We start from the raw sequence: 144,179 nt of genomic DNA, 5'->3' as shown, positions 1-144,179 counted from the left end.
AGACATAGCAAATTCCACAGACATGATATTAGCAGATGAGCCAGAATCCACGAAAGCACTGCCCGTGGCAGACCGGCCAGCAAACGAGACCTGAAAGGGAAGCAAAATTTTATTGCGTTTCACATTAACGGGAAATACCTGTGCGCCCAAGTGACCTCCCCGATGATCACTTAGGCGCGGAAGTTTTCCGGCTTTTTATTCTTGCGCCTGGGACAGGTGTTCAGTAGATGCTTGTCGTCCCCACAGTAGAAGCAGAGACCATTCATTCTGCGAAACTCCCTACGTTGTCGAGGGGACATGGAGGCCCCGAGTTGCATAGGTACCTCCGAGTCCTCCGTGGAAGAGCGAGGAGACGGGACCTCGGGGGGAATCGCAGGGAAGTCAGAGGGGAGCACATTGAAACGTTCAAGCTGACGTTCCCTGAGACGTCGGTCAAGTCGTACTGCTAGGGCCATAACCTGGTCAAGGGAGTCAGAAGAGGGGTAGCTAACCAGCAGATCCTTCAGGGCGTCAGATAATCCTAACCTAAACTGGCACCTTAGGGCCGGATCGTTCCACCGAGAAGCTACGCACCACTTTCTAAAATCAGAACAGTATTCCTCAACCGGTCTCCTACCCTGACGTAAGGTCACCAGCTGACTCTCGGCTAAAGCAGTCCTGTCAGTCTCGTCGTAAATGAGTCCGAGGGCAGAGAAAAAACGATCAACAGAGGAAAGTTCAGGGGCGTCAGGAGCCAAGGAGAAGGCCCACTCTTGGGGCCCTTCCTGGAGTCGGGATATGATGATACCCACCCGCTGGTTCTCGGAACCTGAGGAGTGGGGTTTTAGGCGGAAATACAGTCTGCAACTCTCCCGGAAGGAGAGAAACGTCTTACGGTCCCCTGAGAACCGGTCAGGTAACTTGAGGTCGGGTTCTAGAGGTGAGGTGAGGGGTACTACTAAGGCAGCGTCACCCTGGTTGACCCTCTGGGCCAGGGCCTGGACCTGTAGGGAGAGGCCCTGCATCTACTGGGTCAGGGTCTCAAGGGGGTCCATGATAGCGTCAGCGTAGGAGAAATGGTAGACTAGGTATGGGCTTGTAATTATGTAGTGGCAGGAAGGAGGTGAAGGGAAAGTGAGCCCTAATCTACCCACCGCCCTGTCCCTGCCTACTTGCAACGACCCGCCCTAGGCGACGGGGTACAACTGGGCGGCGGTCCCTACGCTGTCTAAGTGCATGGGAGAACAAACAGGGAACACGCAAGGGAAGGGGCAGTAGCCCACGGAACGCCGCGAGGAAACGGAGCGGTGAATGAGTAGTCAGGACCAGGATGAAGTGGAGTATACCCACGTGAGCACGGAGAAGGAAGCAAGCCAGGGGCAAAGCGAAGCAGGTTAAGCGGAACTGCAGCAAGGCAGAAGCACGGCAGAAGCAGGCTGGAGCAAGCAGCAGTGGGGCCAGGAATCCAGAAGAATTACAAGCACTGAGGAAGAGAACACGGCAGGTAATAATGGACAGGGGGCGGAGCTAACTCCGACTGACCAGGCCGCGATAGGCTCTCCCACTCCTGAGCCTGCCACCCTGGTTGGTGGGAGCCGGTGTCAGTCTAAGAGGTCTGGCCTCAGGTGTGGATTGATTAATCCCAGGAGTATACCTAGACGTAGTACCTGGCAGATCCCTAACAATCCTCCTGACAAAGCTGCTGTTGTTGGAGTGAAATGTGCATCTAGATGTTCTCTTATTTTTTGCCACACATTACGGCTACATATGTCCAAGGGTATGTTTATTTAAATGTGACTTTTTTTTGCCTCTCTATATTAGGTAATATTACCTTCTTATATTTAGTCAGGTTTTGTTGTAGTTATGCTGTAGATATTGTCTATAGCTCCAGTATAGCTGAAATTTGCTTACCGAAATTTTCATTTCCTGGAGTCCGGAGGCAGCACACATATGAGAGGTTATCTCCCTAGATATAATTAGAAGAGAACAGGTTAACAAGCAATAACCAATTAACTAGTAATGCAAGGACCTCCTATATAAGGCCCAGGGAAACCCCACCTCCTTGTATGGTATGTAGCAGTTAAAATAATTAATTAGGGTGGGAAGCTGTGCTGCCTCCGGACTCCAGGAAATGAAAATTTCGGTAAGCAAATTTCAGCTTTCCTGATCGGCAGCACACATATGAGATTTGTAAAGCAATATTTATGGGGTGGGAGATCCAGTCGCTTTATTTAACACCATTTTGTCAAAGGCTGAACACACGGGAGCAGAAACGTCCAACCAATAGTGACGGATGAAGGTGATGCCCAAGTTGCCGCTTTGCAGATCTGTTCTAAGGGCATACGTCCAAATTCTGCTCATGAGGTTGCAATAGAACGAGTGGAGTGAGCTTTTACATGGATCGGAGCCATCTGCCCGGACAGAGAATAACAGACTGATGGTGTCTTTTATCCATCTAGCCAGGGTAGCTTCACTGGTCTTTGGCTTTGCCATGAAATTGTAAGAATAAGGATTGTAAATGGTTGAGTTGTCAGAAGGTATGAGAGCCCTGCTCTTTTTACATCCAGAGTATGTAGAGAGGTTTGATGATCCAATTCTGGTTCAGGAAAAAAAGACAGCTAGGATGATTTCCTATTCAACGTGTGACGCAGAAGGAATTTTAGGTCTGAAATTTGGAAGAGTTTGAAGGATGATGCAGTCATGTAATATACGAAGATAAGGCTCTTTGCATGACAGGGCCTGCAGTTCTCCTACTCTCTTTACCGAAGTGATTGCCACTAAGAATAGAGTTTTGAAGGATATGTGTTTCAGGCTCTCTTGGAGAATAGGTTCTAACGGAGGACCTGTTAACGCTTGGAGGCCCAAGGACACATCCCATGAAGGAACAGGATTATGAACCTTTGGTTTTAGATTTCTTATAGCTTTGAATAATCTACGGATCAGAGCTGGATTAGAAAATTTTGATTCTGATTGAGCATTTATGACTGTGCAGTACACCTTCAGCGTGTTGTATTTAAGGCCTTTGTTGAAACCTTCTTGGAGAAATTGAAGAAGGGATGCGAGAACGTCCATAGAGACGGAGTTTGAGACACACCCCAGCATTTATAGATATTCCAGACTCTATTGTACACAGAAATGGTGGCTGGTTTTCTAGCCGCAAGTAGTGTTTTAATGACCACTTCTGACAGGCCTGATTATTTTAGGGACTCCCGCTCAGTCTCCAAACTGTCCGATGTAAGTTGCAGACCTGTTGGTGAAAGTAACCTTCCTGGATGAGGAGGTCTTGATGGGCTGGCAGTTTCCACAATCTGCCTCTCGAAATATATAATGCAAGAGAAAACCAAGCCCGGCGTGGCCAGAAGGGTATCACTGCGATGGCTTCTGATTTCTCATCTAAGATTTTCTTGAGGAATTTCTGAATTAGAAGAAGAGGCAGGAAGACATAGATCAATTTGTTGGACCAACTGATCGACTGTCTAGGGCTACTGTGTGACCTATTGGGGACAGAGAACAAAAATAAATTTTTGTTTTCGTGTTGTCCCATGATGCCATCACGTCTAGATCTGGTAATCCCATCCTCATGGTGATCGGTCTGAATATCTCTGGATTCAGGCTCCATTCTCCTGAATGTAGAGTGTTCCGATTTAGCCAGACTGCTTTGAGAGAACCCCGGATATGAGCTGCCGAATATTCAGAAGATTGGATTCGGACCATGTCATTATAGCTCTGCACTCTTTGGAAAGTTGATGACTCCTTGTGCCGCCATGTTTGTTTATATAGTAGACTGATGCCAGGTTGTCTGTCTGGACCAGGACATTGAGATTATGAAGGACAGAGTGAAAATGATGAAGTGCTAGCTTGACCGCTTTCAATTCTCTTAGGTTGGATGAAAGAGACTTCTCCTGAGGCGACCATAACTGTTGGATCCAATGATTTTCTACATGAGCACCAAAGCCCAAAGAGGATGCATCCGTTGTGAGAGTCACCTGAGGATGAGGAGTCAGAGTTCTGCCTGAGAGAAAGTCTGAGGGGATTTAGCCACCATAGTAGATCTCTCATAGTGTGAGTGGAGAGAGAGATGACTTTGTCTAGACCTGTCAGGTTCTTGTTCCATAGGGCCAGTATGTTTGATTGTAAATATCTTATGTGGGCTCTGGCCCAGGGAACTGCGTCTATGGATGATGTTAACAGCCCCAGTACCCTCATGGATGACCGGATAGAGACTCTGCGGTCTGAGAGTAAGTCAGTCACTTCTGTCACAATTCTCCTTCTCCTTTCTAAAGATAATCTTAGGGACATACATTTTGAGTTGATCAGGAACCCTAAGAACTTTATCTCCTGGACCGGAGTGAGTTGAGATTTCTCCTGATTTATCAGGAACCCATGATCTTTCAGAGTGCTCAGTCACTTGAAGATGGAGAATTAGATCTTCTTTGGAGGGGGAGACAATCAGCCAGTCGTCTAGATATGGAAACACTGTTACCCCTTGGAGACGAAGAGCTGCAGTGAGAACTACCACAATTTTGGTGAACACCCGAGGTGTTGAGGTGAAGCCGAACAGGCGACACTTGAATTGGTAGTGAAGAGTTTGTGACTTGTTCTGGATGGCTATCCTGAGATATTTCCAGTGGCTTTGTAAGATGGGAACATGTAGATATGCATCTGTTAGATCTATGGATGCCATAAACTGTCTTTTTGAAGAATGGCAAGGACAGATCGAACAGTTTCCATCTAGAAAAAATGTTTTTTTTTTTTTTTTTTCTCTTTCAAGAACTTGTTTAGATATGTAATGTGTATCTATAATTAGGCGCCATTTTTTTTTATTTTTTTTGGTTTTGTGACAAGAAAAAAAATTCTGGAATATAGTAATTTCCCTTTTTGTTTGGATGGGATCAATTCCAAGGCTCCTTCTTTATAAATTCTTGAACCAGATCAATCAATACTAGAGTTGCTTGATTGATGAAAAATTTGTACAGGGGGGGGGGGGGGGGGGCGTTTGAATTCTAGGGAGTACCCCCTTTGAATTGTGGAGGACACCCACTCGTCCGAGGAGGTCTTGGACCAAATGGACAAAAAAAGATGTAGTCTTCCTCCGCCCTGCGCTTTTACAGCTCTGGCGTCATAAATCATTGGGTTCTGCTTCTTTTTGAAGTTACCCGGGTTGTCTTGGCGAGGTCTGGACCAACACTGCTTATTCTTTCAGAATTTTGGGAACCTCTTTCTTTTGAAAACAAAAAGGACCTAAAACTGGGATTAGGTATTTTCGTTTGAGGAAAGGAGTGACCCTTCCCATTCAACTGTGGACCAAACAGATTACCTGACTGAAAAGGCAAATTACAACAATTTGTCTTGGCAGGAATAACCCCATTCCAGAATTTTAGCCATAGGGCTCTTCTGGCTGAATTAGCGGCAGTCAATGCTTTAAATGAATTTTTAATCATATCAAGTGGAGCATCACAAAGAAATTCAGACTCATTTTTAATGAGAGGTAGTGACTCCAAAGTGTCATCTCTAGGCACCCCATCCTCTAAATCTTGGAGTTAACTGGCTTAACCACACACGTACGGCTCTAGCCACGGAACCGCAGAGAAAAACCATTTTACATGCAGCAGCTGCAGATAAATAGGAATTTTTTTTTCTTTTTTTTTTTCTTTTAAATAACACATTAGCCTTCCTGTCCATAGGGTCTGGAGCAGGGTAATATCTGCTGATGGGAATATGGATTCTTTAGAGCGCTTGGCATCCATTTTTGGTACAGAGTCCCACTGATCCACATAATGAGAATACATTTTATAGGTGGATTTAAACCTTGCTCAAACCTCTTTCCAGGCTTAGCCCAAGACTAAGAGCTTTGGTAACAAAAGAGCAACAGCCGCTGTTTATAATGTATAGTACACACAGTAAATACATCAAACATTTTCCACAGATGACCATCAGACTCCCATAGGGACACTACTCACGTGGCAGGAACCGAGGATTCTGCTGTTTAGGCAATGGTGTAATCAAACACATAGCGCCAAAGTTTAAATATCCTCCGAAATCCCATGTATGCGCGCGTCCAAGCCCAGACTGTGACTACATCCCGCACACGGAACAAGCAAGGGATTTACTTTAGATGTCGTCATCTTACGGCAAGCGAGATCGTGCCCGCGCCATCTTTGCCCGGAGTCAGATGGTCAAACACCGGCACCTTTTTTGCACGATTCCCAGGAAGTGCATTGAGAAGGGAAAACCAGGTACGGCTGCCTAAGCAGGACACTGGTAGATTTGTGTGTCCAATATGCCAGTTGGACACACACATTCGTGCAGCAAATGCATGCACAGCCATAGAGTTTTAAATTAAAATAAAGAAATAAAAAAAAACAAAGGGGCATAATGGCTCTTCGGGCCGAGGGACCTGAAACTCTTCTGGTATACAGCCCGGAATGATAGATAAAGAAGGAAGGAAGAAAATAACTAAATATGAACTCCAAAGAGTCCCACCTGTAGTCTTCTAAACATGAAGAGAAATAAAAATACAAGGAGGTGGGGTTTCCCTGGGCCTTATATAGGAGGTCCTTGCATTACTAGTTAATTGGTTATTGCTTGTTAACCTGTTCTCTTCTAATTATATCTAGGGAGATAACATCTCATATGTGTGCTGCCGACGGACGATCAGGAAATGATGTTATAACAATACTAAATATACCTATTCACTCACAGCATTTCTGAATATATCCTTCTGTATTTGATAGAAAATCCAAAGATATTTTTTATATTTCTCGTTGTCCTGGATTACTTTGTTTATGGGCGATATTGGTCTGGAGTAGATACAACACTGTGACCCACTTTTACTACCTATTGTTTAAAGAGGCTCTGTCACCACATTATAAGTGCCCAATCTCCTACATAATGAGATCGGCGCTGTAATGTAGGTAACAGCAGTGTTTTTTTATTTAGAAAAACGATCTATGAACGATTTTAGCTTTATGCTAATGACTTTCTTAATCAGCATCATACACTTCTCTCCATTCATGTATTCAGCACATAGTGATCCTGCATTGTTCACTATGTGCAGTCACATACACCCTCATTAATGTTACTGAAGTGTCTTGACAGTGAATAGACATCACCTCCAGCCAGGACGGAATGTCTATTCACAATCCCGACACTTCGGTAACGTTTGTGTGGTATTTACAGCACAGCAAGCGTAATCTCGCGAGATCACGCTGTAAATGACAGCTTACCCATCGGGGGTGAGTAATCCCGATGGTCCACGGCCGTGGATGCTACAGTCAAGGTCATATAGCACAAAATACTTGTTAGTTGCAATAATGGTAGTAGCCACGAGGACAAACAGAAGACACATTAACTGGTTGCCGACACAGGACGAGTATGCTCGTCCTGAGCAGCGAGCACTTCGCGCATTAGGACGAGCATACTCGTCCTGTGTGACAGCCGTTCCTGCGCGTCTGTGCGCGCGATCGAGAGCGGGGCAACGGCTGTAATACACAGCCACGGCCCCGCTCTCACAGCGGAGAGAAGAGAAACATCTTCTCTCCGCTGTTAACCCTTTGAACGCCGCGATGACAGCTGATCGCGGCGTTCAAAGAGGGGGGACTGCACATTGATCGCGTCACAGAAAATAACTGTGACGCGATCAAAGTCCATAACTCGTATGGCCAGACAGCCCAGGGTCCATTGAAGGACCCCAGGGCTGTCTGAACATATTTCCTGTTAGGGCATACTGAGGTATGCCCTAACAACTGCCTGTGTACAATCAGTAACAGGCTAATGTACTGGCATATAGATCTATGCCAGTACATTACAGTTACAAAATCATAAAACACTTTATGGGATTAAAAAAAAAGGTTAAATGAATGTAAAAAAAATGTAATGATAATAGTAAAAAAAAAATACACAGAAACACACATTTTTTATAATAAATAAACTTTTTAAAATATAAGTCCCAAAACATGAAATACAGACATATTTGGTATCGCCACGACCGTAACAACCTGTACAACAAATGTATAACATTATTTATGATGATCGGTGTATGGTGTAAAAAAAAAAATATTAAAACTGCAGCGGAACTGCTTTTATTCTGCATTTTCGCCAAAATAAAAATTTATAGAAATTAAACGATAATGTATTTGTACCAAAAAATAAAAGCGTTATGAGCGTCGGGGTGCAAAGAGGGGAAATGTAAAAAAATTGCTGTGTCCTCAAGGCCAAAATTGGCCGTGTCCTTAAGGGGTTAAAATAAACAAAATAAGGCTAGGTTCACACAGAGTTTTTTGCAGGAGGAAACGGAATTTTGAGGCAGATTTTCCTCCTGCACACCGATCTTTGCAGCGTTTTACGTGGCGTTTTTTGCCCACGGCCATTGAGCGCCGCGGGTATAAAACGCAGCGAAATACGCTTTTTCTGCCTCCCATTGATGTCAATGGGAGGTCAGAGGCGTAAACGCCCAAAGATAGGGCATGTCCCTTTTTCCCGCGAGCCGTTTTTCACAGCTCGCGGGCAAAAAACGCCTCCGCCTCCCATTGAAATGAACGAGAGGCATTTTCGGCCGTTTTTTGGTGCGTTTTGCGGCGCGGTTTCCGTGTCAAAAAACACTGTGTGAACTCCCCCCTAAACCAGTATTAGATAAACAATGAAAGATCATAGTGCATATTGTGCAGTGAATTCTCAAGGAGGGGAGAGAGGTACTAAACAATTGAATGCTCAATGACAGCTTAGAGACAGGTAAGTCCAATTAGATAAGCGGTACCTGTCTCAGTCAAATAGATATTTCATGAGGCCCCACGATAGGCCATTCCTTGATGAGATGAGGTGGAGACTTCTGCTCAGGTGATTTGGAGGTATGATCTGTTAAGGTTATATTCTATCTTTTCAGTAATGATATGCAAGCTTCACTGCTTTGGATGTTCATGTAGGATCCGTTCCTTGGAATCACAAATTTGATGGAGTTATTAATGTTCCATTGAAGTTGATTGACCATGGAGTGTATGCTGTTGCTTATATTATTCTGGAGAAGAACTAGCATATCTTTTAATGTATTAAATGAAAGTGGGACATGGGAGGAGTGGAATTGGTCCCACTCAATGGAAGTATAGAGGATAGATCAGTTTCTTCCTCCTGTTGTAATTATTTGTGTGCTGGTCCTTTCCTGGAAGGAGAGACCGGCATGGCAAGGTTAGTTCTCTTTTTGTTCTCCTCCTAGGGTCAGGCATACATGTTTTGCCCACAGTTAACTCTTGTGGGTGGGGGAGGGATCATGTAGAGGAGCTGTGTGGTTCTGCACGGTCTTGCGGCATGCCCATTAGCTGGAATAATTCTGAAAGCTTCCTTGGGGCAGAAGGTTTATTAGTTAAAAGTAGGCCTAGGCCTCAGGAAAGGTGCCCTCTTGTACTAAATAGGGAACTTTGCAGGGTAATATAGCAGTGCAGAGGCGCAGTGAGAGGCTAACTACATTATGTACCAAGTTCAGAGGCTGCCAGCTGAAGTCTAACCTTAGTGCTTTTGAAGCTTCGGAGCAGCGATAATCTTCAACAGCTGGGCAGCAGGTCCGGGGGCGGTAAGATCAGAAAGCCAGTACTCTGCTAGCCTTAAAACTGGATGCTTTCCAAACACCTGAGAGTCTACACTGCCTGGATGGAAAGTCTGTGTAATGTCCGTGGCTGCGGGCTGTCAGCTCCAATCCCCTCCTGACAGCCGCAGCCACGAGTCGGCAAGCGCTGGCCCCAGCCTCCTCCTCAGGAGACGCCAGCGCTCGCGTCCACTCACTTCAGCCGGATCCCGTAGGTCAAAGTTCATCAAAAGCACCGGACCTTTTGATGAACTTTGACCTGTGGGTACCGTGGACTATAAGAGGGGTCCAGCCCCCTGCTTCTATGCCTGAGCGTTGTTGATGTTTCCTAGTTTGTCTATGTGATGGCCTCCTAGTGTGTTTCCTGTTCCTTGCATTCCATACCATCCTGGTCTAGCACTGTGCTGTGCTAAAGTCGTGTCGTGCTGTATCCACGTCTGACCTGCTCTACCTCGCCTGACGTCTACCTGCTGCCTAGTCCCAGCCGAGCCTGCCCTGCTGCTGTCTGAGCTGCCACAGTTACCTATACGAACTATAGACTTTCACCTGCTCCCTGTTGGCCAGCTACCTTACCGCCAAGGCGGTACGGCCCAGTGGGTCCCTTCGTGACAGTCTGGACATGCCACTGAACGGAAGTTCCCTGCAGGAGTTGGCTGGGCAGCAAGGGGGAAGCCACTGGGCCTATTCATGGGAGAGTAGAGTGGGTAGAGCTCTTTAGCATCTCCAGATAAAAAAGTTAGAGAGGTCCGGGGCTGTAGAGGAGCTGAGGAGTCAAGCATCCATCTTATTTTACGGCTAGGCTCCATCCCTGTAAGGATTATATTTAATACTTTGGTGCAAATCCTTGCAGTCATTGACTGCCTGAAGCCTGGAACACATAGACTTCACCATATGCTGAGTTTCCTCTGCTTTTCAGCCCTGAAAGTCTACACTAATCACATTTTGATTGCTTGGTTTCAAATCCATTGTGGTGTACAGAGGATAAACTATGGAACTTGTGTCCTCGTCCAAATACTTCTAGACCTGACTGTAAATCAGCCTTTTTAATCGTCCAAAGTCTAGTGGATGGCCAGCTTTAGGTATCACTTGGAAAAATTGCCCAAAACATCTGTATATATACGGTAAGTCCTTAAATTGTTCTATTCAAGTTAAAAGTTCTGTTAATTTTGTGTTTCTGGGAAAGCTGGGAGATTACTAATATAGCTGCCAAATATACTATTAAGAGGCCATATGGGATATTTCCAGGGATAATTCCCCCAATGCCTACATTAAGCATTTAGACACACACAGTGATCTTTAATACAGAAAGTGATTTTTGTATACTGAAATGTCCCATAAAAAAAATATCTAACCAGGGTTTCTTGATATGTCAGATTCAGCGAATGGTTTTTGGTGCCATCTGCTGGGAAAGCGTTGCTCTGTCATAATTAAAACAATTATTTGAGCATGTATCATTGATAGTATCTTTAGGCCTCAAGCACACGATAATGCTGTTTATACAGACTTGTACGGGAACACAAATATGGATAAAATCGAAAAACAGTCTCAAAAAATTAATACAAATATTTAACTACTATTTACATACAAGTATGTCTAAGGGCCTGTTCACATCAGCGTTGCCCTTCTGTTGAGGGGTTCCGTCAATGGTGACTGAAACGTTGCTAATGATTTCCGTTTGTCACGGTTGTGATAGGGTTCCGTTCTTCTTGACGGAACCAATAGCGCAGTCGACCGCACTATTGATTCCGTTAAAACAACGGAACCCTTTCACAACTGAGACAAACGGAAACCTTTAGCAACGTTTCCGTCACCATTGAGATCAATGGTGAGAGACACGGAAGATGAGGTTTCAGTTTGCCTGAAGGGCAACGCTGATGTGAACACAGCCTAAGGCCTAATGCACACGACCGTAAAAACTCCCGTTATTACGGGTCGTAATTACGACCCGTAATAACGGGCTCATAGACTTCTATTGGCCACAGGTACCTTCCCGTTTTCTTACGGGAAGGTGCCCGTGCCGTTAAAAAAGATAGAACATGTCCTATTTCAGGCCGTAATAACGGCACGGACAGTCCATAGAAGTCTATGGAGCTCCCGTAATGACGGGTGGCTACATGTGTGCGCCCGTCATTACGGCAGCGTTGCTAAGCGACGTCAGTAAATAGTCACTGTCCAGGGAGCTGAAAGAGTTAACTGATCGGCAGTAACTCTTTCAGCACCCTGGACAGTGACTACCGATCAGAATAAAGAGCAACCTGTAAAAAATAAAAATAAAAGACGTTCATACTTACCGAGAACTTCCTGCTTCCTCCAGTCCGGTCTCCCGGCCGTTGCCTTGGTGACGCGTCCCTCTCGACATCCGGCCCGACGTCCTGGCCATCCCTGGATGACGTTTCAGCCCATGTGACTGCTGCAGCCAATCACAGGTCAATCACAGGCTGCAGCGGTCACATGGACTGCCGCGTCATCCAGGGATGTCGGGCTGGATGTGAAGAGAGGGACGCGTCACCAAGACAACGGCCGGGTAAGTATGAATTTCTTTAACTTTTATTACAGAAAGGGCTGTCCCTTCTCTCTATCCTGCACTGATAGAGAGAAGGGGCTGCCGATTAGTGCAGTGCTATTTTGCCGCCAAAAACGTGCCCGTAAATACGGGTGGAATACGGGTGACACCGGACCCATATTTACGGGCACGGGTCCGTAAATACTGGTGCAAAACGGGTCGAATACGTGTGACACCGGACCCGTATTTACGCCAGTATTTACGGGTGGGAAAAAATATGGTCGTGTGCATGAGGCAATATACATCAGCATCATACCATAAATGTATAAAACCTAAAACAATAGAAATTACACATTCTGATCCTTTCCATTTTGTTAGGATATACTTCATTTTTCTTTCATCACCTGGTATAAAGAAAAATTCAGAGCTAGCTGGCAGCTAAGGACTTGGTGCAACATATACTCGCATGAACTGCTAATCCAACACTGAAATACATGCAAATTGCAGTGTGAAAGTATCTTGGCATCCCACATAAAGAAGCATGGAGGCTCCATCTAGCACATAAGTCTGACATATATTGTTGCACTATTAATTAATTTGAGACAACTGCCAATTGACAGACAAGGATTGTCTAATATTATATTAACAGAGACAGAGAATTTATGAATGTATAACTGCCACAGTGAATATTTTTATCCTGTGAAGAAACTGTTCAGATGAACTCCCACTACACTTATTATCATACCTCCCAACTTTCAAGTATCGCAAAAAGGGTCAACTGAAGTGGCGCGTGTAGCACGTTGCAGCAATTTTTTCCTTTTAGGCCACGCCTCTAACCCCACCCAATCTCCACCTATACACACCTGGTTCAGCCCACACAGTATCATGCTCCCATAGAACCCCCAATGTATAATGCCACTATAGGTGCCCCCACAAAGTATAATGCCAAATCGCTTCCTCCAACACAGTATAATCCCAAATAGCTGCCCCCACACAGTATAATGTCCCCATACAGTATAATGCCCCCAAAGATGCACCCATACAGTATAAAGAGATGCCCCCATACAGTATAATGCCCACAAAGATGCTCCCATACAGCATAATGTCCCCATAGTTTCCCCATGCAGTATAATGCCCCCATAGCTGCCCCATACAGTAGAATGCCCCATAGTGCCACAATACCCACTGTAGATAGTGCCCACATAGATGGTGCCAGTACCCACATACCACCACAGTGCCCACATATAAAGTACCCACAGTACCCATGTAGATTGTGCCTATATAGTACTACAGTGCCAATGTAGATAGTGCCACACACCTCTTGAAGATAGCGCCACCCTGCATGTAGACAAAGCCACCTGCACCCCCTGTAGATAGCTCCACCCTGCCTGTAGAAAGCGCTTACCCCCATCCCTGTAGATAGCTCCATTGGGGCTCCCTCTAGGAGCGGAATCCCCAGCCAGAGCATCGGCAATGTTCTGGCCAGAGATTTCGCTCTTGGAGGAGCCACTGACATCACTGTCCATATATGGACAGTGAAGTCAAGGGCTTTCCAAAGACAGGAGTCCCCGGCCAGAGAACTTGCGCTGCTCTTGCCTGGGACTTCATAGATGAATGCTAGAGCAGGGATCTGACGGTTCGTTGCTTCAGCATTGAGGACGCAGATACAGTTGAAACCGGGACATACCACCGGGGCACCTGGGACAGCGGGACACCACCCGGAATGCGGGACTGTACCGCTGAATCAGGGACGGTTGGGAGGTATGCTTGTTATCAATTTTGGCAGAATCGTGAAGGAATTGTTCTGCCTGTCAAAAAACGCCCACTTAGAGAGATATGAGCCAATTTTATCACTAGCTTTCTGCACCTATTTGGTGCATTGTTGTATGTGATATGCAATATTTATGAAAAGGGTGAGTCATGTATGTAGATAGAGTATGTATCTATATATATATATATATATATATATACACACACATATATATTTATTGTGACAACCTGGGGACCACTTAGCTCACAGGATCGCCATCTCCCGGGTGAGATGGTTGGCACACATAGAAAGTTCACTCCAACTCCTTGAATAAAAGGTTTAAACCAGCCGCAGCTAGCTTTATTGTCTTCACCACAGCAATCAGTGTTACAACAATAAACATACAAAATAAACCCTAGGCCGTCCAGCCTCTAACTAACACATTCAGTGTCCCTCACTATGAGACACTAAGCCTTGTGCCCAGCACCTCAAAACCTTCACAGCTTTACCTCACACGGTGGTGACTCTCACAGGCCAGCATGCCTGTCTTCCCCAGACTGAGAGCCCTGTGTGGACAGCACACACCTGAATTAAAGAGCCGTCTCAGGTGAAGCCCAACTAAGCTCATCAGACAGCCCAAGACACGAACTGTCTGTTTGGAGTGGAAGCCCAAGACACGGACTGTCTGTATGGAGTGGAAGCCGCCCTTCTTCACACTCCAGCAAACCAGGCCCTATTCCGAGTTTTACACCCAAGCAACAGCAGAGAAAACCCTCCCTGCTGTACATGCTCCCTGGTTGCTTAAAACCTGAGTTTCTGCACTGTCCAGTAGCTACACTGCTACATATCCCCCCCTTTGATAAAGGCCGTAGGACTGATCACATTTTAACCTCCCTCCAGGGTCAAAGCTCCTACGTTGGGACATAATCACACTTAGGGTCACCCCTACAGTAACAGACATTTGATAATCACCCCTGGGTGTATTAGACAGGTGCTCCTGCAACTCTTCTATGTTGGCATGCCTAGCATCCTCATCCCTTGTAGGCACTACTTGCTTTTGCTGATCACAGCCGTATTTACATGTGTTGTGCCCTACATTCATGGACCTTTCCGCATCCATGAAGTGGCTTTGTGTGTCACCCCTTGGTTTAGACACTGGCTCATAGTGTTCAGTAACTCTCATCTCGTGAGTTTTGGTATACACCGTACCATCTACCAAACCACTTTCAGACGCTATACTCCCCTCCATCTTGGAGTTTTTCATCTCAGCATTTAAATGCTCAGACTGTCCGTCCAGAGACAATTTTTCACCGCACTGACCCGACCCCTCTGGGTTACTTCTATCAGACCCGGTAGTGGTCGTCTCTGCAGCAGCGTTAGGGCCCGCATCCTGCTTAGTGGTATAGTCCCGCTTGTTGCCCTTAGCAACCTGTCTTGTGTCACATGCAATTTCAATGGCTAAAGTACACACTGTAACAGTATCCATTGAACAAGCCTGGCAGACCACCGTTATTGCTCCCGTAACGTCCTGGGAAAGTGTGGGCACTACATGGGTCTCAACGTCTACATATGAAAGACCTGCAGGGGGCAGAACTTCTAAGGGTGAAGCAGTAACCCTTCTCACACTATACATGGCAGTAGTGTCCTCATTGGTACCATTGACAGCTCCAACCTCTAGGGTAATGTTTTCATGTACATCTGGTTCACTACTGGGCGGTTCATTAGTGACCGAGGCCACAGCCACCAGCGCACACACCTCACTGACTCCACTGTCCAGGAACTCATGTGCGTCACTTAGGGCTATATTCACACTGGTGTGGGCACTCAAATAAAAAGGTAGATCACTGCTACTGGATTCAGCTGACTCTGATGTGACCCTAACCACATCCTCAGACCTGTGGAGTTTATCATCACTCCACTCACACATCGCAGCAGTATACAGCTGGTTGCCATTAGGAACAGTGCACACATCACATGCAACAGTCTTGTTATTATGAACCATGACCTCTCGGGGCACACTTGAGCCATTAGTAACCTGTTTTACATCACATGTATTATCAGTGACAGAAGCATACACTATAGTAGCATCCACTGAACACGACTTATAGTCTAACTCCTGTGCTTCCCCCAACCCATGGAATGAGTGAGCGTTACATCAATCTCAGTTTCTACAGCATAGGAATGACCTGTAGGGGGCAACATTTCTAAAGGTGCTGCAGTCACATCTATTGCACCACGCACATTTTCATCACCCTCACTAGGTATGGCAGGGCTGTACTCCAGGTTGCCACCATCCACAATCCCAACCTCTAGGGAAATCTCAGATACACCTGGCACATCTGTTTCCCAGGACACGTTCTCTGGGTTACCATTAGTACCAGTACACACATCACATGTGACACTCTCGACTTTCTCAACTACGGCCTCAAGGGGCACACTTGAACTAATCCCCTCTTCTGTCTCGGCTGCTGTTTCTTTAACAGCCTGTTCACACAATGCATTAACTTGCTCAGGCTGTGTGACATACTCATGGCTTAAAGACATGTTAGGCACAATTTTGGACATTTCACTAGTGTCATCACATAAACGCTGTGCATCAAATACATGTGCGTAATTTTTAGCAGGCATTTCCTGAATCACATTATCACTTGACATCATTACCACTGGTGCATTTTCCCTTTTTGGCAGTGGAGCAGCACACCCTGCAGAGGACTTTTCCCTGTAATGCTTATAGGAGATATTGCCTTTCTCCCACAACTGCCAAAAATGAGGGAAGTTCCTTCCCAGCACAAACTCCTCATCAAGTTCCTGACATTTTATAAGTCTGTGCTGCACAGTCCCAAAATCAGTTTTAAAGTCAATCAGAACGGTCTCACCCATCTCAGGATCCTTCTTCACGAACAGCAAAATGTCCGGATGCACCCTCGAGACCTCTTGGCGAAGATCCAGACTGACCAGTAGCGGAATCCCACCAACCAACACTTCACGTGTCTTCTCTTGCACTCTCTCTGGCCTCCTGACCAGAGAACAATCAGGTGCACATCCATCCGCTCAATGGCATCTCCAACAGCGCTCCTTCTGCTGAACAACAGCCGCCACATGCTGTCAGGGTTGGTTGCTCCTAGCAACCACATCTGGCGAATTCAGCACACTTGGCTTTTTAACCGCTGCCCTACGTTGCTTGGGAACACCTTTTAAATTCACATTATCCGCTCGCAAACATTCCCACCATGAGTCCGGGTGGTTGCCCTTAGCAACGGTACTCACAGTTTGTATCACAGGTATGCATGCTCTTTGCTTCCAACTGTGTCAGGAATCTTTGGTTATCCTCCCTCTGTTTGGTATTTGTTTCCTGCAGCTCTGCATTCATCTGCACCTTTTGTTTGAGGAGTTCCTCCATAAGACCCATTGCAACAGAAAACAGTCTCTTTCAAACCTCAGAGAGAAGTCTCTTTAATTGGGCTTCTGGCCCTTTAAATTTCACTGCACACTTCTTGTGCCATTTTATTGCCCAAAGCAATTCTCCGCCATATGTGACAACCTGGGGACCATTTAGCTCACAGGATCGCCATCTCCCGGGTGAGATGGTTGGCACACATAGAAAGGTCACTCCAACTCTTTGAATAAAAGGTTTAAACCAGCCGCAGCTAGCTTTATTGTCTTCACCACAGCAGTCAGTGTTACAACAATAAACATACAAAATAAACCCTAGGCCGTCTAGCCTCTAACTAACACATTCAGTGTCCCTCACTACGAGACACTGAGCCTTGTGCCCAGCACCTCAAAACCTTCACAGCTTTACCTCACACGGTGGTGACTCTCACAGGCTAGCATGCCTGTCTTCCCCAGACTGAGAGTCCTGTGTGAACTGTACACACCTGAATTAAAGAGCCGTCTCAGGTGAAGCCTAACTAAGCTCATCAGACAGCCCAAGACATGGACTGTCTGTATGGAGTGGAAGCCCTCCCTTCTCCTTCACACTCCAGCAAACCAGGCCCTATTCCGGGTTTTACACCCAAGCAACAGCAGAGAAAACCCTCCCTGCTGTACATGCTCCCTGGTTGCTTAACTCCTTCCCGCACCTTGACGTTAATGCACGTCAATGTGAGCAGTCACTTCGCGCACCTTGACGTGCAATAACGTCAGTGCTTTGACAGTTAACCGCCGCTCGGCGCTACACCGCAGCGGCGGTTAACTGTGCAGGGTGTCTGCCCTGCATTCCCCGTTGCCGATCAGCGGCCCATCGCCGCTGATTTCGGCAGTTAGCCACTTAATTGCGGCGTTCGATTTTGAACGCCACAATTAAGGTGTTTAGCGCCGATCGGCAGCCCCCCTGTGAAATCACGGGGGCTGGCGATGGTACCCATGGCAACCGGACGCCAGACAATGGCTTCCGGGCTGCCATGTACAGAAGCCTATGAGGACCACCCGGAGGGTGGTCGTCGTAGGCTTCCTGTCAGTGTGAGGGTATGTTCACACACACTAATTACGGACGTAAATCGGGCGTATTAACCCCCGAATTACGTCCGAAATTACGGCTTGAATGCGTTGACAAACATCTGCCCATTGAAAGCAATGGGCTGACGTTTGACTGTTCACACGAGGCGTATATTTACGCGCCGCTGTCAAAAGACGGCGCGTAAATAGACGCCCGCGTCAAAGAAATGGCCTGTCACTTCTTGGGGCATAATTGGAGCCATTATTCATTGACTCCAATGAAAAGCAGCGCCAATTACGTCCGTAATGGACGCAGCGTTCAAGCGCCTGCACATGCAGTTATGGCTGAATTGACGGGGCTGTTTTCCTGAAAACAGCCCCGTAATTTCGGCCGTTACGGACGCTGCCGTGTGAACATACCCTGACTGTCACATCACAATGACAGTTGGAGTGCATTACACTACACTACTATTCCAGCAGCGATCAGAGCTGCAAGTCTAAGTGTCCCCTAGTGGGACAAGTGAAAAAAGTAAAAAAAATAATACATTTTTTTTTTTTTTAAAAAGTGTAAAAATAAAAGTTATAAGTGATATAAACAAGAACTACTTTTTTTCCTATAATAAGTCATATATTATAGGAAAAAAAATGAACACGTAAAAAAAAAAGTGCACATATTTGGTATCACCGCGTTCGTAACGACCCCAACTATAAAACTATAATATTATTTTTCCCGCACGGTGAACACCGCAAAAAAAATAAATGAAAAACAATGCCAGAATCACTATTTTTTGGTCACCACCCCTCCTAAAATATACAATAAAAAGTGATCAAAAAGTCGCATGTACGCCAAAATAGTACCGATACAAACTACAACCCGTCCCGCAAAAAACAAGCCCTTACACAACTTTTTTGACTGAAAAATAAAAAACTTATGGCTCTCAGAATATGGTGACACAAAAAATAAATTATTTTCTAAATAAGTTATTTTATTGCGCAAACGCTGCAAAACATGAAAAAACCTATATACATATGGTATTGCCGTAATCGTACCGACCCGCAGAATAAAATATAATGGTCATTTATAGCCCAGGGTGAACGCTGTAAAAAATTAATAAAAATCATTGTCAGAATTGATGGTTTTTGGTCACCTGGCTTGCCGAAAAATGGAATAAAAAGTGATCAAAAAAATGGCATGTACCCCAAAATGGTACCAATGAAATCTACAGATTGTCCCGCAAAGAATAAGCCCTCACACGGCGGTGAAAAAATAAAAAAAAGTTCTGGCTCCCAGTATATGGCGATGCAAAAAGTGCAGTGTTCCAAAAGCGGATAAGATCAGGCGCCATTTATAAGTGCCACAAAGCCCACATATCTGCGGATTATTATTTATTTACCCCATTATTATACCCTCTTATTATGCCCCTGATGTACTCTGCCCAGTCTACATTTGCCCCCACATTATAAACTGAAATACCGGCAAAATGCCTGAGCTACTACCAAGCAAAATCTGCGCTCCAAAAGCAAAATGGCTTCCCTCCCTTCTGAGCCCTACAGCGTGCCCAAACAGCCGTTTACGTCCACCGATATGGCATCGCCATACCCAGGAGAACCCGATTCAAATTTTATGAGGTATTTGTGGCACAAACTGGGCACAACATATAGTGCACTAAAATGGCACATCAGTGGAAAATTTAAATTTTCACTCTGCACCATCCGCTGCGCATTAAACCCTTCGCGCACCATGACTTAATCGTGGTGTGGGGGGTGATATATGGAGCGTCTCACGCGCTGAGCCCGCGCCATACGCTGCGGGTGTCAGCTGTGTATTACAGCTGATACCCGGGACTAACGGACAGAAACAGCGAACACGCTGTTACAGGTGCATGTAAAAATGACAATATACTGCAATACATTAGTATTGCAGTGTATTCTACCAGTGATCTAACGATTGCTGGTTCAAGTCTCCCAGGGGGACTAATAAAATGTGTAAAAACAAAAGTAAATAGTTATTATTAGTGGAAAAAATTTAATAAATATTTAAAGTCCAAAAAGAAACCCTTTTCACATTTTTTCTCTAAAGTAATGTAAAAAAATAAAAAAAAATACACAAAATTGGTATCGCTGCGTCCGTAAAAGTCCAAGCTATTACAATATACCATTATTGAACTCGCATGATGAACGCCGTGAAAATAAATAATTTTAAACGGCAAAATCACAGTTTTTTGGTCACCTTCGCTCTAACAAAAAATTAAATAAAAAGTGCTCAAAAAGTCTTATGTACCAAAAAATGGTACCAATAAAAACTAAAGCTCGTCCCGCAAAAAATAAGCCCTCACACCTCTCTATTGACGGAAAAATAAAAAAGTTGTGGCTCTCGGAAAGCGGGGAGGAAAAACTAAAAAGAAAAAACAAACATGGTTCAGTTCGGAAAGGGTTAATTACTTTCTAATGAAAAAAACATTTATGACCACATGTGGGGTATAGCCGTACTCGGGAGAAATTGCTTTACAAATGTTGGGGTGCATTTTCTCCTTTATCCTTTGTGAAATTGAAAAAATGCAACATTTTTGTGGAAACAATGTTGATATTAATTTTCACGGCCTAATTCTAATAAATTCTGCAAAAGACATGTGGGGCCTAAATGCTCACTATACCCCTAGATAGATTCCTTAAGTGGTGTAGTTTCTCAAATGGGGTTACTTTTGGGGGGCTTCCACTGTTTCGGTCTCAGTGGCTTTGCAAATTCGACATGACACCCAAAACTATTCCTGCTAAATTTGAGCTCCAAAAGCCAAATAGCGCTCCTTCCCTTCTAAGCCCCGGTGTGGGTCCAAACAGCAGTTTATTACCACATATAGGGTATTTACGTAATCAGGAGAAATTGTTTTACAAATGTTGGGGTGCTTTTTCTCCTTTATTCCTTGTAAAAATAAAAAATGTCTAAGTAGATTTTTACCTTTACAGACTAATTCCAATGAATTCAGCAAAACAACTGTGGGGTCAAAATGCTAACTTTACCCCTAGAAAAATTCCTTGAGGGGTGTAGTTTCCAAAATGGGGTCACTATTGGGGGGTTTCCACGGTTTTCATTCCTCCAGTGCATTGCAAACGCGACACGGCACTGAAAACTATTCCAGCAAAATCAGAAATCCAAAATCCAAATGGTGCTCCTTCTCTTCTGAGGCCTGCTGTGGGTCCAAACAGCAGTTTATTACCACATATGGGGTATTGCTATAATCGGAAGAAATTGCTTTACATATCTTGGTGTTTTTTTTCTACTTTATTCCTTGCAAAAATTAAAAATTTCTACGTTTTTTCACAAAAAGCTGATTTTCATCTTCACATACTAATTCAAATAAATTTAGCAAAAAAACTGTGGGTTCAAAATCCTAACTATACCCATAGATAAATTCCTTGAGGGATATAGTTTCCAAAATGGGGTCACTTTTGTGGGGTTTCTACTGTTTTGGCACCACAAGACCTCTTCAAACTTGACATGGTGCCTAAAATATATTCTAAAAAAAGGAGGCCCCAAAATCCACTAGGTGCTCCTTTGCTTCTGAGGCCTGTGTTTCAGTCCATTACCACACTAGGGCCACATGTGGGATATTTATAAAAACTGCAGAATCTGGGCAATAAATATTCAGTTGCATTTCTTGGGTAAAACCTTCTTTGGTACAGAAAAAATGTATTACAAATGAATTTTCAACAAAAAAAAAATGAAATTTGTCAATTTCACCTCTACTTTGCTTTAATTCCTGTGAAACACCTAAAGGGTTAAAACACTTTCTGAATGCTGTTTTGAATACTTTGAGGGGTGCAATTTTCAAAATGGGGTGATTTATGGGGACTTTCTAATATATAGGGTCCTCAAAGCCACTTCAGAACTGAACTGGTCGCTGAAAAAATAGGCTTTTGAAATTTTCTTGAAAATATGAGAAATTGCTGCTAAAGTTCTAAGCCTTGTAACGTCCTAGAAAAATAAAAGAATGTTCAAAAAACGATGCAAACGTAAAGTAGACATATGGGAAACATAAACTAGTAAGTATTTTGTATGGTATTACTATCTGTTTTACAAGTAGATATATTTAAATTTAGAAAAATGCTAATTTTTGCTAATTTTTCTAAATCTTGGTGTTTTTTACAAATAAATATTGAATTTATCGACCAAATTTTTTCCCTAACATAAAGTACAATATGTCACGAGAAAACAATCTCAGAATCACTTGGATGGGCAAAAGCATTCCGGAGTTATTACCACATAAAATGACACATGTCAGATTTGAAAAATCGGCTTCGTCCTGAAGGCCAAAACAGGCTCAGTCCTGAAGGGGTTAAAACCTGAGTTTCTGCACTGTCCAGTAGCTGCACTGCTACAATATATATATATATATATATATATATATATACTACGTAAAAAAATCTGAGCTAAAATTACTTTTTGTGTGAAAAAAAATTTAGATTTTCATTTTTACGGCCTAATTCCAAGAAATTCAGCAAAAAAAAACCTGTTGGGTTAAAATGCTCCCTATACCCTTAGATGTATATGTAGTTTTTAAATTGTGTCTTTTGGGGGTGTTCCCTACGTTTTGGCACTGCAAGACTTCTTCAAACCTGTCATGGTGCCTAAAATATATCCGAATAAAAAGGAGGCCCCAAAATCCACTAGCTGCTCCTTTGCTTCTGACGCCTGTTCAGTAGCACACTAGGGCCACATGTGCGATATTTCTAAACACTGCAGAATCTGGGCCATAAATATTGAGTTGCGTTTCTCTTGTAAAACCTTCTGTGTTACGCTCCACTCTGCTTTAATTCCTGTGAAATGCCTAAAGGGTTAAGAAACGAACTAAATGCTGTTTTGAATAATTTGAGGGGTACAGTTTTTAAAATTAGGTGTTTCATGGGGGTTTCTAAAATATAGGCTCCTCAAAGACACTTCAGAATTGAACTGGTCCCTAAAAAAGCAGCTTTCGAAATTTTCTTAAAAATGTGAGAAATTGCTGCTAAAGTTATGTCTTGTAACGTCCTAGAAAAAGAAAAGTATGTTCAAAAAACGATTCTAACATTAATTAGGCATATGGAATGTTAACTAGTAACTACACCGTGTTCCAAATTATTATGCACATTGGATTTAAGTGTCAAACATTTAATTATTAGTTTTTCAATGAAACTCATGGATGGTATTGTGTCTTAGGGCTCTTTGGATCATTGTAATCAATCTCAGACACCTGTGATAATTAGTTTTCCAGGTGTGCCCAATCAAAGGAAAACGACTTAAGAAGGACGTTCCACATTATTAAGCAGGCCACAGGTTTCAAGCAATATGGGAAAGAAAAAGGATCTCTCAGCAAACAGGTATTTGAAGCCGCTGGTGCCTCTGGAGTCCCGCGAACCTCAAGGTGTAGGATCCTCCAGAGGTTTGCAAGTGTGCATAAAGCTATTATTCGGCCACCCCTAAACAATGCTCACAAACAGAAACGGTTGTAGTGGGCTCAGAAATACATGAAGACTAATTTTCAAATCGTGTTGTTTACTGATGAGTGCCGTGCAACCCTGGATGGTCCAGATAGATGGAGTAGTGGATGGTTGGTGAATGGCCACCATGTCCCAACAAGGCTGCGACGTCAGCAAGGAGGTGGCAGAGTCATGTTTTGGGCTGGAATCATGGGGAGAGAGCTGGTAGGCCCCTTTAGGGTCCCTGACGGTGTGAAAATGACCTCTGCAAAGTACGTAGAGTTTAGGACTGACCACTTCCTTCAAAAAGAAGAACCGTGCCTTCCGTAGCAAAATTATCTTCATGCATGACAATGCACCTTCTCATGCTGCAAAGAATACCTCTGTGTCATTGGCTGCTACGGGCATAAAAGGAGAGAAACTCATGGTGTGGCCCCCATGTTCCTCTGACCTCAACCCTATTGAGAACCTTTGGAGCATCCTCAAGCAAAATATCTATGAGGGAGGGAGGCAGTTCACATCAAAACAGAAGCTCTGGGAGGCTATTCTGACATCCTGCAAAGATATTCAAGCAGAAACTGTCCAAACACTCACAAGTTCAATGGATGCAAGAATTGTGAATGTGATATCAAAGAAGGGGTCCTATGTTAACATGTAACTTGGCCTGTTAAGTTTTTTTTGATTGAAAGAGCTTTTGATTTCTGTAAATATGACCTCCTGATGCTGCAAATTCAACAAATGACCATTTTAGTTCTCTTTACAGCCTTTAAAATGTTTTGATCTCTGTTGTGCATAATAATGTGCATTTTGAGTTTTTTACTTCTAAAAAAAAACCTGTTATCATTAGGAGATTTGTTCAATAAAATTTGCATTATACTCCAACGGTTGATGGCTTGAAGATTATACTGACTGTCATTTGCATCGACTATTTAGGAAAATCAGTGAAAAATAACATTTGCATAATAATTTGGAACGCGGTGTATTTTGTGTGGTATTACTATCCAATCTTGCAAGCAGATGCATTCAAATTTTTAAAAAAAATTAAAATTTTTCCAAATTTTCTTAAAGTGTAGATGTTTTTCACAAATAAACACTGAATGTATTGACCAAATTTTATCACTAACATAAAGAACAATGTGTCACGAGAAAACAAATCTCAGAATCGCTTGGATAAATAAAAGCAAAGTTATTACCAGATAAAGTACACGTCAGATTTGAAAAATAGGGTCTGAGACTTAAGGCCCAAACTAGGCTGCATCATTAAGGGGTTAAAATGACTCATCATCACTGGTTTGAAAGATACTCTAAAACAATGTATGTATATACCCATCAAAATAGATTAAAACATACCACATTTAAATAAGAGAATCTTGCATGTATTTTATTTCATTTTCCCTTTTCCCTTAACCCTTTCCTTGCCATGGACGTATCTAATACATCCTGCCAAAGAAACCCTTTAATAGCCAAGGATGTATCTGGAAACCATTTTTATTTCAGTTTGCAATAGCAAACATAATTTGCCTCCAAGGAATCTGTGTTCTTACTAAAAAGAATAACAACTAAGAAGAAACGTTGTAGAATGAGATTTAACTACTGTTTTTTAACCCCTTCCCGCTCCTTGACGTACTATTACGTCATGGCAGCTGTATCGTTCGCGCTCCATGCCGTAATAGTACGTCACGGGAGTAACGGCCGTTTCGGCCGTCCTCCCGACACATACAGGAGCTGTGACGCTGCTGTCTTGTTCAGCAGCTGTCACAGCTCCTACAGCGGGGACCGATCGCTGTGTCCCCGCTGATTAACCCCTTAAAAGCCGCGTTCTATAGAGATCGCGGCTTTTTAGGGGTTAAGCTGCCATCGCCGGCCTGCTACGCGATAGCGGCCGGCGATGGTGACTATGGCAACCGGACACCAAACAATGGCGTCCGGCTATGCCATAGACGGAAGCCTAGTGGGTCCTGACAACGTCAGGACCCACTATGCTTGCTGTCAGTGAGTAGCTGACAGTTCTAATACACTGCACTACGCATGTAGTGCAGTGTATTAGAATAGCGATCAGGGCCTCCTGCCCTCAAGTCCCCTAGTGGGACAAAGTAATAAAGTAAAAAAAAAGTTAAAAAAAGATGTGTAAAAATAAGAAAATAAAAGTTTTAAAAGTAATAAAAGTAAAAGTCCCACTTTTTCCCTTATCAGTCCTTTATTATTAATAAAAATATATAAACAAACAAATAAACTATACATAATTGGTATCGCCGCGTCCGTAACGGCCTGAACTACAAAATTATTTTGTTATTTATCCCGCACGGTGAACGCCGTAAAAAAAAATATTAATAAACCGTACCACAATCACAATTGTTTGGTCACTTCACCTCCCAAAAAATGGAATAAAAAGAGATCAAAAAGTCGCATGTACCTAAAAATGGTACTGATGGAAAATACAGTTCGTTACGCAAAAAATAAGTCCTCGCACGGCTTTATTGATTGAAAAATAAAAACGTTCTGTCTCTTAGAATAAGGTAACACAAAAAGTGAATGATTGTTTACAAAACGTATTTTATTGTGCAAACGCCATAAGACATAAAAAAAAACTATAAACATCTGGTATCGCCGTGATCGCATCGCCCCGCAGAATAAAGTTAATATATCATTTATAGCGCACGGTGAACGCTGTAAAAAAAAAAGTATACAAAAACAATAGTAGAATTGCTGTTTATTAGTCACCACGCCACCTAAAAATGGAATAAAAACTGATCAAAAAGCCGCATGCACCCCATGAAAACTACAATGGATTCCTCAAGGGGTCTAGTTTCCAAATTGGGGTCACTTTTGGGGGGTTTCCAATGTTTTGGCACCACAAGACCTCTTCAAACCGGACATGGTGCCTAATAAAAAAGAGGGCTCAAAATCCGCTAGGTGCTCCTTTGCTTCGGAGGCCGGTGCTTCAGTCCATTACCGCCCGAGGGCCACATGTGGGATATTTCTCTAAACTGCAGAATCTGGGCAATAAGTATTAATTTGTGTTTCTCTGATAAATCCTTTTGTGTTATAAAAAAAATGGTATAAAAAGAGTAAATTTCACCTCTACTTTGCTCTAAATTTCTGTGAAACACCTAAAGGGTTCATAAACTTTCTAAATGCTGTTGTGAATACTTTGAGGGGTCTAGTTTCTAAAATGGGGTGTTTGATAGGGGTTTCTAATATATGGGCCCCTCAAAGCAACTTCAGAAATGAACTGGAACCTAAAAAAATAAATAAATGAGGCAATACTTCGCTTCTTACATTATACTGATAATGAGCCGTGCCCACCCCGAGATGACCCCAGTTTTGACCGTTTGTATAAACGGAGACCCCTATTAGACCGTTCCAGTGCCCGGTTTTCCCAAGCATACACCCCCGAGAAGTGTTTTTCTATTGATGAGTCCCTGGTACATTTTAAAGGGAGGGTTCAATTCCGCCAGTACCTGCCAGGTAAGAGGGCAAGGTATGGCGTGAAGATGTATAAGCTGTGCGAGAGTGCATCAGGGTATACCTACAGGTTTAGGATATATGAAGGAAAGGCCACCCCCAAACCAGACTGCATCCTGGACTACAATAGGTACATGGGAGGGATGGACTTGTCAAATCAAGTCCTGAAGCCCTACAGCGCCATGCGGTGTGGTATAAGAAGCTGGCCGGGCACATCATACAGATGGCTTTGTACAATGCGTATGTGCTACGTCGATGTGCAGGCCAGAGGGGAATTTTCCTGGAATTTCAAGATCTAATCTTTAGGGACCAGGAAGGGGGGGCACCCAGTACTTCTGGAAGCGAGGCCACACGCATCGTACCAGGGCAACACTTTCCAGGAGAAGGTCCCCAAACCGGTGGAAAGGGAAAGAGTCAAAAGAGGTGCAGAGTCTGCTATAAGAGGGGGATAAGGAAAGTCACAATATACCAATGTGACACGTGTCCCGAAAAACCAGGGCTCTGTATAAAAGATTGTTTTAAAATGTATCATACATCCCTTGATTTTTAATTTACCCTGATGCACTCCGCACAGCTTACCCCCCTCATCTTTCCCTTCTGAGCCCTGCCGTATGCCCAGGCAGCTGATAACAGCCACATGTAGGGTATTGTCGTACCCAGGAGAACCCACATTACAATTTAAGGGGTGTATATCTCCGGTGGCGCATGCTGGGCACACTATATTGGACACTGAAATGGCATATACATATATAAAATTGCAAATCTCACACTGCACCATCTGCTGCGCATTATCTTTTACACAGTACCTGTGGGGTCAAAATGCTCACTACACCTCTAGATGAATGTCTTAAGGGGTGTAGTTTTTAAAATGGGGTCACTTCTCGGGGGTTTCAACTGTACTGGTACCTCAGGGGCTTCTGCACACATGACTTAGCACCAGAAAAGCTCCAGTAGGCCAAATGGTGGTCCTTTCCTTCTGAGCCCTCCCATGGGCCCAAAGGGCAGTTTATCACCACAAATGGGGTATTGCCGCACTAAGGACAAATTGGGCAACAAAATGGGGTATGTTGTTCCTTGTGAAAATAAGAAATTTTGATCAAAAATGACATCTTATTGGAAAAAATATCATTTTTTTCATTTCACAGCCCAATTCAAATAGGTGCTGTGAAAAACCTGTGCGGTCAAAATGATAACAAAAACCATAAATGAATTCCTTGAGGGGTGTAGTTTCCAAAATGGGGTCACTTCTGGTGGGTTTTCCATTGCTTTGATACCTCTGGGGCTCTGCAAATGCAACATGGCACCCGAAAACCAATCCAGCAAAATCTGGACTCCAACAAACACATAGCGCTCCTTTCCTTCTGAGCCCTCCCATGGGCCCAAACGGCAGTTTATCACCACAAATGGGGTATTGCCGCACTAAGGACAAATTGGGCAACAAAATGGGGTATGTTGTTCCCTGTGAAAATAAGAAAATTTGATCAAAAATGACATTTTATTGGAAAAAATATAATTTTTTTCATTTCACAGCCCAATTCAAATAGGTGCTGTGAAAAAACTGTGCGGTCAAAATGATAACAAAAACCATAAATGAATTCCTTGAGGGGTGTAATTTCCAAAATGGGGTCACTTCTGGTGGGTTTCCATTGTTTTGATACCTCAACGCCTCTTCAAACCTGGCATGCTGCCTAAAATATATTCTAATAAAAAAGAGGCCTCAAAATGCACTAGGTGCTTCTTTGCTTCTAGGGCTTGTGTTTTAGTCCACGAGCGCAGTAGGGCCACATGTGGGACATTTCTAAAAACTGCAGAATCTGGACAATACATATTTAGTAGTGTTTCTCTGGTAAAACCTTCTCTGTTACTAAAAAAAAATTGAATAAAATTGAAATTCCGCAGAAAAAATGAAATTTGCAAATTTCATTTCCACTTTGCTTTAATTCCTGTGAAATGCCTGAAGGGTTAAAAAACTTTCTATATGCTGTTTTGAATACTTTGAGGGGTCTAGTTTTTAAAATGGGGTGTTTTATGGGGGTTTCTAATACATAGGCCCCTCAAATCCACTTCAGAACTGAACTGGCACCTTCAAAAAAAGGCTTTTGAAATTTTCTTAAGAATATGAGAAATTGCTGTTTATGTTCTAAACCTTGTAACGTCCAAGAAAAATAAAATAATGTTCAAAAAACGATGCCAATCTAAAGTAGACATATGGGAAATGTGAACTAGTAACTATTTTGGGTGGTATAACCGTCTATTTTTCAAGCAGATGCATTTAAATTCTGAAAAATTCTATTTTTTGTAAATTTTCTCTAAATTTTGCAATTTTTCACAAATAAAGACTGAATATATCGACCAAATTTTACCACGAACATGAAGCCCAAAGTGTCACGAGAAAACAATCTCAGAATCGCTTGGATAGGTTTAAGCATTCCGACGTTATTACCACATAAAGTGAAATATGTCAGATTTGAAAAATGGGCTCTGAGCCTTAAGGCCCAAACTAGGCTGCGTCCTTAAGGGGTTAAAGTTTATTTACACTTGATGCATTTTCATTTTCTATACGGTCTGATATAATAACTATTTTATGACTTATACTATATTCCACGTGACTGTAACTACATCAATAGTGATAGACAACCAAACTGTACTTTTTCTTTATTCTGGAAAAAAATAATACAGACCCACAGTACTAAAAGCACATTCAAAGTTCCTTAATTATTAGCATCACCTACCACATCAATAGGCTGGTACTGCATTATACCATAACTACATTGGAGCGTCATGATAATGCCATTGTGATACAGGAATATAAAGTGTGTAACCATAAATCTGTGGAAAAAATATGTTCTCCTAACCTCCAAAATGCTACCCCAAGTTAAAACAAAAAATATATTTAAAAAAACAATACATTTATAATAATATTAAAACAAACTATAAGCAAGAATGCTATACAATACTGTACACTAGCTAAAACACAGGTGGTCATATGACAAGTTATGCACTATATACCAGACAGGATTATAGCAGGGCATCAACCTTTGCTGTTTATCACTACTGAAAAACAGCAATACAAACAAGGACATCACGACATCACTGATTGGCTGTTCATCCCAGCCAAACACATTTGTCATATTAATCTAGCGAAATTCACAATGAAATTATAAATGTAAAACAAAGTAATTGAAAAGAAAGTGATAACTGTATATTTATAAATATCACACATAAATACATCATGAACAAGTGTGTTTTACGATCATATCAGTTCAAGGTCTTATAGAGTATAAGCAATTTCTTTACTATTAATTGAAGAGTCACCTTGAAGTATTAAAATACATTTTAAGATCTCCACATTTGCAAATGATGCAATATATTTTCTTGGGATCTCTTTGGTTTACACTCCCATAATTATATTCCATTTACATATAAGGTTCAAGCTCAAAAAAAAAGTTGAGTATTAAAGCTATATAATATGATATGCTGCGAAACGCGTTCCTTTAAATAAAGTGTCTTCAGCGTTATTATAAAAATGTGGCGCTGACACTGAAACATAGTAGCTGCATCAATGTTTGAGGAGTAGAACATTTCAAATATAGATTTGGACTTAATCATAATTATATATCAGACATTCATGACAGAGATGGTGTCGACTTCTCTCAGTACACCATGAAAAAAAACAAAGACCGAATATAGTAACTCTTTGGTATAGATAATAATTGTAACTCCTTGTCAGAAACGTTCCATATCAGTCAGAGAGTCTGTAGGTTCTTGTGACAAACTGCAAGACAAGTTTGCAGGTAGTTATCAGTACAATGGCTATAACAGTAACCAACACAATGGCTCTTATGAGGCCAAAATGTATCCTGTCGTCAGCAGGAGCAGCAGTAGGTCTACTCTCCGGTGGGTTCTGCTTTAGAGTAGAAACAAGAGGCCAGTCGTGCTTGGTTGTCACCTCTGGAACTAGCAAGCCAGATAAAAGTTCATTGACTTCATTTCTGAACACATCTTCAGCTTTGCGAGTAGCTGCTTGGAGAGAAGCCCTCAACACTGAATCCAGTTTCCTTAGAAGATCCTTGCAGTTACAGTCTTCAGCTACCGCGTGGTCACCAGAAGATTCCATAGCTGGTGCCATAATGTTATTTCAAAGTGATGGAAAAGTCTATATTCATAAATCAATGCATAAATTGGAACATTCCATGCATCAACAAGAAGGACAATATCATAGGTGGAGACATACCGAAGGAATAAGAAGAGAAGACAGCTGGCATCTGGTCTCTAGGATATATAGAGGAACACCTTCTTTTATGCAGAAACTAACATTGCAAGATGATCTCTTGAAGTTACAGATGCAGAACGTTCACTCATCACTGAGGTCTGACCAAGACTTCACCGAAATCGAAAAACTATGTTTTGCATTGACCACAGATCAATTTACTAATGCAATGCAATTAAATTCTCATGAAAGAAGACCTAATCCTTTGGCGCTCTGTAATTAAAATTGAAATGGTTAAGTGGGAATAGAATTTCAATAAAATATATATTAACAATTTCCGTCTCTGATAAATGAAATGGGAAAATTGAGAATCCTCAATTCATTAATCATTTAAAGTAACTTTTTGTCTTGTATAGGATGATCAGCTACAAAGGCAATTAATCTAGGATGGAAAGTAGCAGCATCTTCCATTCAAGAATAGTTTATTGCAGATCAGTTCTTTGTATTATCAGTCAGTTCTTGGAAATGTAACTTGCACCAGGAATTAACATATACTTTATTTTCTAATTTCCTTTATGTTTACTTAAAACACATTATCTCAATTGAACACTGTGTTACCCTTTATGTTTAGAACTCATCTACGGAAAATGGAAATTTTCAAATACTTATTTTTTTACAGCTCAGAGATACATATATATTTCTGCTGTCTTTATAGTTGAAATCTCTTAACACTCCTTGTTGGCTAAATGTCTGAGCAGAACTTGGATTATAAGGCTGGATTCACATATAACATTTAGGTAAAGTTTTTGTGCTTTTTTTCCAATTTTTTTTGTATTAGAGGGGAGGCAAAAATGGTGCAACCAGAGTTTTTGGTGAGTGAATAGGAAAAAAATAAATGTAAATGAAGGAATATGGTTCCAATATTTAAAGGGCTGGACTTACTATGCTCCCAAGTAATATGATAAGTGGTGCTCAGAGACCGTAACAGTTTGGGCTGTGCTAGGTATAGTTAGATCATGCACCTCCCTCCAGCAACCTGTATAACAGCGATCAGTTGATCAGTCATGTGACTACCAGAACAAATAGAGAAAGCAGCATTGCCACTACCTCTATTTTATACGCAGAGCTCAGAGCTTCTGTCTTCTCTACTGCGTCTGTAAAGTATCTGCCAGACACAGCTTCTGTGTCGACGCCCGTGGTTAATCAGTCTGCACCTGCTCCTAGGTCTGATAGAGTGACTCGATCTGCTACCACTCAGGCTGGTAGGCTGAGGAGTGGGAGAACCTATCACAGCCTGGCCAGACGGATCTAGCTCCCACCCTCGGTCTATTTATACCTTCATTTCCTGCTCTTCCTTTGCCTGTGATTCTGTCTTGTTTCCTGGCTCTGCTGTTCCTGCTAGTACTATTGACCTCTGCTTAAAATTAACCCTGGCTTTACGGACTACGCTCCTGCTCTGCGTTTGGTACCTCGTACACTCATGGTTTGACTCGGCTCGTTCACTACTCTTGTTGCTCACGGTGTTGCCGTGGGCAACTGCCCCATTTCCCTTAGCTTCTGTGTACCCTTGTCTGTTTGTCTGTCGTGCACTTATTGAGCGTAGGGACCGTCGCCCAGTTGTACGCCGTCGCCTTGGACGGGCCGTGCAAGTAGGCAGGGACTGAGTGGCGGGTAGATTAGGGCTCACCTGTCTGTCTCGCTACCCCGACATTACAGCGCCTCTGTTAGTCAGCTGCCTGCTCTGCTTTCTGCACCTACAATGAGAAGGGGCCACATGCATTACAAGTTTTAAGTTTGTGTGGCCCCTCATCATAGCATGTGGGTGAATATACACAAGTTGCTTAACCCTTTCGATACTGCAACAATTTTCACACTTTTGACATGCACAAATAAAACCTGAATTGTGAAATAAAAAAAATATACTCCCATAACCTTATCATTTATAAATATAGATACCTTACACATTGTAAAAATGACACCCAGCACTTTACATTAATGGAAGCGTTCAGGAAATTTTGCATAAATTTTCTAAACAACTAGAGACTACATCTAGTAGTCCAAAAATATGGAATCCTCACTAACTGCTGGTGTATTGAAACGTAACTTTTATTTATCTCCTTAAAATATATACACCTATCACATATGACAATTTTAATGAAAAGAGCCGTGGTATAATTGCATTGGCCATTTTGCGTATATCTTTATATTGCTATTTATTTTGGAATGTAATCCCTATGGAGCGGTAAATCTCATGCCCTCCACATAAATGGTATTATTATATATATTGTTATTTATTAACTTGAGTCACTGCAAATATTTGCTAAAGCTCCATAGATCCAGCCAATGTAACATTCCCGCAGTTTTTAAAAATTGCAAAAGACACTGTCAGCTAATACGACATGTTTCACCGATGATACGACATCTCCAGGGGTCTCTGCACACAACAGAGTCATTGCTAGGTTCAGGAGAGGGGCACATGCTGCACTGGCATTAAGACCACACTGGGAGTTATAGTCCTACATGATCTATTTACGCCCTGAAATGTTCCTCACTTGCAAGTAGGCCCAAGTCTCTTCGTCCTTAAAGGGGTCATGTGGGGACGGAAAAGTATTAGCACTATATTCTAATATAAAGAAAGGTTGTGCCACTAAACTTCCAGTCCCTCACCAGCAATAGAAAAATCTATTAAAACCTCATAATCAGCGCGACAGGGGACCGGAATGTATATTAGCGAGTGTACAATGCTAATACTTTTCGGTCCCACCATAACACCTTTAAATGGGTTCTTTGCTGTCGACAATCCTTACTTTTCAGAGGGGTCCCATGACAATAAGCAGATCACAAAGTGTCCCCCTGCTGGAACCCCCAGTGATCATCTGTAATCTGTGGGGAAACCTGGCAGTAAGCTTTCTATTTTCCTGCAGCGCCATTGCAGGAGATGTTAAGTATTACACAGTTCCCTTTAAAATCAATGTGTTGTCTGTGTAATGCAGGACAGGACACGTCCTCCAGAGATGAGGGTCCTCATAAGAGGACCCACCTCTGGTAAGTCTGAATTCCCTAACAGGATATATGGAAATGGGATTTCTAAACTGGACAAGCCCTTTAAGGAGTCAGGGATAAAGCAGTGTAAAAGGGGCCTTAGTACAGGCAGAGCATTATTTTATTTTTTCAAATACATAAATTGCACCTTAATCAATGGTGCCCTAGATGACTGCCTATTCCTCCCAACCCTTATCCAAGACCCCCTTGCTTTTTGAATGTGGAAGCAATCAGATTGATGATACAAAATCTTTGATGGAATGGCTGGCTCTAGTGTAGTGGTCAGCAAACTTTTGCACTTCAGCTGTTGTGAAATGACAACTCCCAGCATGCATTGAAGAGGCAGACACAGACGGAGGTTAAAAGTTAAACACCTAGCTATTCCTTAGACTCCGCTCCCGATTTTAGCCCTATGCTAATACTGTTGGCAACACAGTCGGTCCCCACCATCCTCTTTTGGTCCCATGGCAGTACTGTGACACCATCAATATGTGGGTGGTAGGGATTTTTCATTCATGTTAAGGGGACGCAGTGCTTGCCGGAGCACCACTGTCCCCTCAAGCAGATGATCGTGAGGTGCTGGGAGTTGGATCTCCACCAATATGATATTTCTGGCCTATACAAATGAAAGGCCATTAACCCCTTAAGGACGCAGCCTTGTTTTGGCCTTAAGGCTCAGAGCCCATTTTTCAAATCTGACATATTTCACTTTATGTGGTAATAACGTCGGAATGCTTAAACCTATCCAAGCGATTCTGAGATTGTTTTCTCGTGACACATTGGGCTTCATGTTAGTGGTAAAATTTGGACGATATATTCAGTGTTTATTGGTGAGAATTTGCAAAATTTAGGGAAAATTTATAAAAAATAGCATTTTTCAGAATTTAAATGAATCTGCTTGTAAAACAGACGGTTATACCACCCAAAATAGTTGCTAGTTCACATTTCCCATATGTCTACTTTAGATTGGCATCATTTTTTGAACATTATTTTATTTTTCTTGGACGTTACAAGGCTTAGAACATAAACAGTAATTTCTCTTTTTTTTTAAGAAAATTTCAAAAGCCTTTTTTTTAAGGTACCTCTTCAGTTCTGAAGTGGCTTTGAGGGGCCTATGTATTAGAAACCCCCATAAAACACCTCATTTTAAAAACTAGACCCCTCAAAGTATTCAAAACAGCATTTAGAAAGTTTTTTTTAACCCTTCAGGCACTTCACAGGAATTAAAGCAAGCTGGAGGTGAAATTTGCAAATTTCATTTTTCTTGCTGAATTTCAATTTTATTCAATTTTTTTTGTGTAACACGGAAGGTTTTACCAGAGAAACACTACTAAATATGTATTGTCCAGATTCTGCAGTTTTTAGAAATGTCCCACATGTGGCTCTAGTGCGCTCATGGACTAAAACACAAGCCCTAGAAGCAAAGAAGCACCTAGTGCATTTTGAGTCCCCTTTTTTATTAGAATATATTTTAGGCAGCATCTCAGGTTTGAAGAGGTATTGAGGTGCCAAAACAGTAGGAATCCCCCAATAGTGACCCCATTTTGGAAACTACACCCCTCAAGGAATTAATTTATGGCTGTTGTTATCATTTTGACCACACAGTTTTTTCACAGCACCTATTTTAATTGGGCTGTGAAATTAAAAAAATGACATTTTTTCCAATAAGATGTAATTTATGATCAAAATTTCCTATTTTCACAGTGAACAAAATACCCTACTTTGTTGCCCAATTTGTCCTGAGTGCGGCAATACCCCATTTGTGGTGATAAACTGCCGTTTGGGCCCATGGGAGGGCTCAGAAGCAAAGGAGTGCTATGTGTTTGTTGGAGTCCAGATTTTGCTGGATTGGTTTTTCGGGTGCCATGTCGCATTTGCAGAGCCCCAGAGGTATCAAAGCAATGGAAACCCACCAGAAGTGACCCCATTTTGGAAACTACACCCCTCAAGGAATTCATTTATGGGTGTTGTGACAATTTTGACCCCACAGTTTTTTCACAGAACTTATTTGAATTGGGCTGGGAATTAAAACAAAATTATTTTTTCCAATAATATGTAGTTTTGGCTGAAAATTTCTAATTTTCACAAGAAATAAAATACCCCATTCTGTTGCCCAATTTGTCCTGAGTGCGGCAGTACCCCATTTGTGGTGATAAACTGCCGTTTGGGCCCATGGGAGGGCTCAGAAGGTAAGGACCACCATTTGGCCTACTGGGGATTTTTTGGTGCAAAGTCATGTATGCAGAAGCCCCTGAGGTACCAGTACAGTTGAAACCCCCAAGAAGTGACCCCATTTTAAAAACTACACCCTTGAGGCATTCATCTAGAGGTGTAGTGAGCATTTTTACCGGAGACATACACCCCATAAACTGTAATGTGGGTACTCACGGGTACGTCAATACCCTACATGTGGCTGTTATCAGCTGCCTGGGCACGCAGCAGGGCTCAGAGGGGAAAGACGAGGGGGGATAAGCTGTGCGGAGTGCATCAGGGTAAGTAAAACTGGGGTAGATTAAAAATCATGGGATGTATGATACATTTTGAATCTCTCTTTCATACGGAGCCTTAGTTTTTCGGGACATGTGTCACATTGATATATTGTGTCCTTCCTTATCCCCCTCTTATAGAAGACTTTGTACCTGTAACGGCAGGGGGTAAGGAGACGGACAAGTGAGCCCTAATCTACCCGCCACTCTGTCCCTGCCTACTTGCAACGACCCGCCCTAGGCGACGGGGTACAACTGGGCGGCGGTCCCTGCGCTCAGTAAGTGCACGACAAACACGACAAACATACAAGGAACACAAGCAAGGAAAAGGGGCCGTTGCCCACGGCAACACCGTGAGCAACCAGAGTGGTGAACGAGCCGAGTCAAGCCAGGAGTGTGCGAGGTACAAAACGAAAAGCAGAAGAGTAGTCGGTAAGCCAGGGTCGGTATGGAGCAGGATCAAAAATAGCAGGAGCTGTAGCTGGGCCAGGAACCACAAGGAAGGAAACCAAAGCAATAACAAGCACCGAGGGACAGGAAGTGCAGGCTTAAATAGACCGAGGGCGGGAGCTAGCTGAGTCTGGCCAGGTTACGATAGGCTCTCCCACTCCTAAGCCTGCCAGCCTGAATGGTGGAAGCAGGAGTCAGTCTCAGGGATGTATTCTCAGGTGCTGACTGATAAGTTCTGGGAGTTAACCCCGCAGTGCCTGGCAGATCCTTTACAGTACCCCCCCTTTTATGAGGGGCCACCGGACCCTTTCTAAGTGGACCTGGCTTACTGGGGAAACGCAGGTGGAACCTCCTGACCAATACCCCAGCGTGAACATCCCGGGCGGGTACCCAAGTCCTCTCCTCGGGCCCGTATCCTCTCCAATGGACCAGGTACTGGAGGGAGCCTTGGACCATCTTGCTGTCCACAATCCTGGCCACCTCGAATTCCACCCCCTCCGGGGTGAGGATGGGAACAGGAGGTCTCCTCGAGGGAGCCAAGGACGGGGAGCAGCGTTTGAGGAGGGAGGCATGAAACACGTCGTGTATCCGAAAAGACGGGGGTAACTCCAGCCGGAAGGAGACAGGATTGAGGACCTCAATGACCTTATACGGCCCAATAAACCGGGGAGCAAACTTCTTGGACGGAACCTTGAGACGCAAGTTCCTAGACGACAACCACACCAGATCCCCGACCATAAACAGGGGGTTAGCAGAACGTTTTTTATCAGCCTGAGTTTTTTGTACGCTCTGGGACACCTCTAGGTTTTTCTGAACCTGGGCCCAGACTGTGCACAGTTCCCGATGAACGACCTCTACCTCGGGATTGTTGGAACTACCAGGTGAAACGGAGGAGAACCGTGGATTAAACCCAAAATTACAAAAAAAAGGAGAGACCCCAGACGAGTTACTGACCCGGTTATTAAGGGAAAATTCGGCGAGGGGAATGAAAGAGACCCAATCAAATTGACAGTCAGAGACAAAACACCTTAAGTATTGTTCTAGGGACTGATTAGTCCTCTCCGTTTGGCCATTGGTTTCAGGATGGAAGGCAGAGGAGAAGGACAGATCAATCCCCAACTTCATACAGAAGGCTCTCCAAAACAATGAAACAAATTGTACCCCTCTGTCCGAAACAATATTGACAGGGACCCCATGGAGACGCAGGATGTGTTTGACAAACAAGGTAGCCAACGTTTTGGCGTTGGGTAGTTTCTTGAGGGGCACAAAGTGGCACATCTTACTGAAGCGGTCCACCACCACCCACACCACCGACTTGCCTTGGGATGGAGGCAAATCGGTGATAAAATCCATGGAGATATGTGTCCAAGGTCTCTGGGGAATGGGCAACGAACGCAGTAAGCCCGCTGGTCGGGACCTGGGAGTCTTGGACCTAGCACAAACCTCACAAGCGGCGACGTAGGCCTTAACGTCTTTAGGCAACCCAGGCCACCAATAATTTCTGGTAATGAGGTGTTTGGTACCCAGGATGCCTGGATGGCCAGATAGTGCGGAGTCATGATTTTCCCTAAGTACCCTTAGCCGGAATTGCAGGGGAACAAACAGCTTGTTCTCAGGAAGGTTCCCGGGAGCTGCACCTTGATCAGCAGCAATTTCAGAGACTAAATCAGAATCGATCGAGGAAATGATTATACCTGGAGGCAAAATACAAGCAGGATCTTCCTCCGAAGGAGGGCTGGCCATGAAGCTACGCGACAGTGCATCAGCCTTAATATTTTTAGACCCAGCCCTATAGGTAACCAAAAAATTGAATCTGGTAAAAAATAACGCCCATCGAGCTTGTCTCGGGTTTAGCCTCCGGGCAGATTCTAGGAACACCAGATTCTTGTGGTCGGTAAGGACCGTTACCTGGTGCCTAGCCCCCTCCAGGAAGTGGCGCCACTCTTCAAATGCCCATTTAATGGCTAAGAGTTCGCGGTTGCCAATATCATAGTTACTTTCAGTTGGCGAAAACTTCCTGGAGAAGTAGGCACAGGGGCGGAGATGGGTGAGGGACCTGGTACCCTGGGACAAGACAGCCCCCACTCCCACCTCAGATGCGTCAACTTCCACGATAAATGGCTCCATTTGGTTGGGCTGAACCAGCATCGGGGCCGAGACAAAGCACTTCTTAAGGACCTCAAAAGCCTGGACAGCCTCAGGAGGCCAGTGGAGGAGGTCAGCACCTTTGCGAGTGAGGTCCGTAAGGGGCTTAGCGATGACCGAGAAGTTAGCAATAAATCTCCTGTAATAATTAGCAAATCCCAAAAAACACTGTAACGTCTTCAGGGAGGCAGGTTGGACCCATTCCGCCACAGCCTGAACCTTGGCGGGGTCCATGCGGAATTCATGAGGAGTGAGGATTTGACCCAAAAATGGAATCTCCTGTACCCCAAACACACATTTTTCGGTTTTGGCAAACAGTTTATTTTCCCGAAGGACCTGGAGCACCTTCCTGACATGCTCCACGTGGGAGGACCAGTCCTTGGAAAACACCAGTATGTCATCAAGGTACACTACCAGAAAAATCCCCAGGTAATTTCTCAAAATCTCATTTATGAAATTCTGGAAGACCGCAGGGGCATTACACAACCCAAAGGGCATGACGAGGTATTCGAAATGGCCTTCGGGCGTGTTAAACGCAGTCTTCCACTCATCCCCCTCTTTGATGCGAATAAGGTTATACGCCCCCCGTAGATCCAATTTAGAAAACCATTGGGCCCCCTGAACCTGATTAAAGAGATCAGGAATCAAAGGAAGGGGATACTGGTTCCTTACCGTGACCTTATTCAGGCTACGGTAGTCAATGCATGGCCTAAGACCACCATCCTTCTTCCCCACGAAGAAGAAGCCAGCACCTACCGGAGAAGAAGAGGGACGAATGTAACCCTTGGCCAGGGATTCCTGGATATACACTCTCATAGCTTCACGTTCGGGACAAGAAAGATTAAATATCCTACCCTTAGGAAGCTTAGCTCCTGGTACCAATTCGATAGCGCAATCGTATTCTCTATGAGGAGGTAACACTTCGGAGGCCTCCCTAGAGAAAACATCAGCGAAGTCCTGAACAAACTCGGGTAGCGTATTCGCCTCCTTAGGGGGAGAAATAGAATTAACAGAAAAACATGACGTACAACATTCATTACCCCATTTGGTTAGCTCCCCAGTATTCCAGTCAAACGTAGGATTATGCAACTGCAACCAGGGAAGACCTAGCACCAAATCGTACGATAATCCCTGCATCAACAGTACAGAGCATTGCTCCAAATGCATGGAGCCAACAAGGAGTTCAAAAACAGGGGTATGCTGTGTAAAATAACCATTAGCAAGAGGAGTGGCGTCGATACCCACTACCGGGACAGGTTTAGGCAAATCAATAAGAGGCATAGCAAGGGACATAGCAAATTCCACAGACATGATATTAGTAGAGGACCCTGAATCCACAAAAGCACTGCCGGTAGCAGACCTACCACCAAAAGAGACCTGAAAGGGAAGCAAGATCTTAGTACGTTTCATATTTACGGGAAATACCTGTGCGCCCAAGTGACCTCCCCGATGATCACTTAGACACGGAAGTTCTCTGGCTGCAACCTTACGCTTAGGACAGTTGTTCACTTGATGCTTGTCGTCCCCACAGTAGAAGCAGAGACCATTCTTCCTGCGGAATTCTCTACGTTGTTGGGGGGACACGGAGGCCCCGAGTTGCATAGGTATCTCTGAATCTTTCGGGGAGGAACGAAGCAACGGAGCTTCGGGAGGCATCATGGGGGAGTCGGAGGAGAAAACACATAAACGTTCACGTTGTCGTTCCCTGAGACGTCGGTCAAGTCGTATCGCTAAAGCCATAACCTGGTCTAGGGAGTCACAAGAGGGATAGCTAACTAGCAGGTCTTTCAGGGCATTCGACAGACCCAACCTAAACTGGCACCTTAAGGCAGGGTCATTCCACCGAGAAGCTACGCACCACTTCCGAAAGTCAGAGCAATACTCCTCAACAGGTCTCTTACCCTGACTTAAGGTCACCAGCTGACTCTCGGCAAAGGCAGTCCTGTCAGTCTCGTCATAAATAAGTCCGAGAGCAGAAAAGAAACAATCAACGGAGGAAAGTTCAGGGGCGTCAGGAGCCAAGGAGAAGGCCCACTCTTGGGGCCCTTCCTGGAGCCGGGACATAATTATACCCACCCGCTGGCTCTCAGAACCTGAGGAATGAGGCTTTAAACGAAAGTAAAGCCTACAACTCTCCCGAAAGGAGAGAAAAGTCCTCCGGTCCCCTGAGAACCGGTCGGGCAACTTGAGGTGGGGTTCAAGAGGTGCGGTGCGGGGAACTACCAGGGTAGCATCAGGCTGGTTGACCCTCTGAGCCAGGGCCTGGACCTGTAGGGAGAGACCCTGCATTTGCTGAGCCAGGGTCTCACGGGGATCCATAGTGGTGTCAGGGACCAGGGGTAGACTAGGTATGGGCTTGTTATTATGTAACGGCAGGGGGTAAGGAGACGGACAAGTGAGCCCTAATCTACCCGCCACTCTGTCCCTGCCTACTTGCAACGACCCGCCCTAGGCGACGGGGTACAACTGGGCGGCGGTCCCTGCGCTCAGTAAGTGCACGACAAACACGACAAACATACAAGGAACACAAGCAAGGAAAAGGGGCCGTTGCCCACGGCAACACCGTGAGCAACCAGAGTGGTGAACGAGCCGAGTCAAGCCAGGAGTGTGCGAGGTACAAAACGAAAAGCAGAAGAGTAGTCGGTAAGCCAGGGTCGGTATGGAGCAGGATCAAAAATAGCAGGAGCTGTAGCTGGGCCAGGAACCACAAGGAAGGAAACCAAAGCAATAACAAGCACCGAGGGACAGGAAGTGCAGGCTTAAATAGACCGAGGGCGGGAGCTAGCTGAGTCTGGCCAGGTTACGATAGGCTCTCCCACTCCTAAGCCTGCCAGCCTGAATGGTGGAAGCAGGAGTCAGTCTCAGGGATGTATTCTCAGGTGCTGACTGATAAGTTCTGGGAGTTAACCCCGCAGTGCCTGGCAGATCCTTTACAGTACCTCTTTTGACTTTTTCCTTTCTTGCCAGTTTGGGGAACTTCTCCAGTGTTGCCCTGGTACGATGCGTGTGGCCTCGCCTCCAGAAGTACTGGGTGCTCCCCCCCCCTTCTTGGTCCATAAAAATTAGTTTCTTGATAACCACCTCTTGAAATTCCAGGAAAGTTCCCGTCTGGCCTGTACATTGATGTAGCACGTACGCGTTGTACACTGCCATCTGTATGATGTGCCCGGCCAGCTTCTTATACCACACCGCATGGCGCTGTAGGGCTTCAGGGCTTGATCTGACAAGTCCACCCCTCTCATGTACCTATAGTAGTCCAGGATGCAGTCTGGTTTGGGGGTCTCTGTACTGGTACCTCGTACAGGTACATGGGTACTGGTGTGACATCTCTCTTGTTTTTGTACTTGACACACAATATGTTGCTGCTAGATTGTGCCCTGCTCTCACCCCTTCTGAGCGTTTGCCCTGCAGAGTCTTAGGGAGGCCTCTCAGATTTCTTCTAGCAGTGCCGCATGCCGCAGGACTTCTGGAAGCGAGGCAGTTGAAGAGCGGGACGCTGGTATAAAAATTATCCAGGTAGAGGTGGTAACCCTGGTCCAGCAGTGGGTGCACCAAATCCCATACCATTTTTGCATTAACTCCCAGTAAGGGGGGGGGCATTCTGGGGGCTGAATACTGGTGTCCTTCCCTTCATATATCCTAAATTTGTAGGTATACTCTGATGCACTCTCGCACAGCTTATACATCTTCACGCCATACCCTGCCCTCTTACCCGGCAGATACTGGCGGAATTGAACCCTCCCTTTAAAATGTACCAAGGACTCATCAATAGAAATACACTTCTCGGGGGTGTATGCTTGTCAAAACCGGGCACTGAAACGGTCTAATAGGGGTCTCCATTTATACAAACGGTCAAAACTGGGGTCATCTCGGGGTGGGCACGGCTCATTATCAGTATAATGTAAGAAGCGAAGTATTGCCTAATTTATTAATTTTTTTAGGTTCCAGTTCAGTTCTGAAGTTGCTTTGAGGGGCCCATATATTAGAAACCCCTATCAAACACCCCATTTTAGAAACTAGACCCCTCAAAGTATTCACAACAGCATATAGAAAGTTTATGAACCCTTTAGGTGTTTCACAGGAATTTTGAGCAAAGTAGAGGTGAAATCTACTTTTTTTTTGGTCAGAAAATACTTTTTATACCACTTTTTTTTATAACACAAAAGGTTTAACCAGAGAAACGCAACTTAATACTTATTGCCCAGATTCTGCAGTTTTGAGAAATATCCCACATGTGGCCCTAGTGCGGTAATGGACTGAAGCACCGGCCTCCGAAGCAAAGGAGCACCTAGTGGATTTTGAGCCCTCCTTTTTATTAGGCACCATGTCCGGTTTGAAGAGGTCTTGTGCTGCCAAAACAGTGGAAAACCCCCAAAAGTTACTGCATTTTGGAAACTAGACCCCTTGAGCAATCCATTGTAGTTTTCTTGGGGTGCATGCGACTTTTTGATCAGTTTTTATTCTATTTTTAAGAGGCGCGGTGACTAAAAAACAGCAATTCTACTATTGTTTTTTTATTCTATTTTTTTTACAGCGTTCACCGTGCGCTATAAATGACATATTCACTTTATTCTGCGGGGCGATACGATTACGGCGATACCAGATGTTTATAGTTTTTTTTTATGTCTTATGGCGTTTGCACAATAAAATACGTTTTGTAAAAAATCATTCACTTTTTGTGTTACCTTATTCTAAGTGCCATAACGTTTTTATTTTTCCATCAATAAAGCCGTGCAAGGACTTATTTTTTGCGTAACGAACTGTAGTTTCCATCAATACCATTTTTCGGTACATGCGACTTTTTGATCTCTTTTTATTCCATTTTTTGGGAGGTGAAGTGACCAAAGAATTGTGATTCTGGGACGGTTTATTATTATTTTATTTTACGGCGTTCACCGCGCGGGATAAATAATAAAATAATTTTGTAGTTCAGGCCGTTACGGACGCGGCGATACCAATTATGTATAGTTTATTTGTTTGTTTATATATTTTTATTAATAATAAAGGACTGAAAAGGGAAAAGGGGGGATTTTTACTTTTATTACTTTTAAATCTTTTATTTTCTTATTTTTACACATCTTTTTTTAACTTTTTTTTTACTTTTTTACTTTGTCCCACTAGGGGACTTGAGGGCAGGAGGCCCTGATCGCTATTCTAATACACTGCACTACATGCGTAGTGCAGTGTATTAGAGCTGTCAGCTACTCACTGACAGCAAGCATAGTGGGTCCTGACTTCGTCAGGACCCACTAGGCTTCCGTCGATGGCATAGCCGGACGCCATTGTTTGGTGTCCGGTTGCCATAGTCACCATCGCCGGCCGCTATCGTGTAGCAGGCCGGCGATGGCAGCTTAACCCCTAAAAAGCCGTGATCGCTATTGAAAACGGCTTTTCAGGGGTTAATCAGCGGGGACACAGCGATCGGTCCCCGCTGTAGGAGCTGTGACAGTTGCTGTACGAGACAGCAGCTGTCACAGCTCCTGTATGTGTCGGGAGGACGGCCGAAACGGCCGTTACTCCCGAGACGTACTATTCCGTCATGGAGCGCGAACAGGGCGCTTTCCGTGACGTAATAGTACGTCACTGAGCGTTAAGGGGTTAAAAATCTTTAAAACCTTAAAAGGCGTAGTCTCATGAAGACAACCTCTGTCCATATGTTCTATTATGGAAATAGAGTGTAACCCCCCTGCTCTGGACCCCCTCTATGAGCCCGAATGGAGACTCAAGCCAACCTGGTATGACAAAGATGGTCATTCATCTCAATGGCCGCCATGTAATACTACATTTCCTGACTGGCCGTGGCTTCCCCAGCAAAAGTCTGCTGTTTGCCGGGCATGCCAAGAGAAGGACCTGGGGCAAAAAGCAGATAGCCCTAGGGGCCGCATTCTGAAATGGGTTGTCTCTGATGAGACAACTCCTTTTAGATGAGTTTTCCAGGAATTTAATATTGTTTACCCAAGTGAGCTGCAGAACCAGGCACAACCGTATGTACAGAGTGCTGTAGCCCCTTTATTCAGCTGATCGTCAGGGTCCTTGGAGAAATCCATAGCTACTAAGAACAAGGAACGATTACTTATTACGTTCCTTCAAGATAATTATGTAGTTTACCAATAGGCACTTCTAATTATTTCTTGTACTTTAAGTTCCTGATAACTTCTGTACTAACTCTACAAATATAGATTCTTAAAGGGGTTTTCCCACCATGGCTTACTGATCAAAGGTTGCCTGCCAACCAAGACCCAACGAATGGAGGGGTTCTCTACTTTGGATGATCTTTCTTTTGTTTGAAGGATACCCAATGATAAGCTGATCAGAAGGTGTTTGGCTGCTGGGCCACCCAACAATCAGCTGTAACATTTGGGGAAATCTGGAAGCAATGTTTAATTCCCCTGCAGCACCCCCACAGAGGAAATTAAGCATTACACAGTTCTCATTGAAATCAATAGACCGTCCTAGTAATTCACAAACGTGTTTGGTACTCCAGAGCAAGAGACGCTTTACTGAAGGGGTTCCATACTAATGTAAGTATAGGTTACACAGTTTAAGAACATCAAGTGCCAAATTTTAACACAATATATATTACAAAGTGTTTGTTGCTATGGCTCCTTCTGTGTCCTGCCGGAAGTGATGGCCCGCTGTGGTGGGCGCAATGTCATTCATTAAAAGGATATCTGCAAACGAGGGGTATTAGCTGCAGATTTTCCGCAAAGAATTTCATTGCGGAAAATCTGTAGGGTATTATGGTAGCAGCAAAGTGGATGAGATTTGAACAAATCTCATCTATGTGCTGTGGAAAAAATCTACTGATAAAACGTGCATAACTTGACCTGCGTTGCAGGTTTTAATCCGCAACATGTCAATATATGTTGCGAAATTGATGCAGTTTTGTAGTAGTTTTTCCCTATAGAGTTCAATAAGGAGGTAAAAACCATAACAAATAGCAAATGGTGCTGGATTTTGTGGTAGAAAAGCTGCGATTCCTCATAAATATCGTGAATCTGAAAAAAAAACACCAATTTTTTGTTGAAACTTATTTAAAAAGTCAATACTTACATGCCTGGCGTTGCCATAGCAACCGCTCCTTGTTCTCCCGGCTATTCTCCGTGCTGCTGGCCTCCTGGGATGACGTTTTATCCCATGTGATTGGTGCAGTCAATTACAGGTGGTAGCGGTCACATCGGCTGCAGTATTATCATAGCTGGCCGGGCTGCATGGAGACCAGAGGTGGGGAGAAGGGACGCGACCATATGGCAACACCAGTAAATGTAAGTATTGGCTTGGGTTTTTTCTGCTCTATTTTCTGCAGCGTTGATTCCAAACAAAAATCTTTACCACAATTTGATGCGTTCCTTCAGACAGAATTCCTTGCGGGTTCTAAGTTGGATACGCTGGGGACCTGTGTGAACACACCCTAACAGTCAAGTGACTAACCATACGTCGATGTGAGAACTGGCCAGCGGCAGGACATGGAAATGGCTACAGAAGTGAACAGGGAAAGAATTACTACAAGAGGTACATTTGAAAGTTTTAAATTGTTGGCACAATGCAGGGGTTCTAGGAAAACCATTTAGGCCGGGATCACACACGCAGTTTTGGTGCAGTTGTTGGTGTAATATTTGGCTGTTTGTTTTTTTTTAACCAAAGCCAGAAGTGGATTCAAAAGAAAGCCAACGTATAAAGTAAAGATTAATTCATCTCCTTTCTTTTTTGTCCATTCTTGTATTGTGCTAAAATACACACACCAAAAACTGTGTGTTATCCTCGTCTTAAGGCCGAATTCAGACGACCGTGGTATACGTCCGTGTGACGGCCATTAAAACAATAACCGTCACATGGACGACCGTGTGAAGGGTCCGTTGAAAATAAAACATGTCATATTTTGTTCCGTTTTCACGGATCCTTCGATAGACTCAAGTCTATGGGGATTCGTGAAAATGGGACCCGCTCGGGGGAAACTCGGACGTGAAAAACGGACGTTTTTAACATCCGACTATCCCCATGTTTGTCTGAATTCGGCATAAGAAGTGAAATGGTGACATTGAGGGAGATTTATTAAGACAGAAATGAATCTTGATGGCGTAAGATGCGCTTAACAAATGAAGAGCATTTCTGGGCATTCATGGGCCAGAGAGCCAAATCTATTCCAGCTAATAGCGCTACACTTTCTGGGGTAAATTACAGTAAATTTGCTAGAAAGCTGGTGCAGAAAGGTTTATAAATTCCCTCTAATGGGTCACACTTAAAAAAAGTTTTACAGCTTTCTGGCATAGCTATGGATTTTCAAAAGTATGGGCACCATATTTATAAAGCATCTGGCCACTATGGTTGGTAAATTTTCCTTCTGTTTGACAGTTTTCACTTTGGGTGTTCGGTTTAATTTGTCAAAAACGTGTGCAAGTTGATAAACTGCAGAGGGCTTTTCCGATGCCAAGAAATAGCCAAACTGCCTGTGCCAGGGTTTTTTTGTATGGCAGTACAATGTTGTCGCAACACGTTATTTATCTTGTAGGACTCTGCAAATATCAGCGAGCTTGCTCAAACATATAGAACTTCTCAAAACTCACACGGCTTCTAGAGAATGCACCGTATACTGGTACAAGTAGTTATTTCTCTGCAGCAAAGCATGATGGGACCAGCAGATTTTTATGGGCAGTGTGAATGGCACTATTAACCCCTTCAGCCTGTTTTGGCATTTAGGACGAAGACGATTTTTTCAAAACTGACATGTGTCACTTTATGTGGTAATAACTTTGGAATGCTTTTACCTATCCAAGCGATTCATACTGTTTTCTCCTGACATATTGTACTTTATGTTAGTGGAAAAATTTGGTCGATAAATTCAGTTTTTATTTGTTAAAAACACCAAAATTTGGCGAAAATTTGCAAAAATTTGCATTTTCTAAATTTGAATGTATCTGATTGTAAAACAGATAGGAATACCACACAAAATAGTGACTAGTTAACATTTCCCACGTCTATTTTATGTTTGCATCGTTTTTTGAACATTCTTCTATTTTTCTAGGATGTTACAAGGCTTAGAACTTTAGCAGCAATTTCTGAGCTTTTAAAGAAAATTTCAAAAGGCAATTTTGTAGGGACCAGTACAGTTCTGAAGTGGCCTTGAGGTCCTTATCTCTTAGACCGGCTAAATGACCCCATTTTAAAAACTGCACCCCTCAAAGTATTCAAAACAGCATTCAGAAAGTTTCTTAGCCCGTTTTGGCGGTCCACAGAAATTAAAGCAATGTAGAGGGGAAATTTACAAATGTAAATTTTTATTTTGACGAAATTCATTTATAATAAAAAAAAATTCTGTAATACAGAAAGTTTTACCAAAGAAACGCAACTCTACAACGCAACAACTTTATTGCCCAGATTCTGCAGTTTTTAGAAATACCCCACATGTGGCCCTAGTGTGCTAATGGACTGAAACACAGGCCTCAGAAGCAAAGGGGCAGCTAGTGGAATTTGGGGCCTCCGTTTTTAAAAATATATTTTAGGCACCATGTCAGGTTTGAAGAGGTCTTTTGGTGCCAAAACAGTGGAAACCCCACAAAAGTGACCCCGTTTTGGAAACGACCCGCTCTAGGAGTACGATTAGCATCTAGACCCCACAAATCTTTTGCTATATTTTTTGGAGTTAGTCTGTGAAAATGAAAATCTACTTTTTTTTCTGAAAAAATGTTGACATTTTTAATTTTGTCAGAGAATAAACAATAAAAAGCACCCCAAAATTTGTATAGCAATTTCTCCCGATTACAGCAATATCCCATATGTGGTAATAAACTGCTGTTTGGACCCACGGCAGTGCTCAGAAGAGAAGGTGTGCCGAAACGTCCCATCAAGTCACTCACTACTATATTATTGCCATTTATGTCGCAATAAAACTCGAATATTTTGCATCTATCCTTTTGTACTCTTTGTGTGTGCTGGGGTTTCATCCTCTTCATATGTGGTAATAAAACTGCTGTTTGGTCCCACAGCGGGGCTTAGAAGTGAAGGAGCGCTATTTGGAGCTCAAATTTAGCTGGAATAATTTTTGCGTGTCATGTCGCATTTGCAAAGCCACTGAGAGATCAAAACAGTGGAAACACCCCAAAAGTTGGGGCATAGTGAGCATATAGACCCCACAGGTCTTTTGCAGAATTTATTAGAATTAAGCCGTGAAAATGAATATCAAAATTTTTTCCACTGAAATGTTGAATCTTTTACTTTTCGCAAAGGATAAAGGAGTACAAAGCACCCCAACATTTGTAAAGCAATTTAACCAGAGTACGGCAATACCCCACATGTGGTCATAAATGTTTTTTTCATTAGAAATTAATTAACCCTTTCTGGATTGATCCATTTTTTGCTTTTTCATTTTCGTTTTTCCCTCCCCGCTTTCCAAGTTCCATAACGTTTTTTCTTTTTCTGTCAATAGAGTGGTGTGGGGGCTTATTTTTTGAGGGAGGAGTTATGGTTTCGATTGACACCATACTGAAAGTAAAATTCTTTGCAGGCTGAAATTAGAAAAAACTGTGATTCTTCCATTTTTGTTTTGTTTAGTTTTTACAGTTTTCATTGTGCGGTAAAAAGAATAACTTACATTTTTATAGTTTTTCTATATTTTACTACTTTTACAATGTAAAAACTATTTGTTAAAAAATGTGAGGGCTTATTTTTTGCCAGACGAGCTATAGTTTTTATTGCTACCATTTTCTGGTATATAGCACTCGTCGACCACTTTTTATGAAAAAAAATTTTTGAGAGCTAAGGTGACCAAAAAACAGCGATTTTAGCGGTTTATTCTAATAGTTATGATGCAGCAATACCAATTTTGTTTATTTTTTACATTGCTTTAGAGGAAAAATGGAAGAGGGTTTTTTGAACTTTAACCCCTTAATGCATTATCACGTAACTGGACGTGATAAGGGTTAAGGGGAAGTATGGATTGAGCTCAAGGCCAGAGCTGACACCTCACAGCAACGGCCTTTAAACGCCCGTTTAACACCTTAAATGTCGCGGTCAATCGCGACCGCGGCATTTAAAGTGTTAGAATCAGGGAGGAGAATCAGAAACAAGCCATCGTGCCCACCCCCCAGCGCACGATCAGCCGGTAACAATGGTTGTTACGGCAGCCTGGGTGCCTAACAAAGGCCCCCAGGTTCGCCATCTTTGTACTCCTTTGAAGCTCTGACTCTGGCAGTGCTTCAATGGAGACTGTCAGGTTATGTGCACACGACCTCTTTTCATACGTAATGGAGGCGTTTTACGCCTCGAATTACGCCTGAAAAGACGGCTCCAATACGTTGGCAAACATCTGCCCATTGCCTGCATAAAATTACGCCCGCGGCAAGGAAGTGCAGGACACTTCTTGGGACGTAATTGGAGGCGTTTTTCATTGACTCCAATGAAAACCAGCTCCAATTAGGTCCGTAAAAGATGCCACGAAAAACGCGGGCACTTGTAAAAACGTCTGAAATTCAGGAGCTGTTTTCTCGTGAAAACTGCTCCGTAATTTCAGACATATTTGGCGTTGTCGTGTGCACATACCCTCAGGATCACGATATACAGCAATAGATTAGTATTACAGTATATCATGCTTCAGGTCTCCTAGGGGGACTAATAAAAAAAAGTTAAAAACAGTTAAATAAAGGTTTTTTTTATGTTCCCAAAAAAAAAAAGTATTAAAAGTTCAAAAAAAAAACTCTTTTCACAATTTTTCCCCGAATCAATGTTAAAAAAAAATCAAAGTTAACATAACTGGTATCGCCGCATCCGTAAAGGTTCTAACTGTCACAATATAGTGTTGTTTAACCCGCTTGATGAATGGCGTAAAAAAAAAATATATAAAACATGCAAATTGCTGTTTTTGGTCACCTTAGCGCTCGAAAAAAATGAAATAAAAAGTGATCTAAAAGTCGCATATACCCCAAAATGGTATCTGTGAAAACGACAGCTCGCCCCGCAAAATTTAAGCCGTCACATCGCTAAGTTTATGGCTCTCAGAATATGGCGACACAAAAGATTTTTTTAATTTAGCAAATAGTTTTATTTTTTTTAAAAGTGGTAAAACATAAAACAAACCATATAAGTTTGGTATCGCCGTAATCGTATCAACCTGTAGAATAAGGTGAATATGTAGTTTTTACCGTCTGATGGACGCTGTCAAAACAAAACCCCCCAAAAAAGGGCGTTCGCACTGTTTTTACACCCCACAAACAATTCCCAGTACATTATGCAGTACAATAAATGGTGCCATGAAAAACTACAACTTGTCAAGCAAAAAATTAGCCCTCATATGGCTATATAGACGGAAAAATAAAAAAATTATAGCTTTTGGAATGTGGGGAGGAAAAAACAAAAGTGAAAATACAAAAAATGGCTGAGGAGGGAAGGGGTTAAATATGAATTTAATTTTTTTTCACTAATAATTTTATTTTTTTACACATTTTATAAGTCCCCCTGGGGGACTTGAACCAGCGATCGTTGGATCGCTGGTACAATACACTGCAATACTAATGTATTGCAGTATATTGTAATTTTTACAGGCTCCTGTAACAGTGCGATCGCCGTTCCTGTCCATTAGTCCAGGGTGTCAGCTGTAATACACAGCTGACACCTGCTGCGTATGGCGCGGGCTCAGCGCGTGAACCCGCTCCATACATCACCCCCCGCACCACAACATGCTATTAAGTTGTGGTGCGTGAAGAGGTTAATGCACAGCAGATGGTGCAAAGTAAAAATTAAAATTTTCCACAATATGTTGTGCCCAGTTTGTGCCACTGAAGACAGTGTTGTATGGCTATAAAGGAATTGTCTAATCAAATGAAAATGGTAAAAACAGAAATATGTCTACTGTGAAGTGATCTGGGGGAAATTCGGAACCGGGTGGAAGAAGTTGAGGGCAGAATAAGCCTGGTGGAAAATGGTAACACCGGGCTTGCAAAAGAGGTTAAAGGGTTATTCCCATCTTCTTAAATGTAGCTAGGAAGCTCCCCCATGTAGAGTTAAGAAGTTTTCTAATTACCTGTCCGTCGCCCAGCGATGTCGATTTCTCACCATTCTTGATTGAAGTCCACGTCAGTCCCTCTTTGTTTCTTGCACGTTGTCTAGGTTCCCGGCCACCGCCATTTACCTTTAGCGGTGGCCGCGCATGTGTAATGACATCCTCTGCACCCTGAGCAGAGGATGTAATTTACTCGTGAACGCGCATCTCGGCGCATGCGCAGTAGATGCAGTGGAAGGCACCCGTCGCGAGGAGAAGTCTGCGCTCCGCTAAAGGTATGTATAGATATATATGTGTGTGTGTTTGTGTATGTGTGTGTTTGTGTATATATGTGTGTTTGGGTATGTGTCTTTGTGTGTTTTTATGTGTGTTTGTGTATATGTGTGTGTGTGTTTATGTGTGTGTGTGTTTATGTGTGTATGTTTGTGTATATATGGGTGTGTTTGTGTATATATGTTTGTGTGTGTTTGTGTATATGTGTGTGTGTGTGTGTGTATATATGGGTGTATTTGTGTATATGTTTGTGTGTATATTTTTGTGTGTGTTTGTGTATGTGTGTGTGTTTATGTGTGTGGGTTTGTGTATATATAGGTGTGTTTGTGCATATGTGTTTGTGTGTATATGTTTGTGTGTGTTTTTGTATATGTGTGTTTGTGTATATGTTTGTGTGTTTATGTGTGTTTGTGTATATAAGGGTGTGTTTGTGTATGTTTGTGTGTATATGTGTGTGTGTGTGTGTGTGTTTGTGTATATATGGGTGTGTTTGTGTACATGTGTTTGTGTATATGTGTGTATTTGTGTTAGCCGGTGCAGAGGCTAGCACTAACCACCCATTATTACCCTGGTACCCACCACCACCAGCGGTGCCGGGAAGAGCTTGGTACGATCCAGTACCCGACCATCTATTGTGATGGTCGGGCACTGGGGTGGCCGCAGGCTGGTATTACGAGGCTGGGAAGGGCCAAAAACAGTGGACCTTCCCACCCTTGTAATGCTAGGCTGCTGCTGCTGTGTTGTATCGGCTGGCTATAAAAATGGGGGGGACCCCCACGTGTTTTTTTTTTTTAATTTAACAATAGACGTTGGGTCCCCCACATTTTTAATAACCAGTCATATACAAGGCCGCAGCAGCCTGGCATTACACGGGTGGGAAGGGCCACTGGTTTAGTACATTCCCAGGCTAATAACACTGTGTTGTATGTGGCTGGTTATGATAAATTAGGTAGAACCCCATGTCTTTTAAAAAAAATAATAATAATAAATAATTAAAAAAAATGACGTAGGGTCCCCCCCACTTTTATAACCAGCCAGATACAACACAGCGGCAGCAGCCTAGCATTACAAGGGTGGGAAGGTCCACTGTTTTTGGCCCTTCCCAGCCTCATAATACCAGCCTGCGGCCGCCCCAGAGCCCGACCATCACAACAGATGGTCGGGTACTGGATCGTACCTGGCTCTTTCCGGCACCCCTGGTGGTGGTGGGTACCGGGGTAATAACGGTGGTTAGTGGTAGCCTCTGCACCGGCTAACACTAAGCCTCCCCTTAGTAATGGACGTTGTCACTCAGACCGCGGCCATTACTAAAGTTGTAGTAATAAAACTTGAAAAGAAAAGACAAAGATATAGATAAAATATTTTATTGTAATAAAGCACCCCCAACACAACCCTCATTAACCATTTTATTGTAGAAAAAAAAAACTTCATCTAAGTAGTCCTCGAAACCGACGTAGTCCAAACACCAAACCTGTAAAAAAAAAATATATATATATATATATATATATATAAAAAAAAAGAAATAAAACATGTCGTAGGCTTAGTTTCAGTTTCATGTGTGATACTGACTGTTATACCATGTATAGAAGCCTGCCGCGAAGTTGACTTAGATACAGGGCGCCAGCAGACAGTATCATACATGGCCATACAGACATATATACAAACAAACATACATACAAACATACATACATACAAGCATGCACATATATACATGCAAACATACATGCATGCATAGTTACATGCATAACAAATATGCATGCATGCAAACATGCATACATATATACATACATGAAAACATACATACTAACATGCACATATATACATACATGCCAACATACATGCACATATATACATATATGACAACATACATACTAACATGCACATATATACTAACATGCACATATATACATACATGCCAACATACATGCAAACATACATACATATATACATACATGCACACATATACATACATGCCAACATACATGCAAGCCTACATACATACAAACAAACATACATGCAAACATACATGCACATATACACATACATACATGACAACATACATACATGCAACCATACATGCAAACATACATACATGCAACCATACATACAAACATACATGCACACACACATATACATACATGCCAACATACATGCACACATATACATACATACATACATACAAACATACATATATACAAACATGCACATATATACATGCAAACATACATACATGCAAACATACATGCACATACATACATGACAACATACATACATGACAACATACATATATGACAACATACATACATGCACATATACACATACATGACAACATACATACATGACAACATACATACATACAAACATGCAAACATACATACATATATACAAACATGCACATATATACATGCAAACATACATGCAAACATGCATGCACATATACACATACATACATGACAACATACATAAATGACAACATACATATATGACAACATACATACATGCACATATACACATACATGACAACATACATACATGCACATATACACATACATGACAACATACATACATGACAACATACATACAAACATACATACATGCACATATACACATACATACATGACAACATACCTACATGACAACATACCTACATGCAAACATACATGCAAACATACATACATGCACATATACACATACATACATACATGCATGCACATATACACATACATACATACATGACAACATACATACATGCAAACATACATAAATAAACTCACCTAAGACGTTCCCACGAAGATCTGAACGGTCCCGTCATTTTTCTTCTTACTGCTCCCATTCACAATAACAGAGCTGTGGGCGCAGATGACGTAATCACGTGGGCCTGATATGATTACGTCATCTGCGCCACACCGCATTGTTACTATGAATGCGAGCGGCGCCAAGTAGAAGGGAGATGGCAAGTGACGGGACCTTTCAGAGCTCCGAAGGAACGTCTTAGGTGAGTTTATTTTTTTTATATATTTTTTGATGTTCGCCGTGTGCTGATGCAGCACCGGTGCGGTGGCTACGAAAATTACATGTAGTGAGAGGGTGGGGGAGGGAAAAGTTGGTTGCCGAAACGAGGTGAATGTAGTGTAGTGTAGTTGACATTCACGTTAAGTTCGTCTGAAGCGGGCTTACCATGCCCGCTTGAGACAAACATTCTCCCGATGTTGCTAGAACTACAGTATCTAGCAACGTCGGGAGCGCGCACACTGCAGAGCGGAGCGGCTTGATTGACATCGAGCCGCTCACGCCCCTTTTTTGAAAAGATAACCAGCAGTTGCTGAGTTATCAAGTGTAAAAAAAAGGTACTTAGGGAATGAATTTTTTACAATTTTTAACAGCAAATGTTTTAAAATTAATTTCCTGCTTAGAATGTCTAAAAAAAAAATTTTTGGTGAACTTGGGAATAACCCTTTAAGGATTTGCAAAAATAAAAAACAATTTGGTGGAGAAGGTAATTGAGTTAGAGAATCGTGTAAGCGTAAAAAGGTCAGGATAGTCGGCCTTCCAGAGGGATTTGAGGGGGTTTACCTTTTTTTGAAGGATGGAATAACATAGTAGACTCTGCTATTCCATCCTGAGAGATCCCAAAAAAAAAAACCATATACTGCTCTCGAGAACACTATATGGATAGTAATGTCAGGAGCTTCCCAATGCTAGAGTCCCCAGGCAGAGCATTGCAATCGCTCTGCCCTTGGACATTGGCCCTTGGGAAGCTCCTGACATCACTGTCCAAATATAGACATCAGGAACAGTGCCGGAGTCCCTGGGCAGAGCGTTAGTAGAAGCTCTGCCCGGGGACTCCAGTCCTGGGAAAGCTACTAAGGTCATTGTCCATGTACGGACAGTGACTTCAGGAGTTTTCCCCGGGCGACATATCCCACTGTATGCCATACAGTGGGATATGTTTTGACTGAAATGAACAAAATCCAGGGAAATAATCACTGTAATTTGACATCAGTACCAAAATCAGTTAAAGCACATAACGTACAAACGTGAGTGTACCACTTTCCATTGCCCAACCCTTGGTAATGGAGGGGGGCAAAGAAATCCCTGATGGCGCCCTGCGGGCGAGTAACAATCATTAGAAGATGGGAGATTTAATGGCCGTTTTTTTGTACTGCTGGGGGCCTAGATAAGGCTGGTTAGTAACATTATACACAAACAAGGCTCTGTATGCAGCTCCTCTGTCACTACCTGGTCTTTGGGAGAGGGGCTGCACATCATCAGTTCCTGGAAACCGTAATAATCTATGACATTTCTTTGACAATTGACTCCCTTTAATTTCATCTACCATAAAGCACACTCCCTGCTGCACTGTCTATACAGAAAGGCAGTGTGTGTTTCCAATATATTCTCACTAGCGGGGAGCACAAGCGGTACCGCAGGCTCCCAAAAACTCAGTGGCACAGGTAGCCAGAGAGGCTAGTCAAAGATGAGTGGCGGTTGGCCGTGTGCATGAATAGAGGGGTAGGAAGCTTAAGCTGAAATGGTGTGACAGACTGAGCCCAGATGTGGGTTATGGTATGGGCACCAGGGGTACGCTAGCCCCGGCTAGGAGTGTGGTTTTGCAGACTGTTTTGTTTAGCACCGATCGCAGGTGTCATGGCAGTCCGCAGGCCTAAAGAGTCAGAGGCAGGGCTAAATAGGAGAGCGGTAAGGGTACAATATACTGTAGTGTATTGTACCAGCCATCTAATGATCACTTGTACAATTCCCCTAATGGGACTAAAAAAAGTCAAAACCTAGTTAAAGTAAAGATTTTACATATATATAAAAAAAGATTAAACGTTCAAAAAACAACTTGATAAAAAAGTCATATGCATTATTAAAAACTACAGTTAGTCCTGCAAAAAACAAGCTCTCATACGGCTATGTTGACAGAAAAAATAAAAAAAGTTATGACTTGGAATGCAAGGAGGAAAAAAAAAAGGAAAAGGGCTGCAGCAGGAAGTTTGGATTGGTGGGGGTCCGAGCCCCGAGACCCCCACCAACCGCTAGAACGAAGCAGCTGAAGCGCTCGTGTGAGGACTGAGCCACTTCGTGTCTGTTCGGCTTTTTCCGGAAATAAATGTATCGGTGTACGGACTCAATAGAAAGTCTATGAGCCCGTACTCCGATACATCGGCTTTCCGGAAAAAGCCAAACCGACACGAAGCAGAAGAGCCCTCACACGAACACTTCAGCTGCTTTGTTATAGCTATTGGTGGGGGTCTCAGTGCTCAGACCCCCACCAATCCAAACTTCTGACACGTCACTATGACACGTCAGAAGTTTGTCAAACGTTTAGCTACACTTTATTAACATTGCTTGTATTTTGCCATAAGGATTGTTTTTATGTTATCATGGATACTTTCTTGTTATATTGTTGTCCTGTTGACTAATAATTCTATACTGCAGACTCCTCATTCCGGGTGTATTTCCTAGGGTGTGAGAATGCTCTATCAACCATGGACCCTCAGCCATGGAGCGTTCACCACCATCCCACAGACCGTGACTACCTAGAGGAGCCGCTGTAATCCCCAAGACGGGACAGCGCTGAGGCACACAGCGGCGCATGCGCAGTTGGCGAGTAAACTTGGAATGTCCTGTTCTACGGGGTCTTTAGAGGATTGTCACCGGGTTCTCTGTGTGGATCCGGGCATGTAAGCAGGCTAGCACCCCGGGAAATACATGCTCTGACGCCTGTACCACCCTGTGCCTGCTGATCCGTTACTTCCTCCATTACTGGGGGTGCTGTGCGTGGCAGGCGGCGGGCCGGCTCTGGACACCGAGTGACCCCTTTCTCCATGGAGTGCACTATCCCCGCTCAGTGCCAGCTGCTCTTCCGTGCCTGTGAGGATGGAGATCTGGAAAGTTCCCGCAGGCTTCTGGAACCGGACACATCCAGCGGGTCGTCCAGCATCGGGAGCCGGGTCGGGGATGGAGCAGCGGACACTCCCGGCGACAGCTCGGCTCTTGTGCCAGTAGACTCTACAGACGAGGACGGTAATACCGCGCTGCAGCTGGCGGCCGGGGGCGGACATGAACCGCTAGTCAGGTTTCTGCTGAGGAAAGGGGCCTCTGTGGACAGCAGGAACCACTATGGCTGGACGCCACTCATGCAGGCTGCCAGGTACAGAGCAATGCACGGGCACTCCTACTCATTCCGGGGAGTCACTAATGCCAGGCTGCGGTCCAGCGACCCTATGTATAAATCCGTCTACTCTATAGGTGTGCAGGTCATTTATGTAGAAGGAGCTGCCTAGTGGCCATTTACACAGAGCGGTTTTACCCTGGACCATAGCAGCCCTCTCAAGAATTGCTTTCTAGGGAGAATTACATTTTTCTTCTACATAAGCCCCACCGCAAATACCAATCTCACCCCCATTCACAGTGCCAGCCAGAGAGCGCCCCAATCAACAGTGGCAGCCCGTAGGGCAGATTTATTATTAATAATAGCGCACCATGCTAGCGGTGCCCCAGTATCTCTCCCCCATACAATGGATTCATTAACCCCTTAATGACCGGGCCATTTTGCACGTTAATGACCAAGGATTATTTTTTGTTTTTTCACGGTCGCATTCCAAGAGTAATAATTTTTTTTTGTATCCCGTCGACATAGCCGTATAAGGGCTTGTTTTTTGCGGGACGAGTTTTATTTTGTAATTCCACCATTTTTAGATGCTTATAATATATTGATTAACTTTTATTAACTTTATTTTAGGAGAGAATTGAAAATAAGCAGCTATTCCAGCATTGATTTTCACGTTATAAATTTACGCCGTTTACTACGCAGCGTAAATAACATGTTCACTTTATTCTATGGGTCGGCACGATTACGGGGATACCAAATGTGTAAAGGTTTTATATGTTTTCCTACGTTTGCACAATAAAAAGCCTTTTACAAAAAAATTACTTGTTTTTGTATCGCCGCGTTCCAAGAGCCGTAACGTTTTTATTTTTCCGTTGATGTGGCCGTATGTGGGCTTGATTTTTGCGGGCCAATGTGTAGTTTTCATTAGTACTATTTTGGGGTACATAGGACTTATAGATTAACTTTTATTTAATATTTTATGGGGGGAATGGGAGAAAAGAGCGAATTTTGCCGTTGTTTTTTGCGTTTTTTTTGGACGCCGTTCATCCGGCGGTTTAATTAATGTGTTCATTTTATTGGTCAAGTTGTTACGATCGCGGGGATACCATATATGTGTATGTGTGATTTGTTTTATTTGATTTTCACAAATTTTTTTTTTTTTTTTTTTTTTAACAAACTTTATTTAACTGATTGACATATTTTTTTTTGTCCCACCAGGGGACTTCACTATGCGATGTGCCGATCGCTTATATAATGCTTTGGTATACTTAGTATACCAAAGCATTATTGCCTGTCAGTGTAAAACTGACAGGCAATCTGTTAGGTCATGCCTACGGCATCGCCTAAAAGGCAGATGCTGAAGACAGCCCTGGGGGTCTTTGTTAGACCCCCGGCTGTCATGGAAACCCGACGGCGACCCGCGATTTGTTTGCGGGGGCGCCGATCCGGTGACAGAGGGAGCTCCCTCCCTCTGTCAAACACATTAGATGCCGCTGTCACTATTGACAGCGGAATTTAATGGGTTAAACTGCCGGAATCGGAATGCGCTTCGATTCCGGCAGTTGCAGCAGGAGCCAGGCTGTGTATAACAGCCGTGCTCCTGCCGCTGATCGCGTGTGTACAGTCTCAGTACCCGCGCCATCACAGGACGGATATATCCGTCCTCTTGCGCGAACTAGCAGCTGCTTTGGACGGATATATCCGTCCTTCGGCGTTAAGAGGTTAATGGCGCTCTCCCTGTGGTGTAGGTAAATTATAGTGCCAGGTCAGACCTTTCTGCCTTCTGCCACTTTTCTTAGGGCCTGTTCACATCTGCGTTGGAGGCTCCGATCGGGGCCTGCGTCGCAGACATTTTCGGAAACAATAGTGTTTCATGCTTCGCTTTTGTTTCCGGTAAAACGACAGACGCCCTGATGGAAAGCAGACGGAACAAATTAAAGTCAATAGGTTCCGTCGCCTGCCGCCGTTATCCGTTGCGCAAGGGAGCCATTGCTTCCGGCTTTTCCCTTGTACTCCTATGACAGAGCAGAACAACGGAAAGATGTGAACAGGGCCTAAAGAATGTTAGTAAATGATTACCGTATATCTCAAACAAAAAGCCCTTTCACATCCTCCTCACTTCAGCGCTGCCAGAAAATATGTCAGCAGCTTCGTTCACATGTGTATTTGGGTTTTCTGCTTTTATGACAGAGCAAAACAATGAAAAAATGGAGGCGCCAGATCCGTTGCATGACGGAAAACAACTGCGCCCGTTTTGCTGACAAAATAGCTCAACGTGTGAACAGAGCCAACTGGTTATTTGTCACCTCTCCTGACACTTCTCTCTTTCAGCATAAATCAACTCTGGGAAAGTGCTTTATTTAGCATAGCAAATAGTCTCCTTTCTTTGCGGGGGACTTGCTTGCCTGGTGGAGACTGCGCTATCGACTCTTTTCTTTTTTTAGAAGACTCTATAGCAAACTGGGAGGATTGACAAATATTCTATGCCCTGGACTGAGAAGCGGTTGCCAGTTTAGTGATTAAGGCTTTCACGACTGCCATGCGGCTATATACCTTCAAAGTGCCGATCCCCCGTGCAGTTGCTACTTGTATAAACGTTGACAGCCTTGAACGGGGCTTAATGAGTGCAGTGCTTTAATAACCCCGGACTACACTCCTCCCACTGTAGATAGCGCAAAACCCACTGTAGATAGCGCAAAACCCCCTGTAGATAGCGCTACCTAAGCTCCCTCTAGGAGCGGAATCCCCGGCCAGCTCTCTTGCTGGAGATTCCCCCCATAGAGGGAGCCCACCACGTTCCTCCTTCCCCACTGTAAATAGTGCCCCCCCATAGATAGCAACCCCCTGTAGATAGCGCCACCTAAACTCCCACTAGGAGCGGAATCCCCGGTGTCGGATCACTCTGTGCCTGGGATTCCGCTTCTAGTGAGAGCCCCTGACGTCACTGTCCATTTGGATCTACATGGGCACTGTGTGTAGCACTCTCTGGGCACTATCTACAGTGGGCACTGTGGCACCATTTACAGTGGGCACTATCTATGTGGACACTGGGACTATCTACAGTTGGCAGTGTGGCACTATCTACAGTGGTATTGCATCACTATCTACATGGGCACTGTGGTGTTTTCAGGTGGCTGTGACAAAAAAAACAACAAATAAAATTCATCCTTTTTTTTTTTTTTTTAAACATCCATAAAAAATGGATGGAAAAAGTTGGTGAAAAAGGGTCAGACGGTTGGGAAATGGATTCAAATTTTGAGACAGATTGATACAAATCAGCCATGAAAACTGGCAGTGGTTGTTAACTGCCCTTTTTTTCATATCGTGTGAATATAACCTTATAGCCCTCTTATCCGCTCACGGCGATCCAGGGTGACAGTGTGTGTGTGTGTGTGTGTGTGTGTGTGTGTATATATATATATATATATATATATATATATATATATATATACAGGGATATAATATAGGGAAATGTATATTTAACCCCTTCATGCAAAATCACATAACTGTACGTGATGAGTATGGAGCGAACTCACTGGCTGAGCTCGCTCCATACACAGCGGGTGACGGCTGTTACACGCAGCCGACACCTCCCTGCAATGAGCGGAATCAAAGTTCACTTTGATTCCGCCCGTTTAACACCTTAAATGCCGCAATCCATCACGACCGCGGCATTTAAGGTGTTAGAATCAGGGCGGCGCCCTCGCAATCGCGCGCCCCCCCTCCGCGGCTCGATCAGCCGGTTACAACATACATTAGTATTGCAGTATATCCTATGCAAGCGATCCAACGATCGCTGCTTCAAGTCTCCTAGGGGGACTAATAAAAAAAGTAAAAAACAGTTCAATAAAGATTTTTGTTATGTTACAAAAACAATAAAGTATTAAAAAGTTTAAAAAAAAAACTTTTTCACATTTTTCCCCTAAATCAATGTTAAAAAAATAAATAAAAGTTAACATAACTGGTATTGCCGTGTCCGTAAAAGTCTGAACTATCACAATATAGCGTTGTTTAACCTGCTCGGTGAATGCTGTAAAAAAAATATATATATAAAACACGCAAATTGCTGTTTTTTGGTCACCTTAGCGCTCAAAAAAAATGAAATAGAAAATGATCAAAAAGTCGCATATACCCCAAAATGGTATCAGTGAAAACTACAGCTCGCCCCGCAAAACTTAAGCCCTCACATCGCTAAATTGATGGAAAAATAAAAAAGTTATGGCTCTCAGAATACGGCGACACAAAAGTTTAAGTTTAAAAGTGGTAAAACATAAAACAAAACATAAATTTGGTATCCCCGTAATCGTATCAACCTGTAGAATATGGTGAATACGTCGTTTTTACCGCCTGATGGACGCTGTAAAAACAAACCCCCCCCCAAAATATGACGTAATTGCTGTTTTTTCGCCATGTCACCCCTCAAATATATTTTTTTCAGCTTCCCAGTACATTATGCAGTACAATAAATGGTGCCATGAAAAACTACAACTTGTACCGCAAAAAAACAAGCCCTCATATGGCTATATAGACGGAAAAATTAAAAAAATTATAGCTTTTGACAGGTGGGGAGAAAGAAACAAGTGAAAATTTGAAAAAGGGCTGCGTCCTGAAGGGGTTAAAAAAATCACAAAAAAGTGTTTTCTTCCCATTTTTTGTGATTTGTCCGCTCAGAATAAAAATGAAAACGTGGAATTAATTAAACTAATCTAGAAAATAAATTCTCATAAGTCTTGTAAAAAAAAAAAAACAAAGTAAAAATAGTTGTGATATTCAAAGCGGTTGCAAAAATATTATAATTTAAAGAAGTGCATCTCAAAAATGGAAAATTTGACCTGGACACGGGCATCAACGACCCTTGGTCATGAAAGGGTTAAATGAAGGAAATGGGTCGTTGCAGTACTTAGAGAAACTGGGGGTTATTCAGTTATCCAATAAGATGGCTAAGGCCCTGTTCAAACTGTTTTGTTTTTTTTTGCAAGCAGAAAAAAATCTGCCTCAAAATTCCTTCAGGAATTTTGAGGCAGATTTTGACGTGCCTGCTATTTCTTGCTGGTTTTTTTGCTGCGTTAATCACCCGCGGCCGTTGAGCGGCGCAGGCAAAAAACGCAGCGAAAAGCGCTATCTGTGCCTCCGGTTGATTTCAATGGGAGGTCAGAGGCGTAACTGCGGCAAGAAAGAGCATGCCTTTTATTTATTTTTTACTGCGAGCTGATATATTACACTGCAATACTAGATATTGCAGTATATTGTCATTTTTACAGGCTCCTGTTAAGCCCTGCCAGAGGCACGGCTTAACAGGAGATGAAGAAAGTCAGCCCTGGGGGCCTTCATTAGGCCCCTGGGCTGCCATGACAACCATTGGCGCCCCCTCCTAATGTCTTAGGTGCTGCGATCATGCTTCGTTAAACCATTCGTTAAACCATTAGTCCCGGGTGTCAGCTGTGAAACAGCTGACACCCGCTGTGTACGGAGCGGGCTCAGCGGGTGAGCCCACTCCAAACATCACCCCCCCACACCACATTGCAATAGTACGTTGTGCGTGAAGAGGTTAAACGGGTTGTGCCAGAAACGAAAGTGCACTTAAAAGTACTCCTTATTTGAAGCTAATACTTTTCCCCATTGGAAATATTAAAAAATATATGTATGTATCCTGAGTTGTTGAACCTACAAGCTCAGAATTGTGCCCCCTGCTGTTTCTTCATGTGGGTCCATTCACAACATTTTAGTAATGACAGGTCCTTCTCAATGAATTAGAATATCATCAAAAAGTTAATTTCAGTAATTCAATTGAAAAAGTGAAGCTCATATATTATATAGATTCATTATACACAGAATTATCTATTTCCAGCATTTTTTTCTTTTAATGTTGCAGATTATGGCTAATAGTTAATGAAAAACCCCAAATTTAGTTTATCGGAAAACTAGAATATTGGGTAAAAGTTGAAGATTATAAACTCATGGGGTCACACTCTAATCAGTGAATAAACACAACACATCTGCAAAGGTTTCCTAAGCCTTTAAATGGTCCAACAGTCTGGTTCAGTAGGCTACACAATCATGGGGGAGATTGCTGACTTGACAGTTGTCCAGAAGATAGTCATTGACACCCTCCACAAGGAGGGTAAGCCACAAAAGGAAATTGCTAAAGTAGCTGGCTGTTCACAGAGTGCTTTATCCAAGCATATAAATGGAAAGTTGAGCAGAAGTAAAAAGTGTGGTAGAAAAAGGTGCACAAGCAACAGGGATAACCGCAGCCTTGAAAGGATTGTCAAGAAAAGGCCATTCAAGAATCTGGGGGAGATTCACAAGGAGTGGACAGTGGCTGGACTCAGAGACGTATCCAGGACATGAGCTACAACTGTCGCATTCCTTGAGACAACGTCAGAAGCGTCTTACCTGGGCTAAGGAGAAAAAAGACTGATATCTTGCTCAGTGGGCCAAAGTCCTGTTTTCAGATGAAAGTAAATTTTGCATTTCATTTGGAAATCTCGGTCCCAGAGTCTGGAGGAAGAGTGGAGAGGCTCAATCCAAGTTGCTTGCGGTCCAGTGTGAAGTTTCCACAGGTAGTGGTGGTTTGGTGAGCCATGTCATCTGCTGGTGTTTGTCCACTGTGTTATATCAAGTCCAGAGTCAACACAGCCATCTACCAGGAAATTTTCGAGCACTTCATACTTCCCTCTGCTGACAAGCTTTATGGAGATGCTGATTTCATTTTCCAGCAGGACTTGGCACCTGCCCACACTGCCAAAAGTACCAATACCTGGTTTAATAACCACAGTATCACTGTGCTTGATTGGCCAGCAAACTCGTCTGACCTAAACCCCATAGAGAATCTATGGGGTATTATCAAGAGGAAGATGAGACACCAGACCCAACAATGCAGGCGAGCTGAAGTCCGCTATCAAAGCAACCTGGGCTTCCATATCACCTCAGCAGTGCCACAGGCTGATCGCCTCCATGCCACGCCGCATTGGTGCAGTAATTCATGCAGAAGGGTTTTCATTAACTGTTAGCCATTAACATTAAAATAAAAAAATGCTGTAAATAGATCACTCTGTGTGTAATGAATCTGTATAATATGAGTTTCACTTTTTGGATTGAATTACTGACGTAAATTAACTTTTTGATGATATTCTAATTCATTGAGTAGGACCTGTATAACGTGGATTACCAGGGTTACCCGTATTTCAGCTTCTTGAGGGCATATCTAATAGTAATGTTAGTAAACACTAGTGCTATCTCACTGAGTCCTGGTGGGCACCGCAGTGCCATTCCTTGGAACAGATGACAGCAAGGCAGGTGGCGCAGATCTTCATGGTATTCCCATGCTGTTTACACGGACATTGATGTTGTAAATGCTGAGACAATAAGACGTATTATGTAGCCATGGGAAAAGCCCCCGTAGTGTTTCCTGTATCATTGAGCTCTGTGTTTTCTCACAATTCTATATAGTCCTGCCTGAGAGGCCAGTAAATGTGTGTAATGTGAAATGCCATATGTATATCACATCCGGTCCTAATGCCATATGTATATCACCACCAGCATGAGGTTGTACATACAGACAGACAGGTTGATCTATAGAAGGGGTATGCTGCAGTTTTGTTTAAAATAAATCTCCTTAAAATTACTTTTATTGGAATCTGCGGTACCGTATGTATTACTGTATGTATGTTCGGTTTTCTCTCTAGGTTTTTCCCCATAAGTCATTGTGGATTTGGCCTAAAAGCATCTGTTCGTGCGGTTAGATGATGTCCTCAAATAACTACACTACGATAAGACTTCCACGCCAATTCATATGAAAGTCCCAATAATCCATTGGTCATTCATGCATGGAGCTGTTCGTCCAAGATGGAAACTGTTTGAGGATAAGGACACACATTTTGGCTGTTAGTGACCATGTTTACTTTTCTTGTGACTGGTTGCCATGGGTTACACCACTGGTCCAGGTCAGCTGTACTCTTTAGTGTGAAAGTAAACTGCACACGTGTACATTGTCCTGCTGAGGAGTCCCACAGCTACACTTCCTGGAGGAGGACAGCTGCAAGGTGCTAGGAAGGACTCGCTTTCTATTCTATGACTAGGCCCAGGTCCTTACCATGTGTTTGCGGTGCAATTGCTGCATGGGTATTCTTTTGTCTTAAAACCTGGTCTGGGTTTCTGCTGCACAGTTACCTCTTTGGCTGAGTTCACACGACCTATTTTCAGACGTAAACGAGGCGTATTATGCCTCGTTCTACGTCTGAAAATAGGGCTACAATACGTCGGCAAACATCTGCCCATTCATTTGAATGGGTTTGCCGACGTACTGTGCAGACAACCTGTCATTTACGCGTCGTCGTTTGACAGCTGTCAAACGACGACGCGTAAAAATACAGCCTCGTCAAAAGAAGTGCAGGACACTTATATACATTATATGCGGGACACTTATATACATTATATGCAGGACACTTCTTTCAGACGTAATTTGAGCCGTTCTTCATTGAACTCAATGAAGCACTGCTCAAAATTTACGGCTGTCAGAGAAGCCTCGCAAAATGCGAGGAGGAGCATTTACGTCCGAAACGAGGCAGCTGTTTTCTCCTGAAAACAGTGTCATTTCAGACGTAAAAGCCTCTCATCGTGTGCACATACCCTTTGTATTATTGTGGCCATATACTTTTAATACTGTGATCTTAGAATGAGGAGTTAGTCTAAGAGTATGTTCACACACAAACTCAAAAACGTCTGAAATTACGGAGCTGTTTTCAAGGGAAAACCGCTCCTGATTTTCAGACGTTTTTTGAGCAACTCGCGTTTTTCGCAGCGTTTTTCACAGCCGTCTATGAAAAACGGCTCCAAAAACGGCCCAAGAAGTGTCCTGCACTTCTTTTGACGAGTCGTCATTTTACGCGCCGTATTTTGACAGCGACGCATAAAATAAAGGCTCGTGGGAACAGAACATCGTAATTCCCATTGAAAGCAATGGGCAGATGTTTGTAGGAGTAATGGAGCCGTTTTTTCAGGCGTAATTCGAGGCGTAAAACGCCCGAATTACGTCTGAAACCACTGCGTGTGAACATACCCTAATACTCTGCCCATACATATTGGATTAAAGTTGGCTCAACCCATCAGGACCGGCCAACTATCTAATGTTTATGGGATGTCCTGACCCTGCCAAAGGACAGGAAAGAAGAGGCCTTTGTTACCGTAGGAGATAAGCTGCTGCCAGACGGTTCTGGCAGCAGCTTATCTCCCTCTCCACATTGAAAACGTATGCCTGCTCTTCTGACACTTATTATAGAGTGACCCTTACATACCATATGAATACATAATCACACGTACATGCAACTTCCATGACATTTGTAAATATTTCAATAGGAGATACAGAAGGGGAAAAGGTTACACATAAAAAGTTCAACAATTGCTTTTGAAGCTTTGACAAGTCTGTGAGGCTCCAGCCTTAAATACAGAAAGCTGAAAAGGTTTGACCCCTCAGAACAATCCCTTTTATTTAGACACATAGACATCATAGAGGGGATCATAGCACAGAGCCACGGTTAGGAGCTTGCTAGTTTGACTTGATGCAACCATGTTCTACATGGTCGCCCATTCATTCAATTGGGTGCTGTTTAATATAATGTTTCTGTGGGGAAAATACACTTTATGGAAAAAAGTATTGGGACACACCTCTTAACCCCTTCCCTCTTTAGCCACTTTTGACCTTCCTGACAGAGCCTCATTTTTCAAATCTGACACTTTATGTGATAATAACTTCGGAATGCTTTCACTTATCCAAGCAATTCTGAGACTGTTTTCTCGTGACACATTGGACTTTATGTTACTGGCAAAATTTGCTCCATACATTCAGTATTTAAATGTGAAAAACACCAAAATTTAGCAAAAAATTTGCATTTTTCTACATTTAAATGTTTCTGCTTGTAAGATAGGCCGTTATACCACACATAATAGTCGCTAATTAACATCCCCCATATATCTACTTTAGATTGGCATCGTTTCTGAACATCCTTTTATTTTTCTATCACGTTATACGGCTTAGAACTTTAGCAGCAATTTCTCACATTTTCAAGAAAATTTCAAAAGGCTATTTTTACAGGGGCCAGTTCAGTTGTGAAGTGGCTTTTTGTGCCTTATATATTAGAAACCTCCAAAAAGTCACCCCATTTTAAAAACTCCACCCCTCAAAGTATTCAAAACAGCATTTAGAAAGTTTCTTAACCCTTTAGACATTTCACAGGAATTAAACCAAACTAGAGGTGAAATTTACAAATGTCATTTTTTGTTTTTGAAGAAATTCATTTTTAATCCATTTTTTTTGTAACACAAAGTTTTACCAGAGAAATGCAACTCAATATTTATTGCCCAGGTTCTGCAAATATCCCACATGTGGCCCTAGTGTGCTTATGGACTGAAACACAGGCCTCACAAGTAAAGGAGCACCTAGTGGATTTTGGACACTCCTTTCTATTAGAATATATTTTAGGCACCATGTCCGCTTTAAAGAGCTCTTGTGGTACCAAAACAGTGGAAACCCCCCAAAAGTGACCCCATTTGGGAAACTACACCGCTCGAGGAATTTATTTAGGGTTATAGTAAGCATTTTGACCAGACAGTTTTTTTGCAGAAATTTTTGGAAGTAGGCCATGAAAATGAAAATCTACATTCTTTCAAATAAAATGTAGGTTTAGCTAATTTTTTTTAACTTCCAATAGGACTAAAGGAGAAAAACATTTGTAGAGCAATTTCTCCCGAGTAAAACAATACCCCACATGTGGTCATGAACGGCTGTTTGGACACACGGCAGGGCTTAGAAGGGAAAGAGCGCCATTTGGCTTTTGGAGCTCAAATTTAGCAGGAACGGTTTTCGGAGGCCATGTCGCATTTGCAAATCACCTGAGGGGACAAAACAGTGGAAACCCCCCACAAGTGGCCCCATTTTGGAAACTGCACCCCTTGAAGAATTCATCTACGGGTGTAGTGATCATTTTGACCCCACAGGTGTTTCATAGAATTTATTAGAATTGGGCAGTGAAAATAAAAACAATCCTTTTTCTTCAATAAGATGTAGATTTACCTAAAAATTTTTAATTTTCTCAACAAATAAAGGAAAAAAAGAACCCCAATATTTGTAAAGCAACTTCTCCCGAGTACGGCAATACCCCATATGTGGTCATAAACTGCTGTTTAGGCACACGGCAGGGCTCAGAAGAGAAGGAGCGGCATTTGGCTTTTGGAGCACAGATTTTGCTGGATTGGTTTCTTGATAACATGTCGCTTTTGCAAAGCCCCTAAGGTACCAGTACAGTGGAAACTACCCAAAAGGGACTCCATTTGTGATACTACACCCCTTGAGGAATTAATCTAGGGGTGTAGTGAGCATTTTGACCCCACAGGTGTTTCATAGATTTTATTTGAATTGTTCAGTGAAAATAAAAATGTAATTTTTCTTCCAATAAGACGTAGTTTTAGCGCAAAATTTTTCATTTTCTCAAAAAATAAAGCAGAAAAAGAACCCCAACATTTGTTAAGCAATTTCTCCCCATATGTGGTTATAAACTAATTTTTGGGCACACGGCAGGGCTCAGAAGGGAAGGAGTGCCATTTGGCTTTCGGACTACAGTTTTTGCTGGATTGGTTTCTGGTCGCTATGTAGCATTTGCAAAACCCCTGTGGGGCCAAAACAGTGGAAACCCCCCAAAGGTGACCCCCGTTTTGGAAACTACACCCATCAAGGTATTCACCTAGGGGTGTAGTGAGCATGTTAACCCTGCAGGTGTTTTGCATAAATTAGTGTGCACTCGATATTGCGGTGTAAAAATGGGATTTTTCAATAGATATGCCAATATGTGGTGCCCAGTTTGTGCCACCATAACAAGACAGCTCTCTAATGATTATGCTGTGTTTCCCGGTTTTAGAATCATACATGTGGCCCTAATCTTTTGCCTGGACATTTGACAGGGCTCAGGAGTGAGAGACTAATATGCGAAATTAAGGCTTAATTTGGCGATTTACACAGAATTGGTTCACAATTGCAGAGGCTCAAATGGGAAATAATAAAAGAAACCCCCCAGAAGTGACCCCATTTTAGAAACTACACCCCTCAAGGCATTTATTAAAGTGTGTAGTGAACATTTTCACCCCACAGGTCTTTTCCATGAATAAATGTGCTGCGTATGGTGCAAAGTAAAAATTAACATTTTTTCCCCAGAATTGCCAATTCAGTGGCAAGTATGTCGTGCCCAGCTTATGCCACTGGAGACACACATCCCAAAAATTGTTAAAAGGGTTCTCCAGGCTATGGCGGTGCCATATATGTGGAAGTAAACTGCTGTTTGGGCACACTGTAGGGCTCAGAGGGGAGGCATATGTGAGGCATATGTAAACTGGGCTGAGTACATCAGGGGCATAGTCAGGGGGTATAATAATGGGGTAAACAATAAAATAATCCATAGATATTTGTTAGGCTGTGGAGCAATCCTTTCTGCACAGGCCGGTGTCGCACTGATAAACGGTGTCTTTACTTATCCCCCTTTTGGTCCACACTCTGCACCTTTGCAGTTTGGGGAATTTTGCTAGGAAGTGTTCTCCTGGTATAATACGGGCACCCTCGCTTCTAGCAGATATGTGTGGGCCCCCCCTTCCTGGTTCCCTAATTTTAGGGCCCCGATAAATCGCCTCTTGAAACAGACGAAATGTTCCCCTCTGATCTGCACAACTGCATATTTTTTATTTCCTGACTTATGGAAGCCTTAACTGATTTTATTTTTTCATAGACGTAGTGGTATGAGGGCTGTTTTTTTGCGGGACGAGCTGTAGTTATTATTGGTACCATTTTGGAGTACATGTGACTTTTTGATCACTTTTTATCCTATTTTTTGAGAGGCAAGGTGACCAAAAATTGCAATTCTGCCATAGTTTTTTAGGGGTTTTTTTTATACAGCGTTCACCATGCGTTATAGGTTACATGTTAACTTTATTCTGCGGTAAGTACGATTCCGGCGATACCTAATGTCTAACACTTTTTTTATGTTTTACAACTTTTTGCCCAATAAAATTACTTTTGTAAAAAGAATGTATTTTTTCTGTCGCCAAGTTGTAAGAGCCGTAACTTTTTTAATTTTTTCGTCAACGGAGCTGTATGAGGGCTTGTTTTTTGCGAGACGAGCTATAGTTTTTATAGGCACCATTTTTGGATACATGCGACTTTTTGATCACTTTTTATTTCAATTTTTGTAGGGCAAAGTGACCAAAAAACAGAAATTCTGGCATTAATTTTTTATGCCGTTCACCGCGTGGAATAAATAACATAATATTTTTATCGTTTAGGCCGTTACGGTCGCGGCGATGCCAAATATGTATGGTTCATTTATTTTTTTCAATAATAAAGGACTTGATAAGGGAAAAAGGGCGATGGGGTTTTATTTTATTTTATTACTTAAAACTTTTATTATATTTTTGACAACTTTTTTTTCACATTTTTTTTACACTTTACTTTAGTCCCACTAGGGGACTTGAAGATCCAACTGTCAGATTTTTTTTTCTAATACATTGCACTACATACGTAGTGCAATGTATTAGATCTGTCAGTCATTCACTAACTTCAAGCCGATTAGGCTTCGCCTCCGAGCGGGGCCTAATCGGCTTCCGTAATGGCAAACAGGAGGCCATTGTTAGGTCTCCTGCTGTCATAATAGCAGTCGGCAGTCGTGCGATTGCAGGGCACTTCTGCCGATCTGCTAGCAACCACAAAGATTCATAAATCGCATCCAATCGCTGCAATTTGAGGGGTAGGGATGTCACGATACCAGAATTTGGACTTCGATACCGATACTTTGTGTAGTATTGCGATTTTGATACCAATTCGATACTTTGCCAACAGTAATAAAAAAAAAAGTTCTTCCGTTTTCTGATGTGAGGCGCGTGGTGTGATGAATTTAACCTCCATGTGCCTCACATTAATAGTAATTAGTCTTATCATGTTTTTCAGTCATAATGGGTTAATGTGTGAGGTACATGATGGGGTTAAATACTATTAATGTGCGGTACATGGAGGTTAAATTCATCACACCTCGTGCCCCACAATAAGTGATAGAAAGCAGTTTTTATTTTATTTTTTTACAGCGTACACATCATAAATGATGCAAAAAAAATTGTTGTGCAGGTTATTACGGCCGCGCCAATACCCAATATGTGAATATTTTATGTATTGAGACTTATTTTAATGTTTATTGTAAATAAGGTGTATGTGTATTTTTTTTATTTAATATTACTTTATGTTTTTACTTTATTTTTAAACTTTAATGTACTGGCATATATCTATATGCCAGTACATTAGCCTATGTACGGATTGTACACAGGCAGTTGTTAGGACATAAGTATGCCCGAACAACAGGAAATATGGTAGGACAGCCCTGGGGTCTTTCAATGGACCCTGGGCTGTCTGCCCATATATGGTATGTCCCTCAATCGTGTCACAGGGAATTTCTGTGATGCGATCCAGGGGCATCCCCGCTTCTCATTTCCTCTTGAATGCTGCAGTCAGCTTTGATTGCTGCATTCAGGGGAGTAGCGGCGGAGATGAGAGGTTTCTCTGATCTCCGCCAGCGGGGCTGCGGCTGTGTAATACAGCCATTGCCCTGCTCCTGACAGGAAGTGCGCTCGCGGTCAGCATGAGGTGATGCGGCCGGCGCTGCTCTATAATAAGCGGCGGCGCAGGCACTGAGGACAGAACAGGAGGGTGTTTTGCAGAGCGTCCGCCATGTTCTGTCTTCAGTGCCGCCGCTCATTAGTGCAGCGCCGGCCGCATCAAATCATCCTGACGGCCCGCACATGTCAGGACTCAGGAGCGGGGTAATGACTGCATTACACAGCCGCAGCCCCGCTTTCATATACATTCATGTATTACTATACTGAGCTGTGCGGCCGCACAGCTTAGTATCGAAATACATGAAATAACGGTATCGAACCGTTTAGGGATGCAGAGTATCGAAACAGTATCGAAGTTTCGATGCATCGTGCATCCCTACTGAGGGGTTAATGGCTGGGATCGGAGCGAGCTCCGGTTCCTGCCGTTACAGGTGGATGTCAGCTGTAACATACAGCTGATATCCACCGCTGATGACGCCGGCTCATCTCCTGAGCCGGCGCCATCTTGCCAGCGGCTATGAAAGACTTTCAGGCCCCGTCTCCGGGCGGTGGCTGGAAGTTTTCTGTGCTAGGCACACCGGGAGGCCAGTATTAGGCCTCCGGTTGCTATTGCAGCCACCGACACCCCGGCGATTTAATTGCTGGGGTGTCGATGAGCTGCAAACTCCTTAAATGTAGCGATCGGTTTTGACGGCTGCATTTAAGGGGTTAATGGCGGGGATCTAAGCTATCTTCGGTCCCCGCCGTTACAGCAGGATGTCAGCTGTCAGATACAGCTGACATCCGGGGATGATGGCACCGACTCCGCTTCTGAGCCGGTGCCAAGAGTTGTCGTATGTATACGACATTTTGCGGGAAGCACTGGCTTTCCATGTCGTATACTATGTCGGGAAGGGGTTAATCATTGAATTCAGGTGTTTCATTCAGTACCATTGTCACAGGTGTATAAAATCTAGCACCTGCCATGCAATCTGCCTTTATAAACATTTGTCGAAAAATGGGTCATTCTACAGAGCTTCATGGCATGGATTTCCGTGGCCGCACAGCTACATGCCAGCCGTACATCTCCAGCCACAATGCCAAGCGTCGGATGGAGTGGTATAAAGCACGTCGCCAGTGGACTCTGAAAATGCCAGGAGAACGTTTCCTGCCTGACTTCATTGTGCCAACTGTAGAGGAGGGATAATGCTATAGGATTGTTTTTCACTAGCTTCATTTTTCAGTTTTTACCTCTCTGCATTTTAGCAGCCATAACGTTTTTATTTTTTTATTGACGTGGCCGTATGGGGCCTTGTTTTATGCAGGAGAATTGTATTATTTTTTTTCATAGTTTGGAGGTAGATTTTTATTTCTTTTTTACTGCGTGAATATAAGAAAAAGCGATTTTTGGCATAGTTTTTCTTGTTTATTTTTTTATCCTGTTCATGTTTCACGCTAAATAACCCGTTAGATTAATTCTTAAGGTTATTATGGTCGTTTAGATATACATAATATGTGTAGGGTTTTTTGTTTTATTTAGGGTAGGGGCAATAAAATATGTTTTATGCAAAATGATTTTTTTTTATTTTTTTTTAACCCCATTAAGGGATAACTTTATTTTTTACTTGTATTGTATTAGCATAGTCCAGTATGCTAATACATCATACTGTGTCACTATGACACAGGCTGCTGTTAGGGCAGCACACAGTGTGCCCGAACAGCAGGCAAACTGCACAGACAGCCCTGGGGTCCTTTGTAGGTCCCCAGGGCTGACTGCAAAGGGAGGACAAACTCGATAATAATGCCTATGGATTTAGAATGGGATGTCATAAAATACTTTTATTCATATAGTGTATGTTTTACACATCTAAGGATAACCGTTGATTGCAACTGGGCTATCTTTTAAGAATAACACTTTAAATAATATTTAAATTAATTTTTACATTTTGATTTATATCCAGATTCTGAAACCTAGTCCTTCTCACACAGCTGAGAGTTTATTACATTGTATCAGTCCAGGTAATTGAGCTAAACACATCAAGAGCACTGATCTCTCTCTCTTTCCCTACACTTCTACATTGTTACAAACCCTTATGACTAATGTTATTAAATATTTTCATATCTTTACTTTCCACTTCAGGTCTGGACATTTAAATGTTGCACTTATACTACTGGAGAATGGTGCAGATGTCAATGCCCAGAATCGACTAGGAGCAAGTATCCTGACCGTGGCATCAAGAGGAGGTCATGCAAGCGTGGTCAAGCTTCTTCTTGAGAGTGGAGCTTTTGTGGACAATTATGACCATTTCGATGTCAACATAGTGAGTAGCAAAGGCCACAGAGAGGATATGCCGGAGATTACAGCCCTAATGTCGTCTACCCAGCATGCTCATGAGGCAGTGGTACGTTTGTTATTGGACTGGGGAGCTGATGTGAATTATCGTGTAAAGACAGGTTGGAGTCCATTGATGTTGGCAGCCCTTCATGGACGTGTGAGTGTGGCCCAGCAGCTGGTGGATAGGGGTGCTGATCCGGATCAAGTAAACGGTTTGGATAAAACACCTTTTGAAATTGCCCTGAGCTTCAAACACAAAGACATGAAAGATTATCTGGATTCTATAACCACAATTCGACCTAAAACCGGTACGGGGCAAACTCTTCCTCTCTTTTTATCTGCATATTTATTTGTGTTCTATTTTTTCCTACTACGTTTTCAACCACAATATTTTTAGCACTTTTATATAGTTCAGAATACAATGGCATATCCTAGTTTTGGATTGCAGTTTAATGGGGAATGGCGAGTCTATCTTTGAACAGAACAATGGAATGATTTCTGACCGATTTGATTTCTACTGCTTTTCATATGGGATTTTCAGACCGCGTGTCCACAGCAAGCAGTTTTTTATATTATTAGAATCTTCAAGGCCAATTTAACTTTAAATGAATGGCAGATGAGGCTTGGCAGTACTCATAATCCTGTCTTTTGTTTACTCCTTTTATTAAGCAAATTTTTCAAATAGTCCATTTAGGGGGGACTTCATTAAAGGGGTTGCCTAGTTTAGAAAACCCATTTTCATGTATGTTATTCTGGGTTAATAGAAGGGGTCTATTGTTCAGGATCCTCTTCTTTTGGGCAGAGGGGAGGGTGTCTCTTACTCTGGAGGACCTGACCTGCATTACACAGGTGATTTGAATTGGCACAGTGTCATGATTAATTCCCCCTGTGGTGGTGCTGCCAGGTTTCCCCACAGTCGACTGCGCTATTAATTCCGTCATTAAAACAGAAACTTGCCGGAATGGTGACGAACGGAAACCATTAGCAATGTTTCTGTCACCATTGAGATCAATGGTGACGAAAACGGAAGCTGTGGTTTCAATTTTACTTTCCGTTGCGGGGTTCACCTGACGGAAACCTCCGACGGAACCCCAGAACGGAAACCCAATGCTGATGTGAACAGGCCCTAAGGGGGACACTTTGTGACCAGCTTGTCAAGGGACCCTTCTAACGAGTAGGGATTGTGCAAAGGGGGGACAATCCCTGATAGGTCCGATTTGCACCTTGCATTTTTTTAACCCAAAACAAGGAATGGATCTGAAGTATAAATATTTCCGAAACTCCTCTTCTCCTGTGGGCACCTGTAAGTGGGAACTGGGCCTCCGTGAGGGAGATTTACTAAACAAAATTCAACCAAAAATTAGTCCATTTATTATGTGTTTAGACACTCTTGAAGACTAGAAAAAAAGAGGTGTGCCTAAGAGAAGTAAAAAAATGCGTCAAAATTATTACATATGCGCCATTTCTTGGGTGTAAAATACTAGTATACTTGTACGGCAGCCATGTAGTGGCATAAAAAATAAATATGTGTCTAACATGCCGTGCCTTTAAAGAGACTCTGTCACCACATTATAAGTGGCCTATATTGTACATGATGTGATCGGTGCTGTAATGTAGATTACAGCAGTGGTTTTTATTTAGAAAAACGATCATTTTTGATGGAGTTATGACCTATATTAGCTTTATGCTAATGAGTTTCTCAATGGACAACTGGGCGTGTTTTACTATATGGCCAAGGGGGTGTTGTACAGAGGAGTGTATGACGCTGACCAATCCGTGACCGATCAGCGTCATACACTTCTCTCCATTCATTTACACAGCAATAGCTATATCGCTATGTGCAGCCACATAAACACACTATAACGTTACTGCAGTGTCCGGACAATGAATATACATTACCTCCAGCCAGGACGGGATGTGTATTCAGACTCCTGTCACTTCTCTGTGATTTACAACACAGCAGACATAGTCTCGCGAGATTACGCTGTAAACTGTCATTTACAGCGAGATCTCGCTGTGCTGTAAATCACAGTGAAGTGCAGAGAAGTGGTCAGGATTCTGAATAGATATCACGCCCTGGCTGGAGGTAATGTATATTCATTGTCCGGACACTGCAGTAACGTTATAGTGTGTTTATGTGACTGCACATAGTGATATAGCTATATCGCTACTGCTGTGTAAATGAATGGAGAGAAGTGTATGACGCTGATTGGTCAGCGTCATACACTCCTCTGTACAACGCCCACTTGGTAAAACACGCCCAGTTGTCCATTGAGAAACTCATTAGCATAAAGCTAATATAGGCCATAACTCCGTCAAAAATGATAGTTTTTCTAAATAAAAAACACTGCTGTAATCTACATTACAGAGTCGATCACATCATGTACAATATCGGCCAACTATTGTCCTGCTTTAATTTTCCATATTGTAAATATGGTTGCTATGACCAAATGCTTGGCTTTTCCCTGCACTAGTTCTGATAAATCTTCCCCGTTGTCTGTCCTGTATTTCATACATTACTTTGCCGCCTATATTCCTCGAAAGCTTTACTGAACATGCAGGTTAACGGTTCTGATAATGTCTACAGTGCATAATACTGGGTGCTGGGATCCGTTCCTATGTCATGCCCTACGTGAATACAGGATTTATAATGAATATGACTGATCTGTTTTGTAAAAGATTTCATTGACTTATAATGGGTCCATCTGGTTTGGGCCTGTTTTTAAATTTTTTTACCTTGCAGAATGGCTCAGCAGACTACGACGTACTATCCATCAAAGAGCACTAGAAACCTGGTGGAACGTAATAAAGTTCAACTTTATCTGGAGTAATCTGATTAGGTTATTCTATTTTTCTATTTTATATAATACAGATGAAGAAAAGAGGCGACCAGACATTTTCCATGCTGTGAAAATGGGTATGTTATGAATTTACTATACAAATTGTTGTGAATTTTGTTGTTGTTGTACCTTAGTTTTTGTGAAACTTTATAGCAAAGGTGTTACCCCTGTCAAGGTCCATCCTATAATATATTCAAAGCAAAAAAGAAACCCAGTTTGCTTGGGAGGGAGCCACTGTCAGATTTTTTTCGAGTATCATTATAATGGCTTTGTACACTACCAGACATCTGATGACCTATCCAACAGATATGTCATCAGTACATGATCTGTGGGGGTCCGACACCCGGACCCTGCACCGTTAAGCTGCTCTGTCTGCCACCGGGCACCGATGTCCATGCCGGAAGCAGATGGCTCCAATCATGGAATACTGGCCGTACTGCAGCTCTGCTCCCATTCAAGTGAATAAGAGCAGTGCTGTAGTTCGGCAGCACGGCCGCTATGATATGTACGGAGCCAACTGCTTCTGGCTCCGTACATTGCATAATGTGCCATAACATCTGGTGCCCGCAGGCCACCGAAGCAGCTGATCAGTACCAATTATTTACTGATGACCTATCCAGTGGATAGGTCATCAATTGTCCGGCAGTGGACAGCCCCTTTAATGCTTGGACTCTTATCCACTAATGGTTGGTATTGTCCTATTTTCAGGATTCCTTATTTTATGATTTATGGTAAACACTTTCTCTAAGGGTATATTCACATGCAGCAGATTTGTTGCAGAAAATTCTGCAACTGAAAATTTTGTTCCATGCACCTGAATAGATTGTTTCTGTAACATAATCATGGATTTCTGCCATGCTCATTCACATGATTGGGACAGCCACAGAAATTTCTACAATAAATTGACACTTGTGAATTTCAATGCAGAGAATACACTGTTATTACACCAGTGGATACTGGATACTGTGGGGGTCCTGGTGGTCGGAGCCTCACCGATCAGTGTTGTATAACTTCTCATAAAACACTTTTATGGGGAAATCCCTTTATGTATCTATTCTGTAAAAGCTTTCTCTTTTATGATGGAGTTCTGTAATATCCCTTAAAAACGAAACTAGAGAAACTATGTAAAAAAAAACAGGATTATGAATCATCTAGGTTAATTTAATGCTCTAATCTTTCTACTCCTAATCCCGGATCAAAACTAATATTTGTGTTTTAGTTTAGTTTTACTGAAAATAAAAGATATATAAATGTACAATAAATCGTCAGCACTCATGAAATATACTATAGGCCAGTAAGAAAAGAAAGTAGTAAATAAAAACTTCTGCGTATTCTCTGTAATATATTTTAAACTCTCCACAAAATGACAGCAGATAATCCCAAAATAAGAATGAATGACTTTACAAATAATTCCAAAATGGGATATTTGTCCTGGTGCAAAACCGGTCTGTGAATCTACTGTTGTGTTGTGTATTAGGGAGTGGCATATTAGGGTATATGGATGTTATAGAGGGGGGTCCCTCACTCGGAATACCCCTCTATAAATGGGAGTAGAGTGTAATCCCACATTTCCCCTGTAGAGGTCTCTGCAGTAGAAATGTAAGGCTTGCTGCTGCTTTCTGAAGCTAAACCCTCTGATCGCTGGGCCAGCTTCAATTTGAAAAGGAACTGTGTTTGGGGGAAAACCCCTTTAAACTAGAAATTCCCCAATATCTAAAAATTATTAGAACACTTTTATGTGGAGTGGGAGTTAGAAGTACGTTCAGCAGCTTCATGTGCCCTGCCAATGTTTTACAAATCTGATACCCGACGCAGGCTGTTTTACGACAGGCTTTGTCCCATTCACTGACCTTGCAGGTTAGTAAGCGTTTCTCAGGGTAACGGTGGAGAACTTGAAATTCTTCTCAGTCTTGTATGTCATTATGAGGTCTTTCTCCCAGACATAAGGATGAGGACATCATGGATAAGGAAATTCACCATGAATAAAAAATGATTTACAGTTGTGGAAGCTCATCCTTAATATAAAGCGTTTCAATAAGAATATTCCATGACTTGGCATGAAATCTGATTGGTTTCTCATCTTCGTGTTACATTATAATTTAATAAAAATACATTTAACATTCTCACTGTTTCTTCTAGGGAATCTGTCACTGGTTAAAGAGATTGTAGATGAGGATCCCAGTCAGGTCAACGCTGTGAATTCAGACGGGGCATCTCCACTAATGATCGCTGCAGTTACTGGCAAACCGGAACTGGTACAACTGCTGGTTGATAAGAAGGCCGATATAAACAAGCAGGACAGTGTCCATGCCTGGACAGCTCTCATGCAAGCCACCTACCACGGGTAAGTTCAGCAGATTAAAGAATGGAGAGGTGCACATTCAATTGTTCTGTTTTTTTACTGTAACTACGCAATTTACATGACTTTTTGTGAATTATGGTGTGAAGATACAAGTAGTGCTGGAAATAGGGTTACTGTATGTGTACTCTTCCTTAGCCATTTTGTTACACTTTTGACATATACAAATAAAACCTAAATTATACCCCCCCTCCTAAATATTTTCTGAAATTAGACACCTGGTACATTCTGAAAATGCCACCAAGTACTTTACACTCATAGGCGTCTTCATGGACCTTTGCACCTAAAGCCCCCTTAACATCCCAGTATTTTCACTATGTTTAGCGTATACGCCAGGAAATGCTCCCAATGTAAAAGTTAAAGGCGTTGTCCAGTCCCTAAAAATGTATGGCCTATCCTCCGGATAGGCCATCAATAGCTGGTGGGTGGGGGTCCGTACGAGCACTGCTTCCCCCTTTATTTCTACTTGCTCACTGTGAATCGTCGACATGGATGTAGCGGCACTTCACAGGTATTGCAGTTGGAGAAAAGGCTGCAATACCTGTGAATCGCCACTACATGTGTGTGGACAATTCACAGTGAGCAAGTAGAAATGAAGAAAATCCCGGGAGTCGGACTCTGCCCAATCAGCTATTGATGGCCTATCCTGAGGATAGGACATCAATTTTTACTGGCTGGAAAACCCCTTTAAAAGCAGGCTTTGATAGATGCCCAGCCGTGGGATCCGTCGCGCATAGACATAGTTTAACGGATACGTCATGAAAAGCTATTGAAAAACGTATCATGAAGTATACGTTTAACAAATGGCTGTGACATAAGACCATACAGTGGCAGACGACAGCCAAACCCCCTCCCCCAACAAACAAAAAAACAACTTAAAGAGGCTCTGTCACCAGATTTTGCAACCCCTATCTCCTATTGCAGCAGATTGGCGCTGCAATGGAGATAAGAGTAACGTTTTTTTTTTTTTAAAAACGAGCATTTTTGGCCAAGTTATGACCGTTTTTATATTTATGTAAATGAGGCTTTCTAAAGTACAACTGGGTGTGTATTATGTGCGTACATCGGGGCGTGTTTACTTCTTTTACTAGCTGGGCGTTGTGAATAGAAGTATCATCCACTTCTCTTCAGAACACCCAGCTTCTGGCAGTGCACAGACACAGCCGTGTTCTCGAGAGATCACGCTGTGACGTCACTCACTTCCTGCCCCAGGTCCTGCATCGTGTCGGCCACATCGGCACCAGAGGCTACAGTTGATTCTGCAGCAGCATCAGCGTTTGCAGGTAAGTAGCTACATCGACTTACCTGCAAGCGCCGACACGATGCAGGACCTGGGGCAGGAAGTGACGTCACAGCGTGATCTGCCAGAAGCTGGGCGTTCTGAAGAGAAGTGGATGATACTTCTATACACAACGCCCAGCTAGTAAAAGAAGTAAAAACGCCCCGTGGAACGCACATAATACACGCCCACTTGGACTTTTACTTTAAACACGCCCAGTTGTACTTTAGAAAGCCTCATTTGCATAAATACAAAAATGGTCATAACTTGGCCAAAAATGCTCGTTTTTTTAAAATAAAAACGTTACTGTAATCTACATTGCAGCGCCTATCTGCTGCAATAGCAGATAGGGGTTGCAAAATCTGGTGACAGAGCCTCTTTAAGCCTCCAAGGTTATGGAATTCACTTTTCATGTTTTATTCATTATCCTCTGTGCCCCCTGTCTGGATCTGCAAAGCGCTCCAACTTCTATTCCTGGGGCGGACTTGAAGCTGAGCGCACCCCCCAGAAAACTACAAATCCTGTCATTATTTGCGGTGCATTATTGTCCTTTCTCCTTCCCACCTTCCGTATTGCTCTCCCTGCATAGTGCAGTGTCACGATGTTCACCCTCAGTCTCTCTGTCACCCCACCGCATAGATCCTATGTACACTGCTCTATAGTAACAACAGGCACCCCACAGCTCCAGATCATATTTTTTTTTTAACTGGCCGAAGTTCAGGCGCTTGTCCAGGATCGCTTCTTTTATAGGGAATGCCCTATAAATGGGAAGGCCAAATGAGCTGCGGTCACGTGATTATGAGGGATGCAGCACTGGTGAAAAGACGCAGCAAGGGGGCCAGCTTGTATTGTGAGGGGCATGCAGGCCAAACCCCAGAAAAATTGAAACTACACAACTTGTAATAGAGGTAGTTTATGAAATGTTATCATTTTTAATGTTCTGTCAATTGGAATATAATTTTGTGTCGCTGGAAAATCCCTTTCGCATCTATTTTGGGCCTTGAGGACATATCGTTTTTTGTTTTTTTAAATTATGCGCTACAAGAGCCATAATATTACAACATTTCTATTTACGTAGCCATATGAGCCATACAAATGGTTTTCATTTTGTAAAAGTAGCATAACATAAAAAAAAAAACTATTTCCATTAAATATTGCCATACTTGTACTGACCCACAGAATAAAGTTATGTCATTTTTACCGCAGGATGAATGCCGTAAAATCAAAACCTAAAATATAATTGCTGTTTTTTTTTTTCCATTCCACCCCACAATTTTTATTTTTTTTTTAAAGTTTTTCCGTACATAATGAAAAAACCAAAACTGTCTGCAGGTTAAAGAAACGCTAACCTTATATCAAGATTTCCGTTACCTTGGATTCTTTTCTACGTATGTGTTGACAATAAGTTGGAAAATTGCACCAATCTAAGCATGGAGGTGAATAGCAAGTGGTGCAGCGGATCCACACCGTCCATCTGTAATGGCATGTGAGCATTTGACAATCGGCGGTCACATACTGCATATGGTGACATGACCACTGCAGGCTGCCAAATATATTCGCTCAAGTTGTGACCCCCGACTTACTGATTTTTTTTTTTTTTAACGGATGTTAATTTGATAGAAAATAAATGATCTGACGGTTTAAAATGTAACAGTATAGAAATAGTGAAGATTACAATCCCTCACTGCAAGGATTAATCCGAGAGATATCATCCACAATTTGTCAAAAAATTATCCACTGGAGTAGGACTGGAGTATTTTAAGACTTTTACTATAAATAATTCTTAAAAATGTGTTATACATTGTTTACACATAAAGGACTTTTGATTCAACGAATATTGCAATATTCCCTTGTCACAGAAAATATTCAATGATACAAATCCGTATATCCTCCAGACATTGTAAAATATGCAAAGAGGTTAGCCACAATCAAAGTAATCCAATTTATTAAAGAGTTAACTTTCCACTTCTAGTATATGTATAGTTCTCGTCCCACATATTGTTTTGCATATATAATAATAGAGCTTATATCGGGGGGATCAACCCCCCTACCGGTCATGTTGTGAGGTGCTCCTAATATAGTAGACCAGGGGACTAGGGAACCACTTTTCAAAAGTTATTCTCCCGTTTCCTCGCACCCTGCATTCATCAGGGGAGATTAAGCCATTTGACCACTCTTCCATAGTAGACCGAGTTTGTCATTTCACATTCTCTAGTTGTTTTGCCTATATATTTAATAGGGAATGGACATGTGATCTTATACACCACGTTCTTGGAGCTGCAATTTATAAAATCCTTGATCGTGTATCTTTCTCCTGTATGGGCTCCTGAGAAACACTTCACAGCTTGTACAACTGTACAAGCTTTGCAGTGTCCACATTTGTAGCAACCATTTATTTTTTTACTTAGCCAACGGCCTTCCCTACAGGGATTTCTTATGTGACTTTGCGTGACCCTATTTCCTACGCTCTTCCCTTTCCTATAAGTCACCTGTGCACAAGGGGATAATACCTCTTTTAGGTCCGTGTCCATCTGAAGAATACCCCAATGTTTTCTTAGGATGTCATTGACCTCTCGATTTGCCCTATCGTAGGTCCCTATTAACCTAATAGGTTGTTTTACCAACTCTTTCCTACGTGTCTCCCTTTTTTGTGTGTGTGCATTTCTATATGCTTCCTTTAATATCTTGGGTGCATAGCCCCTTTCTAGGAATCTCGTCCTGAATTCCCCCGCCCGTTCTTTAAACTCATGGTCACTTGAACAGTTTCTTCTGAGGCGGAGATAATGGCCCTTCGGTATACCTTGTTTTAGAGGATCCGGGTGACCACTCTACTAATCTCAGAAGACTGTTTGTGGATGTACGTTTTTTATAAACTGTAATCTTCAAACCTCCCTCATCGTTCTTGGATATAAGCACATCCAAGAAAGGTATGGCATTTGGACTGGACTCAAAGGTGAACCTTAAACCAATGCAATTCTGATTCAAGTTTTTTACAGACTTCTCAGTCACCCCTATGTTCCGTCCATAACACAAAAATATTGTCTATGTAGCGGGCCCACGTTGCTATGGGATGATTGAGGTGTCGCGGCTCGTCCGTAAAGAACATTCTCTTTCCGTCGGGTTGTCCGCTGCTCCACTGGAGACTGAAGCACAGCATTCTGCTCTATTGTCTCCGGTAATGCCAGCCGGATCTGCGACAGAGGCCCCTATCGGAGCCTCCAATGTGGATATGAATGAGGCCTAAGGAAGGCATCTGAATGCAGAATAATCAGCATTTTAATTGTTTTGTGATTTGTTCTGTTACTCTGACATAATTAAGCTTGTCAATTAAGGAATTTCAATGTAACCACGCCTTCTGTTTCATTTTTGGATTAGTTCATTGGAGGCATTAAGGCTATCCTCATTTTAGTTGACTGCCCATTTCTGTATTAACCCTTTCCCGTTGCGAATATGCCTATTTTAAGTCGGGAAAGGGTTTTTAAAATGGCGCCTGCCCAGAAGCCGAGCGGGCTCCATAGCCGCCGGGTCTCTGCTGTGTTGCACAGCAGGGACCCAGTGGCAATGTTTGCGATCCGAAACATTTCTGGTCGCAAGTATTTAATCCCTCAGATGCCGGTTTCCGATGTGACCACCGGCATCTGAGGTGTTTTTACTGCCTCTTTCACTTCGGGGCCGGTCAACGACTCTTCCATGGCCAGATCACGGGAGCCGTTGTATTCCTATAGCAGCTGGGAGCCTTGTGAATTCTCCCAGCCTTGCTATAGGAAGATTGCTAATGAGACCTGCCTGTGGCAGTCTCCATAGCAATGCACTAATTTTGCCATAGATTGCAATATTGTTTATTGCAGTCTATGGCATAAGTGATCTAATGATCGCAGGCTCAAGCCCCCTAGAGGGACTAAACTATAGTAATAAAAACATTTAAATTTTTAAAAAAGAAAACATATAAATCACCCCCCTTTCCCTAGTTCACATATAAAAATAAACATATTAGGTATCCCCGCGTCTGAAAATGCCCGAAATATAAAAATATTTTCCCAAGACGGTGAACGCTGTGGCGGGAAAAAAGTAAAAAATGGCCAAATCACAGTTGTGGTTTTTTTTTGCCACTTCAACCACACAAAAAATGTAATAAAACGTGATTGAAATGCCAGACATTCCCCGTAATGGTATGAATAAAAACTACATCTTTCCACGTACAAAAGGACGCCTTACACAACTCTGTACATAGAAATATAAAAAGTTACGAGGGTCACAATATGGAGATTCAAATAATTTTCTTTCAAATGTTTACATTTTTTTAAAGATACTAAAACATAACAAAAATGATATAAATTTGGTATCACCGTGATCGTACTCACCCGCAGAATAAAGGTAATATGTCATTTTTACAGTGAACAACGTAAAAATGAAATCCATTAGAAAATGGCGGAACTGCTGTTTTTTTTCCAAATCCACCCCATTCGGAATTTTTTTTTTTTACAGCTTCGCAGTACATCACACATAATATTAAAGTGTACAATTTGTCCCGTAAAATTAAACCCTCATATGAGTGTGTCAACTAAAAAATAAAAAGGTTATGACTTTTTGAAGGCAGGGAGGAAAAAACAAAAGCATAAAACCGAAAATGAGTCTGGTCCTGAAAGGGTTAAATCAGTTGCTGCTTGAATACAATTTGGTCAGAAAATGACTATGAGAATAATAAAAGAATACATAATAATTATTAACTGTCTTTTGGAGAAAAACATAAACTAAAACATGGACATCGTAATAAGTGCAATATTTTTATCATCTTGCTTAGAAACAAAGAAATTGTGATCTACCTGTTAAATCAAGGAGCTGACGTGAACCTGCATGCAAAGAATGGCTACACAGCGTTCGACTTGGTGATGCTGCTTAATGATCCAGGTTTGGATAGTGGATGATATTACTGTCTAATCACTTCGGCTTCATGTTTATGGAAGGGGCATGGAGTAAAAATACTAATTCTATGGTGTTAAATCTATAATTGTGGGTAATGTAATATTTATTGTATGAGAAGATAGATACACCTCTTATTACCTTGACTGACCCTATACTTACTGAAGTTGGGGGAAGCACCCCTGTACCAGCACCTTTTACAAATGCTGAAAGTCATTAGCGGGGAACCACATCGAAGGAAAGACAAATATCTATCATTATATCAGATAGAGCTGATCGTTGATCGGCGCTTGTTTGTTCCTGTCACATGGAGCTATGGATGGGGATAAGCGGTTGTTGATCGCCCGTCCCCATACATTATTATCATGTAGGCAGTGCGTCTCTCTGTTTACACAGGGTGATGTGCTGCCGACAACGATAATATTTCACTTTTTTAAAAGATACGATCAGCAGATGATCGAGCGTTTGCTCGTTCATCTGCTGATCGCTGCCCTGTTTAGACAGGGAAATTATCAGGAACGAGTGTTCTATGAACGATCGTGTGCCCGATATTCGCCCAGTGTAAGTCTCCAAGTGTAATAACAGGTTCACTACGAGACAATTGACAAGTACCTCTTCAGATTCACACACTGCAGCTTGGTACAGTTCTTTTTTTTTTAAGACCAAAAAAATACTAAGTGTATACAAAAAAAAAAATGTGGCTGATTTTTTTTTTTCCCTTTTATAAGACTTTAAACACATCAAAAACTGTACCAACTAAAAGCCAGTATGAGGGTATGTGCACACGCTAGCTGGCTTTTACGTCTGAAATTACATACTGTTTTCAGGAGAAAACGGCTGCGTCATTTCAGACGTAAATGCTCCTCCTCGTATTTTGCGAGGCGTCTTTGACGTTTGTAATCTTGAGCTGCTCTTCATTGAATTCAATGAAAAACGGCTCAAATTACGTTGCAAAGAAGTGTCCTGCACTTCTTTGCCGAGGCAGTCAATTTACGCGTCGTCGTTTGACAGCTGTCAAACGACGACGCGTAAATGACAGGTCGTCGGCACAGTACATCGGCAAACCCATTCAAATGAATGGGCAGATGTTTGCCAACGTATTGGAGCCGTATTTTCAGGCATAAATCGAGGCATATTACGCCTCGTTTACGCCTGAAAATAGGTCGTGTGAACCCAGCCTAAAGCTGCTCTTACTGCGATGCTACCTTATATATTGCTCTGGATCTACATGTGCAAAAGCAGCAAAGTAAAATAGATTGTTTTTCTGTTTCAACCATGTAAGTCACGTAATTGAGTGTTTTACCATAAAAAGCAGTAAAATAACATTACAGATTCCATGACAGTAACCAGAAATCTGCACAGTTGTGATCAGTGTTTAAGCCCTTAATGACGATATATCCATCACGAGGGGGGTGGGTGCTCGTTCCCGCATCGTGATGGTTATATCAGTCACTCGGATCTCCTGGGTAATACCACTGCACCCATGAAATCAGCGGCAGGAGCACGACTGCTATACACAGCTAGGCTCCTGCCGCAACTACCGGAATTGGAGAGAACTCCGTAATAAAGGTACCCGTTCTGCCATCAGTGACTGCCTATTAAGCCAAAAATTATTAGATTTCATAAAAGATGGGCTATTGTAAAAAAAAAAAAAAAAAAGAAACCTACATTATTCGGTACCGCTGCAATCCTATCGACCCATAGAACAAATATAATTTACTTGTTATACGGCACAGCACATGGTGTAAAGAAAACGTGCAAAAATCATTGGCAGAAGTGCTTTTTTTTCCCTTTCCCCTCACAATTTTTTTAAATAAAAGTTCATCAATAAGTTTTATGTACACCAAAATGGTACCAATGAAAACTACAACTCATCCTGCAAAAAACAAACCCTCATACGGCTACATTGGCAGAAAAATTAAAGTTATGGATCTCACAAAAACTTAAAGACTAAACATATTTAGTATTGCCGCATTCATACCGACCTGTAGAACAAAGTTAACATGTTAATTTTACCGCATGGTAAACCAAGAAAAAACCAATAGCAGAATTGCTGGGTTTTCTGTTTTTTTTTGTCTTCCCTTTATTAATGAAAGCAAAATCAATAAATAATATGAACCGCAAAATGGTGCCATTAAAAATAACATCTCGTCCCGCAAAAACAAGCCCTCATACAGCTGCGTCACTAAAAAAATGTAAGAAAATGGTTTGGAATTTATTTAACATTCTTTATTTTTGGGTATTTTTCCACACAACATAATCATAACAAGTCAGTAATGAACAGTGATGAGAAAAGAAAACATACATATATACATCCATTTCACATAATGCCTCTTCAATAACCTGCAGAGTGCATCCCATACTGGGCGTGCCTCAGTATGTATGTCACACATCCCTATAATGTTGCCCAGACCTCTGTACCAGCAGAGACGCATTTAATACAATGGACCGGTACTACGGGCCTAGCTAACTTACCCCCGTTCCTGACTATGCATCCAGAACAGTGGGCACCACGGCAGACGGGAAGATACCCTAGCATGTGATTGTGCATCATGTGATTCTACATCGGATAGAGGAGAAGGAAAGCATACAGAACCAGAGGACCCAACATCTCACTATCAACCTGCAGACGGATCAGGTCAGCCCTTCCCCTGCTATGTCCTAACCGTCCTAAGCATAGCGGAGAAACTCATCTGTTTCACAAAACTCCTGCCACTCCTGCCAAACCAATCTTCCCGCTCTCTGAGCCTCTCACTGAGCTTGTGTTGCCTCTTCCATTCTCTGCAGCAACAAGATCTCCCGAAACCATTCTGTGATCGTTGGTGCACTATTGGTTTTCCATAGTTGTGGGATCACTGTACGGGCAGCAATCACCAGATAACTAATCAGAGTTTTCGAGTATTTTTTAATTGCTCCAGAGAACATGGACAGAAGCAACACCTCGGGAGTGTTGGGCAGCTCTTGACCTGTGATTTTTTGTATCAGATCTACCACCGATGCCCAGAATGGCTGGATCAACGGGCACTCCCACCAAATGTGCAGCATCGTGCCCCCTACTCCACCACAACGCCAACATTCATCCGGTACCGACGGATAAAAGGAATGGAGCAATGTTGGGACTCTATACCATCTTGACAGAATCTTGTAGTTTGTTTCCTGAGCCTTGCAGAAGATAGAGAAACTATGGCACAACGTAAAAGCATTGGACCAGTCCGCCGCCGCTGGAGCCGACGTAAGCTCCCTCTCCCACCCTTTCACATAGGAAGTTAAACCCTCATGATGAAACTCCTGCATACACTTATAAAGAAGGGAGATAGACCGTGTTGGAGGGGAGGCTGCCACACAAAGCTGTTCTATCGACGTTAGTTCTCTGTTTAGAGAGAGCCTCTCCCTATTGGTGTTATAAAAGTGCTGTAGCCGCAAAAAATCCCAACGCCCCACTGCTGATCTCTCTGGCTCCGGAACAAGTGCCTCAAAGGGTTTCAACCCCTGGTTCGCCAAAACATGGTGAAACGTCAGTGGTGAAGGCCTGGACGCATAGGTCAAGAATGTGGGCTGTTGGCCCTGCGGGAAGTCTCCATTATGTGAAATCGCCACTAATGGGCCATCTGGAGGAATCCCTAAAGCCAGAGTGCGATATCGTTTGTACGTGAGCACCACCTGTCCCGCCACCAGAGGGAGTCTAGCATTCTCCTTCTCCTTAAAATACCTCCCCCTAAGCCAGAGGGACCGGCGCCAGAAGGTTTTCTAACCCCACCCACAATTTAGCTTCCGCATGGTGGAACCAATCTAAGATCCTAGCACTCACCGCCGCAAAGTAGTAGGCCAGACAGTCAGGTAGACCTAACCCCCCTCTCTGCTTGCTCTTGAACAGAGTAGCTCTCGCTATTCGCGGTGGTCTACCCCTCCAAACAAACCTGGCCAATGCTTTGTTTCGCTGCAGAAAAAAAACCCTGGGCAAGACACACGGGACCGTCTGAAAAACATACATTAAACGTGGCAGAATATTAATTTTTATCACGTTTATCCTCCCCAACCACGAAAACTCCTTGGGCTCCCATTTGTCTAAGTCGGCTCTAAGTGTCTGGAGGATAAGCTAAAAATTAAGAGCGTAAGAGTCCGCATGGACCACAGGTATCCACACTCCTAGATATTTCAACGAGCCCGTTCGCCATGCAAAGGGATAGTTACTACGCACCTGTTGGGCATCCTCCCCTGACAAAGATATATTCATGACCTCACTTTTAGACATGTTCATCTTATAGTTACTATAATAGCTGTATATTCGAATGGCTTTCATCAGGGACGGCAATGTGATGTGCGGGCAAGTAATGTAAAACAATAAGTCGTCTGCAAACGCCGATACTTTAAACTGCATCTCCCCAACTTGCACCCCCCGTATGTCCGTGTTGCTTCGAACTGCCACCAAAAGATGTTCCATCACCACCGCAAACAGTAAAGGGGACAGTGGACAGCCCTGTCTAGTCCCATTACTAATCTTAAATGGAGCAGATAGTGACCCATTTACTCTAACCCGCGACTGGGGATGATTATATAGGGCCATAATACGTGTCAACATTAGCCGACCCACTCCCATCTGACTCAGTGCCGCCTCCAGAAACCCCCAATCCACCCTGTCAAAGGCCTTCTCCGCATCTAGCGACAACAGCATGCAGGGTACTCTGTTCTTGGTCACATGTTGGAGCAGCGAGAAGGTCTTAAGCGTATTGTCTCTAGCTTCACGCTGTGGGATAAAACCCACTTGATCCAGGTGAATCAGGGATCCAAGGAACCCCGCTAATCTATTCGATATCAACTTAGCGTACATCTTAGCGTCCGTGTTAATGAGGGAGATTGGCCTATAATTCGCGCAGTGTTGTGTATCTCTACCCCCCCTTCGGTATCACTGTGATGTGGGCCTGTAAAAAGGATTCGGGGAACTTCACTTGATCCGATATCGAGTTAAATGATTCTTGCAGCGGCTCCATCAATTCCTCCGCAAGGGATTTGTAAAATCCCGCCGTGTACTCATCGGGCCCCGGGCTCTTCCCTGCCGGTAATGCTCTAATGACCTGCAATATCTCCTCTCTGGAGAATGGAGAATCGAGGCCCACCGCCTCTTCAGTGGACAACTGAGGCAACGCTGTGTCTCTCATGTATTCTGATAACGAGGGCGGTGTTTCGGGCGGGGCCTAGCCCTGAGTGGGGGAGGGCAGATTATAAAGCGAGGCATAATACTCACAGAAGGCCGACGCTATATCCTCCATCTTAAACGACAAGTCGCCTGCTAGATTTCGAATAGATGGGATAAAGGAAGACGCCCCCCGCTCCCGGAGTGCCCTTGCCAACGCCTTCCCCGCCTTGTTGCCCCACTCATAGTAATAGCGGGCCCCCACTTGACGGATCCTAGCTCCCTGTTTGTCCAACAACAATTGGACCTCATGTCTAGTTTTGGTGAGCTCCCTAAGCGTACATTCCTGTAGCGTCTGCTTATGCTGGGCTTCTAGTGACTGTACTTTTCCCAACAGTTCCTGCAGCTTCGCTCCCCTCTCCCTCTTGATGCGAGCTCCGTGCTTGATGAGGACTCCCCTGAGCACACATTTTAAAGCTTCCCACTTTACCGCTGGCGCCGTGTCATCTCTAACATGATCCCCCCCTAAAATTCTCCACTGTTTGCTTCAATTCTGCTTTACACACTGCGTCCTTCAGGAGGGATTCGTTAAGTCGCCAAGTGCAGTCACTGCGACACTGCAGTGAAAAACGCAGTGCACAAGTCACTGGAGCGTGGTCAGATAGAAGCATGCTCCCAATAGAGGACTCTTTCACAAAGGATAGTAGACTATGGTGCACCATGACGTAATCAATCCTGCTGTAGGAGTTATGGGTGAACGAATAAAAAGTAAAGTCTCGGTCGTCTGGATGGGTCAGTCTCCACACATCACATAGCCGCATATCCCTAAGCCTCTTTCTCAATTTGTTCAATTTATTGTATGCCAGGGAAGTCCGCCCAGAGGACGTGTCCAGCAACGGATTGATGGCTAGATTAAAGTCCCCACACAGGATAGGCGCACCTGCCGAAAACTCACTCAGTGCTGCCAACATTTTTAGGAGAAAAGGGACCTGATTGGTGTTAGGGGCATAGACATTGGCTATCGTAACCGTGCGGACCCCCACCTCACACTTCAAAAAAATAAAACGTGCCTCCGAGTCTACTCGTGAATCTATCACCTTTCCCTGAAATGACTTATGCAGAAAGATAGACACCCCCCTAGTTTTGCCCTGAGGGTTACTACAATGATATCCTACCGGGTAATATATGTTCCTAATAGTTGGGACCATGATCCGTCCGGAAGTGAGTTTCCTGAACACAAAGCACTTGGGTCCTCTGTTTATGTGAAGTGTACAAGATCTGAGACCTCTTCTCCGGAACATTGAATCCCTTCACGTTCAGGGATGAAATGGTGAAATCAGCCATTATCCCTGAAGTCAAAGGGGTCTAAGATGCATCTGATCACACAGTACCTATAGTGGTCCGAACCTGCCGCCATGTCCACCGTCTCGCCAAAGACACCAACGCCCACCGTCCATAAATATATTGCACTACTCCAGCATTGCCTACAAAATAATCGAAAATGGATGATAAGAAGAGAAAAGAAACAACAAACAGATGACAAGTAGAACATCCTGTCACAGCCCTATACTAAGTTGTGCCGCTAGGCACTTATATCACTGGTTAGAACCAGCCCAGTCACAGCGATAATCCTATGTGGCGTCACAGAAGACTACCGAAGAACAGTACACTGTTACCTGGTAACAGAGAGTTTATATATCGCACTAAGGCCTCATTTACACGAGCGTAATATACGCGCGTGCTTTTCACGCGTGTCGTACGCACCTATATTACTCTGGGGCATTGCAGACAATGCGTGAATTTTGCGCAGCGCGAGTGCGTTGCGTAAAACTCACGACATGTTCTATAATCGTGCGTTTTTCGCGCATCACGGACCCATTGAAGTCAATGGGTGCGTAAAATCCACGCATGCCGCACGGAAGAACTTCCGTGCGAACTGCGTGATTCGCGCAAGAGCTGTCGAAAGGATGAATGAAAACAGAAAAGCACCACGTGCTTTTCTGTTTACAAACATCCAAACGGAGTGTCAAATTAGAGATGAGCGCACCGAACTTCACCGGGTTCGGTCGAAGTCGTTTTGACCGAACCCGGCACAAAATTTTCCGGTACGCGACGTCAGGAGACAGTCACTGTCCACGGTGCTGAAAGAGTTAAACTGGTTCAGCACCCTGGACAGTGACTTCCGATCACAATATACATGAACGTGTAAAAAAAAGAAGAAGTTTTGACTTACCGATAACTCCCGGCTTCTTCCTCCAGTCTGACCTCCCGGGATGACAATCCAGTCCAAGTGACAGCTGCAGCCAATCACAGGCTGCAGCGGTCACATGGACTGCCGCGTCATCCAGGGAGGTGGGGCCGGATGACAAGAGAGGGACGCGTCACCAAGGCAACGGCCGGGAGACCGGACTGGAGGAAGCAGGAAGTTCTTGGTAAGTATGAACGTCTTTTTTTTTATTCACAGGTTGGTGTATATTGTGATCGGAATTCACTGTCGAGGGTGCTGAAAGAGTTACTGCCGATCAGTTAACTCTTTCAGCACCCTGGACAGTGACTGACATCGACTAGCCTCATCTCTATGATGGCGGCTGCGCGAAAATCACGCAGCCGCGCATCATACACTGATGACACATGGAGCTGTCAAGTGCCTTTTGCGCACACGACAAACGCTGCGTTTTTTGGCCTGCGCAAAACGCACACGCTCGTGTAAATGAGGCCTAACTTCCACAGCCTTTACTATCCACTCCTGCTGACTCAGTTACCTAAAGGGACAGACTTCTCTTCTGCCAGCGTGAAACACTTATGGGGACTATAACTTCCCAACTTAACCCCACTCCCAGAGGTGCCAAACTACCCATTGCCTTATCTCTGTAAATGGTCTCCAGCCCTGGGTTCTATATCCCCACATCAGAAAAACAGAGCATTACATTACCCAAACCCCCCACTCCGACGGTTTTGGCCCTCCCCGCATACACCTGCAAAGAAACGGGGTTAGAGACACAGCAGATTCAGCACATCACATCAACGTTCCCGAAATCTTGATGGGGACGTTCTCGGGCGCCTTTGCGTTCTCTGCGGCAACGGCGATCTCTCTCTCTCTCCATCCTCCCCAGTGCAGGCCTTCCCGGACGCATGGCTCCCGGTCGTTGTACCGCCTCCAATTGGAAAGTCTCCCAGTCCGGTAAGGTGATGACAGGCAGGTTCAGGGCCCTCAGGAATCCTGGAAGTTCCGCATGCGTGTGTAACGAGACAGTTCTGTCCTCCATTCGCACATGCAGGGCAAAGGGGAATCCCCACCTATACAATATCCCCCGATGTTGTAGCAGGGACAGCAAGGGCCTCATCAACCCGCGCTGCCGCAGGGTGCGTCTCGCTAGATCCGGGAACAGCAGTAGTTTAGCCCCATCAAAATCAATCTCCGCCTTCAACCTCACTTTCTGTAGGATCTTTTCTTTGAGGCCGTAGTAGTGCATACGGCAGATGACATTGCGCGGCCTGGTGGCATCCACACTCTGTGGCCGCAAGGCCCTGTGAGCTCGGTCGATCTCGATATGAGTATCCACTGGGTGATTCTGGAGGGTGTTGAAGATCAGCAGATTTAGTTGCTTCCGGAAGGCCTCTCAGTCGAATATTGTTTCTCCTGTTCCTGTTTTCCAGGTTATCTGGTTGCCCTTGGAGTTGTCGCTGTTGTGACCCTGAAATTCTCTGATCCTTAAATTGTTGAATAGTGACCGACACCGACTCTTTCCATGCCTCCAGCTCCCCCACTTTAGCTCGTAAGGTCGTTACTTCGGTCTGGACCACATGTAGGTCCCTTCTCCACGTAACTTTCAGGTCGGCTGCCATCTCCTCCATGTCCCTCTTAGAAGGAAGAAGCGCCAATAGAGCTTGCAATTCTGGGTGGCCCCTAAGTGTCTGGGCCGCCCGATCTGGTGGCGGTAAATCCCCCATCATGCTGCTTCTTCCAGAGGCAAGTGGGGAGTCAATCTCTCCCACTTCCCCCCTACGTCTCCGTCTCCTACACGTCTCTGGGGTTCTTCCCCGTTCTTCTGAGGAGTAATCCTCCCCCTCCTCTTCACTCGGAGCCGCCTGAGCCTGTACCGACTCCTGCTTCTGCAACCTCCCCTGGTTATGCATTGGTGCCTCAGCTGCCCGGTCTCTTCCGGTGTCCTGCCTTGGGGCACCGTCCGGCACACTGCCTCTCACCTCCTCCTCATCCAGCTCGTGTGCTGCTTCCATGCTCCGGTCACGGCCGCCATCTTGGCCCCGACACGAGGCTTCTGCGGATGCAGGTACGTGGTGTCCTCTGACGCCGCCACTCACTCCTGAACTCCACTCTGCCATCACTTCCTCCGTCCTCCGCCCCATCCTCTCTTCCACTTGGGCCTGCTCTCTTTCCCGAGAGAGGTCTCGGCTTCCTCCATCGCAGGTATGGGCTCACCTCTTTCGCGGGCGCCGCCATCTTGGTTTCTCCTCGCGGTCCGGGACCCATCGGGTGCAGGCTCCTGGTCTCTGCTCCACTCCCGACCATCCCCTCCAGTTAGGGAACCGGAGTCTCCAATATCTGTCCGCTCCTTCTCCTGAGCGATCAGTGCTTCCAGGCTGCGAGCCAGCCGTGCTGGGCTGCTCACCACGCTTCCCGCCGGAGGCCCTCTCAGGGGCGGCGTCGCGGCTCCTCCCGAGCTAGAATCCCCGGCTGCCAGCGGCTGGAAAAAAATTCGAAATCGGGGTATCTGTACCCCCTTGAGTCAGGGTACCCTTTGGGGTCTTTTTAGCACGGGTTTCCCCCATTTTACTGCCCGGTCTGTCCCTTTTTAGCTCAGGCTGCTGGAGAGCTCACTCACACACGTCTGCTCTCCAGCTCGTCCAGCCACGCCCCCTTCATGGTTTGGAATTTAATGCCCAAATAAATATATATATATATATATATATATATATATATATATATATATATATATTATATGTGATTTGTAGCAACTATAGCATACCACTTGGGGGCAGTATTTCACTTGTTTCAAATGCTGAGCCTATATTTTAGATGCCTATCTCACAACCAGTATCACATTTCTGGTTTTACATGAGCAGCTCAGTTTAGCTAGTTCCTAGCAGCAGCATTCTGTATTTTGTAATGTCTCACTAGAGGGGTGTATAACCCTAGGACATTATATTACATGGCTGAACAGTTGGAATCCCTCATTGGGCTGTGTTTGAGTTATGTAGAGCTGAATGTTTGGTTGTCTTACCAAATATATACAGTACAAATGCCAAACTAATTATTTCTCTGCAACTTTTAGTTTTACATTTGTCACTCCAAATAAAAGATTTTATACTTTTATATGACTCCATTATTATTCCTAATCTGATGTCAGTAAGTAGTCCGTCAACTGCAGAATCCCATGACAAATGTACATGATCAGGTCAAAAGTATGTGGACACCTGACCGTCACATCTATATGAGCTTGCTGGACATCTTATTCTAAAATAATGGGCGTTAATATGTAGTTGGGCCCCTATTTGTGGCTAGAACACCTTCCATGCTTCTAGGAAGGCTTTCTACAACATTTTGTCTGAGGGAGCCTATTTAGCCAAAAGAGCATTTGTGAGGTCAGACACTGATGTTGGACGAGGAGGTCGGATTAGTGATCGACGTTCCAATCCATCCCAAAGGTATTTGCTGGGGTTGAGGTCGGGGCTCTGTGCAGACCACCTGAGTTCCTCCATACCAAACTCGTCACACCGTGTCTTTATGGACCTCACTTTGTGCACTGGGACACAGACATGCAGGAACAGGAAAGAGTCGACAAGTTAAAGGCATACTATTGTTTAAAATGTCTTTGTATGTTGTGGCATTAACATTACCCTTAACTGGAAATAAGAGGCCTAGGCCAACCCCTGAAAAACAGCCCCAGACAATTTATTCCTCCTCCACCAAATTTTAAAGTAGGTACTATTCATTCCATAAGGTAGTATACTCCTGGCATCCGCCAATCCCAGTCTTGTCCATCGGACTGCAAGATTGTGACGTGATTTATCACTCCAGAGAACACATTTCCACTGCTCCAGAGTCCAGTGGCAGCGTGCTTTACACCATTCCATCTGATGCTTGGCATTGTGCTTGGTGATGTAAGGCTTGCATGCAGCTGCTCAACCATGTAAACCCATGGCCATGAAGCTCCCGGTGCACAGTTCCTGTACTGATGTCACTTCCAGAAGTAGTTTGGAACTGTGCCGTAAGTGATACAACAGAAGATAGGTGATTTTTACACGCCAAGCTCTCCAGCACTCAGTTTTTACGTGGTCTACTACTTCACGGCTGAGCTGTTGTTACTGCTCGACATTGACATTTCCACTTCATAATAATGGCACATGCAGTTTACCGGGGCAGATCAGAAAGCTAGTTATGACCTTTCTAACAGCCACATTTTTCAAATCTGACATGTCACTTTGTGATAATGACTTTGGAATGCTTTTACCTATCCAAGCAATTCTGAAATTGTTTTCTCGTGACACATTGTACTTTATGTTAGTGGTGAAGTTTGTGTCCACATACTTTTGTGACATTTGTTTTACCATAAAATGTGTTAAATATTGAATATGTCTGGATTGTATTTTAGTTAAGAATAATGGGAGATATTGTCACTTTTTTTTTTCCTGTAGACACAGAGCTTGTGCGGCTACTAGCAACTGTCTGTCTGCAGGCAGACAAAGAGAGGTCAAAACAGAAGAATAAAACACTGTTCCCCAATTCCAAGAACAAGCCATATACCTTCCCCCTTCCACCAGAAGACAAAGCTGGATTAAAGGTACAGCATTGGTTCTTTGTGAAATGTTTGAAATAACTGTTAAGTAACTTTGAAAAAATGTTGTTTTGTGTCAATACTCATTTACTCCCATTCATTCTTTAGGTTTGTTTTTTTCACTCATATATTTTGCTTGTAAGTGGGTTGTACAGCCCCTTTAAATTGTCACATACATGCCTTGTTATCTTAGCTTGTGTGTGGTGAGACTGAGCTTCTTCTGTAGTTCCCGTTTCCCCTTTGTCCTGGTGTGGTCTGTCTGCATCCGTATATGCCCTCATGTTTGTTTGGTCCAGGCTGTACTCCCCTTCTTCTTGTGTCTGTGCTCCTTGTTGTCATTAGTGGAACCGCTGGCACATCTTCAAATAGGGCGTCATAATAGTAGCATGGGGGAGCAGAGCAGAAAGGGGAGGGCGGTGACTACTGACAGTTGGTGCGACACCATTACAGGAGAAGTAGACCCATTAGGAGGAATATATGAAAAGTTTTAGATCAGTTTTCTGGCGTAAAAAAGGTGGCAAATTTTGGTGCATGCCATAATTGCACTAAAATGTTCTAAGTGGCGCGAAATTGAGGCGAGGGTTAGCATCCGCTGGAACAACCGTTTTATCATAAAAAAACTGGCATAACTTACGGCGCAATTCTACACCAGCTCATAGAAGGCGTATATTCTCATATTTGTTGCACTGAGCCAAAAGATGCGCCAAATATATTAAGTGTGCACTAAATATTTTTGGTGCATTTTCCGCCGACAAATTCGTTTAAGACTGGCGTTTGAAACTGTCTGGCTTCAGACCTGCCGAGGGACCTGGTTCTCTGGAAGTAAAGCGGAACAGCTTTTGCACACGACCGAGATCGGGCACTGGTTCCCTTAGTGTCCCAAAATTCAACTTACAGCTCTTGCACATGACCGAGATCGGGAGGTGAAAAATGGTCCGTGTGTCGGCCGGATTTCCTGGCTTGACCGCGGTACAGGTGAACGGGACTCCTGGCATCATAGACATTTATGAGGCTAGGAGTTGCTGCCTTCCCACGGAATTGCTGTATCATTTTGTTCAGTATGGAACAGCAGTTCCATTGGGAGACAGGTACTCCTAGCCTCATAAATGTCTATGATGCCAGGAGTTCTGTTCACCTGTACCGCGGTCAGGCCAGGAAATCCGTCCGACACACGGACCATTTTTCACCTCCCGATCTCGGTCATGTGCAAGAGCTGTAAATTGACTTTTGGGGCACTAAGGGAACCAGTGCCCAGTCCTACCTACAAGTGCAAGTACCCTGGTTAAGTTCAAGAGTAGTGAGCCTAATCTGGCATATCTGCGAGTGGGCGTATAGAAACAAGTTGTTCGGCAAACATCAAGAATTTATTACTGTTAATTGCAAACTGTTTAGAGTGTTCCTTTTAAAGAAACAGCACCCCCCTTTCAAAAAGGACTTGAACTAAGAAATATGCGTGTGCCACTCCGTGGCATGGGGACAGTTCTCCTGGTTGCGTTTTGATACTAGAGAACCTACGTTAATAAATCTGTTAAAACTACAATTCTGTGATTATTAAAGAACCACCCGTTAAATTCTTATTCAAAAATTTCTACTGGTTGCCCTTAGAAAGAGATAGTGGTTTAGCTCCAGTCCACTGTAACAGTATAGCTCTGTATCTTATGGCCTCCCACAATTCTCTACTCCCTGATAACCGGAAATAGGATTCTAAATTTACCTTTAGACATGAATGGAAAATAAAACAACATGTAGCCCAAAATCAGTACAAGGTGTAAGGTAAGCATTTACAGTTACTAAACTTTTTACATAGGAAATTAAGTTACGTATCTGAAGTCTATGGGAGATACAGAAACAGCTGACACTTTAAAAGAGATTGCCTGAGCATTCCATGCCAAATCTCTCCTGGGAACAGCGGATTGGGACACCTGTTCTTCCGATTGATAAGAGTCTTAGCAGTTGGACCCTCACCCAGTCAGATCTTTATGGCGTAATAAATGGGTATGCTTGTTCTGTTATACATGGAAAACCCCATTGATCATCTGTAAACTGCATGATTTTATTTACATTCTGTTTTTAAAAAGGGAAATACGCATTTTTATATATTTCAACTCTACATTTTATTTAGAAAATTCAAGATAAGTACTCCGAAAGCTCATGCTCTGTTCCCTGTATTCCTATTCAGGCGTTCCAAGCTGGCCTGAATATTTAAAAATGTTGTCCATTCCCTAAAAATTGACGGCCGATCCTCGTACGAGCACTGCGGGCCATTCAAAACAGCTGAGCGGCGGGAGTCCCTAGGATAGGCCATGAATTTTTAGCTACTGGACAACCCTTTTAATGGTAACTGGAGTAATTGTTTTTAATTTACAATTTGATCAATCTTAAATTTAGACAGTTATCCGCTCTCAATATCAAACATTATTTTGTTGCCTCCCAAATCAGACACTCAAAAGTTTGGGATGCATTAAATGTAAATAAATGATCATGAAAGGAAGCCCTAAAGGCATTATTTTTACCCTCTACAAGAACTTTCTTAGGTATTGGATGGAAGCATACTGTATATAGCTAGGCGTGAATCCCGGTGGGAAGCAGCTGTGGGTGCACTGGCTAATGATGACTTGGTTGAAGCTCTTGAGGTTCCCACTGAAGTATCCCGTACGTGCCTATACATTATACATCAGGTCTATTTATCCACAGCACGTGTGTAGCCAAGTATTGTTCGGGCAGAGAGGATGAATGTCCCAAATACTCTCAAGAATCTGGCACCTTTTATCTTATTTGGCAATGCCCTCCGATCCAGGGTTTGTGGGCTCAAGTGGTTAGGTTTCTTCATGACCTCAAAGATTCGCTGATACCTCTGACCTTCCCGGGTGCTATTTGCTTTTGACCTTCCTCATAGCGTTTAACATGAACTGCTACACAAAACTTTTTATTTCAGACGAGGAAGGTAATATGCAGAAATTTGATGAATGATGATCATACCCCCACTTTGCCCCACTCTGAATCTTTTCTGTGAGATTTCCAGCAAGGGAAACGAAATCTCGTTTACCTCTTAATCTCGCGAGATTACGCGTGGCTTGCGGGAATCTCACAGAAAAGATTCAGAAGTATCAGGATTCTGAATACACATGACGTCCAGGCTGGATGATCATGTGTATTCATTATCAAGACACTTGATTAACGTTAATCTCTGTTTATGTGGCTGCAGATCGCTGCTGTGTAAATGAATGTAGAGGAGTGTATGATGCTGACTGGTCACTGATTGGTCAGCGTCATACACGTAAACACGCCCAGTTAAAAACACAATACACGCCCAGTTGGACATAACGAAAAAAAAAACGCCCAGTTGTCCATTTCAAAGCTCATTTGCATATATAAAATAGCTCATAACTTGGCCAAAAATGAACGTTTAAAAAAAAACAAAAAAAACGTTACTGTTATCTATATTGCAGCGCCGATCACATGTAATAGGAGATAGGGATTTGAGAATCTGGTGACAGAGCCTCTTTAAATGAACACTAACTTTTCAAACCGCTTATGCTAATCTAATGGTATTAAAACCACAGAAAAGGCCATACTCACAGATTAGGTGGTGGGTAAAATACCCGTTCCAAACAGGACGCAACCAGGTCAGAGAATGCTGTTGATGGGAAGTGCCCAGGTGTGTTTAAATAATGATAGCCACTCCCACTTACCTTGAGGGGAGTGGTGTGTTGGGCATGGAAGTAAATGTGTAATAATAATAAATAAATAATAAAGTACTGTGTATAGTGCACATGTGAGGTATAGGGGACATGACTAAGTGTAGTGTGTAGAAATCAGGGCTGTGAGTGAAACAAAAACGTGAGTGTAGTGTGTAAAACATGGAGGCATAGTGTTTGGATAGTGAGGCACAGCATATATCGCCGAATAGCAGCCTATTTATAACGCCCATATTGTAAGAGAGCGGGCTGCCCTGCATGCAGTGCCAAACATCCGCACACCAGGCTATCCCAGCATCATAAGACCCGGGCGCGTCCTGAAAAAAAGTATGTACAATGTAAGTAACCATGAGAAAACATGGGGTATTAGTTGTTGTTGTTTTGGCCAAAAAAACGCAAGCTCGCAATCCACGTCACGGATCCCCACACTTGCGAGTCCCTACCTAGAACTTTGGGCGTTATAAATAGGCTGCTATTCGGCGATATATGCTGTGCCTCACTATCCAAACACTATGCCTCCATGTTTTACACACTACACTCACGTTTTTGTTTCACTCACAGCCCTGATTTCTACACACTACACTTAGTCATGTCCCCTATACCTCACATGTGCACTATACACAGTACTTTATTATTTATTTATTATTATTACACATTTACTTCCATGCCCAACACACCACTCCCCTCAAGGCTAGTGGGAGTGGCTATCATTATTTAAACACACCTGGGCACTTCCCATCAACAGCATTCTCTGACCTGGTTGCGTCCTGTTTGGAACGGGTATTTTACCCACCACCTAATCTGTGAGTATGGCCTTTTCTGTGGTTTTAATTACATTCTATGTCCCATTTTTTTTTTGTAATCTAATGGTATACCTGATATAGAACAACTTTGTAATTTACTGTTCATGCAAATTCCATGTGAAGTTACTTTTACTAGGTGTCTCCCTTCCTGTAATCAGCTGAGAGCGAGAGAGGGGAAAACTGCTAAATAGTGCAGAAGAAAAGTCCTATATAGTGTTATTCCCCATGTACACACATAGGACAGTATATACTGAAAATCTCCTGAAAAGTTAGGTACGTTTTAAATCTCAGAGAAAATGAAATGCTGAAGTCCGAGAAATCACCAGTTCACATTGGAAGAGGATCTATAGGGGTTCTGTCAATGAGTAAATGTTCCACAAAGTAACCTAATTCATAATTAATCACGAGATCCAATTGTCGTCAAAATTCTTGCATTCTATAAGGAGGAGAGAAATTGATAAATGTACCAAATGTCCGGGTAAGGCCCTGTTCACATCTGCGTTGGAGGCTCCGTTTGAAGCCTTCGTCGCAGATTCTGCTGAAAATACCGGAAGCAATAGCGCAGCATGCTTCACTACTGTCTCCGGTAAAACCACGGACACCCCGACGGAAAGCCGACAAAACCCGTTTCCGTCGGCCTCCAGTTGTGTCCATGGTGCAACCGAACCGGTGCTTCCGGTTATTCCCTTGTTCTGCTCCTCTGACAAAACAGAACAACTGAATGACCAGCGCAGGTGTGAACATAGCCTAAGGAGGTGGATTGGATACATTTAATGCGGTACTGCAGTTTTATATTTTTAAAATATATAATGAAAATATTCCAATGCTTATAAATATTACTATTCGGTTAGTTCACAAAGAGTATTTTGGCACGGATTTTGATGAGGAAACCGCATCAGAATCAACAGCAAAACAAAAAACGGCCGAAATCACCGCCATTTATTTCAATGGGAGGCAGAGGCGTTTTTGGTTTTTTTCCAGGCGGATTTTGGCTGCTCGCGGGGGCAAAAAAAGCTACATGTCCTTTCTTGCCGCCGTTTCCGCCTCTGACCTCCCACTGAATGAATGGGAGGCAGAAAAAACCTACAGCGCTAGTTTCCGAGCATTTTTCACAGCGTTTTTTGCCCGCTTTCCTTGCATTAAATACTTTAATTAGCCGCAGGTGAAAAACGGCGGGAAAAAAAGTGCAGGCAGTTCAAAATCTGCTCAAAATTCCTGAATGAAGTCTGAGGCACATTTTTTCTGCATGCAAAAAAACTTGCCAAATGCACGCCCCATTGACAGTTCAGGGGGTTATTTAAATATCGGGCGCCAAATATAACGGCACCGATATCTAAATAACGGAGAAAGATAGGATTTTTTTATAGTGAGACGAGGTTTGTACAGCCTTTCCTATTACATGCTGCACATGTATGGGGAGGTGAAACGTTCTCTTTAACCTCTTCCCGCGCTGCGCCGCAATAGTACGTCCTGCAGAGGGGTTAGTTCCCGCATCCAGACGTACTATTGCAGAGTAGTTCCCGGCGCACACTGTCCTAACGGACAGTGTTCGGGAACCGGGAGGTCAGCTGTCCCTGACAGCTGACACTCCAGCCTTGCCGGTCAGCGGACCATCGCCGCTAATTTCGGCAATTAACCACATAAATGCGGCGACGGATTGCCGTCGCCGCATTTAAGTGGTTTGAAGCACATCGGCAGCCCCCACGAAGTGATCGTGGGGGCTACCGATGCTTGTCGTGGCAATCGGAGGTCAGATAATGACCTCCGGGTTGCCATGTACGGAAGCCTCGGAGGAGCAGCCTCCGGCCGGTCCTCCGAGGCTTCCTGTCAGTGTGACTGTCACGTCACAATGACAGTTGGAGTACATTACACTACGTGTGTAGTTTAATGTACTCTAGCAGCGATCAAAGCTGCAAGTCTAAGTGTCCCCTAGTGGGACAAGTGAAAAAAGTAAAAAAAAGAATAAAAATGTTTTAAAAAAAAGTGTAAAAATAAAAGTTATAAGTTATATAAACAAACACTTCATTTTTTTCCTATAATAAGTCTTTCATTATAGGAAAAAAATGAACACGTTAAAAAAAGTACACATATCTGGTATCACCGCGTTCGTAACGACCCCAGCTATAAAACTATAATGTTATTTTTCCCGCACGGTGAACACCGTGAAAAAAATCAATAAAAAACTACACCAGAATCGCTATTTTTTGGTCACCACCCCTCCCAAAATAGAGAATAAAAAGTGATCAAAAAGTCGTATGTACCCGAAAATAATACCGATAAAAACTACAACCTGTCCCGCAAAAAACAAGCCCTTACGCTGCTTTTTTAACTGAAAAATAAAAAGGTTACGGCTCTCAGAATATTGTGACACAGAAAATAAATTATTTTATAAAAAAGTGATTTTATTGCGCAAACGCTGCAAAACATAAAAAAACCCTATATACATATGGTATCGCCGTAATCGTACCGACCCGCAGAATAAAATATAATGGTCATTTATAGTGCACGGTGTACGCCGCAAAAAATAAACTAGGAAACATTTTCAGAATTGCTTGTATTTGGACTCCCGGTTTGCAAAAAACTATAATAAAAAGTGATCAAAAAAAATCGCATGTACCCCAAAATGGTACCAATGAAAAGTACAGATTGTCCCGCAACAAATAAGCCCTCACGCAGCTCCGGTGGTGAAAAAATAAAGACGTTCTGGCTCCCAGGAATATGGCAATGCAAAATGTGCAGAGTGTTCTAAAAGCGGGTAACATCCGACACCATTTATCAGTGCGACACTGACCACACATCTATGAATTATTATTTGTATACCGCATTTTTATACCCTCTTATTATGCCCTGATGTTCTCCGCACAGATTACAAATGCCCCCACATTATAAACTGAAATACCAGCGAAACCCAAAACAGAAAAACTACCAAGCAAAATCTGCGCTCCAAAGGCAAAATGGCGCTCCCTCCCTTCTGAGCCTTGCAGCGTCCCCAAACAGCAGTTTGCGCCCACATATATGGCATCACCATACCCGGGAGAACCTGCTTAACATTTTATGAGGTATTTGTCTTCAGTGGCACAAACTGGGCACAACATATTATGCACTAAAATGGCACATCAGTACAAAATTGTAATATTCACACCATCCGCTGTGCATTAACCCCTTTGAGCACTATGACTTAATAGCACGTCATGGTGCGGGGGTTGATGTATGGAGCGGGCTCACGTTCTGAGCCCGCTCCATACGCTGCGGGCGTCGGCTGTGTATTAGAGCTGACACCCAGGACTAAGGCCAGATACAGACGGACGTTGCGTTTTTGCGCGCGCAAACGCAGCGTTTTGCGCGCGCAAAAAACATTTGACAGCTGCGTATGTCATCCGTGTATGATGCGTGGCTGTGTGATTTTCGCGCAGCCGCCATCATAGAGATGAGGCTAGTCGACGCCCGTCACTGTCCAAGGTGCTGAAAGAGCTAACTCTTTCAGCACCCTCGACAGTGAATGCCGAACACAATATCGAAAAACCTGTTGAAAAAAAAGAAAAAGTTCGTACTTACCGAGAACTTCCCATCCGTTGCCTTGGTGACGCGTCCTTGGTGACGCGTCCTTGGTGACGTGCCTCTCGACATCGGGCCCCACCTCCCTGGATGACGCGCCAGTCCATGTGACCGCTGCAGCCTGTGCTTGGCCTGTGATTGGCTGGAGCTGTCACTTGGACTGAATTGTCATCCCGGGAGGTCAGACTGGAGGAAGAAGCCGGGAGTTATCGGTAAGTCAGAACTTCGTTTTTTTTTCTACATGTTCATGTATATTGGGATCGGAAGTCACTGTCCATGGTGCTGAAACAGTTTAACTCTTTCAGCACCATGGACAGTGACTATCTCCTGACGTCGCGTACCGATAATTTTTTTGCCGGGTTCGGCCAAAACGAGTTCGGCCGAACCCGGTGAAGTTCGGTTCGCTTGTCCGGCTTCGCTCATCACAAAGACACTCCGTTTGGATGTTCGGAAACAGAAAAGCACGTGGTGCTTTTCTGTTTACATTCATCCTTTTGACAGCTGGTGCGCTGTTTCAGTCGGTTCGCACGGAAGTGCTTCCGTGCAACCTGCGTGGTTTTCACGCACCCATTGACTTCAAAGAGTGCGTGATGCGCGAAATACGCAGAGTTATTGAACCTGTCGCGCTTTTTGCGCAGCAGACAAACTCTGCGCAAAAAGCACGGACTGGCTGTACTGCCCCATAGACTTGTATTGGTCCATGCGTGCCGCGTGAAAACCACGCGGCCCGTACGGACCGAATACACGATCGTGTGAAACCCCCCTTAAGGGACAGGAACAGCGATCGTGGGGTTACAGAAGCCTGTAAAAATAACAATATACTGCAATACATTAGTATCGCAGTATATTGTACCAGCGATCCAATGATCGCTGGTACAAGTCCCCTAAGGGGACTAATAAAATGTGTAGAAGAATTCAAGTTATTAGTAGTGAGAAAGAAAAAAAAAGTTACAAAAAAAAACCTTTTCCCATTTTTCTTCAAAAGTAATGTAAAAAAATAAACAGAATTGATATCGCTACGTCCGTAAAAGGCCGAACTATTACAATATACCATTATTTAACTTGCACGGTGAACACCGTAAAAAACTTAAATAATTTAAACCGCCAAAATCGCTGTAGTTTTCGTTTTTACTGCACGGCGAAAGCTGTAAAAACGAAAACCCCAAAAAATGGAATCCGATTTTTTTCCTATATTACTATATTTTCCTATTTTTTTTCAGTTTCCCCGTACTTTTTATTTCACTTTAAATTGTATCAATAGAAACTACAATTCCTCCCGCAAGAAATAAGCCCGCACATCACTCTACTGACGGAAAAAGAAAAAAGTTATGGTTTTTGAAGGCGGGGAGTGAAAAACGAAAATAAGAAAGCAAAAAATGGATCAGTCCTGAAAGGGTTAATTCATTTCTAATGAAAAAAATGTATGACCCCATGTGGGGTATTTCCGTACTCTGGAGAAATTGCTTTATAAAAATTGGTTGTTTATTTCTCCTTTATCCCTTGTGAAAATGAGAAAATGCAACATTTTAGTGGAAAAAAATTGTGATATTAATTTTCTCCGCCTAATTCTAATAAATTCTGCAAAACACCCATGGAGTCTATATTCTCACTATACCCCTAGAAAAATTCCTTGAGGGGTGTTTCCAAAATGGGGTAACTTGGGGGGCTTCCACTGTTTTGGTCTCTCCAGGGCGTTGCAAAGGCGGCATGGCACCGAAAAACAATCCAGCAAAATCCGTGCTCCAAAATCCAAATGGCGCTACTTCCCTTCTGAGCGCTGCCATGGGTCCAATCAGCAGTTTATTACCACATATGGGGTATTGCCGTAATCAGGAGAAAATGCTTTACAAATGTTGTGGTTCTTTTTTTCCTTTATTCCTTGTAAAAATTTAAAATTTCTATGCTTTTTCAGAAAAAAAGTTGATTTTCATTTTCACTGCCTAATTCCACTAAATTCTGCAAAAAAACTGTGTGGTCAAAATGCTAATTATACCCCTAGATAAATTCCTTGAGAGGTGTCGTTTCCAAAATGGGGTCACTTTTGGGGGGTTTCCCCTGTTTTGGTCTCTCCAGGGCGTTGCAAACGCAACATGGCACCGAAAACCAATCCAGCAAAATCCATGCTCCAAAATCCAAATGGCACTCCTTCCCTTCTGAGCCCTGCTGTGGGTCCAATCAGCAGTTTATTACCACATATGGGATATTTCTGTAATCAGGAGACATTGCTTTACAAATGTTGGGGTGATTTTCTTCGTTATTCCTCGTAAATCTTAAAAATTTCTATGTTTTTTCAGAAAAAAGTAGATTTTCATTTTTACAGACTAATTCTAATAAATTTAGCGAAAAACCTGTGCGGTCAAAATGCTAACTATACACCTAGATAAATTCCTTGAGGGGTGTAGTTTCCAAAATGGGGTAACTTTTGGGGTGTTTCCACTGTTTTGGCACCACAAGACCTCTTCAAACCTGACAAGGTGCCTAAAATATATTCTAAAAAAAAGGAGGCCCAAAATCCACTAGGTGCACCTTTGCTTCTGAGGCCGGTGCTTCTGTCCATTATCACACTAGGGCCACATGTGGGATATGTCTAAACTGCAGAATCTGGGCAATAAATATTGAGTTGCATTTCTCTGGTAAAACCTTCTGTGTTACAAAAAAAAAATGTATTAGAAATTAATTTCTGCAAAAAAAATAAAATTTGTAAATTTCACCTGTACTTTGCTTTAATTCCTGTGAAACGCCTAAAGGGTTAAAACACTTTGTGAATGCTGATTCGAATACCTTGAGGGGTGCAGTTTTCAAAATGGGGTGACTTCTGGGGATTTTCTAATATATAAGGCCCTCAAAGCCACCTCCGACTGAACAGGTCCCTGAAAAAATAGCCTTTTGAAATTTTCTTTAAAATATGAGAAATTGCTGCTAAAGTTCTAAGCCTTGTAACGTCCTAGAAAAATAAAAGGACGTTCAAAAAACGATGCAAACATAAAGTAGACATATGGGAAATGTTAACTAGTAACTATTTTGTGTGGTATTACTATCTGTTTTACAAGCAGATACATTTAAATTTAGAAAAATGCTAATTTTTGCAAATTTTTTCTAAATTGTGGTGTTTTTCAGAAATAAATACCAAAATTATCGACATTTTTTCACTAACATAAAGTACAACATGTCACGAGAAAACAATCTCAGAATCGCTTGGATAGGTAAAAGCATTCCAACGTTATTACCACATAAAGTAACACATGTCAGATTTGAAAAAATCGGCTGGGTCCTGAAGGCCAAAACAGGCAGGGTCCTGAAGGGGTTAAGCAGTAAAGCACATTAAGAATGTCAGCTGTTGTGAGAAATCTTAGTATTTATTTTAGTGGGGCCTAGAGCATTGGTGTTTATCTACATATGCATGCCTCTCCACATTGCTTAAAGGGAAGGTGTCATTAAATTATTATTTTTTTTATCATATTGCTTTTAATATGATAACATAAATTTTATTTATTTATATTCTCGTGTTCTACTTTTTACTTTTTTCTTATTTTTACTTCTCTATGGGGGCTGCCATATTTTTCCTAGGCATAATACAAGTAAAAATCTCCCTTTTTCCCTTATCAGTCCTTTATTATTAATAAAAATATATAAACAAATAAACTATACATAATTGGTATCGCCGCATCCGTAATGGCCTGAACTACAAAATAATTTCGTTATTTATCCCGCGCGGTGAACGCCATATAAGAAAATAATAATAAACCGTACCAGAATTACAATTTTTGTTGTCACTTCACCTCCTAAAAAATGAAATAAAAAGAGATCAAAAAGTCGCATGTACCTAAAAATGGTGCTGATCGAAACTACAGTTCGTTACACAAAAAATAAGTCCTCGCACCGCTTTCTTGATGGAAAAATAAAAAAGTTCTGGCTCTTAGAATAAGGTAACACAAAAAGTAAATGATTTTTTACAATAAGTATTTTATCGTGCAAACACCATAACACATAAAAAAAAACTATAAACATCTGATATCGCCGTAATCGTATCGCCCCGCAGAATAAAGTGAATATGTCATTTATAGCGCACAGTGAACGCTGTAAAAAAAATACTATAAAAAAACAATAGTAGAATTGCTGTTTTTTACTCACTACGCCTCTTAAAAATAGAATAAAAACTGATCAAAAAGTCGCATGCACCCCATGAAAACTACAATGAATTCCTCAAGGGGTCTAGTTTCCAAAATAGGGTCACTTTTGGGATGTTTCCACTGTTTTGGCACCACAAGACCTCTTCAAACCGGACATGGTGCCTAATAAAAAAAGAGGCCTCATAATCCACTAGATGCTCCTTTTTTTCTGAGGCCGCTCCTTCAGTCCATTACCGCACTAGGGCCACATTTGGGATATTTCTCAAAACTGCAGGATCTGGGCAATAAGTATTAAGTTGCGTTTCTCTGGTAAAACCTTCTGTTTTACAGGAAAAAATTAAATAAAAAGGATTTTCTGACAAAAAAAAAGAAATATGTCAATTTCACACCTACATTGCTCTAAATTCCTGTGAAACACCTAAAGGGTTAATAAACTTTCTAAATGCTGTTCTGAATACTTTGAGGGGTCTAGTTTCTAAAATGGGGTGTTTCATAGGGGTTTCTAATATACAGGCCCCTCAAAACAACTTCAGAACTGAACTGGAACCTAAAAAAAATAAATTAGGCAATACTTCGCTTTTTACATTATACTTATCACCACAAATGGGGTATTGCCGCACTCAGGACAAATTGGGCAACAAAATGGGGTATTTTATTTCTAGTGAAAATAAGACATTTTATCTCAAATTACATCTTATTGGAAAAAATTTCATTTTTTTAATTTCACAGCCCAATTCAAATACGTGCTGTGAAAAAACTGTGTGGTCAAAATGGTAACAACAACCATACATGAATCCCTTGAGGGGTGTAGTTTCCAAAATGGGGTCACTTTTGGGGGATTCTTACTGTTTTGGCACCTGAACACCTCTTCAAACCTGGCATGCTGCCTAAAATATATTCTAATAAAAAAGAGGCCCCAAAATACACTAGGTGCTTCCTTGCTTCTAGGGCTTGTGTTTTAGTCCACGAGAACACTAGAGCCACATGTGGGACATTTCTAAAAACTGCAGAATCTGGACAATACATGTTCAGTAGTGTTTCTCTGATAAAACCTTCTGTGTTACATAAAAAAATGGAATACATTTGAAATTCAGCAAGAAAAATGAAATTTGCAAATTTCACCTCCACTTTGCTTTAATTCCTGTGAAATGCCTAAAGGGTTAAAAAACGTTCAAAATGCTGTTTTGAATACTTTGAGGGGTCTAGTTTTTTTTAAATGGGGTGTTTTATGGAGATTTCTAATACATAGGCCCCTCAAAGTCACTTCAGAAGTGAACAGGTACCTTAAAAAAAAAAGGCTTTTGAAAAATTATTAAAAATATGATAAATTGCTGTTTATCTAAGTCTTGTAACGTCCAAGAAATTTATTTTTTTCTTCAAAAAACGATGCCAATCTAAAGTAGACATATGGGAAATGTGAACTAGTAAATATTTTGGGGGTATAACCATCTGTTTTACAAGCAGATGCATTTAAATTCAGAAAAATGCTATTTTTTCAAAATATACACTGAATATATTGAACAAATTTTACCACTAACATAAAGCCCAATGTGTCACGAGAAAACAATTTCAGAATCCCTTGGATAGGTTTAAGCATTCCGACGTTATTACCACATAAAGTGAAATATGTCAGATTTAAAAAATGGGCTCTGAGCCTTAAGGCCAAAACAAGGCTGCGTCCTTAAGGGGTTAATGTATTTCAGAGGTTTTTAGTGAGTGTACTACGCCCCGACGTGCGTTTCTCTAGGTATTCCTCTGGAGGCGTGACACTTACTGTCTGTAAGTGCTGTACTTACTGTCTGCTACTTCTGAGGCATAGTTCTGTATTGGGGCAGGGGGAGAGCAGGGATCAGTGGAGACGTGATGTGTAAGTTCCTGTACTACAGGCAGAGGGGAGATTACCACATTTTCAGTGTACAGAACATCACACAAGCAGGAAGTAAACACCAGGAACATGGTCATGTGACTACATGTTAGACTGATTTACAGAGTTAGTTCAGCTACAGACAGCACATTACTAAGGCCTCATGCACACGACCGTAAAAACTCCCGTTATTACGGGTCGTAATTACGACCCGTAATAACGGGCTCATAGACTTCTATTGGCGACGGGTGCCTTCCCGTTTTCTCACGGGAAGGTGCCCGTGCCGTTGAAAAAAATAGAACATGTCCTATTTCAGGCCGTAATAACGGCACGGGCAGTCCATAGAAGTCTATGGAGCTCTCGTAATGACGGGTGGCTACATGTGTGCACCCGTCATTACGGCAGCGTTGCTAAGCGACGTCAGTAAATAGTCACTGTCCAGGGAGCTGAAAGAGTTAACTGATCGGCAGTAACTCTTTCAGCACCCTGGACAGTGACTACCGATCAGTATAAACCTGTAAAAAATAAAAATAAAAGACGTTCATACGTACCGAGAACTTCCTGCTTCCTCCAGTCCGGTCTCCCGCCCGTTGCCTTGGTGACGCGTCCCTCTCGACATCCGGCCCGACGTACTGGATGACGTTTCAGGCCATGTGACCGCTGCAGCCAATCACAGGTCAATCACAGGCTGCAGCGGTCACATGGACTGCCGCGTCATCCAGGGATGTCGGGCTGGATGTGAAGAGAGGGACGCGTCACCAAGACAACGGCCGGGTAAGTATGAATTTCTTTAACTTTTATTACAGAAAGGGCTGTCCCTTCTCTCTATCCTGCACTGATAGAGAGAAGGGGCTGCCGATTAGTGCAGTGCTATTTTGCCGCCAAAAACGTGCCCGTAAATACGGGTGGAATACGGGTGACACCGGACCCATATTTACGGGCACGGGTTCGTAAATACTGGTGCAAAACGGGTCGAATACGTGTGACACCGGACACGTATTTACGGGTGGGAAAAAATACGGTCGTGTGCATGAGGCCTAAGTGATGAATTTCCTACATGTAATCCATCTGCACATAGCTTTAAAAAACTGAAAACCCCTTTTACGCTTTCAGAAGGTTTGACACGGTTAACTAATTGACAGTAGAGATCCCCCCTTTTATATCAGCGATGAGAACTCCTCTATGTAATTGTTAGGGTATGTTCACACGCTGAGCCAAAAACGTCTGAAAATACGGAGCTGTTTTCAAGGGAAAACAGCACCTGATTTTCAGGCGTTTTTTGAGAAACTCGCGGTTTTCGCGCTGTTTTTTCAGCCGTTTTTGGAGCCAGTTTCAATAGAGTCTATGAGAAAACGGCTCCAAAAACGTCCCAAGAAGTGTCCTGCACTTCTTTTGACGAGGCTGTAATTTTACACCTCGTCTTTTGACAGCGACGCGTAAAATGACAGGTCGTCGGCACAGTACATCGGCAAACCCATTGAAAGTAATGGGTAGATGTTTGCCGACGTATTGGAGCCGTCTTTTCAGGCGTAATTTGAGGCATAAAACGCCTCTATTACGCCTGAAAATAGGTCGTGTGAACCCAGCCTTAGGGTATGTTCACACTCAAACGCCAAATACGTCTGAAATTACGGAGCTGTTTTCAGGAGAAAACAGCTCCTGAACTTCAGACGTAATTGCTCGTATTCGCGTTTTTCGCAGCGTCCATTACGGACGTAATTGGAGCTGTTTTTCAATGGAGTCAATGAAAAACGGCTCCGATTACGTCCCAAGAGGAGTCCTGCACTTCTTTGAACGAACCGTCTTTTTTACGCGCCGTCTTTTGACAGCGACGCGTAAAATGACAGGTCGTTGGCACAGTACATCGTAAACCCATTGAAAGTAATTGGCAGATGTTTGCCGACGTATTGGAGCCGTCTTTTCAGGCATAATTCGAGGCGTGAAACGCCTCCATTACGTCTGAAAAGAGGTCGTGTGAACCCAGCCTTACTCTGTAACCTAATATTCCTGCGGATTTGTGGCACATTAAACTGTGCGTCAATGTCTGCCTCTGATTTCTTCTGTGTATCCTGTAGTAAATATGTAAAGGGGGCCTAAGCCTTTCTGTATGGTCTGTGCCCATGCAGGCTACAAACAGAAGTTCTCTATAGGAAACGTAAACTTTTTTTTCTTGTCCCCTTTGTGTACTAAGCTTTCAGCTGTATATTTGTGCACTAACTACTCCCTTCCCCTTTATATACTCTGGAATAATGCTAAATTCTCATATTCTGAATCGTTTTTAGTGGTGAAAATGGAGAGGAAAGCAGAGTTGGTGGAAGTAGGAAAAGCTTTTAACTGCTATTCATATTTTGTTATAGATTGGATGTAAGATATTGACTGTATATGTTCTTTTTTTTTTAGTCCTGGTGGAACAGGATGTCTAATCGTTTCCGTAAGCTAAAGTTGACCCAGACACTGAGACATGGGTTCTCCTCCAACCGTCTTGTGCCTTTGACTGAAAACGCCAGTGCATCACTTGACTCTATGATGAGAACTTCTTCCAAGACCGATATAAGAAATCCACGAAGACCTGAGTCTGTTACAGCTTGGACATCTTCCTCAAAAGACAGTGGTGCGTAGACGCATACATAAACCCACACCCCACTAGTTAGCATTCATCTTTCATACTACGCACGTATCTCATTTGCCTAATAAGAGGTCAATCAAAGCAACATTAAAAGGTCCCTCTGCGCTGAGTGCCAGGACTACAGTTGTAGGATTCCAGGAGCAAATGATCCCCACTTTCAAGATCTAATCTTCACAGTCTACTCATATCTAACCCACGCCTGAGCCCACACCTAAAAAAAACCCTTAAGAGGCTTTAAAGACTATGTAAACCTTTTGTAGCTTTTTTTTTCCAATAAATGTATGTGTTTTTTGTTTTTATATAAATTTTTCAAATTGATCTTTATTAAAAATGTTACTTAGTTTTTGCGCTGCAGCTCCAATGTGTCCACTATAAATAGAAGCTGCATAACGCCGCTGTAAACCAAATCAATCAATCAGTCAGCTGAACTGACGGCTCGGCTCACATCGGCTTCTGTGTACTTCTAACACTTAATATTTCAGTATTGGGGTTCTAGTCAGTGTTTGAGGCAGACAGAAGCGGCTGACTGATGGATTCTGTTTACAACGGCGTTAAACAGCTTCTATGTATAGTGGAGACACAGAAGCTGCAATACAAAAACTAAACACAATTTTTAGAAAAGTAATTTGGAAAAATATATATATATAAACACAAAGTTATTTATTTATATATATATATATATATAGTGTGTGTGTCCCCTCTGATAAATATGAGGAATTTTGAATGCATTTGGTTACCATTGTGCCTTTACACCCAACTCCTTAATCTTGGCATCTGTGTCTTGAGCTGGCTTACTTCATCTCCTCATACCCTTTGAGACACCTCCTAATACCCATTGACTCTTCGGATGTCTCCCAGCCCAGGTGCCTTCCTTCCCTATCTAAGGGCCTGTGTTCCCCTACATGTTTCTGCAGGTCCCGAAAATGTGTTGGCACTTTCTTATTGGTTATGTGTGTTTGCCATGAAAGTGCCTTTCTACATGTCATTCCTAGAAAGATGAGCTACATGTATTAAAAAAATATATATATATGTTCGAGCCTGTAACATTACCATACAGTAGTGTTCATGGATATTAGTTGAATCTGGTTTCTTCCATTCCAGGACTGGGAACCACAAAAACTGAGAATGATGATCTACTACTGGCTACTATGGTAAGTTTTAGTTGTTTTTTGTTTTTTTTTAAGTTCTCATAACAAAAATCCAGATCTGCATTAAGTTCCATCCTTGATGTACATCATCCTATATATTAAGATATTGCAAAAACTGTGATTCCTATATATATATATATATATATATATGTGTGTGTGTGTGTTATTGGAAGACTCAATTTACAGATGGAAGTGGTCCAATTATCGAGAAGGCACAAGGAATTCAATCCCTGTAGATCTTCTGTCGCCCTCCGCTAACGGAGATTGTTTTATGACAGCCTGTGACCTCTGCTCCTTAACAGTATACTACTGGTGGATCTGTAGCATGACCGTGGGGAATTTCAGTTCTCTTGCTCTGCAAGTTTATTATTAGAATCGCTCCATTTGGAAGCTAACAGAGAATTCTAGGATCACCACTACTTGTAAAGGGTAATCTAACACTAAGCATATATTAAGGAATGTTGTTAATGTTATTCCCATAAGTGTATAGTCACCAAAGATGAAACTACTGTATATTCACTATCAAGAAGCAGAAGGTTATTTGCTAATGTTACAGAGGCAGTGATGGCAGATTTATTACTGTGATGCAGCTACAAAGCTGGAGTTCCTTGTGCTATGTACATCGATCAACCTGTTGAGACATTATGTAAAGCTGCTTAACCCCTTCTCGCCCACAACACGCACATTACAGGGCTAAGGGACTGGTCCTTGGGCCTGCAGCCCGTTATCTTATGTGCTGTCTTTGATGGCACAACGCGTTCCTGCACATAGTGCCCTCTGCAGTATCAGGCTGTCACACGGACAGCCCGTTCCTGTACTGTGACGGGGAACTGAAATCTGTTTTTTCACAAAAATCCCTAAACACAGCGCTCATATTAAGTGCTGTGGTCCCGAATGCAGAAGACACTGCTTCTGCATTCAGGCGGTCGCTAGTAGTCCTTATGACATCACAGGGATTCCCTCTGCAGAGGGATGCAGAGTAGACACGATCTGCGTCTTCTCTGCATGTCTGGCTATGCAGATCACTGGTTACAGTGATCTAATGGGCTGTTACTGTAATGTTTTACCCTGCTAACCTGTGCTATTATAGTATATAGTAAAAAATAAAAAAATAAAATTAACTAATAAATGAATACATTAAAATGTTTATAAAAAAAATGATGGCAATTTTATTTTTCTGACATTTTGAGTGACATGAACGTGTTTTCATGGAGATACATTTAAAGCTAAAATAGGGGTTGTGTTCTCCGTGCTATAGCTACATTATACGTTACACAATGTACACATATTTGACTTTGCTATGTGCGGGAGGATTAGAGGATTCATTTTTGTGGTAAATATTATTCATTAAACAAACAACCATAAAATAGCATGAAAAAAGTAGTAAAAACATTTTTTTTCCCTAAGAAAGAACTACAGAATGAATTGATATTGGCTCCAGTTTTAAATTTTAAGAAAGCCCTATATGTCCCGCAAACAAAAGAAACAAAAAATATTTTAGGGTAGACTTAGGCCCCCTGCACACGGTCCGTAGCCGTAATCACGGTCCGTATATTATAAAGTATGGGAGCACGGTCCGTAAAATAAAAAAATAGGACATATCCTATTTTTTGCGGATGCTTTCTACGGCCTGGACATCTTCCCGTAAATATATATACGGGAAGGTGTCCGTGGGCAATAGAAATGATTGAATCTGTACTTTGATCCGCAATTACATGTGCATTTAGCCTAAGAAACAACTTGCGGTACTAACTTGAGTACCAGTCACAGCCACACAAGGAGAATTCCTGTGTCTTGCCCTGTTACTTCAGGCCCTTCACTAGACATACAGTTTATCAGTTTCCCCTGTAATGTTCTCTTAACACCTAAAAGGGTATGGGCACCTTTGCACAGAATTTTTTTTATATTGTCCATTTGCTTCCTAAATCCAAAATTTCTAAATAGCCTACATTACAAATTCCGTAACATTTTGCTGCTGTAGAGTTTTTGTAACTCTTGTACATAACTGGCAGTCCTGCTTAAAGAGGCTCTGTCACCACATTATAAGTGCCCTTTCTTCTACATAATGTGATCGGCGCTGTAATGTAGATTACAGAAGTGTTTTTTTTTTATTAGAAAAACGATCAATTTTGACCAAGTTATGACCTATTTTAGATTTATGTTAATGACTTTCTTAATGCCCAACTGGGCGTTTTTTTTAGCTTTTGACCAAGTGGGCGTTGTAAAGAGAAGTGTATGACGCTGACCAATCAGCGTCATACACTTCTCTCCATTCATGTACTCAGCACATAGTGATGTTGCGAGATCACTATATGCTGTCACTTACTCACACATTAACGTTACTGAAATGTCTTGAGAGTGAAAACACATCGCTTCCAGCCAGGTCGCAATGTATATTCACAATCCCGACACTTCGGTAACGTTTGTGTGGGACTTAATGAAAGCAAGCCTGATCTCGCGAGATCATGCTTGCTGTCTTTAAGTACCACACAAACGTTACCGATGTGTCGGGATTGTGAATAGACATTGCGTCCTGGCTGGAAGCGATGTTTATTATGTGTGAGTAAGTGACAGCACATAGTGAACAACGCAGGATCATTATGTGCGGAGTATGAATGGAGAGAAGTGTATGACGCTGATTGGTCAGCGTCATACACTTCTCTTTACAACTTTATACTTTCTGTGCTTTTGTTTGCTTCTGTACCCCAAATGTTTGACAAAATGGACCTTTCGGTCATGAAAATAAAGAATTAAAAAACAAAACTTTGGGCATTAAGAAAGTCATTAGCATAAAGCTAAAATAGGTCATAACGTGGTCAAAATTGATCGTTTTTCTAAATAAAAGCCACTGTTGTTATCTACATTACAGCGCTGATTACATTATGTAGAAGCTAGGGCACTTAAAATGTGGTGACAGAGCCTCTTTTATCTGACATCTATCGGGCAGCACCCTACTCCTGGCTTTTTTCAGTGTTAGAGACAGCAGCAGGGAGAGGTAAGAGGTTGTAAACGGAAAATCAGAGTATGGAGCGGTGGGGGGAGCATTTAAGTCTTCAGTGAACCATGTGGCATTGATTTACCGCAAATTGACACAATTTTGCGATGCCGGTCTTGGTAAGACTTCCCTCATTGCATGTGGAAGCAGAAAGCAGCACAGGCATGAAGCTGTGCTGATACGTGAGAACTATTGCTAGCAGCAGCACGCAGAACAACTCACATTCAGCATGTATTTTTGGGAGGGACGCATCCACATGAGAGAAGTCTGAAACTAGGTGCAGGTTGCAAATTGCGTATCACAAGGTCCTGAAAATTAATAAAGCAATGGAGATTGCAGCCTGAGACTTCGTGCAATTTTTTTTTTTTTAACTCCAGGTAACCACTAACCTATGTAAAAATCGTTGTCAAAGAGGTTGTCCCACAATTAAATATTAATTTACTAAATCACACAAACCATTTTAACTGAGATTGTAATGCTTAAAAAATGCTCCCGGGTCTAGATATTTCTGTTATGTATTTGCTATGGCACCGCTTTCCGTTCTTTTGATTCCCTCTCAGAATGACCACCTAATGTGTTCAGTGCTAGTGAGAAGAAGCTTCTTCTTGTGCGCTGATTCTTATTGGCTGGCCTCCACCATAGCAGGAATCACTCCACCACTCGTGTACAAGAGGTTTCAGACAGTGGGACTGAGCTACTGAGCATGTGTGACCACCAGCTGTGACACATGACGTGGACATTCTATAAAGGGAATAATGAAAGAAATAGGCAGGGGCATCATAACAAGTATGTAACCGTAATATCTAGACACAGGAGCATTTATTTTATTTTTTTTATTCCGATTGAAAACTATTTTAGGTTTTCCATAATCGATCATTAACAATTAATATTTATTTGTGGGACAACCTCTTTTTAAATTTTAAGAAACTTTTAAATATTGTCTTTTTGTGTGCTATAGGTTGTTGGCTTATTAGTGAGTTACGAAACAGTGTAACTCAGTGAGCTTGGCTGTTCCCAGAGTCCCACCTTTCTCTTCACGGACTCTCCACCTCGAGGAGTTGGCCAGCGGCCACCTCACTAGGCAGGACGAGAGAGCCCTGTTCAGGAGATAGGTGCCGGTCCTAGAGGTGTAATCCGCATCTGTCCATAATGTCTGGCATATCCATAAATGTGATGAGACAAACCCTTTATTAAGCAATAAAAGTGAAATATTTATTTTAATTCAAATGAGAAAGTAAAGTTCTGGAAATGTTTTTTCTGTATTAAAGCTAAAGAATGGTGCTCCATTTGCTAAACTCCCCAATGACAAACTGAAGGCTGTCATACCTCCCTTTTTGCCTCCATCAAACTTCGAGCTGTGGAATTCTGATCGGTCCAGGATCAGTAAGGATGGGAAACTTGAGCAGACTCGAGGTTCATTGGCAAGGATTTCAAAACCCAGCTTTAATAGCAGTGGAAATTCTGATATTGTAAGTTGCAATACTCCTATAGCAAAAGTAAAATACACAAACTGGTTTAGATTTATTATTTATGTTTCAGGATTTGTTTTGGAGGTTTAGTACAAATCATTGGTTTTCAGTCTTTTTTTTAATTGATTTTTAATTTATGTATACATAATTCTGTTTTATGTTCACTGTCAGACTTCAGTTAGCCGAGCTCAGAGAACAGTCAAATTTCCTTCCTTGCCAAGAAGTCCTTCAAATTCAGGCAACTTCAACCATTCACCACATTCATCTGGTGGTGCCAACAGTATTACAGGTAAGGAGGTGATGTACATACATTGCCAGTCATGTAGGCAGACAATTTGTATTGGGCAGTAGATGTTTGTCTATAAGGAACTATTAAGTTCAATTGTAATGTCTGTGGAATAAAGTTGATTTAAATGAGACGGACGTTGTAAGCATCGCACTTTGGGTACCCTACTCCAGCTTATTATTGGTGCTCTGTCAGGGTGGGACTTCTGCACTAATAAGGGGCAGTATCTTTCTTTCCTCTGCTGGCAGTGCACGTCTTAAGGCAAGCCTCCCACCACATCCTCATGGCTCCTGCGGGCCACGGATTATTTTACTTTAGACTCCTGGTAAGAGCAGCCTGGTGTTGGCACACTAGTCTCCCCTATACCTCTTCCCCCTACAATATTGAGCCTAGTTGCATTTATCTGAGGGATGCCAGCAACCACATTACCCCTTATACAGGTAGAGCGCTTATGAGTCATACAGATTACTCTCTTTTGTTAGATGATGTTATCAACTACAAATTTTGCATGTCAGAACCTAAAGGTGAGATGTCCGGCCCGCTGGTGTCAGTATCCACCTTTTTTTCTTGCACTAGGTGCAGCACCAAATTTCTATGTAGTCTAAATCACTCTACCCTGCGAGCCTGTTTTCAATAGTTTTTTATTAAACAGTTTTTTGTAATATAATAATAACACAGACTCGCAGAGTCTCAACTTTTGCATATCAATAATACAATTAAACAAAGTATTAGACCAACATGGTCTCCAATAAATCTCACATTATATATCATTCATGATGTCAACACTTCTGCCAAATATATAGTATATAAATGTCTTCATTACTAACATAGGTAACCAATCTTGACATCACATTGCTTTATAGAGTACCTTAACATGGCCTCTAAGGAAAAAATATAAGAGAGAAAAACAAAACACACTCAATAAACAAAAGAAGGATAAGGAGGGGGGGAAGGAAAGGTGTAGGGTAGAAGGGTCTCCTAACCATCTCTATGTATTCACGAAAATGTGTGGTTCCTCCATGGGTCCCAAATGGCATCAAATTTGTCTAATGTACCCGCCAGCAGATGTGTTAGGCGGTCATTAACCATTATCCATGAGATCTTAGCGATCAACATATCCATAGACAACGTGGATGTTCGCCAGGCCCTAGCAATAGTTATTTTAGCTGCCAAAAACACATATCGGAGAAATTTACATGCGGGGGCCCGAACCTCGGGAATAGGACCGCATAGCAGAGCCGTAATCACATCCCTGGGGGGTTTGACTTGGATCACTGTGTTAATAAGCTGGTATACCTGGTTCCAAAATGTGGCAACCACTGGACACTCCCATAGAATATGCATTAGTGTACCCTCCGCACCACATTGTCTAAAGCAGTGCTTATCCACCAATGGGTTAAAGCGAGCTATACGAGTAGGGACCTACCCTGCGAGCCTGGCTCCACTACCCTGCACTCTTCCGAGTCAGTCGCCACATTCTCTAAACACATGCTCCTTGTCCCTGGCTGTAAGCGATTTTTATCAAGGTCTTCCAGTCCATGATGGGAATCCTGGGTCTGGCGCTCCCACCAGGTCATTTAGTGAACCTCCTCAGTCTGATGACCTCTCTCGCAGCAGGCCACGTTATTGGACCTGGACAGACCTTTCCCACCACCGCTCTCCCTCGTCTATCTCTTCTATGGAGACGCGTCCTTATTTCTTCCCAACAGAAAGAGGATTTGTCAGACAAGAACTCAAGGATTTTGACTACGATTTGAATGGTGAACAAAGTTCCAAAATGGCTTCCGTGGTGGACAGCCTTATTTCTGCAGTACGAAAGATTCTCCACATTAAGAATCTAGCTTAGAGAGTTTTGTATTTTCGTTGAGCCAAGTGCTTACATTTTTCCTAATCACACCGATTTTGATAAGGACCTTTCTAAAGAGTAGAAGCACTCAGGCCGGCGTTTTCTCCACTCTAAATGCCTAGATCTGTTGTACCCATTCCCTGAGGATATTCTGACCAAGTGGACTGTTTCAACCACGGTGGACCGTCCATTCTACCAACTGGCCAAAATGACCATCTTTTGCATGGCCTGTGCTATCTTTTTCCGTCGTCCCTTGAATCGTCATTTGGAATCCTTGGCTAAGTCCTCCTTTGATGTGGCCGTTTTGGCGCTTAGACCATCTTTTTTCTGCCTTGGTAAGCAAAACCATCTAGGCCTAAGGTCTCGTCATTTCTCAGAGTGTGATCAAAACCATGTTGACGGCCAGAAAGCTGTCTTCCTTTCGTATTTACTATATGCCACTGGTGCAACATTTAACTTCTCTTCTTTTTTCCCTGTCTTGTCTTTTCTCCAAGGGAATTTGTACCTCGGGCTCGGTCTTGGCTCTCTCAATGGGCAGGTCTCAGGCCTTTGAATTTTTTTCAAAGACCTTTGGCTTCCAAACCCGGTGTGCAGAACCTCTGCGTGAGGTTTCTATTAGCCTTTTCTCTTAGAAGGTAGTCTTTTTTTTTGTTTTTGTGGTGGTTACGTTAATCCAAATGGTGTCCGAACTGGTGGCATAATTCTGTCTCTATCCCTTCCTCGCGCTCTACCAGGTCATTACTGACATTTGACATAACTGTACTGGAGCCGATAAAAAACACAAAACGCGGCAATACATATATATTGCAGTATATTGTACCAGCTAACAATTGCTTGTTCAAATTCCCTAAGGGACAATTTTTAAAAAAAAAAATACCAATAAAACTACAGCTTGCAGACCCTCACACCGCTCCATCGACAGAAAAAAATTAAAGTTATGGGTCTCAGTAGACTTCAGCACAAAACGATTTTTTTTTCTTTTAACAAACTGTTTACTTTTTTTGCAAAAGTAGTAAATCCTAAATTTTGTATCGTCGTAATCGTATTAGCCCGCAGAATAATTAAGTTTTTAGCCTAGTTGTAGGAGGCAGACATGACCTGACACTCAGGTGTACTACTTTTTTTATTTTTATTTTAGTTTTAGCTCCTTCCTTAGCTGCAGGTGCGTTTCATCCTGTTTACAGTCTATGTTAACCTTTTACGGGTGTTGGAAAACTAGGCAGTCCTCTGCTCAGTTTCTCCCTGTCTGCTTTTGCAGGCAGCTGTGTGTTAGGCAGGCCGCATTGCTGTACTAAAAAATTTTTCCCCACTCCCTATGACTGCTTTAGGACGTCCCATGGTGCTGTGTCCTCCAAAGATTAATGAGTAAATAATATTTTTGTAAAATCTATTTCTCATTGAATCCATTGTGGGTAACAGATCCCTTTTTTTTTTTGTTGTTTATTCTAAGCCCGGGAACTGTAGTTCTGTTTTGTTTTCTCCCGGGACTGTGGACATGTTTGGGCCTGTTCACAACAGCGTTGCTCTTCCGTTTAGGGGTTCCATCAGGTTTCCGTCGGGTAGCCCCTTAACGGAAAGGCAAACAGAAACCTTTGTTTCCGTTTGCATCACCAATAATCTCAATGGTGACGGAAACTTTGCTAATGGTTTCAATTTGTCACCGATGTGAACGGGTTCCATTGTTTTGACGGAATCTATAGCGTAGTCGACAAAAACCTCAGACAAAACCCCTCAACGGAAGGGCAACGCTGATGTGAACAGGGCCTAAGTATTCTAGAATTAGCCGGTGTTTGTGGATTAGGGTATTGCCTGCCTGGGCGTAGCCAAGACTCTTTCCTATCTAGTGTCACCTCCTCCAAGTTACAGCTTTTGGAAAACGGGGAGGAAAAAACAAAAATGTAAAAGTGAAAAACGGCTGCAGAGGCAAACCTGTCATGTTAAACATTCTGCCCTATCTATCATGGAGCAGGAGGAGCGGAGTTGTCTTTTTATCCCCACTCATTTTGATTTTAGGAGTCCAGTGGGTGGACTCTTTGTATGGCATCCGGCACAGGCATCTGTCACCTATAGTCAATTATGAAATCCGTTTAATGTATTTGTCATAAAAATCTCATAATGTCTATGTTAAATTGATGCCTGTGACGAATGCCATATAATAGCATCCGTTACCCATAGGCTCTCACGTTTAAAAAAAAAATAATTACTGTGCGGTATACGTTTTTTATTTACAGGATTCCTTTGTATAGAATAGCATATTCAAATACGCTATTCCATACGGGTATTCCAGAGGGAAAAAGGACACTCCTTTGGCCTCGGTCAGGCTAATGGACACGTATATGTGTAAATGTTTAGTGATTTTTTGCTGACCGGTTAAATGTTGCAGCGCAATGATTGTTGTGAGGAAGGAGTCCAGCGTATTCATCAGCTGCCGCTACCAGCTTGACTGTTTTCTTCATGTGCACAGTAATAGCAAGAAAGCGGTTATCAACCGTGGCTGGGCGTTGGTAGCGGCATATCATGAATATGCTGGACTCCTTCCTCAAAGTGCTTGCATGGCGCTGCACATTTAGAATGTAGTTTCTCCTAAACTTGTTGAAATCAGCATGTCTGTCACTACTTTAAGCTGACTTTCGAGTGGGCAGCATAAAGTTCCTGATAGGCTCGCCTTTAAAATTGATGGAAATTTCAATGTGTGGCCAATAAATATCATCCTCTTATTGTTCTAAGGTGGAAGCGCAGATAACGTCTTGTCTCAAATAGCAGCCCAAAGACGAAAAGCAGCCTCTTTCTCAAAGCAGAAAGAAACTGGGCCACGGAGTCTGGTCAACACAACTTGTGGATCCACGGTGCCTGAGCAACCAGCTGTTCTCCCCACTAGCAATGGACATTTACCAAAGGTGACCGAGCTTACATACGCAGTCATGTCGCTCCTGTACTTTTATGTGGAATAATTGACCGGAACCCTAATCTCTTCAATCTTCTGAACAGAAAATTGAAATTTTGAAGCGACCTCCATCTGAGACTTCCTCTACTTCTAAGAGCACATCTCCTACATTAACACCTTCACCATCACCCACGCCAAAAGGGCGTCTAGCCGAGTCATCTGTATCGTCTTCCTCCTCTCATAAGCAGTCAAAGAGCAGTGGCGGCTCCAGCAGCGGGACCATCACTGATGAAGGTAGATGTGCTTTCCATTCCTGGTGATATAATCATTATGCCCAATAGCCGCAGTTGTCGTCATGATCGTTCGTTTTCAGTCAGATTATAGTATAAAATCCCTTGGTAAATGCTTAATACTGGTCACTATGCTTTATGGTGACAAATTCAATCGACGGAGATGCCACCTCCTATTCACTGAATTACGCTACCACACTGTTCAGCTAGAACTGTAATATGCAGCGGTAGAATTAGGATAATATTATTTTTTATTTACAGATGAGCTGTCTGCCATCCTTAAAAAGTTATCACTGGAGAAATATCAGCCCATTTTTGAGGAGCAGGAAGTAAGATATTTGACTCCTTTGTTGATTATGAATTAGTTTTAATGCACCAGTTAATACATGTATGGAATGTGTGAAGACTTATCTGGTGCAGGAAATAATGAAAATATATATAAGATGATTGCATATTTGCAATTGTCAGGAATTATTCTGCTAAAATGTGTATTGGGGAATTGTATATAAGCTGCTATCTAATATATTACCCCGCATACGTCCATATAGGAGGTACACTTTAAATGCAATAGACACCTTTTTAAATTGAAAAAACGATTTTCAGCAGCAATCTCTGTTCCTTCATTTATTCGCAGACGCATAATTCAGTTTGCAAAATGCGACTAGTTTTAGACACTTTTTTTCATGTGGACGTATCCCTCCCAGTAATACATGCTGGATGTGAGTTGTGTCCGAGATGTTGCTGTCTTATGTAGATGTTATACTGCCCCTTTCTGTATAATCTACTCTCTACTGTCCATGCGCTGACGCTGCGTGCGTGATCTCTTCCCTCTCTCTCTCTACACTGTTGCTGCCTGTCTTTGATCTCTCCCACTACAGATTTTGTGGTGGGTTCTCTCCTCTTTACACTGTTGCTGCCTGTCTTTGATCTCTCCCACTATAGATTTTGTGGTGGTTTCTCTTCAATCTCTACACTGATGCAGCTTGTGTGTGGATTTCACTCCTCCATCCCCTGCAGATTCTGCTGTGGATTCTCTTCAATCTCTACACTGATGCAGCTTGTGTGTTATATCCCTCTCCCCTCCCCATGCAGATTGTGCTGTGGTTTCACTACTTTCTCTACACACTGATATTTGAGGATAGGTCATCAGTATATGATCGGTGGGGCTACGATTTGAATAGTGTGTGACTGAGATAGGGAAATTTAAGTTGTGAGCCCCAGTAGGGTCAGGGACTGATGTGAATGGTGACAATCTCTGCACTGCGGAATATGTTGGCACTATATTCTCAAGAATATATAAACCAGCTAAAAATAGTTGTGAATATATAGGAAGATGACCTTTTTATCGTATTACTGTTGATACATATTGTACACCGAGAAATTGTACGCAGATTTCACTTTTTCTCCTTCTTGACTTTATTTTTATTTTCTTCCCACTGGGTTTGTCTCTTTCTACAATTCACTCTCTACTGTCTTCCAAGAAAACATGGTAAGGTGCTGTATTCTGGAAATGCATGTACTCATCAGCAGCAAAGGGGTGAAAGAATTTTCTACCTAACAATTTAGATCCGTGAATTCATGCGTGCATGTTAGGTTGGGCATTATGTGAACGTTTATTCTGTAGGAGTGGCTGCCAGGTAGCTTTATTTCTAGAATCAGACATCAACATTTAGTGTGTCACAAGAAATGACCTCTCCTCACGTTCGAATGATTCACGTTTTGGGGAAAACATTGTAATATTTATAGTGATGAGTTTCTTGATTTTTGCATAGGTGGACATGGAAGCTTTTCTCACACTGACTGACGGTGACTTGAAGGAACTGGGCATTAAAACAGATGGTTCCAGACAGCAGATTTTAGCAGCCATTTCTGAACTCAATGCAGGAAAGGTGAGTAATCGCATGAACTTGACTAACATAAAATGTGGAGTAAAGGAAATTGCTGTACATGTTAAACGGTTCCATTCATTTCGATGGCATTATATCCGATATGTGATCACCACTAGCTTGACTACAGAACCATTAACCATGAACTAAATTTCTATTGTGAAGGGAAATATCGGTACTTGCTGACAATTTCTCAAGCTGCGATATACTGAGCAATAAACCATGGGCAGTAACTTTTCAGCTTATGCTTTATATAGCCTAAAAGGAACTTTGTCTCTTTGTTTTGTATTGCTCCAATGCATCAAAAAAGGGAAATGAAGCAACTTTGTATATTGTCTTGATTAGAAATATCCTAGTTTTGTGTCTCAATGGTTAGACCACAAACAATCCCTGTATAGTGTGATCCTGCAGTCACATATCACTCTTTCATCTGCCCCTCTCCCCTACGGTCTGTAGGTTAGCAAGAAGGAGGGGAGTAACATGTAAATGCAGGATCAGACTACACATGGTTTTGTTTGTAGTCTGTAACCATGGTGACATCTAGGTCTGCATAGGACCTGTAGACTCAAAACTGATTTTTTTAATAGAGACTTTTTACAGTGTGGTCTCCTTTTTTTTTTTTTTTTTTATTTTAGCTGCATTGGAGCAATAGAAAAATTTTATAAAGTCTTTTAACTAATCAGAAAATATCTGGTTAGAGAGCATATGTCACCAGTACAGATTTTTTTTTAAATTAGGGCATTTACAAAAAGTCCAATAGGTTAAGATTTTGGATTTATCTGCATCTACTAAACACCCCGTTAAATTACTAGTTGAAGACACAAATTAGGGCTCTTGGTACTTCTGAGTAACCAAAAGGTCTTAGTAAGAGGTAGCTTGCATTATTTACTTAAAGTGTTGGCTAGCTTTGAGCTCGCCCTTGGCATTTAAGGGGCCATTTAGTGGCTTAGAACACACTCACTCTCTTTGTAAATGCCCTAATTTAAAGTGGGCTGACCTGTTGATGGATGCTATCCATTAAACCTTTCTTGGTAACCGTTATTGGTTAGATGTATATGTGTGACAAGAACAGTATTTGAAGTTGTTTACCTTCTCACTCCCATTAATTTTTTATTTTTCCACTTTAAGGGTCGAGAAAGACAGATTCTGCAGGAAACCATTCACAATTTTCATTCCTCGTTTGAGAGCAGTGCTAGTAATACACAGCCCGCAGGTGCTCACCAGTGTAAGTACTCAACTGAACTTGGCAGGTTTAACTTAAAGAGCTAGAGTCTTTAAAAAATGCCCCGTGACCTAAGAGAGTCATTGTGCAGGTTTAGCCCTATATATAAAGGTTGTATATCGATATATTTATATAGTAATACCTTTAAACATCATGCACCTAGAAATATACTTTTCTGTCAAAGCACACATGTATATTCAGAATGAATCCGAATAATTACTATGGCACATCAGCGAATCTACAGAAACCGGTTCAGTGAGTATAAATTTCAACACACAGCCACCTCATGTTCGAAGTAGCATATTCTAGATTCACATTCGCCGCAAAAAATAACATTTTGCCAGTGTATTTAGAGTGCGTTTTATTTTTTCCTTTATGTGTTTCCAAATCTCATTGAGAATTGCTGTTATATGTAACATGTGGACTTTATACAGCAATACTCGGTTTTCTTGTTGAATATGTCTTTGTTTTTTCTTCTTCTTTTTGACAGCGCATTTTTTCAGCCACAATATTTTTTGTCGATTACACTTTAAAAGCAGTGACCTGTTACAGTCTCCTAGTCAGAGTGGCTCCTCCAATGGAGTAAAGAAAACAATGTTTTCCTTTTATCATGTGATGCTAAGAGAGGTGACCACTGCGGCTGTCACCCCTTAGAATTGCTTTTATATCTGACTGCCATTTTTTTTTTCTATAAGACCGTTCCTGACCTGTAGACATAAGGTGTCCGATACTACAGGACGGTTACTAAATGCATCCTCTATCCAGCTGTTTGCGATTGACTAGTATATGTTGTATGTCATTTGTGATTTTTAGTTTAGGTGATGTTTTGGTCACACCCAAATTTATTCGTAACGAAACCTGATGTAACAGAAGATTGTGGCTAGGGTTAAGGGGGTTTTACACAGGACGATTATCGGGCAGACAAGCATTCATATAATGCTCGTTGCCGATAATTGCCCTGTGTAAAAAGGGCAGCGATCAGTAGAAAAATGAGCAAACGCTTGATCATCTGCTGGTCGTATAGTTTTAAAAAAAGTAAAATATCGTTGTCGGCAGCACATCTCCCTGTGTAAACAGGGAGTCGCGCTGCCGACATGATAATAACGGATGGGGACAAACGGTTGGAGTAACGACCGCTCGTCCCTATCAATAGCTCCGTGTGACAGGAGCCAGCGAGCGCCGATCAATGATGTCTCATTGATCGGCGTTCGCTGCACCGGCCGCTTATCGGCCGGTGTAAAAGGGGCTTCAGACATAGACTTTGATTTGTAGTGAGTGATACATTGCTGCCCGTAGGAATGCATTGAGTAGCTTAAAAATCCCTGCAAAATTGCTCCTGATAAGTGTGTAGCTCTGTAATCCCAGCATTCAGCTCTTGACTGGAGTGATTTTGAAAAGATTTCCAGGCTACTCAATGCATTCTTCTGGACAGCGATTTATCCCACAGATTTTTGGGGAAGTAATATTATTAGCTGTAATGCATTCCTATGGACAGCGATTTATCTCTCACTACAAAAAAAATTACTAGGTCTAGTCCTGAATATGAAATTTGTAGCTGTGGTTTGATTTGTTTTATAATTTGTAAGCGAGTCCTCTGATGGCAGTAATTGGATTTATTTCCATATTGCAATGTGTAACAACATTGAATTCAAAGGGTATTTGTACTTTTGCAAAAAAAAATTATTGCTTTACTGCCTCTAACATAACTTTACATGAGACTAATGTAGTCTGATCATGCAGTCATTTGTCACTTCACTCCCTCTTTCTGCTACGCTAGACACATGACTGCAGAATCAGACTTATACGCAGGGTTTGTTTGGAGTCTGTAACCATGGAGACACACAGGTCTGCATAGGTGTACACAACAAATGGTAAGATTTTAAAAAAAAATAAAAAAAATGTCAGACCCATTTATATACATCGAAACTTTTTTTGAGACAGGCAACCTAAATCTTGTATATCATGGAAATGAAGATCTGTCACAGGAAATCTGATCTAGATAAAGGGGTAGTCTTCTCAGAGAGGTGGCCTTTTGGAGAGGTTTCACTATATTTGCTTCATTTTTTATATTTAAAGCAATAATGTAATACATAAATGTATTAGATGGGAATACTTTTTTTGTGGCAGCAGATTCATAGGATATGCCATAAATGTCTGATAGGTGCGGGTCCCGGGGCTTTCATCCGAGCAGTGGTTCGCCGGCCCTGCCTGAGAGACGATCTTGCTGATAATTGGGAGCTATGGAAACAGTGTAGCACTGCGAGCTATGGTTTTCAGAACTTGTGACTTATGAAAATAGTGGAGCTTGCTGTGCTACGCTGTTTCTGTAACTGACATTCACTTCTATGGAAGTTACCAAAAGAGTGTAGTTCAGCGAGCTCGGCCGTTTCCAGAATTCTGGCCACCGTTTCATTTGTTCTCCTTGATACAGGATATGGAGATATGTGTCCTGTGAATATGCCATAAATGTCTAAAATTGGAATAGATCTTAAGATGGGAGAGTGGTGGCGCCGGAACAGTGGGGGATTGAACAGGTGTTTGTTTTTTGTTTTATCGTAAACTTTCCTGCTTTCACAACAGACAGCACATGGACCCGTACAAGTCAATGGGGCTTTTTTTTCACACATCCATTTTCTCAACGGGGAGTGTGTACGCTGCGAGAAACCATTAGCAAGCCCTATTCTGGTCCCTTTTTTTGCAGACTAGACTTTCCAATTGAAGTCTGTGAGTGAGTGAAAAAAAAACATGGACGACGTTTTTGTGCTGTCCATTATTCACAGATCAGTCACTAAGTGATGCAGAAAACAAGATATTCATACAGATGAAAAACTGTTTTGTTTTCTACGAATGTAAATCGGACATGCTCGTAGGAATAAGACCTTAGCAAAAAATCCTCCAAGATTTTCTTGTATTTTGCAGCATTCATTTTACCTTGTACTCTCTTTTGCAGAGGCATTCACACAACGTAAACCAAACATACCATTTTCCTTGTCACAAAGTCGCCCTCTGTGTTTTTGTTTTACTTCATTGTGTTTGTTTTTCGCTCACTGATTTATCACTATTTGGACCTTTCAGATACAGGTGTTCCAATGGTCATTTGGATGTTAGTATATGCACACATACAGTTTTCTTGCCAAGCAAAAAAAAATTCCTTCCAGATTTTTGAGGCAGATTTTGAAACGTAAGCGTTTTTTAACACAAACTGCGGGTGGTTTTTAGTCAAAAAGACGCTCCAAACAAACTCAAAACAGCACTGTCTAACAGCGCTCTGACTAACAAGAGTGCATTCTATAGTTGTTATATTGCAGTTATCGTTTATTTCTCCACTTTGGACAATCCCGACTTTTTAGAAGGGTCTCTTGAGAATAATCTGATCACAGTGTCCTCCTGTTTGGACCCTCAGTGATCAGCTTTTATTTGTGGGGCCACCCTTCAGTAAGTGTTCAGTTTCCATGCAGTGCCGCCATTGGGGAAATCCGGCATTACACAGTGCCCGTTCAAATCAATGGGTTGTCTGTGTAATGCAGGACAGGTCTTGAAGATCGAGAGGCGCTCTTTGTAACCGCTCTCCACTCTGGCCAAGGTGAGGATCCTGAACTGATAACACCCCTCTATTAATTTAGTATTTACTAATGGGGTATATGAAAATGGGTTTCCTAAACAGAGAGCCCCTTTAACTGTAAGTTTGGTGACGAGTCTTCATTTTATTACATAATCTACACACTCTGTAAAAAGCATTTTTATTTATTTATTGTTAAAATAATTTTTCAAATAAAAACCATATTGATCCCCCATGATAGCTACTTTTTTTTTTTTTTAGTTAAAGGCAAAAGTTACAAATTTCTACAATGCAATTTAGGTTCAATAAAGTATTTTCCCGTTGATTAAAAATGTTCAAAAAATCCAATTGTGGAGGGTGAATAGTTTTTTTAGGGACTGCCGGATTTGACTGTTGTTGAATGTTAGTTGCAGGTGGTTTAGTTGTGAAACTTTGGCAGGTATTGTTGTAAGATACAGGTCCCGGTGTTCAGCCCAGTTAGCACTTTGCATTTTGATGCAGTTTTGGCGGCAATTTCCAACAGGAAATCCAGACAAGAAATCAACTATATTTTTATTTATGTAACTAATGTTATTGAGGATTTTTCATTCACATGCAGTGGAAACGTTTCAGATTTTGAGGATTGTGGATTTCACCAATTGAACTGTATTTTCTGGTGCAGAAAAATAACCAGTAAAAACTGCATCAAAATACAAAATGTGGTTTGGGCTTTTCATTCAGGTCATGGTAGGTCTAGCATAGTCAATCCACTATACCAGGGTTGTTTTATTAGGATCCATTTGCATATGTTCTATTGCGGAATATGGACATCATAGACAGGTACACCACCAGTTCCTCCTCATTAACCAGAGCACAGAGCTTTTACAAGAGCAGCTCCGGTTCTGGAGGAACTAGTCCAGCCATACATACATTGTCACCTATTTATTTGTCCTGCCGCCTCAAATGTGTGGCCGTCTGCAGCTTTCCTGGTAAAATCTGCTGAACATTGGAGGTTTCATCTGCGAGACCTGCAACAATTGGCTGATATCTAGCCGGTCTGCATTTAGAAAAGGATTTGTCCTGAAGTGACAACCTCTTAAAGGTGTGAATCACCAGCTCGGATCCAGTAATTGTTTGTTGTACGAAGATGTGAATTGTAGCATAAAGGTGTGAAAACCGCTCGTTCTGTGGATAAACGGAAAGTTTTCGGCTTAGACATGGTTTGTTTTGCTAACCTGTAAATCAGTTCCTTTCCATATCGTGTGCCTTACATCCACCCCAAGAGGGTCTCGTACCATTTAGATGTACAGAAACTTTTACCGTTCACCCTCTTATGGAGTTGCTTTACTTGATTATCACAACTGAATATCCAGTATGCTCCATGAGGGCTGAGCAAATGCTTTATAAAAAAATAAAACCCCCAAAAATCTGAATATTCTTCCAGTTGCCTTTGTACATGAAAATGTTCTGCCATTTGTATAATTTGTGTTTTCTGTCTTCATAGCTCCCTCTGTCTGTACAAAACCAAAAGCATCAGTTTCCAACAAGAGGTAGCATTGTGTTATCCGGGACAGCACGCAGACTTGGGATCCCGTTTCTTACCTGCTTGAAGACACCAACATCTTACCACAAATGGCGCACAGACACTGAGGCATGGTTCTACTCATCACTGTAGAGAACGCTGGGCACCTTCTGGCCAAAGAAGCTTAGTCCGAGAGGGAAGTTGTAAGATATTAATGTCTTGTCAAAACGTAATATATTTGTTCTAAATCTGGACTGTCTCGTATATTTGAGATTTCAATTGAATTATTTGATATAGAAAAAGCTGCCTTCAGGAATTTCTGGGCCCCATGCAGCCAAGGGGGGCGCACAAAGCAAAGTAGAGGGAGGTGTGGCTGGTGTGAGAGCAAACTGGCAGTGTGGAGGGGCAGAGGCAGGAGGTAGGCAAGGAGTGGCAGGCTCAGGAGACGCAATTCTGACAGGGGTACTTGAGAGGGCCAGGGTACAGACAGGTGGACAGGGGCTCTGTGGTGGGCCAAGTGGGAGACCGTAGTTCTGCAGAGACCCTTTAGGGATGTAAGAGGCAACATACTAAACAATTATTGCACTATTATTGCATTATTGCTTATACGCAGAAAAGTCACTCCATCATGCAGTTCTTGCTGCTGCTTCTGGATCCCGCAGTCTCTAAGCCTTCATCTCCTCCTCACACACAGCACCCACATCCTCTAAGACTATTTGTAAAAATTAGTTTAGACCCCAGTACAGATGACAAAATTAATTTAGACCCCAGAAAAGACCCCCCCCCCAAAAAAAAAACAACCCAGAATTAATATCCCAGGCCAGTCCCCAAAGCTATTTAGACACTTATTCACAAGGACCCCTCCCTGAGGTTAGGCCTCACCAGTTAGATTTTATGGTCTATCTAGTGGATCTGGGAGTTGGATGACATAATATTTATTGGTGGGAACTATGAGTGTAGACTATTTGACAAGGGCGATGTCAAAGAGATGAGCAATTTACCAGCCCTATATGAGGGCAGGGGGCCTAATCTACCAAGAATTAAGCCTTTATATAGAAGGGAGGGGCACATTCTGTGAAGAAGGGTTGCAGGAGAAATGATAGAAGGTGGCAGGGCAGGCGCAAGGTAGCAGGGCCTCTGCAAAGAGAAGACCCAGTACAAAGTAGTAGCTGCTAGCTACAGGGCCTCTGTACGTGGAACAGAGCAACAGCAGGAGACACAAGACTACAGGGTCTCTTAGAGGGGCGGGGGACACACCTTAGCAGGGGCTCTGGGTGGGCAGGTGGGGATCAGTAGGTTGCAGGGGCTCTTATGGGGGATGTGGCAGAGAAGAGAGACGATGGGAGGGGGGGGGGGGACAACTAGCCTGGCATTGGCTCTCTAGGAATGGTCCATGGGAGAAGGGGGGCCGGTAAAAAATAATTTTACGTTTTAGTGAAATTAGGGTTTGTACAGGACACAGGCAGGCAGTAGCATCAGGAACTCTCCCCATGATATCCCTCCCTCTATCCCACAGTCTAGTCTGACACGCACTCTCTGGGTTAGGCTGGGGCTAGACTTTTGTTTTGTAATGAGCAATAAATCGCTGTCCCTAGGAATGAATTGAGTAACTTGAAAATCCCTTTAAAATCGCTCCTGACAAGCGTGTAGCTCTGAAATCCCAGTCTGTCGCGTTTAAAATATAAATCACTGTCAAAGCTCTTGACTGGAGTGATTTTGAAGGGATTATCAAGCTAGTCAATGCATTCCTGTGGACAGCAATTTATCGCACACTACAAAGATAAACATCTAGGTCTAGCCCCAGTCTTCGGGTAGGAACACACTAGGCATAAACACTGCAGACTTTCCGCATTGTATTTCATTGCAGAAAATCCACAGCGTAATACAGCAGTGTGGGGTGTGAACAAATGTTAGTCACACAGAGCAGAAAATATTCACCGTAAAAACGTTCATAAATTGACCTGCGGTGCGGTTCTTGAATACGCAGAATGTTAATTTATGCTCCGAGTCACTGCTCTTCTGTTGTGGGTTTTCCCCATTGAATTCAATGGGGAGGTAAGACCCGAAAGAAAGTGCTATATGTTGGGACTTTTTTGTTTTTTAGGTAGGATTAATAAAAACAGCTCATACTTACCCCCAGCCGTAGTCCTAGCGCTGTGATCCTTTCTTCTGAGCACAGCCTATCCTCCTGGGATGGTGTTTTATCCCATGTGACTGCTGCAACCAGTCAAGGGAGGTCACATGGAGCCGGCTACGCTCAGAAGAGAGGGATGCGTTACAATGACTACAGCTGGGGTAAGCTTAAACTATTTATTACTACAAAATTTCCGCAGTGGACATGCCACCTGAAAACTGCAACGTGGTGTGCTGCGGGTTCTAGGTTGGATGCGCTGTGTAGTTTTACGCAGCGTATCTGCCTAGTGTTCCTACCCTTAGGACTGCTGCTGGCTGCTGTCCGGATGATGGTGGACTCCAAACTCCACGGGGTTCTTAAGATTCCACCTCCTTGTCTCCTCCCTTCCTTACATGCCATGTCGATGTCAAGGAGGAGAACAGAGGAGCATGTGACCACCGATCCTTGTTGACTTTGGGGTTGGCACCCTATGGATTTACTTCGCTGCAAAGAACATGAAACATAAAAGTGGAAGCACAGGGCCCTTGGGCCCCATTGCAGTGACCTGATGCCTCGGTGGGTGGTGGTGATGTGCAGTTGCAGCAGACACCTGATGCCAGCCCTGGATGTTGGTAAATGTTTAACCAGGCGCAGATCCAGAAACTGAATATGCACGTCATTTTTTTCCCCAACAAGCTCTACTTCTGGTTATAGGAATCATATCTTCAAAACTCCTACTAAGGAACAGTAATCCATAAATAGCTTAAAATATGCTGATTCCGAATCGGCAACTTTTATCTTTCCACACACATGCACTCCCCTCACTAAGCCCACAAACAGGCCGTTCACTGCGTGAGGATGACGAGTCAATGCAGTCCTCTCCATTATATCACCAAGATTAGTAGTCCGTTATGCATTCGCAAGAGGGGAGTAGAAAGATAAAAATAGATTTGAAATCGGCATCTTTCAAGTTATTTACGGATTGTATTTTTTATTTTTATTTTTGAAGGTGACAGTCCTTGTACGGCACAATAGTACTTCACATTGCCAGTGTGTAACTGCCATTGTTTACCACCACCACCACCTTCATTAGAAAAGCGGTAAAAAAAACAACTTTGTAAAAAGGGGCAAGCGTGATGGATTTATGAGACACACAATAAATATCATTTGTTGTTTTTTTTTTTACCTGCAGGTAAAAAAAATAATATAACTAGGCCATGAAATTTATTTTTGCGCTAAGTATATTTGCACAAATATAAGGCTATGTTCTCATAGTAGAATGTGAACTGTAGGATTTGCAGATTCTTTCAGAGGGGCGGGAGAGGCAGCGCATTCTTCCTTTTCACTGTGAACTTAGGCCTCATTCACACGACAGTGTCCGAGTGTCGGCAGGGAAAATCTGCCGTTTTTTCCCGGCCGGTTTGCATCCGTTCCGGGCCGTGTTGCTGTTTTTACCGGCCAATTTGGACCCGATTTGCATCCGTTTTAAAATCGGATGAATTTCATTTAAATTTGTTGCCACACACAGCCCTTTGTAGATAATGCCACCCTGCAGGTGATGCCACCCAGCCCCCTGCAGGTGATGCCACCCAGCCCCCTGCAGGTTGCACCCATCCCCCCCCCCCTTCCAGGAGAAGTCACTCACTTCAATGTCCATATATGGACAGTGTAGTCACTGACTTCTCCTGGAGAGGAATTCCCTGCCACAGGTCGGAAATTCCGCTTCAGAAGTGAGTGACGTCACTGTGTCCATATATGGACAGTGTAGTCACTCACTTCTCCTGTAGCGGCATCCCCGGCCATAGAGTCGGGGATTCCGCTGCAGAAGTGAGTGACATCGCTGTGTCCATATATGGACAGTGTAGTCACTCACTTCTCCTGTAGCGGCATCCCCGGCCATAGAGTCGGGGATTCCGCTGCAGAAGTGAGTGACTTCGCTGTGTCCATATATGGACAGTGTAGTCACTCACTTCTCCTGTAGCGGAATCCCCAATCCCCGGCCGGGGATTGGGGATTCCCACTCCTACAGGGAGCAAAAAAAAGACCCTCCTCCTCCTCCTCACATGCACTCTGTACTGTGAGGAGGAGAGGAGAGAGAGCGCGAGCGACGGTAGACCCGGCCATCACTCGGGACACATTCCGGTGATGGCCGTGTATTACCCGGCCCCATAGACTTCTATGGGGGCCGGGTACACAACCGAAAATAGGGCATGTCCCATTTTTTGACGGCCGGTTTTCCAGACCCGTCAAAAAATCGGTCGTGTGAATAGCCCCATTAGGGGTCTATTGTTCCTAATGCCTTACGCCTCATTCACACGACAGGGTCCGAGTGTCGGCCGATAAAATCGGCTGTTTTGCATCCGTTCTGATTCCGTTTCGGGCCATGTTGCAGTTTTTAACGGCCGCTTTTGACCCGTTTTGCATCCGTTTTTTCCCTGTCTGTTTTAAAATCAGATGAATTTCATTTAAATTTGTTGCCACACACAGCCCTTTGTAGATGCCACCCTGCCCCCTGCAGGTGATGCCACACAGCCCCCTGCAGGTTGCACCCATCCTCCCCCCCCCCCCCCCCACATTCCAGGAGAAGTCACTGACTTCAATGTCCATATATGCCTTATATAAACCCTGTCGTGTGAATAAGGGCTTAGGTTGGGTTCACACATGGCAAAATTGTTTTGAAAAGTACACATGTAAAAAAAAAAAACATGCGTTTCAAGAGTTTTTAATTGAGACATTTTGTAGAACCATTGACCCCAAAAACGAAGACTCTGTTTATGTAGGCTCTCATATTTTACAATAGACTTTTTTAAAGGCTATGCCCTCTTTTCAATGTATATATATTTTTCTTTAATTAAATCAATGTTTGTGTTTTTTAGCACTTTTCTATTTGACTTTTATTAAAAACTTGTTTTTTCGATAGAGCTGCTATTTACCCTGTATACATAGAAGCTGTATTGTTCTCTCTCAGCCAGTTCATCTGAAAAAATATACAGGATACATAGAAGCTGTATCATATAAAGTAAAGTCAATTATAAAAAAAAAAACTGCTTAAAAACACTAAAACATTGATTTAATAAAATAAAAAAATTCTTGGGGGGCGTGGCCTGGTAATGGCGCCGAGCGGACGTGTGGACTGAGAGCTCCGCTACAGACTTCATCCCAGCAAGCTCTTTAGCATGAGAAAGCAGAGGCAAACGGCACCCCGATGAGCAGGAGAACACCCAGGCATACAGGCACACCGTCCAGACCACAATCGAGGGCATTAACCGGAGGTATTCACAGGTATTTTGGCGACACAGTGAGGGGAGGGAAATCCAAGATGGCGCCGCCGGGCCCTGAACGCCGGACCAGGGGAAATGGAACCACAGTACAGGACGCTTCTCCTATAGCTCCCCCATCTCCAGCCCAAAACTCCTCTCCTAGCTCCTCGTCGCCTCAGAAGAACGACACAGGCCTAACCACGCAAATGGTTGCGACAGATATGATCTCTGTTCCAGGGAATATGCTTATGGAGCTAAAACAACAACTTGCTGCAGTTCCAACAAAGGGAGACATGGAAGCCTATGAGATTCAGGCGCTGACATGCAATCTTTCTCAGCTTACAGACCAGGTACAGAGCATGGATGGAGATATTACAGCGACTTCTCAGGCACAAGCAGCACATCAGTCGACACTGGAGCAACATACTCAGCAAATCCATATGCTGTTTAATATCGCTGAAGATCATGAAAACCGCAACCGGCGGAATAATTTGCGTGTCCGTGGCCTGCCGGAGACATATAGCACTGCCTCTATAGTCCCTACCCTGAAGGGCCTATTCAACTCTCTCCTGGGACGTGAGCCTGAATCTGCTCTGGAAATTGATAGAGCACACCGCACTCTGGGTCCTAGAAACGCAGACCCCGATAGGCCGAGAGATATCCTGTGCCGCATTCACTACTTCACGCTGAAGGAAGAAATATTACGAAAAGCCAGAGATAAAGGCGATATTGTATGGGAGGGGACGAAACTTCAACTCTTATCTGATCTCTCCAAAATGACTTTGGATAAATGTAGGAACTTGCACCCTTTACTGGATGTTCTGCGTGAGAACGGGATTCCATATTCTTGGGGATATCCGTTCCAGCTTCAAGTCAGGAAAGATGGCGTTCTCTTCTTCGTCCGGGAACTAGCCGACATTCCAGAGTTCTGTGAGGCGTTAGACATCCCAAGAGTCTCCATATTGGACTGGCCCTCAACTCCGTTTCTTCCCCAAAGAGCGCACCAAGGTCGGCGCGGCAGATCTCCAGCCCTTCGCGGACGGCGTCAGGAGCGACGACAGATGGAACCGGTTCCAGAAAATTAAGTGGTGGTCGTGAGTATAAATACTCACCCACAGGTAGCATAATTATAAGCCCTTGCCGGCTTTGATGCGGAACTCTCATGATTACCTATTTGTATTCTATTCATTCTACAGGGACACAGGTTGAGGGTTCATGATGTTTTTTGAGAGAATCTAGAACGAATACCTTGATGTGATATGCTTTTATACAACTGTGCTCCGGTTAGAGATAGACGAGGTTCATTAGCATTTTTCATAAATGTGTCACTTTAATGGTACACTGTTCCAATATTTGCCTCTGAATGTATATTTAAGGTTCCGCACCATCTCATGGGGCATACCATATTGCCTTAGATAATACCGCTTAACGGGTGTTCTCCATAGCTCCTTTTGGTGCTATACTATACTGTTCTCTTGATACTTATTCATATTGTATTATTTCATGTTGTTCTTCCTGCTATATTTTTTCAGTAATATTGCTGGGGTGATAGTCTAAGCGTTCGCTAGGTTCCTGACTAGTCACTCTTCCAATTAGGGATTCACTGGTTCGCCAGTGTTACTTGGTTTGTAATATCTCTCTGATTTAGTCATCAGAGAGTGGGTTTTCACCCTTATTCTATACTTCATTTTCGAAGTTCGTTTTCTTTGTATTTGTTTTAATTTCTCCTATACCTAAACTTATCCCCCTTCCCGCCTTTTTAGTGTGAGGGGATGGCCTCCCTAAAGATGTGCACTCTGAATGTCAGGGGATTTAATGCTCCTGAAAAACGCGCACAGATCCTTTATGACATGCATAAAGAGAGGGTCCAACTCTTGTTTTTACAGGAGACCCATTTTAAAACAGCACACATCCCTCGTCTTAGCACTCAATATTACTCCAAGTGGTATCATAGCACGAATACGGAGTCCAAAAGCAAAGGGGTTAGTATTGCAATTCATAAGTCCCTATTGCACGAGGTATTGGCGACGGCATCAGACACGGAGGGTCGCTACTTATTTGTCAAAATTTCTCTACATGGCAAGGTGATTACGTTGGCTAACTTTTATTTGCCTAATCAGGATCAGGCTAGGGTGTGCAGGTCATTGTTGCGTAGGCTGGAGGATTTCTCAGAAGGGCTGCTGGTAATTGGAGCCAATTTTAACCTAGTGTTGGACAGATATCTTGACTCTTCGTCTGGTAAAAGATCGGTACCTAGGTCACATTTGTCAGCTTTATCATCTACATTACATACAATGCAGTTAGTCGATGTGTGGCGCACGCTCCACCCACAAACCAAAGATTACACCTACTTTTCAGCGTTTCACAATTCATATAGTAGAATTGACATGTTCCTTCTCAGCCACCATCTCCTCACATGGAAACCCACCACAATGATTGGGAATGTACTCTGGTCGGATCATGCTCCGGTGTATCTGATTTTAGATATCCCAGATAAGCCGAAACATTTTAAGAACTGGAAGCTGAATGACAACCTCCTAAACGACACAGTCTGTATGACTGCAATGAAGAACTCTATTCAGTCCTTCATTCTTAATCATACAGCTGACACAACAGCCCTACCACTGCAATGGGAGGCGTTGAAATGTGTGTTAGGCCTCATTTACACGAGCGTATTATACGCGCGTGCGACGCGCGTGCTTTTCACGCGTGTCGTACGCACCTATAATAGTCTATGGGGCTGTTTAGACGATGCGTGAATTTTGCGCTGCGTGAGTGCGTTGCGTAAAACTCACGACATGTTCTATATTCTTGCGTTTTTCACGCAACACGCACCCATTGACTTCAATGGGTGCGTGAAAACAACGCATGCCACACGGACAGTCCTGCGTTGCATGCGCGAAAATCACGCAAGAGCTGTCAAAAGGATGAATGTAAACAGAAAAGCACCACGTGCTTTTCTGGTTACAAACATCCAAACGGAGTGTCAAATTAGAGATGAGCGCACCGAACTTCACCGGGTTCGGCCGAACTCGTTTTGACCGAACCCGGCAAAAAATGTTCGGGTACGCGACGTCAGGAGACAGTCACTGCCCACGGTGCTCAAAGACTTAAACTGTTTCAGCACCATGGACAGTGACTTTCGATCACAATATACATATACGTGTAAAAAAAAAACAGAAGTTCGGACTTACCGATAAGTCCCGGCTCCTTCCTCCAGTCCGACCTCCCGGGATGACAATTCAGGCCAAGTGACAGCTGCAGCCAATCACAGGCCAAGCACAGGCTGCAGCCAATCACAGGCTGCAGCGGTCTCATGGCCTGCCGCGTCATCCTGGGAGGTGGGGCCGGATGACAAGAGAGGGACGCGTCACCAAGGCAACGGCCGGGAGACCGGACTGGAGGAAGCAGGCAGTTCATGGTAAGTTTGAACGTCTTTTTTTATTCACAGGTTGGTGTATATTGTGATCGGCATTCACTGATGAGGGTGCTGAAAGAGTTACTGCCGATCAGTTAGCTCTTTCAGCACCTTGGACAGTGACGGGCGTCGACTACCTCATCTCTATGATGGCAGCTGCGTGAAAATCACGCAGCCGCGCATCATACACGGATGACACACGGAGCTGTCAAATGCCTTTTGCGCGCGCAAAACGCAGCGTTTTTTGCGCGCGCAAAACGCACACGCTCGTGTAAATCCGGCCTTAAGAGGAGTTCTCATTCAACATGGGTCACGCCTGAAGAGGGAGAAAGGAGCCCAAATGACCAAATTATTACATAAGATCAATGTCCTTGAGACCCAACATAAACGCACGCAACTCCTCACTACATTCTCAGAACTCGGCCTTGCTAGGAACCAACTTAGGGAGCTGCTTGACCAAACATAC

The 144,179-nt window shown here is 42.8% G+C and overlaps 1 protein-coding gene across 1 annotated transcript; it reads left to right on the top strand.

Moving 5' to 3' along the window:
- Positions 1-58,382: 58,382 nt before the first annotated feature.
- ANKS6 (ankyrin repeat and sterile alpha motif domain containing 6) lies at positions 58,383-135,173 on the top strand. The gene is made up of 16 exons (XM_075826830.1): positions 58,383-58,916; positions 75,640-76,142; positions 78,707-78,751; positions 80,814-81,018; positions 87,114-87,220; positions 99,021-99,166; positions 115,611-115,821; positions 116,938-116,987; positions 121,248-121,448; positions 121,620-121,737; positions 126,308-126,477; positions 126,569-126,758; positions 127,016-127,083; positions 128,527-128,643; positions 129,769-129,865; positions 134,905-135,173. Exons 1-16 carry the CDS (start codon positions 58,591-58,593, stop codon positions 134,952-134,954), a joined length of 2,604 nt encoding a protein of 867 aa, XP_075682945.1. The 5' UTR covers positions 58,383-58,590; the 3' UTR covers positions 134,955-135,173.
- Positions 135,174-144,179: the final 9,006 nt, after the last annotated feature.

The sequence above is a fragment of the Rhinoderma darwinii genome, chromosome 5, assembly GCF_050947455.1.
Source record: "Rhinoderma darwinii isolate aRhiDar2 chromosome 5, aRhiDar2.hap1, whole genome shotgun sequence".
Lineage (NCBI taxonomy): Eukaryota > Metazoa > Chordata > Amphibia > Anura > Rhinodermatidae > Rhinoderma > Rhinoderma darwinii.
This window is presented reverse-complemented; position numbering and strand designations above follow the sequence as displayed.

Coding starts and splice junctions, on each gene's coding strand:
- ANKS6 (XM_075826830.1), top strand. CDS start 58,591: ATGGAGTGCACTATCCCCGCTCAGTGCCAGCTGCTCTTCCGTGCCTGT. Junction 78,752..80,813: donor TTTCCATGCTGTGAAAATGG/GTATGTTATGAA, acceptor TGTTTCTTCTAG/GGAATCTGTCACTGGTTAAA. Junction 121,449..121,619: donor GCAGTGGAAATTCTGATATT/GTAAGTTGCAAT, acceptor GTTCACTGTCAG/ACTTCAGTTAGCCGAGCTCA.